This window comes from Carcharhinus amblyrhynchos, chromosome 19 (genome assembly GCF_965287045.1).
Source record: "Carcharhinus amblyrhynchos chromosome 19, sCarAmb.v2.hapA, whole genome shotgun sequence".
Lineage (NCBI taxonomy): Eukaryota > Metazoa > Chordata > Chondrichthyes > Carcharhiniformes > Carcharhinidae > Carcharhinus > Carcharhinus amblyrhynchos.
The window spans coordinates 11,230,859-11,352,754 of NC_137342.1; the positions used below are offsets into that span (position 1 = coordinate 11,230,859).

At 42.3% G+C, this 121,896-nt stretch overlaps 3 protein-coding genes across 3 annotated transcripts; 1 reads left to right on the forward strand and 2 right to left on the reverse strand.

Annotated features, from left to right (window-relative positions):
- Positions 1 to 14,482: 14,482 nt before the first annotated feature.
- Positions 14,483 to 23,315, reverse strand: LOC145355303 (microsomal glutathione S-transferase 1-like). Its single transcript, XM_080207241.1, has 4 exons — positions 23,193 to 23,315; positions 22,966 to 23,104; positions 20,256 to 20,356; positions 14,483 to 16,376 (listed from the first exon to the last, which is right to left on the reverse strand). The coding sequence occupies exons 2-4, from the start codon at positions 23,080 to 23,082 to the stop codon at positions 16,130 to 16,132; spliced, it is 465 nt and encodes a 154-aa protein (XP_080063367.1). The 5' UTR covers positions 23,083 to 23,104; positions 23,193 to 23,315; the 3' UTR covers positions 14,483 to 16,129.
- A 19,944-nt stretch (positions 23,316 to 43,259) lies between these two features.
- slc15a5 (solute carrier family 15 member 5) lies at positions 43,260 to 77,237 on the forward strand. Its single transcript, XM_080207242.1, has 9 exons — positions 43,260 to 43,629; positions 48,037 to 48,259; positions 51,927 to 52,096; positions 59,783 to 60,003; positions 63,607 to 63,793; positions 68,918 to 69,106; positions 73,089 to 73,220; positions 76,288 to 76,396; positions 76,475 to 77,237. Exons 1-9 carry the CDS (start codon positions 43,260 to 43,262, stop codon positions 76,617 to 76,619), a joined length of 1,746 nt encoding a protein of 581 aa, XP_080063368.1. The 3' UTR covers positions 76,620 to 77,237.
- A 10,564-nt stretch (positions 77,238 to 87,801) lies between these two features.
- On the reverse strand, positions 87,802 to 115,359 carry dera (deoxyribose-phosphate aldolase (putative)). The gene is made up of 8 exons (XM_080207841.1): positions 115,246 to 115,359; positions 111,034 to 111,181; positions 109,661 to 109,756; positions 108,636 to 108,770; positions 107,388 to 107,516; positions 91,556 to 91,668; positions 88,317 to 88,466; positions 87,802 to 88,157 (listed from the first exon to the last, which is right to left on the reverse strand). Exons 1-8 carry the CDS (start codon positions 115,357 to 115,359, stop codon positions 88,101 to 88,103), a joined length of 942 nt encoding a protein of 313 aa, XP_080063967.1. The 3' UTR covers positions 87,802 to 88,100.
- Between the last annotated feature and the right edge of the window lie 6,537 nt (positions 115,360 to 121,896).

The following is a 121,896-nucleotide window of genomic DNA, read 5'->3' on the forward strand; positions in this document are numbered from 1 at the left end:
GGGCCTTGGCATCTTCAACACTGACAAGTGCCTGTATAAATTAGTTTCAAATTGTTATTTGCCAATGGACTAGGCAAAATAAAAGTAGACTGATTGCCAGAGCAAAAATCATTCCTTGTGACATTCAAATGCTGCCAAATTTCTACTGTCTCTTGGACATTATCCAGCTTTCAATTCATGAAACATAAGAAATTGCCAGGATACGCTTCCAAATAAACAACCTACTGCCTGAACAACCATCTTAAAGACCCGACCATACACACATATAAATCTTATTTGGTGCACACAAAACTCCACAAGTATCTTATTCACTCAATAAAGTAAAGCCACAACAGGAAGCAATCTTCTTGCTGAGCTTAATAAACAAATATTCCAGTCCCTTCGTTAGGTAGGTTTTTGATCTACAAGGGACTCAAATGTTATGGGGAACAGTCAGGAAATGGGAGCTGAGGCTACGGTCAGATCAGCCGTAATCTTACTAAGTGACACAGCAGGCTCTCGAGGGACCAAATGACCTTCTCCCGCTGATATTTTTCATACCCTTTTGCCCTTGTGTGAATTCAAGAGTTGAAAATTTAAAGTTAAAGCTTCAACTTTATTTGTTATTAGTGTCACAAGTAGGCTCACATTAACGTTACATAAGAACATAAGAAATAGGAGCAGGAGTAGGCCATCTAGCCCTTCGAGCCTGCCCCGCCATTCAATAAGATCATGGCTGATCTGAAGTGGATCAGTTCCACTTTCCCGCTTTCTCCCCACAACCCTTAATTCCCTTGTCTGTCAAAAACCTATCTACCCGTGACTTAAATATATTTAGCGAGGTAGCCTCCACCACTTCAACTGGCAGAGAATTCCAGAGATTCACCTACCCTTTGAGTGAAGAAGTTCCTTCTCAACTCCGTTCTAAACTGCCCCCCTTATCTTGAGGCTGTGCCCTCTAGTCCTGCTGTCCTTTCTGAGCAGGAGGAATCTCTCTACCTCTACCCTATCCATCCTTTTCATTATCTTATACGTCTCCATAAGATCCCCCCTCATCCTTCATGTTCTCCCTGTGTCTGTGTGGGTTTCCTCTGGGTGCTCCGGTTTCCTCCCACAATTCAAAAGACGCTCTAGTTAGGTGCATTGGCCATGCTAATTTCTCCCTCAGTGTACCCGAACAGGCACCAGAGTGTGGTGACTAGTGGATTTTCACAGTAATTTCATTGCAGTGTTAATGTAAGCTTACTTGTGACACTAATAAATAGACTTTAAAAACTTAATTGTTAAAAGAAACATAGGCCACATGAGGAGAAATTTCTTCAAACAGCAATTTGTTTGGATCTGGAATGCACTACCCGAGTGTCTGATGGATGTAGGTTCAACTGAGACATTTAGGAGGGAATTAGATTAAGTGAAAAGGAAGAATGTGCAGGGCTGTGGGAAGAAGGCGGAAGCGTGCATCAGGTGAATTGTGCCTTTGGCGAGCTGACACAGGTAGGACGGGTTGAAGGGCCTCATTCTGAGCTGTGAGTATCCCAATGTCTGCAAAGAGCTGTCCTGATGTTTAAATGTGCTATATAAATGCAAGTCCTTTCCTCTTTCTATTCCTTGTGAAAGTGAATATAAATCAAGGAAGTGACGTTGAATTTGTACAGAACATTGGGTGGGCCACACCTGGTGTATGTGCACAGTTTTGGAGAATTCAACATTGCATTGCAAAATCTATAAAAAGATGCTCCACCGAATGTCAAGTAAAAATGATCTTTCCTACAAAATGTTTATCTCTCCAGAGATACTGCCTGACCTCTGAGTATTTCCAGCATTTCTTGCTTTTGTTCTGAGTTTTCAGCATCCAGAATATTTTGCCTTTCACCAAAAATAAGTTCCAAAATTTATCATGTAAATCACGGCTTATACCTAAACATTGAAGCCTCAGGAAATCCTGCCAGCTAGTATAAAATGTGAACCACCCAGTGTTGGTGTGGGCGGCCGCCATTTTGGTCATTCAAATTAAACCAATGTGACACACATTGTTGAATTAATTAATTCCACAACCATTCAACCACAACCAAAACCTTTTTAAAAACTCTGAACTTCACTGCCTTCAGCGTCTGAAACGAAGTAACTTTGGCATCAAGGTCTCGTAATTCCTGAGCGATCCTGCCACAACACCAAGACCATTCCAAAAGAAAACCGCACAGAAAATGCTGGAAAATCTCAGCGGGTCTGACAGCATCGGTGGAGAGAGAATAGACCCAACGTTTCGAGTTTAGGTGATGAAGGGTTATCCAGACTCAAAACATTGGGTCTATTCCCTCTCCACAGAAGGAGGTGTTTCGACCCATCGAACCTGCACCTACTCTCTGACAGAGCATCCTGCCCAGACCCACTTCCCCTGCCCGATCCCAGTAACCTCACATATTCACCCAGCTAACCCCCATGGCTGACACATCTTGGGACACTGACGGGCAATTTGTCATGCTCAATCCACCTAACCTGCACATTCTTGGAGTGTGGGAGGAAACTGGAGCACCCGGAGGAACCTCAGACACGGAGCGAACATGCAAGTTACGTATCAGCACAATTTGAAACTGAGAATACCAGCCTCCGAACCTGCAGCCAGTTAACCCTCATTTTTGTTTCCGTCTTGCTGAACCATAACTTAATCAAAATTAAACCCCTCGTGTGCTCTAACTTGTTTTTTGTGCTTAGCTCATTCATTTGTCAATTTGTTCATGCATGTTTTGTGGAAGCCAGAATGTATTTTGTATTTGTAATATTTTTACCTGGCTGGGTTTCAGCATCATAACATGAATCTCCTATGTTTAACCCAAGACGTTCTGCCTGTTTAATTCTTCCCTGCTGCCATCGGACTTTTGAATGGACCTACCTCACATTAAGTTGATCTTTCGCTCCACCCTAGTGATGACTGTAACACTGCAATCTGCATCCTTTCCTTTCCTTCTCTATGAATGGTACGCTTTGTCTGTATAGCACACAAGAAACAATGCTTTTCGCTGCACGCCAATACATGTGACAACAATAAATCAAACAAAATCATACCAAATCATCTGCCTGTAAACCTATTGAATTGGTAAATACATCCTTTTGAACAATACAAACATCTCCTCCAACCAAAGCAAAGAGTGGCAGCCATTCACTCCCTCCTCACTTGGCCATGAGATGCTGGAGAAGACATTTAATTTATGCCTAATTAATGATGTACTGTGCACTCAGATAATGAGGAGATTGTAGTATCAGTTGTAGATTTAAAAGGGTTTTGTGTAGTCCTAATTAAATGGCATATTGCTTTTAGAGTTTTGAGTCAACTTTTTTTTTATTTCATGGAGTGTAAGTAGCATTTATTGATTGACCCTAATTACCCTGGAGCCTGTGAGATGTGTCCCCCCCACCCGAAACCGTTCCGGTCCCTGTGTTGAAAGCACACTCTCCGTGTTCTTACTAAGGTGCTATCAGGATCTGTCTCGACAGATAGGGAGAAACCATTCCCATTGGTGGAAGGATCGTGAACCAGATGTAAGGCAATTGGCAGAAGAAGCAATTGCAAGATGAGGAAAGACTTTTTCACGCAGCGAGTGATGAGGATCGGGCGTGCACAGCCTGAGGATGTGGTAGAGGCATTTCCTATCGCCAAACAAATAAACCAAATTAAACAAACTCAGGGGCAAAGCAAGAAGGGAAGCCCCTCGGCAAGAAGGGAACCGCCCAAAACAAAAGACAAAGCTGAGAGGAAACATAAAGCATTAAATCGTTCAATCTAGGCATTCACAAGGGAATTGGATTATCTATTATAAATTGGATTAGTATTCTTGATAGGGAAATGTGCAGGGTTATGGAAGTAAGCAGGAGGCTAGCACTAGGTTAACGGCTCGTTCTACGAGTCGGCATTGACACAGATCTTTACAGTGTGAAAAGAAGCCATTCAGCCCTTTGGGTCCGCACTCGAAAAGATAGTCTAAAAAGATAGTCTAAAGACATGATAAGTTAAATAACCTCCTTCTGTCCTATAACCACTCTATGAAAATAACCTCATATATTTACCCTGCTAATCTCCCTGACACTGATGGACAATTTATCATGGTCAATCCACCCAACTCGCACATCTTTGGATTGTGGGAGTGTAATAACTCCATGGAGGCAAAGGTCCCATCATCAAAGTTCCTTTATTTACTCACCATGCTGTACAATCTAGTGCTCTCAGTTAAGCTTCCTGCTTCAGCAGGCAGAGAGACTGACACACCTGCTTTAAATAGGGAGCATGAGGCTCCCTGATTGAGCCTGAATTGATGGCCCAATCAGGGAGTTCATCAGGCCAACCTCATTTGTCTGGCTGAAGTCACCTCAGGAAGGAAACTGGAATACCCTGAGGAAACCCACACAGACATGGGGAGAATGTGCGAACTTCACACTTCCACTGTCGCTGAATCAAAATTCTGGAACTCTTCCCTAAGAGCACCTACAACACAGAGACTGCAGTAGCTCACTGCTACCTTCTCAAAAGCAATTAGGACTGGGTAATAAATGTTGCCCTAGACAGCAACACTGACGCCCCATGAATGAATAATTTGAAAAAACTCATCTCACTTTGTATGTTCTATCAATTCTTTCCCACTTATTCTTCAAAAAGAATCTTTATCTCACAGTGAATCTTTATCTCACAGATGCAGGCAAGTTGAATTAACTTATCCTAACTCTCAAAAATATAACAAAGCAATGTGTCAGCTTCAATATTCAACGATGATATTCGTTTTGGAAATCAACCAAATGACCTGTGGGAATCTGCCTCAGTTTGATCAATTTTCCAAGTACGGTATGAAAAGTGAGATACACAGGTGTGCAAAGAGTATGTACAATTTTCTTAAACATGAAACTTTTTTTTAAAAAGCTCAATGTAAATCTTACCTCAAGGGAGATTTTTGAAAATGCTAATCTGGCTTTTCTTCAAGTAATTTGGAAAATTCTAGAAGTTCCAAGAATCACAAGAACAGAAACTATCGCCTCAGCACAGCTGATATTGAAACTTCAGCCCCATTGTGCTCAGATTGCACCACCAACATTTGGATAACAGCACGAGAACTCTACTCAAACATATCATCGTCAAGCCCAGCTATTTGAAGAGAAGCTGAGATGGTCAAGCCCACCAATGCCTCTACTTTCTCAGGAGACTAAGGGAATTTGGCACATTCGCTATGGCTCTCCCCAACTTTTACGGATGCACCACAGAAAGCATCTTTTCTGGATGTATCACAGCTTGGTATGACTCATGTTCTGACCGACACTGCAAAAAACTACAGGGAGTGATAAAGGAAGCTCAGTCCATCGCTCAGACCAGCCTCCCATCCATTGATTCTGTCTACACTCCCCACTGCCTCAGAAAAGCAGCCAGCATAATCAAGGACCCCAGGCACCCCGGACATTCTCCCTTCTGCCTTCTTCCATCGGGAAAAAGACACAAAAGTCCGAGATCACGTGCAAACCAACTCAAGAACAGTTCCTTCCCTGCTGCTAGCAGACATTTGAATGGACTGACCTTATCTTAAGCTGATCTTTTGCTACACCCTAGCTATGATTGTAACACTATATTCCGCACCCTCTCCTTTCCTTTACCGTTATGTACTCTATGAACAGTGTGTTTTGGCTGTATAGAACGCAAGAAGCAATACTTTTCACTGTATCCCAATACGTGACAATAATAAATCAAATCAAATATTGCAGATATTCAAAAAAAACAATTTCATTATTAAATATTAGTGAAATCAAGTTATTAGTTTGTTTAAGCGCTTAGTGAATTTGCTAATATCTACCAAGAAAAATGTCAACAGGAATATCTTCAGAAAACAGCTTGACCAATGCTGGGATAAGATAATGCAGCACCACCTGTTGGCCAGATTGTGCAATTACACACAGATGATCTTAAATAGGCAATTTCCATTGCAAATGTGAACATAAGAATATAATGGAAAAAGTAGTGACAGTAGGAAATAAACATTTGTGTACAGGAAGCATACACACAATGTTTTAATATGATTTGGATATATGCACCAATGCAAAGAATGCAACATCTCATGGAGGGGTGGAAGAATGCAAAAGTTAATTTCAGTGGCACAGTGGTAAACACTACTAACCTCACAGCACCAGGGACCCGGGTTCAATTCCGCCCTCGTGTCACTGTTTGTGTGGAGTTTGCACATTCTACACGTGTCTGCTTGGGTTTCCTCCCACGCAGTCCAAAGATGTGCAGGTTAGGCCACGCTAAATTGACCCTCATGCTGGAACTCCACTGTCCCACCTGCTACGGGATTGGAGCAGGCGAGAGGTGGAAATAGAAATGTCCATTGACCTCAGATGGGATTTTCAGATGTTTGGTCAAGCGAGGCCCTTAGTGTCAGGGGGACTCGCAGGGTAAATACGGGGAGGGGTTACAGGGATAGGGCCTGGAGGGGATTGCTGTCAGCGCAGGCTCAATGGGCTGAATGGCCTTCTCCTGCACTGTACGGATTCTATGGTTCCACAACCGGGATGTCTTAAATTCTTCGAACTAGTTTCGAGGCTGACACTCCGGTGCAGTACGGGGGGGAGCTTTGCATTGTCGTTGAGCTAAGACAGTTAACAGTTGCCCCATCTGCCCAGATGAGTGTGAAAAGTGTCATGGCATTATTTTGAAGAAGAACAGGGCTATTCTGGTCCAATATTTATCCGTCAATCAGCACCACAAATAAAACACTGCTATTTCCGACAGTTTCCGAGGTGCAGTTTGGCTGCCACATTTCCTAAATGATTTCAAGGAGTATTTAATTGGCTGTAAATTGGTTCGAAACAACCAACAGTCTAAAAAAAAGTACATAAATGCAAGTTTTTTTTAAATGTCAGGAACAGATATTTAATGATAAAAAAGTCAAATTAACACCAAAATTCATATCTGACCCTTAGACAGTAATACACAATAGTGTGCTGGATAAATGTAACGCCCCCTTTTCCCTATTGGGAATAAACCAGTTAAAATTGGGGACTTTTAAGACAGACCAGTAGCAATCCTCCTGGAGCTGATTGAAGCAATGTATCCGGCTACTCCTGACTACTGGATGAACCATCGGGGACACTGCATGCTAACTATTATTTCAAACTTTTGAGACCAATAGAAACAGCTCTTGCTGCATTTCATTAAACTTATTTCCAATTACAGCCAAAGTTCAACAGGGCAACTGGCCCAGGACGCACTGCATTCGTACAGTGTGAGACCATCTATTCAACAGGATGTGCTGTACCAGCTGGCGGTATAACTCCGACCAGACAGCACAATGAACTTGCCGGACATGGTTGGAGAGACAACGGAACCCATTTTAATATTTCCAGGGAATGGTTACTTCCTTCCAGACTGGAAGTTAAAAATGTATTACTACTGGCGAGGGAGTATGACCCCTGCCATGCCTGGAAGAGATGACGTGGAGATGCCGGCGTTGGACTGGGGTAAACACAGTAAGAAGTCTGACAACAACAGATTTAAGTCTATCTTTAAGTTTACTATCAAATAAATCGGTTGGACTTAAACCTGGTGCTGTCAGACTTCTTACTATACCTGGAAGAGTACACAGATAGAATCCCCCACCCACCCACTGCCAATGAAATGCAATCCAATGCTGCAATGTAAAGGAGGTCTTGCCATTGCACTTTGCACTGTAGAATCACCCAACTCTTGCACCAGCCTCGTGGTCTGTAAACATAGAAACTAGAAGTAGGAGTCGGCCATTCGAGCCTTCTCCGCCATTCATTTTGATCATGGCTGATCATCAAATTCAATATCCTGATCCCGCCTTCCCCCACCACCCTCCCCCCATATCCCATGGTCTTTTTAGCCCCAAGAGATAGCAAGTGAGGAGTGACCAAGCTGATCCACACGCACAAATGTCACCAAAACTCAGAAGTGATTTTAGTGTCTGGGAGCCCATTAAAAAATATTCAGAACACACTCAAAATAATAGAGCCGGTTCATGCATTCAAAACACTCCCGCCAACACACCCCACAGCTGAGAGGATTGGTGGGGCCAGTCTTATAATATCAGCACGCAGCCTATCATTTTCTACCAGTTTAGTTTAATGGATAAAGTATGATGGGTTGTACATGCTTGTGAGGGGAGTTCTGGAATTAGAATCGCCCCATGGTAAACACAATTCCACCTCAGTACCATCCAGCATTGTGTTAGTGATTAAAAACAGAAAGTGCTGGATCTGTCCAAGGAGAAAAAAGGAGAAACATAGTTAACATTTTGAGCTGAGCAGGAGTCGGCTTCTTTGGGTCCACTGTGCTGTTGCCGTATTAGGCTCGAATCTCTGTGCAAGTGATAAATTGGAAAGATAGGCAGGGTACAAAAGGGCAGTGACAGAAAGTTGCACTATTAGTTTACTGTCATTCCGCAATTCTGTCAAGGCTCATTACAATTTGTAAACTATTGCTTCAGTTTACTGAGAGCGATAGCTAGCATTAGAGATAGGAATAGTTAGTTATTAGATGGGATTAGAGTAAGGAAGAAAGCAGTAAAGGACAAAGTACTCAATTTCCCTAGACTATTTAGTCACAACCCTGGGAAGAATGGAGAACAGCAAATTTGCAAGGGAATGACAGAGATGTGGAAGAATAGTTATGAAAAACTTTTAATTAGACAATTTTTAGATTATTCATTCACGGCATGTGAACATCACCAACTAGCCCATCCTAAATGATCCTCAGGAAGGTGGTGGTGAGCTGCCTTTTTAAATCACTACAGTCCATGTGTTGCTGGAACCCCCATGGAGCTGTTAGGGAGAGAGTATCATCCAGCAACAGTGAAAGAACAGCGATGTGTTTCCAAGTCAGGATGGGGTGTGGCGTGGAAGGGAATTTGCAGGTGGTGGTAAACATATTCATCCACTGTCTACATCCTTTTAGGTGGGAGAGGTCACAGGTTTGGAAGGTGCTGTCAAAGGAACCTCGGTAAATTGCATTTTGTACTAGTATCAATTATACAGACTGGGGTAGTAGCAGTATAAAAGTCAGCGTGAGGCAAGTGTTCTTGGAATGTATTCAGGAAATGTTTCTAAAGCAGTACTGTATGTTTTATGAGTCTAACAAGAAGGAGGGCAAATGGAAATGAGAAATGCCAAGTGGATCAAATGGCAACTAAACGTTTCGAGCACAGTGATCTTTGCACTATAAAGATTAGGTTGGATATAGAAAAGGACAAAGGATAGTCTAGATGAAGAATAATTAACTTGAGGAAAGCCAACTTCAATGGGTTAAGAATAGATCTGGGCAGAATAAATTGGAATCAAAGGTTAGCAGAAAAAATGGTCATTGACCAAGTGGTTAGTTTTAACGAAGAGATAGGGAAAGTCAAGGTGCATTCCCACAAAGGGGAAGGCTAGGACGAACAAACCAGAGCTGCCTGGCTGACAAAAAAGATAGAATTCTGAGAAGAAATGTGTGTTGAAGGCAATGTCCGGTGAGTAATATAATGGAGAACCAGGCTGAATGTAGAATCATAGAATCTACAGTGCAGAAGGAGGTCATTTGGCTCATCGAGCCTGCACCGACAACAATCCCATCCAGGTCTGATCCCCACAACCCTATGGATTTACCCTCCTAATTCCCCTGACATTTAGGGGCAATTTTAGCTTGGCCAATCAACCTTATCCCCACATCTGTGGGAGGAAACCCACGTAGACATGAAAAGAATGTGCAAACTCTGCGCAGGGAGTGATCCAAGGGCGGAATCGAACCTGACTCCCTAACATTACGAGGCAGCGGTATTAACCACTGTGCCACCATGCCACCCAATGTTCAGAAGGGCAAGTGAGAAAACAAATAAGAGAAGCAAAGAGAGAATATGAAAAGAAACTGAGAGCCAACATTTGAGGGAATCCCAAAGTCATAGAAAGGGATGGGAAGAGGAGGAGTAGGGCCAACTAGGGACAAAAGAAAGGGATTTGGGACATGGATGGAGGGGGCATGGCTGAGATATTACACGTAACAACCCAAATGTTCTATTAACTGGAATTTCTGGTACCCCAATGCACACACATTATCACTTAATTTATTGGAAGCCATTCAGAAATTATCCAGAACCTGGCAATTTCCAAGAATTATGTGTCAGTTCAGTCCTGCTATCAGTCACCTTCTGATATTATGTAGTCAGCTTTCTGAAATGCAAACCTGGTGACACTTGTTTTTTTTAAAATTTTGGCCAACCTGATTGACTTGCCATTAAGTGGCATTTTTGATAAATCAGCACCACACCAGATCACAGAAGTATCAATTGTACTTTGCATCCATACTTACTGAGGAAGAAGATGCCATACAGTTATGGTTAAAAGGGGTTGGTGGGGGGGGGCGGGGGGGCGGGTGGTAATTCAAGCATTTGAAGGATTTAAAATTGATAAAGAGATGGCATTAAATATAGACCGTCTGCACTTTAAAAGTTGAGAAAGCGCCAAGAACAAACGACATGCATTCAAGGAAACTGAGGGAACTGAGAGCGGAAATTGCAGAGGGCTTGGCCATAATTTTACAATCTTCCTCAGACTCAGGGGGTGAAGGATTGGAGAACTGAAAATGTTCCACCCTTGTTCAAAGGAAAAGGGTGCAATTATACAATTATTAAGCCCAGCAACCACAGGCCAGTCAGTTTAACCTCAGTGGTGAGAAACTTCTAGAAATTATAAGCGGAGATAAAATTAAAAGTCACATGGACAAAATGTGGGTTAATTAAAGGAGAGCAAGTACGTAATGTTTAAAAAAGCTTCTGGAGTTTTCTGAGGCGGTATCAGAGATGGTTGACAAAGGTAATGCTGCTGGTGTGGTGTACATAGAGTTCTAAGAGGCATTTGACGGAGTGCCACACAACAGGCTTATCATGAAGTTATAATTCATGGAATAAAAGGGACAAAGCAAAATAGATACGAAATTCACTGAGTTACAGGAAGCAGAGTACTGGTTAATGGGTGTTTTGCAGAATGGAGAATTTTATACTGGAGTTCCCCAGGGGGTCAGTGGTGGGACTCTTGCTCTTTCTGATATATATTAATGATCTAAACCTTGATGCACATGGCATAATTTCAAAACGTGAGTATTATATGAAACTTATAAGCATTGAGAATGTGAGAAGGACAGTTTAGAATTTCAAAAGAATCATGGAATAGAATAGAATCAAAGAATCCTTACAATGCAGAAGGAGGCCATTAGGCCCATTGAGTTTGCACTAACTCTCCGACAAAGTGTCTTACCAGGCCCTCTCCCCTGCCTTGTCCTCATAACCCCATATATACACCACGGTTAATCCATCTAAATCCTTGCGTCTTGGGACACTAAGGGACAATTTAGCATGACCAATCACCTAACCTGCACATATTTGGAGGATGAGAAGAAACTGGAACACCTGGGCGAATGTGTAAACTTCACAAAGTCACTCAAGACTAGAATTGAACTCGGCGTACTGGCCCTGTGAGGCAGCAGTGTTAACCACTATGCCATCATGCCACCTCGGCTATGGACAAGTTGGTAGCGTCGGCAGATAAGTGGCAGGTGAAGGAAAATGCAAAGTGATTCGTTTTGACAGGAAAAACATGGAGACAATTCAAAGTAAAGGATGCAACTCTAAAGTGGGGGGCAGGAATACAGTGAGCACGGTGTATATGTGTATAAGTCACTGAGGGTGGCAGGATAGGTTGAGAGAGTGATTAATAAAGCATACAGTGTCCCAGGCTTTATTAAATTGGGACATAGAGCAAAGCAATTATGTTGAGCTTATATAAATCACGAGTTGAGCCTGAACTAGAGTATCATCCAGTTCTAGGAAGGATGTGAAGATGGTTCCAGGAATGATTCTAGTAACGTAGATAGATTGGAAAAGTCGAGACTGTATTCCTAGGAGGAAAGGAGGCTGATGGGGATTTGACAGAGGTTACAGGATGAAGACAATGGATTAGCATTGATGGATTGCTCATTCAGTGAGCTGGCACAGAGACGATGGACCAAGTGGCCTCCTTCTGCAATGCAACATTTGTGTCATAGGCTTATAGTTCTGGACCGTCGTCATGATTCCATGATTATGGGATGAGAAAGTATCAGTGACGCAATTTATCATTGCTTCCATAGCAAGGGGATTTCTATGGGGCACTTAGCTCAATTCCAAATCCACAGCTACATCAAGGTTCTATCATAGCTGTAGAGCTAGTCTCAGCATGGTACCATAGATAAGCTCTCAGGAAAGCATATTATTTGCTTCATCACCTCCTGCCATAAAAGAATATTTCCATTGTCAGACTGAATTACAATTCCTTACAATATAGGGACAGTACAATGCAAAGTGTTAGAACCAGCTTTCCAAAACCTCCTCAGGTTTTGCTTCTCAATCCTGTTGATTGCGCCAACTCCTGGTTATACTCAGCTAACACGAGCCTTCGAACAGCATCTAATTCTTATTCATTGACAACTAGCTCTGTAAATGTTTTTATAGAGTCACCCTTCATTCCATTCTGCAATATCTCTCTGCTTCTTTTCTTACTCACTGAATAATCACAAGCTTAAAAATCACATATACTGCAAGTTGAATCTTAGTCACATGGGGAAAAGTTATCTGCAAACCACAGGTCTTGATTAAAGCAGACCCAGGTTAAGAGTCATGGACCATTTAATTGAACGATATGCAACTGCAGCTCATGTTTGCCCATTAGAACCAGGAACAATGGAAAGGGAGGCTGATATCCCATTGGTCAGATATAGTTATCGTTGCTTGGTGACATAATATGCAGAAGTTATGATTGGGCATTATCTCCTCATATAGGCATGATGTAACCTTAGATCAATAACCATTAGTGGATAACAATAACTCCTGTGCCTTGACTGGTATATGTCAATTACTTGTGATCAAACTATAACTGCTTGTGTATTTGAATTCTGTACTCCGACTGGCCTTGATGATCTTAGAATCCAATAATTATAGTCTTTAATAAATCATCTTGAACCACTCTGTGACTTTGTCTGGCTAATTGAGTGGAATAATAGTTTTAACGACAACAAGAAAAACATCCCAACAGCCTCATAACACTCACATTAATGTTTTTCTCACCTATGCTTTGTAGTTTTAGTATTTTTTTTCCCCCCCCACACACCTATAATTCTTCCCCCAGGGCACCTTCATCTAGCTCAGTGGTTTTCCTGATGATTGGCAGAGCCTCAGTATCGGTTCCACAGTTCAACAATGAAGATGCTACTCAAGTAGCATTAATTCCACATCAGTTAGCAATTTGTACTCTGCATTGTTCTCCTAACTCAGCACATGAAACTGCTGAGGTCTAATCCAATAATGCAAGGTTGTTTTATAAAAGGACTTGAAACCAAATTCTCCATTTCCCTTCTTCTGGAAATCAGCATTTTTCATCCAAGTCTCCATTAGTAATTCCCAATTGAACCTCAATACCTTTGTGATTAAAACTAAGTAATGACTCTCAGGCGATCTTATCACTGCTTCACTGAACAGTCCAGAAAGCCCCATCTTCAATTTTGGTTTTTACTTTTTAGTACTTTCCATTTAAGAACAAAATTGCGTTTGTATAATACCATGCATGATCATGGGACATCGCCAAGGTGCTGAACCGCCAATTAAGGACTTCTAAACTTTAGTCACTGTAGTGATCTATGAAAGCTGACAGCAGGCTCCAAGATACAGCAACGTGACAATTCTTTTATTCATTCATCGAACATGGGCATCACCGGAAAGCACTTATTTGCCTGAAGGCAGTTGAGAGTCAACCACATTGCTGTCCTTAACTGGTCTGGTCTACACGTGACTCCAGACCCACAGCAATTTCCTTCCTTAAAAGATGAGTGGATCAGATGAGTTTTTCCAACAATCAACAATGATTTCATGGTCATCAATAGATTGTTAATTCCAGATATTAGTTAATTTCAATACCACCATCTGCCGTAGAGAGATTTGAACTCAGAGCACAAGCTAGTTTCTGGATTAATAGTCCTGCAACAATACTGCTTGGCCATTGCCTCCCCTCAATGACCAGATAATTAATTTTGGGGGGAGATGTTGACTGAGGGATAAACAAGTTACCCTTATCACAAAATTGTTAAATGGGAATTTGAAAGACACTTTTACAGATTGCTCCAGCATGAACACTGCCAACTACCATATGTTAGCAGTTTTGGCAGGAAAACAGATTCAAATTTAAGTGAAAGAATATATTCAATAAACTAATTACACCAGGATAAATTTTAGCATCTTCAGCAAACCATAACTCATTCAGATGATGCTTTCAGCTTTTTAATAATTCACTATCACTTCTCTTCATAATGAACCATCTGTTTCAACCCCCACCTCTTAATACATCTTGGAACGAGCTGCATTTGTAGTTTGACTTTTTCCTCCTCTCACTGGCATCCAAGTAAATGCAACTAAAAAGTAGGTGCCAGTTTATTAAAATACAAGCACAACAAAAATTATTTACTTCAGGTGTTTATTAATACAAAAAAGTGGAATACGTTGAGAGGTCTATGACTAAAGTACAGAAAACACCCTTAAAAATGCAAAAAAGCTATTAAAATTAGCAGAACTCATGACTAATGTGAAATCAATAGACATGTTTTGACTGTAAACATAATTGGTTAATTACTGAGGAACTGTACCATTGATGTGGTCTTGCTGGTACAAGTGGGGCATTAATCATGACTGAGCAATACAACAGTGGGGGCATCACATTCAATCCCATTGTCCAACACATGTACACAAGCACTTCTAACAGAGGTGAATGTCACCAGGAGCCCTCATCCCCATCTTTCATCCCTTATAGGGTGGAGATGGAGGAGCGAGAAAGACTCCGGTTAAGACCTTGTGTAATACCAGCCCCAGTTAAAAGCACAGCAGATGCTGGAATCATCTGATGGCCTGATCTACACAATATGTTAAACCCACTGACTTGTAGCAGTTACAGAACACTTCCCTTCACAAGGTTTCTCTCCATTCATCAAGACCATTGTGTTCTGATGCATATTAAATGAAGGGCTTCACAAATAGGATTTTACTGTGGAAACATTCATGCTTACTACAATGCTTTAAACATTTTGGCCAGCTATTCTCTTGCAATCATTACACACACGCACACACGATAAATGTGACGGTTTAGGTGACTCTGCACATTTAATAGCATAAATTTAAGAGAAGCAACAAGTTTCTCTCCAACACAAGGCGTAAACAGACCAACAGCAATGCAACTGACAGTATACCAGCATCTTAAAACATCACAGGATTTTAGTTATATTTTAAAACGCTGCCTAGCTACAGATTGTGGTGCACAATGCTTGGGATCATACCTGTTTTGTCACAATTGTACAGTCAGCCCTAGTTAACCTGAAATTTATACTCTTCAAGCATCAGATAAAAAGCAAATCTCTCCTGCACCCACTAAATCTGAAAGTTCAAACTTCTACATTCCCCACTTAATGCTTTGTTGTTAATGATGGTTTTGGAGATAAAATGACAACACCTCAAATCGTGAAATCAAAATTGAAACCATGTTCAAGCTATTTGATGCCACTTGCCAAGGGCCTGGCCACCTACCTGCCAGTGCCCCTCCATTCACCAGTTTGTCACTATGTTTCTTCACGCTTGTTTTCTGCTGTCCATCACCATCAGTGCCAGACCCCAGACCAGATCCACATCCCGTCCTTTACATACTCGATCATTCCCCCAGCTGACATCTCGGTGCCAGTCAATGTTTCTGGCTACCTCTGAGCAGTAATTTTTTTTTCTCTACTATTTGAATTGCTGTGAGGTTATTTGTACAGTAGTTGATTCAAATTGTTGTTTCCTGCTAGAAAGCAGACCCCAAACAAGTTTTCAACTTGAAAAGACAAACATTCTGGTTAGTCTCTCACGCACACAAAAATAAACCTGGCTCGGAAAGTTTTAGTTTTTTTTTTGCTTCAACTTCCTTCACCCCTTCATTTTCCACAACTTAACATTAATTTTATAATTTTTATTACTTCAACATGATTGTTAAGGTTCCATACCAAGAGAATAAGAGAGTGAAATGAAACAAAGAAGGCTCGGCAAGATAAAACGCTGTGTTAATCATTGTTTGTTTTCATTCAAAGGTGCATTCCCGTCTTCAGCACTCTATAAGCCATGGAAAAGGTAACCCCCACACCAACCATCCAACTCAAACCACGTGATGGCTGGGGAAGAGGAAGCAGATAGGCAATGCTGTGGAAGATCCTGGCACCTGCAAAGATTCTGAAGTGCAGTAAGGCTGTGCTCAGCTCGGGGCCAGTGAGGGCATACAACAGACCGATGCCAATGAATGGAACAATGTTCTCCAGATCATTCTGATGACACCTACAGGGAGCAGAGACAAGAAGCACAGATTGAGAATTTATTTACACAAATAGAAATTAACAATTCCATCCTTACACCAAAGAAATATGAAAATGAAGAACTAAAGTAGAACTCAATGCTGGAAAACAGAATTGACACAGCAATGAAAAATTAGAATTAATATTGGAATGTGGAATCATCACATTGGCAAAATGCAGAATGAAAGAGACTGGGGAAAATTGACAGGCTTCAAGATTGGAGTTCAAACAGTGCAAATCGGTGCAAAGAATGTTATTCATCTCAACTGTATTTAGCCAGTTGTATGTCCATTGACTTTGCTTATGTGGACATCTTGTTTAAAAACTCCCTTTTGTATAGTAATCACAAATACTTTATGACTCTGAGCAGTCCTACAAGAACACTGCGAAAGCACTTTAGCAAAATAGTATTGGACCAGGTTTGTAGATGAGATGTTTTGAGAGCAGGTTTGTTTAAGGCAGCTTTTGCTTACAAGATGTTACAGAATGTTTCACTGTCTGATCATCAATAAAGTCCAATAACAAAATAATTCAAATATTGTGTGATGCATTTTTTTAAGTTTCAACATTCTTTACAAAAAAACAAATAAACTGGTTTTTAGAGGAAATGGATTCTGTTTATGTTAACTATTTGAATCTTAGTTAACAAATTCCACCTACACTTTAATTATTAAGTTCCTGACAAATATGAAAAAGCTATTGTTAACCAAAGTAGTTCAACAGCTCCTTTGTTATCTTTATCACTGCTGCTACCCATTCATGGAAAAATCTAATATTAATATTGCCCCGAATTGTATTAGCAAAATGTATTGTAAACCAATACAAACCCATTGCCTCAATTATGAAGCATTTAATCTCTGCCCAGCGAGTGAACTATTCAAATTACTCCTTCAGATATACTGTCATTCCTGATGGACAAGAAACAACTGGGATCCACAGATTGGCTGCTTCCACCTGGGAAGCCAATGCACAGGAATTGGAAATTCTGTTGCAGAGTTCTGTTCCCTGGTGTGGTTCATTTTTGCTCATACTGAACTCACAGGCACTTAGTGGAACGAAAGTTGTCAAAGAGAGACCCTCAAAAGTTTATTTATTAGTGTCACAAGTAGGCTTACATTAACACTGCAATGAAGTTACTGTGAAAATCCCCTAGTCACCACACTCCAGCACCTGTTCGGATGCATTAAGGGGGAATTTAGCATGGCCAATGCACCTCAGCAGCACATCTTTCGGACCGGGGGAGGAAAACGGAACACCCTGTGGAAACCCACACAGACACGGGAAGAACGTGCAGACTCCGCACAGACAGTGACTCAAGCTGGGAATCGAGCCCGGGGTCCTTGGCACTGGAAAGCAGCAGCGCTAACCACTGTGCCACCGTGCCACCCACTAGACCAATTAAGCAGGCCTGGCTGCTTTCCTTATCCAAAATTCTCTCTCCTGACATTAGATACCAGGTCCCCTTGCAGAACCTGTCACATTAAGGTGGAAGGTTTGCCACAATATGCCTGGTTTAAATAGGTGCCTAATCCACAGAGCTCAAGGAACTGTCTTTGAAAGATCACTCTCAAGGAACTCAGACGTTCGCTCCAGTTTACGTACTAATTTGTAAGAGCTTTAAACACAGTCAATGCATAGACCCAATAGTCCAGACCCCAGGCTAATCTTTTCGGCTAACCAAGTAAACTCAAATTAACTCAGGGATAAATTAAAAAAGGGGCAGCTACCCAAAGGAAGGGAACCATCTGAAACAAATGATAAAGTGGAAAGAAATTTAAAAATCAGATCAAAATGTGATTAAATGGGTCTGATCACCCAAGTCACTTATGAGAAATGCCCATTAACCTTGATGCAGAAAGATCTAAACTTGATGTCAATGGGGCGTGTGTCACATTTCACTTCTTGGCTGTGGCCAATTAAGAGATATTTAGGCCATGTGCTTGCTAGCTGCACCTTTTGGCAATGTTCCCTGCTTGGTTCTGTGGAGAGTTTGCACATTTTCCCCATGTCTGCGTGGGTTTCCTCCAGGTGCTCCAGTTTCTCCCAAAGATGCTTGCATTAGGTGGACTGGCCCTTAGTGTCAGTGGGACTAGCATGGGGTTATGGAGATAGGGCTTGGCTGAGATTGTGGTCAGTGAAGACTTGATGGGCCAAATGGCCTCCTTCTGCACTGCAAGACTATGATTCACCACATCCTTCATCCAGCCACTGCATGGTCAAGGCACCAAGTAACATGGTTAACCTGGCAAATAAAGACAAGTTTGAAAAATAAAGAATGAAAAATAAACCTGATACTCAGGCCATAACACAAGTCTGAGAGAATTCCTCTGTTCAAGATTCCACTAAGGCAATAGTGGAATGAAAATATATCTGAAAACCAAATTGCTACAAGTATGTGAGCTGCCTTTCTGAAAATTTGTTGCCATTTTCTTGAAGATCCCCAAACATTTATAGGCCATTTAAATCTCAGATAATTTTGACTGTGGAGGCAACATCCATATTTATCTCAAACTCCATGCAAATGTCAAACAAAGTAATCACATTTATCGTATTTCCAAGGAAAGCATAGTCACTGTTATATTCCCTACTGTTGCTGCAAATCTGCAACTATTTGAACTACACCTTACATTGATATAAAGATCTTTTCACTGTTAAAAAATGTTTCACAGGGGTGTCAAAAGAAAAATTCACACCAAGCCAAAGGAGACAACTTTAGGACAGGTGACCAAATGAAGCTTTTTCAGTGTGACTGAGGTGGAGGGAAACCTTCATAGTTTTTGACATTATAAATACCAAACCCAATCACCTCCTGCGAAGACTAATGTAACACTAAGGTCACACACCTAGCATAACAGGATTCAAATGCAACTCACTCGTGTTCAGCAAGTCTGTCACAAGCCAAAACTACTGGTACTCACCAAAAATTGAACAAGTAAACCAGAATTCATTCCAGTACATGGCAAATAAAATGCCTGTGCAGGATGCACCAGGTGGCACAGAGGTTGCCTCAAAGCACCAGAGACCTGTGTTCAATTCCAGCCTTAGGTGACCGTGTGGAGTTTGCACGTTCACCCTACGTCTGCGTGGGTTTACTCTGGGTGGGTCGATTTCCCCCCACACTCCAAAGATGTGCACATTAGGTGGATTGGCCATGCTAAGTTGCCCGTTAGTGTCCAAAGGTGCATAGGTTAGAGAATTAGTAGGGTAAATGCGTGGGGTCGGTCTGGATAAGATGCTCTGTCAGAGCGATGCAGACTTGATAAGCCAAATGGCTTCGTTCTGCACTATAGGGATTCTATGGAAATGCCAACCCATGTAATTAAACACAAGTAACAGGTAAGTTACTGGTTTGATTGAAGCAGCAAAGTAGCACAGTGGTTAGCACTGCTGCTTTACAGTTCCAGGGACCTGGCTTTGATTCCCAGCTTGGGTCACAGTCAGTGTGGAGTTTGCACATTCTCCTTGTGCCTGTGTGGATTTCCTCTGGGTGCTCCGGTTTCCCCCTACAGTCCAAAGATGTGTGGGTTAGGTTGATTGGCCATGCTAAAATTGCCCTTAGTGTCCTGAGATGCATAGGTTAGAGGGATCAGTGGGTAAATATGTAGGGGTAGGGCCTGGGTGGGATTGTGGTTGCTGCAGACTCGATGGGCCAAATGGCCCCTTTCTGTGCTGTAGGAATTCTAATTCTAATTTTAAAAAACTGTCAAACATTTTCTGAAGGAGAACTCATATTCATTGATGTATATTAAATAGTAGCTAAAAATTATCCACGTCCACAAAAGCAGATTGATTGTGGGCATCATACAACAGGAAATATGAACAATTACAATGAAGTCACTTTTTTCACTTTGATGAAACTCACCTCCTCACGCGCTCCACATCAGGATCAGTCCTCAAGTACTTCTTCCTGGTATCTTCATCCTTTGCACCATGGGCCCTGGCATCTTCAGGATTGACAAACACCTATTTGCAAATTGGTTACAAATTATTTGCCTATAGACTGGGTCATCACACCACTATACAAGTAGACTGGTCTCCAAATTAGAGACCATTTCTTGTGATGTGAAAACGTTAAATTTCTGTTGTCTCCTGAAAGATATCTAGTTTTCAGTTCATGGAACACAGGAAACCTTCAGGATCTCTCATGGTGATACTGTGGTTAGCACTGCTGCCTCACAGTGCTAGGGATGTGGGTTCAATTCCAGCCTTGGGTCACTATCTGTGTGGAGTTTGCACATTTTCTCCGTGTCTGCATGGGATTCCTCCGGGTGCTCCGGTTTCCTCCCGTGGTCCAAAAGATGTGGTTAGGTTGATTGGCCATGCTAAATTGCCCGTCAGGAGGGCTAGCGTGGTAAATATGTGGGGTCACAGGTACAAGGCCTGGGTGGGATTGTATGAATAGGCAATTTACCATTAAATGCACAATTGTAAATGTTTGATAATATGCACTTAGTTCTTTCTTGGTGCCTGTAAACCACGCAAGAACCTTACTCAAATATCATTCGTTAAGTAAATCATAACTGAAAGCAAGCTTCTAGCTGATATTAATAAATTAACATTCCAAAAGGAAGAGCTGGGAATTTAAGACCAGCTGAAAATGAAATACAAACTTTCTTAAGCTCCTGCAATTAGACTCTAACTGGACACGGGCATCCGTTTTTCTTCCACAAAGAGTGAATAGCAATGGCTGTAAAGGGATATGCCAGGTCAAACACAGCTCTCCCTTAGCAAGGAGGACAATTCCCTACTGGAATGGGATTTATAAAGATGTGAATACTACCCTATGCATTAATATTGTTCATCATTAAACTGCAAATGTTATGACTTTCGGTCGACAATACATAGATCCATTAAAGGGGACATATTAACTAATGCACAAAATTAGGGGCAGATGGGAGTTTTAACTCAGGCACTCAATATAAAATAAATTGCTATTAAATGATGCTGACTGTAAGTAAACATCATCAGGAATGTTTAACAGCAACTAAATAGACCACTGTACACAACTACTTCAACAGTTTCTCTGAATTGTCAATGTTTGTTTAAAATTTTAAATCAGTGATATAGGTAGGATTATAAGTCTACGCGTGGGCACAGTGGTTAGCACTGCTGCCTCAAAGCGTCAGGGATCTGGGTTAGATTCCGGCTTGGGTCATTGTCTGCACGTTCTTCCCATGTCTGCATGGGTTTCCTCTGGGTGTTCAGGTTTCCTCCCAGTGTCCAAAATTCATGCTGATTAGGTGCATTGACCATGCTAAATTCTCCCTCAGTGTATCCGAACAGGCAGCAGTGTGACGCAACTAGGGGATTTTCACAGTAACTTCATTGCAGTGTTAATGTAAGTCTACTTGTGACACTCATAAATAAACTTGAAAAAAAACTGATTTTTTTTGAAAACAATGAATCAAGAACGTGATCACGAAGGTGGAGGAGTCTATGACAGCATCAGAGGTGGCAGTGAATGATGGTATGGAGTTCAGTATAAATTGGAAGATCTTCCTTGATAAAACTGGTCTAACAAGTGGTGCTCTGAATTGGGAGTGCCAAGTGTGTTCAGGAATGTATAGCTTCAGGATTAGGTTCATTAGATTTACCAAACTTAGTAATGAAAGGGGGAAGCAGGAAGTAAAGGTGGCAGCAAGAGAGGAGTCACCTTGGTTTGGTCTCAGAGGGGAGAAAAAGTTTCCAGGGGGGTGAGGGAGGAGCAGCAACACAGCAGGGGGGATCTCCACATGTCTGAGCCCACTAATGCACACACAGAGCTCAGGTACACAGGAGGACCAAGAAAACTAATTATCAGAAAGATAATCATCAAGGAGAATTACAACAGAATTGTGGAACAATGAAAGGAAGTGACACATGCTACATTCCCCGTGTCGGCATGGGTTTCCTCCGAGTGCTTTGGTTTCCTCCCACAGTCCAAAGGTGTGCGGATTAGGTTGACTGAACATGCTGAATTAACTCCTAGTGTCGGGGACGTGATAGCTGCCCTGTTAATCCCTCTAATCTAAACAGGGATAGGGCCTGGCTGGCATTGTTGTCGGTGCAGACTTGATGGGCTGAATGGCCTCCTTCTGCACTTCAGGATTCTATGATGGCAAATTCTGAGAATGTGGAGTCAGGGGAGCCTGGAATCAGGGTACAGCGGCAAGAAGCCACTGGGAGAGGAGAGTCAGAGTCAGGATTTGGATAGAAAGGGCTTATTCCCAGAAACAGGGCAGGAGCTGCTCAGCGGTGGGGAAAACACAGCAGCAACAACCTGAATGGGGGAACCAGAGTTCAGAGAGATTAGTGGGGGGTGGAGGTGGCGGGTGGAGCTATTGAGAACAGCAGCAGCTGAAACAGGAGATAAACAGTCCAGAGTCCACCACACGAGCAGAATGAGAGACTGGAAAAACGGAGCGACAGAAATGCACGCAGCAAAGACACTAGCAGAAGTATTACACTGCCAGGGTTTCTCCCAGGTATTGCGAAATGCTTTGCTTCAGGAAGTGGCTGTGAAAGGAACAAAAAAAAACACGCAACTAGCTGGCGTTTTAACTCCAGTAGTCGCATCCACTGGCGGGTCTTACCTTGCGAGTCACTCTGAAGTAGCCGGTTAGGGGTCCCATCAGCAGCATCTTCAGCAGCACGATGGTGCTGTAGGTGGAATAGGCGAGGAAAACCTCGCTGTCCAGCAACTCGGACATTTCCAAAATCTGGACTCAGCAACTGAGGGAAAGGGGGGAAAAAAATGTAATTAAATAAAGAAAACCGAGTAAGGATGAATTAAACAAGCACCGGTCCAGTTTAAACCCACCGTCTCAGCTCTGTCCCTCTCCCTGCTCTGAAAGCTCCACTCTCCGGTTGTAACTTTGTTGCCGGGAGGTGAAGGGGGGGTGGGGCAGGTCCATGCTGATGGCCGATGGGATACTGGAGGACTGGACTTTGCTGGAGCCTCCCACTTTAGCCCAAAGAGTTTGCTTTTTTTGCTTTTGCCACAGCTTCAGGTAATTGGTAATGATATTCCCTCAGTTTGGATGCTGGTGTCTTCAGCACTCTGTCTGCTCTGTCCATTTTCTTTCCTCTGTAATATAGCAATAAGTGTGATAAGTTGATGTGAAGTATGTTTATTGGTGTCACAAGCAGGCTGACATTAACACTGCATGGAAGTTACTGTGAGCATTCCCTAGTCGCCACACTCCGACGCCTGTTCGGGGGGGGGGACACTGAGGGAGAATTCAGCACGGCCAATGCATCTGACCAGTACGTCTTTCGGACCGTGGGAGGAGACCGGAGCACCCGGAGGAAACCCATGCAGACTTGGGGAGGATGTGCAGACTCCGGACAGACAAGCTGGGTGTCAAACCCAGGTCATTGAATCACAATGCAAAAGGAGGCCATCAAGCCCACACCAACAATAATCCCACCCAGGCCCTATCCCACATGACCCCTGTTAACCGCCTTGTCACTAAGGAGCAATTCCTAGTGCCGTGATGCAGATAAGGTAAGTATCACAGAGCTGGCAAAGTGACATTGGAAAAGAGAAATCTTGTGACTTAAATATTTGAGGAATTTTGGATCCTTCTGTTCCACTTTTTTGAAGTTTATTTATTAGTGGCACAAGTAGAAGTACATTAACACTGCAACAAAGTCACTATGAAAATCCCCTGGCTGCCACACTCTGGTGCCTGTTCAGGTACACTGAGGGAGAATTTGGCATGGCCAAACCACCTAACCAGCATGACTTTCAGCCCGTGGGAGGAAACCGGAGCATCTGGAGGAAACCCAATGCAGACACGGGGAGAACATGCAGACTCTGCACAGACAGTGACCCGAGACCAGGAACTGAACCTAGGTCTCTGATGCTGTGAGGCAGTAGTACTAATCACTGTGCCACCGTGCTGCCCGAGATAATGTAAAGTCACATTGGAAAGGGGAAATTGATGTGACTTCCAGATTGAAAGGATTTTGGATCCTTCTGTTCCACTTTTTGCAGTTGCAAAGGATACCTAATTTAAGGGAGGGCTGGTCCTCTATTGCTGCCTCGTTTTAATCCAACCAGAAGGTTGCTGAGAGTACACCACTAATATGGTGGCACGGCGATGCAGTGGTTAGGAATTCTGCCTCAGTGCCAGGGACCCAGGTTTGATTACAGCCTCAGGTCACTGCCTGTGTGGAATTTACAGTTTCTGCTGTGTCTGCATGGGTTTCCTCTGGATGCTCCAGTTTCCTCCCACAGTCCAAAGATGTGCATGTTAGGTTGATTGGCCATGCTACATTGCCACCTAATGTCAGGGGGATTACCAGGACAAATACATGGGGTCATGGAGATAGGGGCTGGGTGGGCTTGTTATCAGTGTAGGCTTGATGGGCCGAATGGCCTCCTGCACTGTAGGGATCCTATGATTCAAATATACTCTTAACTCTAAAAGAAATTGAGCCAATGAAATTAATTTGACGTTGCCATGGATGATGTACTCCAGTTCCCTTGGTGCCCACCAGTCATGGAAAACCTCAAGCTCACTGCATAATGATTGGTTGACCATAGGCTCTGATTTGTCAAGTTGTTGCTGTGGAGAATGCACCAGGGGATCGTTTCCCTAAACTTTCACTTCACTTTGAAAAAGGCAAGTCAACATTAGTTGTTTGAGACATTGTCCTGAGGAATGCACCAAGGAACTTTTATCACCATTGTTTTTGTTTAATTGAAAAAGTTGCAATGCCTGGACATGTTTCTTCTGCTTGCAGGTGACAGATCCCCGTGTATAAATATATCTCGCTTCCAGCAAGTATAAGTGAGTTCAACTGATAATCTTAAATTGGCTGTTAGTGTAATTCTTGGCAGACAGTGGGATTGTTTAGTAAGCGCTGTCATATCACAGAACCACATCTAATTTTGGACACATTGGGTGGGATTTTACAGCCTCGCTTGTCCCGAAACCGTAAAATCGCACCCAAGGTCAACGGACCTTTCCATTGTCCATTTCTTGTCCACCCCAATTCCCTTGGCAGGTAAAATTCTAGCCTATGTTATGAATTTTGCAAACAGGATCTGGTTGAGTATAGTCCGTACTCTGCTTATTGCAAACAGCTGAAGGGTCGTGCTGTTTGATGCAATCCACTGGTTGTTGGGATGTATGACCTACATACCTGGTATCACACTGGTGCTGAAATTCATGTATCACATTACTCGTGTGTTTGGTAGACAGAATGTCTTTGGAGCTTGATGGCAATATCCTGTTAGAGATTACCACTCATGTTGCTACTGCATAAAGTAGCATGACACAGCTAGCTTCACCTGTTTCTCCAGTGTCTGAGAATTATCACCCGTTCAGGATAATTAAAGGTGGACTTAGACATTTCAGGCCTGTTCATGGATTTACGCAATATATATAGTCACCAGTGATCTGACTGGGTTGACATTATTCTGCAGAAGCACCCTATTTCGGAACAAGTCTATGGCTTGCCCTTTTTTGACAAGGTTGCTGATAATGCCAACCTTATGCTGCGGGGACTTGTAAGGATTCCAATACATACATTGACCAATGAAGGTAGACTTGCAGCAGATTGTGGATTTCTCAATTAGCACATCAAGGAGAGGCAGTTCAATGGGCCTGCTGCATTTCAAAAGAGAACTCAGTGGAGCCCATTAAGTTATGTAAGGAAATTTGTACATGTAGCTGCATATCCAATAATAGGAAATGTGTCATACATATATTGGAAATATACAAGAGAGGGGAGAAATGGGAATTGATGAAAATATTTCTGCGAGTTGGCCCTAGACGGGATCCCATGGCCATGTTAAAAATAGTCCAGATATGAGCTGCTCCAAATCCAGGGCTTTTGGAAATGCAACTTGTGCATCTATGATGGGTATTCAGCATGATGAGATTCACAGCATGAAATAATGCAGAGGTGACAAGTGATGATCTTGAAGAACAAGAAGGGTGGAAATGTTGTCAACTTACACAATTAGAGCAGTTCAGCCTTATAGCCAATGTCTCATCAGAAGTAACTCTTCAAATGCAGACAACAAAATAGAACAAAATTTACTTATAAATCAAAGAAATGGTTTAATAAAGAAACATCATGACTCCAAACTTGAGGCCATGCCCTGGCCAATCCAATTGCTCCACAATTCTACTCAGGTTCTTAGTTATAGTGAGTCAGCTGACTCTTACATCATTCTGCAATCGGTTCCATGGTTTACTGGGCCAGCTGACTCTTACATCTTATTGCCATTGGTCACATCACATCCAATACAAAGTTGTGACCGGTTACATTCTAACTGGCCACACATACCAGCTATGTAGGCCATATATCCTGATAGCTGGTAGATCATATCATAATACATATCCCTTCAGTTGTTAGCAATAGGCAGAGTATTAACTGTACACAGCTTTGGTCCCAAAATGGACAAGAGTCCCGAGGTAATGTGTGAGCGGCTGCCCTTGATATCAAGGTTGCAATTGACCATGCATAGTGTAGAAGAACCCTGGCAAATTGAAGCTAATGGAAATCATTGGGTGGGATTGGAAAATGGTAGTGGAAGTCCTCACCACATGTTGGAATACCTGGCACAAAATAAGACGTTCATGCTTATGGTGTAAAATATCATCTGGACTTCAATAATTCAGAAACATTATCCAACATCACTTTCTCAAGGGAAATTAAGAATTAACAATGAATGCTGGCTCGCCACTGATACCCATATTCCAAGATCAATAAAGAAAAACATAACATCCAAGAGCATTCTTGAGGCTTCCAGGACCAGTTGGCACTTGACAGGTTGAAGAGCATTGTAGATAAAAGGAACAGTATTGAAATACAAAAACAGACTTGACTAAGTCCCCCACTGAAGATAGATGGATATTATGTTTTCTGTGTTGTTTGTAAACAATATTGCTCAAAAACTAATGGACAGAGTTCAAGGAAATGTAGCATACAGATGGGGTAGAAAGAATGGAATAGTTTTTGAGAAAGTTGCAGATTCTCATTCTGAAATTATTTAAAGGATCTGTCAACATTGGGGTTTGGAGGAAATATTTTTTTCTCTACAATTTGATGTGTTAGTTTACTAAGAATATTGTCGATTGGGTTAAAATGTTGTCGGTGAGTGACACGGTGGCACAATGGTTAGCACTGTTGCCTCAAAGTGCCGGTGACCTGGGTTCAATTCTGGAGTTCTTGAGTGGAGTTTCTCCTTGTCTGACTGGGTTTCTTCCAGGTGCTCCAGTCCCACAGTCCAAAGATGTGCAAGTTGTATGGATTGGCCATGGTAAATTGCCCCTTATTATCCCAAAATGTGTAGGTAAGGGGAATAGCACGGTAAATATGCAAGGTTATGGGAAATGGCTGGGTGGGATCCTCAGTCACAGAGTCAGTGCAGACTCAATAGCCACCTTCTATACTGTAGGGATTCTGTTCTATGATTGATTGATTCAGCTGAGTTGATGGAACTTGTTGCAGTTCTCAAAATGTGAGCAGAGTTTTTGGATGCGGATTGGCCTGAAGCCTGCTCAGTGAGATGGAAGCTCTTCAGAAAAATAGTTACGTTTCAGCTCTGAAGTTAAAGAGTATCAACAAGGAAGGGAAAAGCCTTAAAGAAGAGCTGCATAATCGTTAACACATCGTGGTGTAGATATGCCTTCTGCTCGGTGCTCATCTTCCCTTGTTAGATCTTGGAATTCGTTGTTTGTGCCTCTTTAAAAGGGAACAGTTATGATCTGCGTGTTTAAGCTCTCTGGATCTCTGTGCCCCTCAAAGCTGGCTTGGTTCACAACCCCAACCTTAATCTTAGCTTCATATGCAGCCATGTTTCCAGCTGGTAAGGCCTAAACTTCAGAAATCTATCTCTATATCTCTTATTTCTCTATCTCCCACTCCCCTCCTGTATGACATTCCCTTCAGCCTACCTCTTTGACCAAGCCTTTGGTCGTCAACCCTAATATTTTCTCATGTGGCGTGGTGTCACATCATCTTGTGAAGCATCATGTATTGCTGTATCACATGTAAAATAACTTGCAAGCTATCGAAAATAATAATACTGTAGATGCTGGAAATCTGAGATAAAATGCTGGAAATACTCCGCAGATCGGGCAGCATCTGTGGAGAGAAGTAGAGTTAATGTCTGATGGGGGATCTGTCATCAGAGCTGATGCTGCTTTTGACCCAGTTTTGACCCAGGTTCATTGACATGTAACTGTCTTGGTGACAGGCTGGAGAGTGATGGAGTCGGCTGGAATAGATTTTCAATTTTAAGTCAGCCAGTCATGTAGAAATTATTTTATAATAGATGTTGATGTGTCCTCTATCAGCCCTACATGTATTGGTGTTGGACTAGCTGGAGCCTGAGAGGGTGTATTGTTCAACACAGTACTTTCATCTTACAATAATTATTTTTTATAAACTAGTTACAGTGAGGTCGTAGCATGAAGACAAGTAAACTAGTTGCAGAAGCTGATTGATTCAGCCTTCAGTATTTTGAATGATCTCATTTTCTGCGTACAATTCTGATCACCCTGCTATAGAAAGAATGTTATTAAACTGGAAAAGGTGCAAAAAAAGATTTACAAGGAAGTTACAAGGACTGGAAGGTTTGAATTATAAGGATAGGCTGAGACTATTTCCCTGGAGCATAGGAGGATGAGGGGTGACCTGAAAGAGGTTTATAAAATCATGAAGAGCATAGGTAAGGTGAATAGCCAACATCTTATCTCCGGGGTAGGGGAGTCCAAAACTAGAGGGTGTAGGTTTAAGGTGAAATGGGAAAGATTTACAAGGGGCAACTTTTTCACACAGAGGGTGGCACGTGTATGGAATGAGCTGCCAGAGGAGGTGGTAGAGGCAGGTACAATTACTACATTTAAAGAGATTAGGAAAGGTACCTGAATAGAAAAGATTTAGAGGGACACAGGCCAAACGCAGGCAAATGGGACTAGTTCAGATTAGGAAACCTGGTCGGCATGGAGTCATGGGCCGAAGGGCCTCTCTCTGAGCTGTACATCTCCATCTCTATGAAACAGAAATGTTTGAGCAAGTGAAAATGGGGAGGCAGAGGAAAGGCTGTGATAGGGCAGGGTAAGAGAGATTAACTGACAAAAGATTCCAAGGGTACTCAAACCAAAGGGAGTGGTAATGGATAAAGGAGCAAGAGATGTGTCATAAATGAGATGTGAATGACTGGATCACAAGTTGCTGCTGTTACCAACAATTTTCTTTAAGGATTAATCATCTGAAATGAGTAAAACTGTTGAAAAATATCCCTGCTGGACAACTGCTGTTGTAATGTGATACATTTCAGCAAAAAGGACACAAATCCGTCTGTTGAAGTGTATTTGCAGTTTGCTCTTTTACGATGCGTCACTGATGTTGGCAGCTCTCGTTGAAGAATCCTTTATTTGCAGCTTGCCAAGAGTGGAAAGGCATTGCTGTCTTATAAGAGTGTATGTAGTGGGCCATTTTCAGATGGGATGAGTTCCAACATTGCCTGTTAGTAAAAAAAAGATTGGTTTCAATATCGCTCACAAGCCTTGAGAAATTTGCAACATTGAAATGGTACAAAAAAGTGACTTACTTTCACATACAAAGTTACTTTTTAGTTTAAATGACAAAGCAGTTTTAGGGAACTACAAGATCTTGTCTCAATGTGTATTTCTCTGTATCTCAGGCAGCGATTAATGTTTGCACTCACCAATACAATGAAACAAAATTAGTTACGCAACCCATTTTTTTAAATGGACAAAGTCTTCCTCACACAGCACAGATCCAGTGAGGCACATTCCTGGCTATATTCCTGGATTAGTGATCCAAAGAATGACTTCAAATCCCAAATATGTTGAGATCATGAATTCATTTTTAAAAGTGTAACGGTAAACTGGCGTCACTGACCAGAAAGCTGCCAAATTGATTCCTGAAAAATAAAATACTTCATGTTGTTACAGTTAAAAAAAAACGCAACCTTAATGTCCTTTAATTATTTCAGTATATCCATATGCATAAGAACATAAGAAATAGGAGCAGGAGTAGGCCATCTAGCCCTTCGAGCCTGCCCTGCCATTCAATAAGATCATGGCTGATCTGAAGTGGATCAGTTCCACTTTCCCGCTTTCTCCCCATAACCCTTAATTCCCTTGTCTATCAGAAACCTGTCTACCCCTGACTTAAATATATTTAGCAAGGTAGCCTCCACCACTTCAACGGGCAGAGAATTCCAGAGATTCACCACCCTTTGAGTGAAGAAGTTCCTTCTCAACTCTGATCTAAACTGCTCCCCCCTTATCTTGAGGCTGTGTCCTCTCGTCCTGCTATCCTTTCTAAGCGGGAAGAATCTCTCTACCTCTACCCTATCCATCCCCTTCATTATCTTATACGTCTCTATAAGATCCACCCTCATCCTTCTAAACTCCAACGAGTACAGACCCAGTCTATTTAGTCTCTCTTGATAGGCCAACCCCCTCATCTCCGGTATCAGCCTAGTGAACCTCCTCTGCACTCCCTCCAAGGCCAAAATATCCTTCCGCAAGTGCGGCGACCAAAACTACACACAGTATTCCAGCTGTGGCCTCACCAGTACCCTGTACAGTTGCAGCAAGACCTCCCTGCTTTTATATTCTATCCCCCTCGCTATAAAGGCCAGCATACCATTCGCCTTCTTGATCACCTGCTGCACCTGCAGACTGGGTTTTTGCGACTCATGCACAAGGACCCCCAGGTCCCTCTGCACCGTAGCATGCTGCAGTTTTTCGCCTTTTAAATAATAATTCCTCCTACTATTATTTCTGCCAAAGTGGATAACCTCACACTTGCTAACATTGTACTCCATCTGCCAGGTCCTCGCCCACTCACTCAGCCACTGATAATTCCACTGCTAATTAAACCAACACACCTGTGCTCCTTGAGCTACATTGCTTCTGGTTCGGCAATTTCTTAATTGTAAAAGTCTCATCTTTGTGTTTAAGTTGGTCCATGACCTCACCCGTTCTCATCCTCCAGTCCCATAACCCTCTGGAATTTCAGCACTCCTCCAATTCTGCTCTCCTGCACACCCTGAATTTCCTGGTGGTTGTGTTACTTAGACTCCAAGCCTTGGACTTCTCTCCCTAAACGCCTCCACCTTTCAGCATTACTCTCTTTCAGGACATTTCTTAACAGCAACCGATGTCAGCAAACTTTTGGTTCTCTGTTCTAACATCTCTCATGTGGCTCAGTGTCAAAGTTTGTCCAATAATATTCTTCTCCTGAAGTGCCTGGGATGATTTGACTACATTTAAGTCACCTTTTAATCAAAGCAAGTTGCTGTTGCTTTACATTCTTTTATTTACAGGATATGGACATTGCTGGCTAGGCCAGCATTTATTATCTAGACCTAAATGTCCTTGAGCTCTCTTCTTGAACTGCTGTAGCCAACATTAGGAGTTCCATTGTTTTGACCCAGTGATAGCAAAGGAATAGTGATACATTTCCAAGTCAGGATGATATGTGGCTTAGAACCATAGAATCCCAGCAATGCAGGAGGAGGCCATTTAGCCCATTGAGTCTGCTCTCTGAAAGAGCATTTAATGTAGGCCTATTCAACACCCACCCTCTCTCCACCCACCCCCATCCCTGTAACTGCATGCATTTACCACAGTTAATCCACTTAACGTGCATATCTTTGGACTATGGGAGGAAACCGGAGCACCCAGAGGAAACCCTCACAGACACAAGGAGAATGTGAAAACTGCAAAGTTTTCTGTTTCAGACCCTTCCTGTTGTCCCTGGGTGACTATTCCACCTTGGCTGCAGCACTGAACCTGTGAAACTATGTCTCTTTAACCTAGGTTTTTGGCTCCACTCCAGTTTTGTGAAGACTGTTGTCTGTTGTTATTTTAAACATCGTAAAGATAAATGGATCAAAGCCAATGACCAGAAACAAACCTGTGGATTTGTGTAGACGCCTTTAACTGCCTTACTCTTAAGGAACAAGCACAGTTCCAGGTGTTCACATGGGTTGGGTTTCACATTGGATTATACTGTAATTGTTAAAATACCCTGCTGGGGGATTGCTAAACATGTCAAGATTTTGATGTGCCCAGTAGTGTTCTGAATTATTAGTGTGCATTCAAAGTCCCCTTGTATGTTTAATATAACACAGTGAAATCAGCAGGCGTTTCTTTCAGAGGTATGTGGGTATGAGTTTGCCAATCCAAATAAGACAATTTCAAAGGTCTATTTTACAAATACCAATTTCACAATAAGGTTCAAACAGAAACATTATTACTTATATTAATCCAACACAAATGAAAACAAAATAAAGGCCAGCTATGTCAATCAACAATCTTAAAGTGTGAGTCCTAGTAACCAGTTCTATTGGAAAATTCACCATAATTTACTCAATATCCCAGTGAACATTTACTGATTCAATCCCAACTAATTGGTTTTAATTAGTTGAAATGCGGAACTGACTAGAGCTGGAAAAAGATCCACTGTTTCTGCATTTTGTCAAGAGATCTTTCTATCTTTCAATAAGCATCACGAGCATGGTGGTACAGTGGTTAGCACTGCTGCCTCACAGCCCTAGGGTTCAATTCTGGCCTGTGTGTGAAATCTGCACAGTCTCCCCGTGTCTGCATGGGATTCCTCCAGGTGCTCTGGTTTCCTCCCATAATCCAAAGATGTTCAGGTTAGGTGCATGCTAAATTGCCCCTTGGTGTCCAGAGATGTGTAGCTTAGGTGCATGAGCCATGGTAAATGCACAGGGTTATGGGGGTTAGGGTCGGGGGAGGACCTGGGTGGGGTGCTCTTTCAGAGAGCCAATGCAGAATTGATGGGCCAAATGGCCTCCTCTTCCTGCACTGCATGGATCCTGTTCTATGTAAAAAGAAAATAAATGTCTTTGAATACCTTGAATAATCACCTTACCGCAACTCCTAACACCCCTCGAATGCCCCCCCACGCAACAACAACACTACCCTACAACCTTCCTCACGCCATCTACATCCCTGATTTAATTGCCTACAGTGTCACTAATTGACAGTTCCCTCCTCAAAGGCTTCTCAAGTTCCACCCATCAATGTCCACTCCAATCCAGTGCACTATCCAACTCACCTGTCCCTCCTATGCTTGTCAACTTCCACAGCTTACAAACACTGGTGCACTGATTTCAAAATTCTACCCACCCCCCCACCGCCCCCCAATTACCAAATGTTCATGCAATCTCATTTCATTTCCTTGAGCCTAATGCCTGAGTGCTCATACCCATTTGCCTTACAATTCTGGCCAGCTCCTAACTTCTGCTCCAAAAAAATGGCACTTGAAGGGTTAAAAAGGGTACAGAGCTAACTGAGTATTCTTCAGAATAAACTAACTGAGGAACGAGGCATTTTGGGTCAGTGGCCTGCGTGAACCATAGAATCATAAAGGCAAAACGCACAGGAAAAGGCCCTTCAGCCCATTGCATCTGTGCCAGACAAAGACAAAGCACTCATCTATCCCAATCCCATTTTCTGGCACTTAGCCCAATACCCCTTGGTATTGCAAGTGCACATCTAAATACTCCTTCAGTACTATGCGGGTGTCTGGCTCCACCATCATTTCAGACAGTGAGTTCCAGACTCCCACCACACTCTGTGTGAAAGTTTTCCCTCCTATCCGCTCTAAGCATCCTGCCCCCTCACTTTAAATCTATGCCCACTAGACACTGATCCCTCCAGTAAGGGGGAAAGTATTTGACATATAATTTAAAGGCTGGTTCTTAGGACCCCAGGGGGATGCTTACAGTGTTAATTATCGAAATAGATGGAGCTACTATATTCAATGACAGGTGCCCTGTGAAACTGTCAACATTAGCTGCCCCCCTAATTAAATGATGGGAATTGCTGTCCGGTATACATGGGGGTTATATTGTAGTTCCAAAGGCTTTTGAATGATACGTCTGAGGAAGTTTATCAGAGTTGGCAGGTGGTTAGTTGGCAAGTCCTTGTCAGCCTTCAGCAAGCAGAGGATGTACTAAGGAGTGTTCTTTCAAGAAAACAAGCTGACCCTGTCCTTGATTCCGCCGTGAAATGCACCACACAAGCAGTGAACATCTACTTGCAACCGTTGAATGAAATGTGAGAGACAGCTCAGGGAGCAGCATCTTTAACTTCTTGATAGATAAATGTTAAAATAATCATTCTTTTGCAGAGTTGAGCACCGCAGTGTTACAAAGAATGTTACCATGACAGGCGACAATGCATGGTATTAGGCTGTCTTCCATTCATGCACCTACTTTACTTAAAATAAATCATCACCTAATTTTAAGACTGAACCTCAGTTTAAGAGTATGGATTCAGTCTGCCTGCCAAAGATCCAAGTCATCCTATGTTGGCATGTGATACTTTGCAGAAAGCTGGCATACACTGGTAAGGGTTTCTCTGTTTGATCCCTGGGTTTCGCCATCACTACCACAGAAAGTAGCTGAGGCCAAAATGTTGTGCGACTTCAAGAAGAAATTAGATATAGCTCTTGGGGCTAAAGAGATCAAGGGATATGGGAGGAAGGCAGGATCAGGATATTGAATTTGATGATCAGCTATGATCAAAATGACAGGCGGAGCAGGCTCGAAGGGCCGAATGGCCTACTTCTGCTTCTAGTTTCTATGTAACTAGATATTGGTTCATTACCACAGATCAAAGGAAAGCAAGATCTGCTTATGGAGGTGGCCAGTAATGCTGTAATTGAGTAGAATGTCTAATCTGAAGTGGCAATGCCCACAATGTCTTGATTGCTTCACAAGAGGATTCTTCCCCCAGCGGGTCAGCAGTGCAGTATGTCTGGCAAAAGCTGGTGACCTGGCAATCGATATGGATGAAGAAGTTGTCAGAAGCATCATAGCCTTATTTTCTGAGGACCTACATTAAATGAGCCCATAAAGCCTGCTGGGGGATTCAGGCTTGGAAATAAAGTGATGCAGATCTTTAGAGTTTGATTTTTTTCAGTTTCCACCTATCCTGCTCCTGTGTGCCTGTACAATATTCTGTCATAATAAGGGAGATAGTTCCTATAAATCAGCAGTTCCCAAACTATAAGCATTGCAAAGAACGAAAATAGACAGAGTTCCAGAATGAAGCATATCATATCGTTTCAATTCTCATTGTACGGTCAGACCTTTCAATACACGAGTCTGGAATTTGTAGTCAGCGCCAAAGCAAGCCCATTTTCCACTGTCCTCAAGAAACACAGCCCAGGGATCCAGAGACCCATGTGGAGTAGTTTTCCTCTTCCAGTGGCAGTTTAAATCTGGGAGCATGTGAGCAGGTTGTGGCCTGCAGAAGGTGGCCATTTGGCCCATCGAGTCTGCACCTGCCCCCTGATAGTGTCTTACCCTGGCCTTCTTCCCTCACCCTATCCCTGTAACCCCACATATTTATGCCACTAATCCACGTAACCTGCACATCTTTGAGCTATGAGAGGAATGATGTGGAGATGCTGGCATTGGACTTGGGTAAACACAGTTGGACTGGGTTCATGTCACACTATCTGTAACACCAATTACTTGCTTGGGCTTGCAAAATCTCACTAACTGTCCTGGCTGGAGACAATACACATCTCTTTAACCTGTGCTTAACCCTCTCTCCACTCAGATTGTCTGTATCTTTAAGACTTGATTACCTGTAAAAACTCACATTCCAACCATTATTTTGTAAATTGAGTTTGTGTCTATATGTGCCCTGTTTATGAACAGAACTCCCACTTACCTGACAAAGGAACAGCACTCCAAAAGCTAATGGCTTTTGCTACCAAATAAACCTGCTGGACTTTAACCTGGTGTTGTGAGACTTCTTACTATGAGAGGAAACCAGAGCACCTAGAGGGGTTATGGTTTAGGGTGGAGTAGGAGCCTGGGTAAGATGCTCTGTCAGAGAGTTGGTGCAGACACGATGGGCCAAACGGCCTCTTTTGCACTGGAGCGATTCTATGAATTGTTACATAGTGATATATTAATTTGAAAATTTAGGAAGAAGTGCTGACAAAGTGTTTGCATACTGATAGTGTGTTTTACAGCATTTCATCAGTACTGCTGTATATCACAAAGAAGTTAAACATGACTCCCTCAAGTGGATGAGTGTATGGCTACCATAATTACCATGCGTGAATCTTATCTTTATGAGATCTGGTGATTACCTGACTGTAAGCATTCCTTCATTCTTCTTGACAGCGCACCTTTAAATGCATATTATTCAGAGCTTATCAATTAGGAGTTAATGGTCTGCTCTATAATGTCCCACACTAGAAATTGAGCTCAAATATTTTAATTAAAGACCGGTTAAATGGCTAGAGATATGGTAGATGATATGTAATGTGGAGAAGTGTGAAGTAATACATTTTGGTAGGAGGGAAACGAGAGGCAGTTTGAACTAAATGGTGCAATTTGGAAGGGGCTGCAGGAACAAGGAGCTTTACGTACACAAATATTTGGAAATGATAGGAGAAATTGAGAAAGCTGTTTTCAAAAAAAAATAAGGGATCATTGGCTTTATTAACAGAGGAATAGAGTACATGCACAAGAAAGTAATGCTAAACCCTTTTAAAAACATTGGTTAGATCCCAGCCAGAGTATTGCATTCAATTCTGAGGATTCCCCTTCAAAACAATGTCAAAGCCTTGGAGAGGATGCCGAAAATTGAGTTTTTTTGTTATTTATTCTTTCGTTGGGTGTCACTGGCAGGCTGTCCCTTATTGTCTTTGAACTGAGTGGCTTGCCCCTACCATTTCAATTGGCACAGTGGTTAGCACTGCTGCAGCACAGCGCCAGGGACCCAGGTTTGATTCCCGACGTGGGTGACTGTGTGTGGAGTCTGCACGTTCTCCCCGTGTCTGCGCGGGTTTCCCCTGAGTGCTCCAGTTTCGTACCACAGTCCGAAAGTTGTGCTGGTTAGGTTAACTGGACATGCTAAATTCTTCCTCAGGTGCCAGAGTGTGGCGACTAGGGAATTTTCACAGTAACTTCATTGCAGTGTTAATAACCTACTTGTGACACTAATAAATAAATTTAAACTTAGTTAAGACTTAACCATATTGTTATGTGTCAGGAGTCATACGTCAGATCCAGAAAGGACCACGCATGTCCTTCCATAGAGAGCATTAGTGAATCAAATGGGTTTTTAATGACAAAACAAATGACAGTTTTAAAGTTCACAATTACTTAGACTAACTGATAGTTCCAGATTTTTTTTAATTAAAAATGATTTATTAATTAAATTCTTCTAGCTGCTACGATTGGGAATTGAGTCCATGTCCCAAGAACATTAGTCTGGCCTCTGGATTACGAATCCGATGACAGTACCATTACATCATCATTTCCCCCTAAACAACACAAGTGCTTAAGAACTCCTGTTCTGAGGAGACAGCTCAGAAGCTGTGCCTGTTCTCCTTAGAACAGAACAGATAGGAGATTTGATAAAGCCTTCAAAATCATGAAGGGCCTAGATAGAGTAAATAAGGAGAAACAGCTCACTGCGGCAGATGGGTCAGCAACTAAACAGAATATAGGTTTAAAGCAACAAGCAAAAGAACCAGAAATGACACAAGGAAACACAGTGAATTGTTGTGATCTGGAATCCTGAAGAGGGTGATGGAAGCAAATTCAATAGCAACTTTAGGAGAGAATTGGACAAATACCAGCAGGGAAAACATTTGCAAGAAAAAAACATGGGATTAATTGGATCACTCTTTCAAGGAGTCAGCACAAATACAATGGGTTAAATAACTTTCTTCTGTGCTCTATCATCTTGTAATTCTATTTCCATAAAGAAAGTGTTCATTAGAATCCATTTTCTTTCATTCCTAACAGCACAGAACTGGTCCAAAAAGTGTGCATCCATTTAACAATTGCACACAAACTCTCAAAACTTCCACAAAAATGTCATTCTTTCAAAATATCAAATTTAGTTAGTTCTGAATTGGAATCTTCTTTAAAACAAAACAAAGGTTTAAAGTAATGAGCACCAAGTTAAATGGTGATTCCATTTAAAAAAAGATCAAGTTATAAATACAACGTAAATACAATGTGGGAAAGACTATACACTTTGGAAGAAGGAATGGAGGCATAGACTGTTTTCTAAATGGAAAAGTGCTTAGGAAATCAGAAACACAGAGGGACTTGAGGGTCCTTGTTCAAGATTCTCTTAAAGTTAATGTGCAGGTTCTGTCGGCAGTAAGGAAGCCAAATGCAATGTTAGCCTTCAACACTATTATTCCCAGGAAACTCATCTCCAAACTCCGTGGCCTCGGCCTCAGCACCTCCCGCTGTGACTGGATCCTGAACTTCTGAACTCACAGACCACAATCAGTAAAGATGTGTAACAACACCTCCTCCACGATCATCCTCAACATCGGTGTCCCACAAGACTGTGTTCTCAGCCCCCTACTACACTCCTTATATACCTAAGACTATGTGGCCAAATTCCCCTCCAATTCAATTTTCAGGTTTGCTAACGACACCACCGTAGTGGGTCGGATCTCAAACAATAATGAGATAGGAATCAGGATATTGCAAGGCCTGGATAGAGTGGATGTGGACAGGATGTTTCCAAAACTAGAACTAGAGGGCACAGCCAGGAATGAGATAAAGAATCTGGTGAACTGGTGTGGCAGCAATAATCTCTCCCTCAATGTCAACAAAACGACAGATTGTCATCAACTTCAGAAAGCGTAAAGGAGAACATGCCCCATCAACATTTTGGGGATGAAGTAGAAAGGTCAAGAGCTTCAAGTTTTTCGGTGTCCAGATCACCAACAACCTGTCCTGGTCCCCCATGCTGACATTATAGTTAAGAAAGCCCACCATCGCCTCTACTTTCTCAGAAGGTTAAGGAAATTTGGCATATCGGCTACGACTCTCACCAACTTTTACTGATGCACCTTAGAAAGCATTCTTTCTGGTTGTATCACAGCTTGGTATGGCTCCTCCTCTGTCCAAAACCGCAAGGAATTACAAAAAGTCGTGAATGTAGCCCCAATCCATCATACAAACCAGCCTTCCATCCATTGATTCTATCTATACTTCCCACTGCTTCGGCAAAGCAGCCAGCATAATTAAGGACCCCATGCACCCCAGACATTCTCTCTTCCACCTTCCATCGGGGAAAAGATACAAAAGTCTGAGGTCACATACTAACTGACTCAAAAACAACTTCTTCCCAGTTGCTGTCAGACTTGAGTGGAGTTACCTTGCATTAAGTTAATCTTTCTCTACACCCTAGCTATGACTGTAACACTACATTCTGCACTTTCTCACTTCCTCCTCTCTGAACAGTATGTTTTGTCTGTATAGTGTGCAAGAAACAATCCTTTTCACTGTATGTTAATACATGTGACGATAATAAAGCAAATCAAATCAAATCATGTCGAAGGGCTAGAATACAAGAGCAGGGATGTACATCTGATACTGTATAAGGCTCTGGTCAGACCCCATTTGAACTATTCTGAGCAATTTTGGGCTCCATATGTAAGGAAGGATACTTTGGCTTTGGAAAGGGCCCAGAGGAGATTCATAAGAATGATCCCTGGAATGAAGAGCTTGTCATATGAGGAATAGTTGAGGACTCTGGGTCTGTACTTGTTGGAGTTTAAAAGGATGAGAGGGGATCTTATGGAAACTCACAGGATATTGTGAGGCCTGGATAGAGTGGCTGTGGAGAGGATGTTTCCAAAACTAGAACTGGAGGGCACAACCTCAGGCTAAAAAAAAATCCTTTAAACAGAGATGAGAAGGATTGCCAGAGATTGGTGAATCTATAGAACTCTTTGCCACAGAAGGCTGTGGAGGTCGGGTCATTGAGTGTCTTTAAGACAGAGATAGATAGGCTCTTGATTAAAAAGGGGATCAGGGGTTATGGGGAAAAGGCAGGAGAAGGGGGATGAGAAAAATATCAGCTATGATTGAATGGCGGAGCAGACTCAATGGGCCAAGTGGCCTAATTCTGCTCCTATGTCTTATGGTCTAAATTAAATGCTGTTTATTAACAGAAGATCTACCATTCAACATGGAGAGGGGGAGGATTTATTTTCTCTCAAAGGGCCGTTAATAGAACTCTCTTCCCTAGTGTGATGATGTTGTGTCTTTAAAAATGTATTTGTGTCATGTATCTTGTGCAGGATTTGTTTTGGTGGGCAGTTCTAAATATCAGTGCTGTTTTGTCTGTAAGTGGCAGTCCCTGTTGTTACTGCAGCAGAATAATTGATTTTAATTGCTATAATGTTTATTTTAATCTAGACTACTGCAGGGTTGTTGTTTTAGTGCTTTCCCCTGGGGGTTTTCAGAGTGGGGCTTGAGAAGTAAGGTCATGTGATAGGAGGGGCTAGGTTCTGTAAGGTCTGAGATACCTGAAGTTATAATCCAATGGAAAATATAAAATATCTGACAACTTTGCAAAAACTATGCAGTAAAAGTAAAGTGTAGTCTGTTAACAAAAGCTTTTCTGTTAGTGATCTGGTCACTAACACCAGTGGAGACTTGGTCATAGAAATTAGTCCAAGCAGAGTTGGACAAATTTTTGATAGACATTGAGGGAGTTAAGGCTTATGGAGGGGCGATGTCAAAGTGAAGTTGACAACACAACTAGATCAACCATGATCTTATTGAATGGTTGAGCAGACTCAAAGGGCCTAGTGGCCTCCTCCAGCTCCCTAAGTCCGATGTTCTTATCCCTCACTCTCTCTCTCATTGTGTTAGTCCGCATGGTTATTTGAGTGCAGCCTCTAAGAAGATGGTTCCAGCTGAAGATTGCAGCAATTGTTTGGGGGTGTATTGCATTTGGATCAGTGAGGTTACTGTCAGCTAGATGTCTCATTATTAGTATTGTTCCAGGAATGGCTGAGACATAGCAGAGACAGCCAAAAGAAGGAATAAGGCCAGGGAAGATGATGCCTCAATTTCAGATTCCATACTGCAAAATATCCTCAATGAGGTAGATTGGGGGAGGCATGATGGCACATTGGTTAGCAGGGCTGTCTCATAGCACCAGGGACCCAGGTTCAATTCCAGTCTTGGGTTACTGTCTGTGTAGAGTTTGCACGTTCCCCATTGCGTATGGAGTTTTCTCTGGGTGCTCCAGATTCCTCACACAGTCCAAAGATGTGCAGGTTAAATGGATTGGCCACGCTAAATTGCTTCTTAATGTCCCAAGATGTGTAGTTAAGAGGATTAGCAGGATAAATAGGTGAGGTTACAGAGATGGGGCCTGTCAGCACAGACTCGATGGGCTGAATGGCCTGTTTCTGCACTGTAGATGTTTTATGGAACAGGAGAGAGAAAGAGACAGGACACTCACTGACTGAGAATAGTTGGATAGCTAACAAAAATGTACCTGTGCCTCAAGGAGGAAGGTGACACTGAGGGTAAATGCCCAACACTCTTGCCTCCAAGCACATGACTCACACTTCACCCCACTTCATCTAACTATAGTATTCATTCATCAGAGGCACCAGTGCACTGTTTACAGGAGGCAAACCATTGGAAAGATATCTTTTTGTTTTAGATTCGGAGGGGTGGGGGGGCAAAGCAGGGGTGGGGGGAACTCAGTGAATCTTCTCCCAGCTCCAGAACACATGTGTTTTAAATGATAACACAGCCAGCCCTTAGTGCGCTGCATGTTAAAGTACGCAGAGCTTCACCAGTTTCGACTTTACAGATGTGGGAGGGTATTTCTGGTTTAGCAACTGGGAACTAAACATTTTTCAGTGGGGTTAGGCTGAGAGGGTGGAGTGGAACTGACGAATAATGTCCTGGAGCTGGGTGTCTGGAATTTGGCACTGGTTTGTCTCTACGTGAGCAATCTCATGTACAATCTTCCAGGGAAATGGTTTCCTGGGAGTACACGTGGTTAACTAGAGACACACAAACATCATACAAAAACAATGTGAAATCCACATACTAATACAGGTAGACTCTATACTCTAATGCTATCTTTTATAGTCTATATTATCTCCTACCGGAGAAAGTTTATAATCACTTGTTTACAGCCACGAATGGATTGGGAACTGTGTCATATATTTCAGGCAGTGGCATTATATAATAATGCTCGTCTTTGGGGGAGCCGGTACTGACTAGAGGGGCCGAACTGCCGCCTTTTGCAGTATAACACTTCTGCGAAGCGGCTTCAGTCGGTTCTCCCGCTTTGAGTCTGACCCAAAGGGCAGTTGTAATGATAACCTCAGCAACACACACACACGCAGCATAAATGAGCACTTGGTATTTTAGTTTCTCTCAGTGGGATTAGAATAGATGGCCCGGGGGCAGACACGAGGAACTGAATGGCCTGTTTTTGCGTTGTGAAACTCTTTTTGAGTGAAACCTTACATTTTGCCCCACACCTGCTGACTTCTTCTCAGACTAACGAAAAGAAAAGACATTACGTTAACCATTGTAACAGTGATGTTATTGAATTGTTGATTAGGGTTTATGCTGCCTTGGATTTTATATAGGGAATTGCAAAACATTGGCTTGGATAAACAGGTTGTTTGAAATGGAAACAAAAATAACTTGTTAAATGTTGCAATTCTGAGAGAGAGAAACAGACATCTTTGGATATTAACATCTGTCAGTCAGTCAGTCTCGTTAAAGAACCCAGTCAGGTAAATCTTTCAGCTCTAGTCCTTTATCGGTCCCTTCCTCTTAAGTATTTTAGACGGAAATTGTTGATTTTAAACGCTGCGATGAAGATCTGAGCCCCTAAAAACTCAAATATTGGGACTGCCCGGTTGGTTATCGATGCAGGAACATCAAGGTGCGACAGAAAGTTGTGAAATAGTTGTACTTGCATGTGGAATTCGGGACTGGGTCGGGACAGTCTGCTTAATTGGGTTAGTGAGAGTTGACAGATGCCCTGCACAAGGCCCTCAGTCGTTCAGGCAGTCCGCAATGGCAAGGGTGGATTTAAAACATCTGCAAGAAACGAGCACTCCTGAGCCTGCTGAAAGGAAGAGAGGGGAACCGAGAGGCTTCAATCCGGAGCGGAGAGCGAGGGCACGCCACACCAGGAAGAGAGTGCAGATTGTCATCTGTCTGCTGTCGGTGCAGCTCTGCGAACGCTTCACCTACTTTGGCATCGTGTGCAACATGATTCTGTTCTGCACCCTGAAACTGGGCTACGAGAACCACCAGGCTGCCATTGTCAACCTGTGCTTTGTTGGAGCAAACACCCTGAGCCCAGTATTGGTGGGATGGCTGGCAGAGTCTTGCATGGGGAGGATCAAAGTGGTTTACATCTGCGCACTCCTTCACTTCATAGGTAGGAGTGAGAATTTCCCAAATGTTCCACATGCATTTGTTATGGACTCTACCGTTTCCCCTTCCAATCCCATCCGCAGCATGCAATTATAGAGTCAAATAGGGTTAGAGGATGCTTCAATATGCTTACAGTTATAGTTCATAACTTATGATCTTTTAACATTTATTTCAGCGACGTAGATGTTGTATGCAAGAATCCTTGGTTGTTCTACGAAAAGGTAGGCCATAAGAGATAGGAGCAGAATTAGGACCTTCAGCCCATCTATGAGGACAGGCTGAGTAAACTAGGCTTGTACTCGTTAGAGTTTAGAAGAATGAGGGGAGATCTCATTGAGACATATAAGATGTTGAATGGGCTGGATAGGATAGAGGTGGAGAGGCTCCTCCCGCTCAGAAAGGGCAGTAGGACTAGAGGGCACAGCCTCAAGATAAAGGGGGGGGGGGGTGGTTTAGAACGGAGTTGAGGAGGAACTTCTTCACTCAAAGGGTGGTGAATCTCTGGAATTCTCTGCCTGTTGAAGTGGTGGAGGCTGCCTCGCTCAATATTTTTAAGACGTGGGTTGATAGGTTTTTGATAGGCAAGGGGATTAAGGGTTATGGGGAGAGGGTGGGAATGTGGAACTGAGCCACGACAGGTCAGCCATGATCTTATTGAATGGTGGGGCAGGCTCGAGGGGCTAGATGGCCTATTCCTGCTCCTATTTCTTATGTTCTTATGTGGTCTGCCCCACCATTCAATCATGGAGGATATGTTTCTCAACCCCATTCTCCTGACTTTTTCCCATGCCAATCAAGAACCTAGCTATCTCTGACTTAAATACACGCAATGACCTGGCCTCCTATGGCAGTGAATGCCATAGATTCACCACCCTCTAGCTGAAGAAACTCCTTTTCATCTCGGTTGTAAAGAGGTTGTGCCCTCAGACCCTAAACGTCCAACTAATGGAAACATTTTCCCCACATCCACTCTATCTAGGCCTTTCATTATTCAATGAGATCCCTCCTCATCCTGCTAAACTCCATTGAGTACAGACCCAGAGTCCTCCAATGTCCCTCATATGTCAAGCCATTCATTGGTGAGCTGCCTTCTTGAACCGCTGCAGTCCGTGTGGTATAGTTGCATCCACAGTGCTGTTGGGGAGGGAGTGCCAGGATTTTGACTCAGCGACAGTGAAGGAACAGCCAATATATTTCCAAGTCAGGATGGTGTGTGACTTGGAGAGGAACTCGAAGGTGATGGTGCTGCCATGCGTTTGCTGCCCTTGTCCTTTTAGGTGATGGTGGTTACTCATTTGTCATGTGGGGGTGACCAATATAATTCCAATCTTGTGAGAACCATATTTTAAAACAAGTCAATTAGTTCATGGACCTCCTGAATACTTTCAGCACTTTGTGTGTGAAGAACAGGTAAAGGTTCCCATTTTGAAAGTATTAAAATTATCAGTTCAAACGCAAATGCAGAGTTCCACTGTTACCTAGTTCCATTGACAGACACAGTTGGCAGTATAACTTGCATCTTTCGTTTGAGTGTCACACTGTACATACTGATGGCTATAGAAAAACTTGTACGCTTAGTACTTTTGAAGAGAATTATATGGGCTCACCTCTTCTGCAAGCAAGGCAAGGTGTTAATTTGCAACCCCCCCCACCCTTCCAGCTGGGAGCAATGCCTGAAGGGAGTGTGGAGTGAGAATTAGTCCTATAGCGTTGCAGCACCCTCTCCATACTGTGCTCCCATCAGTTGCAGCTCACAGCTGGATGTGTGGGATTGAAAAATGTACTCTCTGATTTTCCAATGCAAGTTCTCATATTTTGGAAGAGTATCAATACCATCAAATGCATAGGTATTAATGAAATTAGTATTTTTAAAAAATTTTAAATTTTTTTGTTTCATTCTGTTCCAATATCCCTAAAATTACTTCAGAAGTAATTGTTCCTATAGAAATATTAAAGTAGTGCCATGGTGGATATGTACATTTCCATTTAAGTCATCTCCTCTTCCAAGGGCCCTGTTAGTTAAGGAATCCTACTCGGTCTGATTGGGAACCAGTACAACGAGAGTCAGAAATCGCACAAGCAAGTTGGTAGCGCCACTGAAATATTGAAAGTGTCTGCAAAGAGAGTGATGCTTAACAGCCACGCAGCCAGCCCACAGAGTAAGAAATTATACCCAGCTCACAGGCTGAGCTGATCTGGCCATAACTGTCAGTCTTGATAGGAAACCGAGGAGCACAGCTGGGTATAAAGGCAGGTAGAGGCCAAGTGGCCAGAAGGCAACTTAGAAGGTGGTTGAGGATCTTGATTGCAACTGACCTGCAGCTCCCAGAGCTTGGCAGTGTGTGGACCACAGAAGGCCAAATCAGAAAAATTGACAAAAGCTAACCACAAAGGCCTCAGCTTCCCAACCTTGACTGGATGACACATTGTGTTCAGACGTGACAATTTTGTACTGCAGTAAGCAAGTACTATGCTGATGCACAATATAAAAAATAGACGGTTAACATTTTAATACGCAGTCAATTAAAAACATATTTATTAACTATCTGAATTGGGTCAATTACTGGTTGCTCAAGCACACTGCAATTCTGAAAAGCATTTGTTAACAATTGTAAGTGAGACGTGGTTTGGTGATGGTCTTCACACAATATCCAGTTATACTGTGACAGAACCGAGATTGTACTTTGCATGAGTTTATCGTGTAAACATTATTATCAAGCTTCTTCACTGGGGAAGTATATTTTGAGATATTTGATTTGATCATGTTTTCTACCTGTCACTGCCTGATGAATGTTCCAGAAGGAACTGTGAATTGTCACAATAATGCTATTTCATTTAATGCCATGATGTTAATGAATACTGCAAGTATAGTTACGCTGTGGGATTTGTTGATTGAATATCTATTACAAATGCTGTCTTTTTTCTGATGCTGTAATTATGACGGATATGCAGTTACATTTATTTGTATTTATGCAGGAAAAAAATGTAAAATTACTTAATTGAAATTCTGCACTTAAAACATTTAAGAAAGAAAGAACTCATTTGTGCTCAGATCGTGCCTTTCATACCTTCAGCACATTCCAAAATGCTTCATAGTCAATGACGTCAATATCGGATGTGTAGTCATTTTGATGTAATTTGGACAAATTATGGCTGCCATATTACACACAATATGCTTCCACAAACAGCAGTTGGACAGTTGATCTCTGAGCCTTCACAGGAAGCATAACTTACCTTAAATTGGATCTCAGAACAGTTTGCCAGCTGCTGGAACCCGTTACAACAACAGGAGCAGCCTGGACATGTGACTACATCAAAATTGGGCCCACTTGCAGACACTCTAGTATAGGTTCCTGGGCTGAAGAAATTGGAGGGCAGGAGGGTGGGAAGCGAGGACATGACAGCGGCAATTGCTGGGTGGTACGGTGGCACAATGGTTAGCACTGCTGCCTCACAGCGCTGGGATTGGGTTAAACTCCCGGCTCAGGTCACTGTCTATGCCAAGTTTGCACATTCTCCCCATATCTGCATGGGTTTCCTCCAGTTTCCCCCCTCAATCTGAAAGACATGATGATTAGCTGCATTGACTATGCTAAATTCTCCCTCAGTGTACCCAAACAGGTGCCAGAGTGTGGCGATGAGGGGATTTTCACAGTGACTTCATTGTGTTAATGTAAACCTACTTGTGACATTAATAAATAAATAAATAAATAAATAGTCCACTGCTGTGAATTAGAACTTGTATGAAATCCCTGCTCCTCCAGATTCCACATTAAAGTATTTTTTTTCTAAATCAGTCTGCTTGTTAGCAGACACTGACTAGGCCCTCAACAAACTATCGATTTAATCACAACTTTCTCCCTAAACAGCCATTAGCCACGTCATTAACATAGAATAGGGGCTTGTGATCTGGTCTAATGACTGCTGGGGAATAAAAGATTTATTGGTTAGCCAAATGCACACCAAGACCGAGTGGGCTCGACTCACCATCAATAGGCACAATGCTGTGAAATTTCTCCCCCAGTCTGCTTTTGTGATATTGGTTTATGAGTGTTAGCTAGAACACGAGGAAAATTCTCCCAACTCTCCCTCAAGTTATCACAGGAGATCCTTTCAAGTTAAGATGAAGCCTTGCCAACATGTTCAGGAATGACACAATCCCATTTATAACACTGAGGAAAAGTAGTGAGGTCTCTGCAATGTCCTGACCAATATTCTTTCCTCGATCAACAATACTTTGTGGTTATGGTGGCCTGATGAACACAAATTGGCTGCCATCTTACCCTGAAGACATTATTTCATGATCTGCAAAGTATTTTGGAATGTTCAGAGGTTGTGTTAAGATGCCTTATAAATTAAATAAGAGATGGTTATCTTTCTAAAGACTATTTTCTGTGCTTGCTTCCCAAAGGTACTGTTATGCTGCCTGTCGTTGCATTCCCCTTTGAGGATTTCTACATTGATACTCACCATACCATTCATGCTCTCGCCAAAAAGGAGCAGACTGTGCTGTTTTACATTGGCCTCATGTCAGCATCTTTGGGTTCAGGGGGAATCCGGGCCATAATTTGTCCATTCAGTGCCTATCGCCTCCAAGAGTATGGCCAAGGTCAACTTTTAACTTTCTTCAACTGGTTAGTGCTCTTCCTGACTGTATTCCCAATCATTATGTCTCTTTTTTCCTGATAAAAGTACAAAAATGCAGCTTACTTTTCTGGATGTCATACACTTCTAAGTTTGCTAGCCTTTCTTCTCTGGCTTGTGAAAACAATGCTTTGGTTCTTTTCCCTCTTTCACTTCTGAAGAAGTCATATTCAACTTGAAACATTAACTCAATTTCTGTCCTCACAAATACCACCAGACTTGCTGAGTATTTCCAGCACTTTTCTCTAGGAGCCCATGTATTGGTTTTATCTTTCTCAGAATCGTTGTAGTCTAAAGAAAGAAAGATTCACATTTTTATTGCAAGTTTCATGACCTCCAGGAAGTTCTTTACAATCAGTGAATTACCTTGAAGTGTAGTCACCATTGTGATGTGGAAAATGCAGTCACCTGTTTGTCTACAGCGAGCTCCTTCCAACAGCAGTGTGATAGTTGCTAGATATTCTGTTTTAGCGATGTTGGTTGAAGAGTGAGTATTGCCCAAGTACACCTGGAGAAGCCATGATCTTTTAACTCATCCATCTTTATTTTTACTATGCAGTAGATCAGATAAACACTTCACAAAGCATCAAGTATGATGCTTTTGATTTATTATTGTCACATGTAGTAGCATACAATGAAAAGTATTGTTTCTTGCATGCTATGCAGACAAAGCATACCGTTCATAGAGAAGGAAAGGAAAGGGTGCAGAATATAATGTTAAAGTCATAGCTAGGATGTACAGAAAGATCAACTTAATATAAGGTAGGTCCATTCAAAATTCTGATGACAGCAGGGAGGAAGCTGTTCTTGTGTTGGTTGGTATATGACCTCAGACTTTTGTATCTTTTTCCCGATGGAAGAAGGTGAAAGAGAGAATGTCTGGGGTGTGTGGGGCCCTTAATTATGCTTGCTGCTTTGCTGAGGCAGTGGGAAGTATAGGCAGAGTCAATGGATGGGAAGCTGGCGTGATGGACTGGACTGCGTTCACAAACATTGGTAGCTTTTTGCACTGCTGGTCAGAGCAGGAGCCATACCAAGCTGTGATACCACTGGAAAGAAAGATTTTATGGATCATCTGGTGAGAGTTGCAGTGGACATGCCGAATTTCCTTAGCCTCCTGAGAATGTAAATGTGTTGGTGGGCTTTCTTAACTATAGTGTCCGCATGAAGGACTAGGAGAGGCTCGACCGTTTCCACTTCATCCCTGTTGATGTAGACAGGGACATGTCCTCCACTATGCTTCCTGAAGTCAATGGCTTTCTCTTGCATTTTGTTGACGTTGAGAGAGAGATTATTGTCATTGCACCAATTCACTAGATTCTCTACCTCTTTCCTGTACTCCATCTCATATTGCCCAGGTACACTTGGAGGAGCTCCCCTTCTCTTCCTCAAATAGAATTGTGAGACCTTTTATGTCCATTTAACCCTAAACTTAGGCTTAGGGTTTGATCAGAATGATGGCACCTCTGACAGTATAACACTCCTTCAGTACTGCACTGGAATGACAGTCCAGATTTTGTGCTCAATCAATGAAGTGCAGTTGAAGCCAAGATCTTCTAACTCCTCCATTTTTATTTTTGCCACGTAGTAGATCAGATGGACACTTCACAAAGCATCAAGTATGAGGCTGAAGCCCTAGCAAAGAAGGCCTGAAAAATTGGATACAGTAAACCCCTGCCAACAAACAACATCCACATTAATTACTTCTGACAAAACTCTAAACACAACAAATTTATGTTAAATCCCCTGCTACTGCACTGAGCTCCATTCCAACAGAACTACCATTACTGAGCAGGAGATCTCTGAAGGAGACTCGTGCAGAATTTAAAATACTACCCTGGTGTTTAACAATCATTTCCCAAAAATATCAGACAATAATACCTGCAACAAATGGACCTCAGATTATGGTAAATTCACAATCAGCTGACCGCTGCAAGAGAAAAAGTGTTGACTTCACGAATGCACGACTTTAAGAGAAAAATAGCGGCAGCATTAACAAGCTGAGCACCCCAGTTTGGTGTTAGTATATTTCACGGAGAAGCAAATATTGTTTTGTATAAGGAACTAGCCTTTACACATGTGGGTATTGATCCAAATGAACTGCTTCATGTCATATTTATGCTGCTCTCCAAAGCAAAACATATCCTCACTATAACAATCCTCTGTTTTCACTGGAGTGAACCTCAGTAGAATGATCAAAGGAAAGCTCATGCTTATGGTGCTGGTGCTGTAGAGTGTGAAACTGTCACTGGCCTCACTCTTTCTAAGGGAAAGACCATATTGTTTGTGTAGTACAGTTTATTCCTGAAGGTAAGTGTCTCATGTAGAACACATTACTATGTGAGAAATGTTGAATTGCTTGCAATGTTGAATTATTTGTCATTTTTTTGTTAGTTCAGCAGCAGATTGGTAGCTCTTAAAAGGAGACGCATTTGTTTGCCTGTGTGAGTGTACCTGTGAACATGCGAGTGGAACAATGTATTATTATAGCTGATACCCATTGTCACTCACAGTATCCTCTCTCTCTCTCTTCCTATATATCTCTCTGCTTCTTTTCCATTCTTTATGCTACTACATGCTTCCATTCATATGCCCTCTGACTTCCTCGTTTCTCTCTCTTCATGGGCTATGCAATGATCCACATTATTTCATAACATTACCCTGTGTTGTATAATTTTAAGTTCCCTGTCAAGTCCGTCTTACGATGGGTTAACTCCCAGAACTACATAAGTCCTTCAGAACCATGGCTTCTGAGTGAAACACCATGTAGGATAGCTGTCAGACTGTATTCTTTATTTCAGATTGTATTGATACTGTGATGATACTGTGCCTTTAAGAAAAAGTTTTTTTTAAATCATGTTTCTTGTAAGGGGCCTGTTTGAAAGTCAGCGGGCAGCAGACAGCTCAAGTGTTGAGAATGCAGGATAATGACTGATTTTAGCCAGGGATGTGTTGGTCTAAACAGAGTTAATGCATTTTTGTTTGTTTGGGATACCTAAATGTGCAAACGTATAAGTCTGAATTTTTGATAACTGATTTTGAAGAAGTATTTAAGAGGAATATTGCCTGAAATGGTGCTAACAGAGATAGGAGAGTAGTTAAGTATTGCGTCTTGTCATGTTGAAGATTTGTTCAAATGTTAAATGCTAAGCTGATTCATTTGTTATAGTTAAACTGTATTGTTCAGTAAAATTTGTTTTGATAAAAGCTTCCAAATTTGTCAGTAGAATCATGCCTTGAGTAAAACATCACATCCCCACATTAATGCCAAAATAGCAAATAGTTGGGGTCTAGTCTAACTTCATGATATACTGGGAATTTTGATCCCATACTCTGACAAGATGAAGTTGAAATGGTTGGAGGGAGGGGGGGAGGAACAGAGAGACTGGCAAAGTGGTGCTGCAACATAAGAGAGAAGGGAACTGGTGGAGCAGACACTCTGGGTGCTGTGATTAGGACAAAGAGAAAAGACGGAGAGAGGACAGAAGAGTATGATTATTACTGGGTGGCTCTAGTACAGTGATGCAATATGAATCAAATGGCCTTCTGCAAAGCAAGCTTCAATGCTTCATGGCAAAGTAACATCATCATCCTATAAGTCCACCAAAATCTGCTGTCTTGTTTCCATCTCCAACTCTTAATCCATCTCCCCAACAGGTTTCACTGGTTTGTGAACTTGAACTCTGCAGTTGTCTTTGTGACTATCGCCTACATTCAACAATCCATAGCCAAAAACCTGGGTTTCCTCATTCCGTTTGCGTCCATACTGATGACCTTGCTAACCATCCACATGGTGCAGAACAGGCTTATATACCGACCCAAATCAGGTGAGTCAGTAATTCAATGGCAGTTGTTAGCAACTGCTTGCCCTCTTTGGCAATACGTTTTCCTGATGAGTTCCAACTAAACTTCCTAAGATTGTTTTCAGACTGAAGCAGTTCAGGGAATATTTAATTTTAATTGAATATATTTCTGATTGGTGACTCTTCATTGAACCCAAATGAATTTTTAGGATGGCAGGGGCCATTCTACGCCCTAAAAAGCATTGATGGGCATAAGGCTTTTGCCCCTCACTCAGAGGAAGACCAACTTTGGAGAACTGTCAGCCATTCAGATTGGTTAGCAGCTCTCCACAAACAGCACTACAGTGGCCGGAAGAAACACTGCACAAAGCTCTCTGAACCTATGTCCCAGGAACTGGAGAAAGTGGTAAATGGCAGGAGTCCAGGTGGAGAGGGTAGGCAAGGCCTGGGGGATGGGGGGGATGGCAGGGGTAAGGGGAGGAGATTGTGAGAGTGGGGACAATCAATGCGGTGATAGACTGGCCGAGGAGTGGGAGTGGTGGAGTTTTTGCATAAATAGCAGGCTAGTTTTTGCTATGACTTATTGTCTTTTATCTGCTCAAGCAACTCCCAGATGGATTTGATAAGGCAGTGTATCTCTTTGTCTGTCTATATCTTGATGTCTTGTTTGCAGTCAGTTTAAATCCATGTGTTTTGAAACACAGAATTTTAAATGTGTCCATATTCCAGCCAGTTTTGTCCATGTTCCACGTGTTGTATTAATGTCCATAAAAAAGTGGATTTGCCTCATCTTACAACAGGGACCTAAGTGACCCAAGCCAAGGATTGAATCCAGATTCCTAGCACTGTGAGGCAGCAGTGCTAATCACTGTGCCGCCCCTGTTAGGAGCTAGAGATGGTTGTGTACGCCGTTTGGCATTTCTACTGCTCCAGAAGCGGATTAACGCAAACAGTACGACAATGATTTTCTAGGACTGGAAGTGATTGTGAATGATTTGTTGGTCTATGAATGTGGAGATACAATAGAAGAACCCATCACAGTCCATGACCAGAATCTGACGCAACTGCTAGAGAGGGTTCATCAAATGAACCTGAAATTGAACAGGAAGAAATTGCAGCTGAAGATGACTGAAGGTAAGTCCATACGTCATATACTGACAGCAATAGAACTTTGATCTGATTCTGATGAGGTGTGCGCTGTCGCAGAAATGCAGTAACCAATAGATATGAAGACAGTGTAACAGTTAGAACAAGAAGCAACTTTCACACACAAGTGATGAGAACACCAGCGCTGAGGTACTTCAAGGTCAACAATGAAGTCACGATGCCAGCAAAGCAGGACATGAAGCAACCTCATGCAGCAAGAATAACTACTTGTGTTTGCATGCAAAGTGTTGACACAAACTAAACAACACTATGCACATATTGGGAAAGAGTGCCCGGCTATTGTCTTGGCTTGTGAGCATTTTTAAGGAGGAATTATTTGGGAGAGGGAAATGGATGATCGAGTCTGACCACAAGACAACTAAAGAGCATCTTTCTCAAACTCCTTCCATCTGCTCTGAAGAACATAAAAAGGATGTTACTTAATTTGCAGAGATCTGGTTTGAGAGTGAAGTAGGAGCAAGGGAAGCAGATGTGCTGGCAAGAGCTGTCCCCACTGTAAAGGAAGTTGACGATGCTAGTACAGAGTGTGGAATCGTCTGGAGCGAATAAGAAGCAATGATTCAACATGCTCCAGAAGTCATCAACCCAGTAAAAAGTCTGACAACACCAGGTTTTAGTCCAACCGATTTATTTGATAATAGACTCACAAGCTTTCGGGGTTAGCCCCTGACGAAGGGGCTAACCCCGAAAGCTTGTGAGTCTATTATCAAATAAATCGGTTGGACTAAAACCTGGTGTTGTCAGACTTTTTACTGTGTTTACGCCAGTCCAACGCCGGCATACCCACATCAGTCATCAACCCAGCAGAAACTTTCAGGCAGGCAAGCATCTTGTTCCGATCAAGCAAATTACACAACTAGATGCAACCTTCCAATTGCTGCAGGAAATAATGACGAAATGATGGCCAAAAACCGTCATGTCAAATCTGATGCTGTAGGAAAGCATTGGGCATTGCAGGTTGATCCTGTTTCCTCCCCCAGTCTAAAGGGTTAGGTGGATTGGCCATGCGAAATTGCCCCTTGGTGTCAGGGGGACTAGCTAGAATAAATGCATAGGGTTATGGGGATATGGCTTGGGTGGGATTGTGGTTGGTACAGACTTGATGGGCTGAATGACCTCCTTCTGCACTGCAGGATTCTATGATTCTTTGCAATTGCACAAAGTGGAATCTGTACAAAGAAACTAGAGTCACCGTCTCTAAGGAGGCGAGGGAAAAAAAAACTGAAGCACCTGATGCAAGGCATCGAGAAATCGAGTCTCATCCAAGGAGAGCACAGATGTGAAATAAGATCAAGGATCACATCAGGAAGTGCAATGTTTCCAATGAACACCAAGCGGAAGAGTTGCTCAGAATTCATTGTGGGAGGGGGGGGGGGAGGTGGAGGGAGGTCCAGAACTTGTTTCTACGTACCAATTTGCAATGATACTCATAGGTGCCACTGTAAGTGAAATGATTCAAAAGGTCTTTTTAAGACTGAGCTGAGGAGAAATTTCTTCATGCAGGGAGTGAGTGATGAATGTGTGGAATTCACTACCATAGAAAGCAGTGAGGCCAAAGCATTGTGTGAATTCAAGAAAGAATTAAGATATAGTTCTTGGGGCTAAAGGGATCAAGGGATGGCGGGGGAGGCGGGAATCAGGATATTGAATTTGATGATCAGCCATGGTCATGAATGGCAGAACAGGTTCAAAGGGCCAAATGGCCTAATCTATGATCCTGTGACATCCCAGAAAAGACCAAAAAGAAGAAATAGTTTCTTGTTCACGTGTGATGAATTTCTTTATAGACCACAAATGCAGGGAACTTGTAACTGCAAGTTATGGTACAACCTTTTTTTATAACAAAAAAGTAGAGGTGGCTTTCTGCACTTGTTGCCTTTTGAGTACTGTGGCTTGCCACAGTAATTTGACCTCTGAGGTCACCTTTGCTAAACAAGGGATTGAGGCAGAGGCCATTCTGCCCACCACATGGAGCAGGGTTGTTCACAATTAATTGTGGACAGTAACAATTAAGGTGCGTTCTGAAACTCACTGGTCACAAGATGTAAAATGCTCATGGCCCAGCCATCCTAACCATGAGCCGTCTGCGACAGTTGTCAAACAGGCGTTTTGAAGATTGAAATTGGTCGTTAACATTTCACCATAACTGATTTAGGTTCGCAAGGTTCTATCACTAAATGCAGTACAGGGAGCAATTTGATGGTATGTTGATAGTGATTCTTATGGAGTCAGTGCTATTTACAGCTCAGATAATGGATCTGATTTCAAATCGTTTCACTTACAGTGGCATCTATGAGTATCATTGCAAATTGGTATGTAGAAACTGAATTACCCCAGCACAAGGAAATTGTGCTTGACATTTTAGGAGCAGTGAGCTGGAAAAGCCCTGCCGAATGGCAATGCTGACGTTAATGATGTGCTTGCTTTGTTACAGTAGCTCTTCTTCAGCAGTGCTGGTATTTGTGCAGTGGTTTTTGGTACCTCGTGCTATTGCAATATGAAACAATAATTCTGAGCATTAGTGCATTTAGCTACATCACAACATGCTGTTACAGGCCAGGGCATGGGTTCCGACCCACGACTCCCTCCTCTCACCCCTCCAGCCCACACTGGTTTCAGTCTGATCCAGGTCACCGGATGGATGAATAAAGTAAAACAGAAGCAATGGCACAGAGTGGGGAAGAGAGGTCAAAGAGTAGGAAACAATGAGCAAACGTGGGAATATCATCACCACCAGGTTCTTTTCCAAGTCACAGCATTCTTGTCTTGGAAATATGTCGCTGTCCTTTCATTATCACTGGGTCAAAATCCTGCAATTCCCTACCTAACAGCATTGGGAAAACCTTCAACTGCCTTAAACTGCTGATCACACAATTTCTCCCCTGGGGTCCTGAGTTAGCTGATGTTGTTAAGAGTACTCACTGCGGGTGCTGTCTCCCTCTCGTTCAACTTATCATCATATCTTTCTTCAAAAAAATCCTCGACTCCTTCATCCTTTGCAAACTATCACCCTGTCTTCTCTTTCAAGTCCTTTAATGGGTCATTAACTCCTAAATCTAAATCCCCCTTTCCCAGAGCTCCACGCTTGATTCCCTCCAAACACATTTTCTTCCCCCAGCTAATGAACATAAGAACTAGGAGCAGGAGTAGGCCATCTGGCCCCTCGAACCTGCTCCGCCATTCAGTAAGATCATGACTGATCTTTTCTTGGACTCAGCTCCACTTACCCGCCCGCTCACCATAACCCTTAATTCCTTTACTGTTCAAAAGTTTATCTATCCTTGCTTTAAAAATATTTAATGAGGTAGTCTCAGCTGCTTCACCGGGCAGGGAATTCCACAGATTCACAACCCTTTGAGCGAAGAAGTTCCTCCTCAACTCAGTCTTAAATTTGCCTCCCCCCTCATTTTGAGGCCAAGTCCCCTAGTTCTAGTTTCACCCGCCAGTGGAAATAACCTCCCTGCTCCTACCTTATCCATTCCCTTCATAATCTTGTATGTTTCCATAAGATCTCCCCTCATTCTTCTGAATTCCAATGAGTATAGCCCCAGTCTACTCAGTCTCTCCTCATAAGTCAACCCTCTTAACTCTGGAATCAACCCAGCGAATCTCTTCTGCACCCCCTCCAATGCCAGTGTATCCTTTCTCAAGTAAGGAGACCAGAACTGTACACAGTACTCCAGGTGTGGCCTCACCAGCACCTTATACAGCTGCAACATTACCTCGCTGTTTTTAAACCCCATCCCTCTTGCACTGAAGGACAAAATTCAAAATTGATAAAATTGAGTGTACTCAAGTCATGACCTGTCCACAACTTTTGACAGGATTTCTTTTTACTAGCATGGCTGAGGAAGCGGTATAATTCAGTGTAAAGGTTAACAATCCATTTAATGACTTCTAGCTGATGCAGTATGATGTCACCAGGAATGGATCTCTCAGGGCAGGTGCTCTGTACATGGGCAATTGTCTGATTCAAATGGCTACAGTCAAAGTTTGAGTTGTTCCTCATGTTCCATTTGTGCAGAAAGTGGCCATGTCTCCCTGCTCCCATTCTCAAGCGGTTGGGAGTTGTCCATAATTTCTGCGGAGAGTTGAAACCGAGGACTTCATCAGTTAGGTCACACAGTTGATCACACCATTTTCCTCCAACACATCTCCCCTGTTGAATGGGGTACTCTCACTTGGTCCCAAATTTATCAATCAATTCATAGCCAGAAAATCAGTTACAATGTCTTCTCTTCCCCCTCTCATTCAGTTACTTCTGCTGTCCCTCCAGGGTCTATCCTTGGCCTTTCCCAAACTCTCAACTGCTACAGCTCACCCCTTGGTGACACTGGCTGGAAGTTTCCGACTGTTCATGTCAGTGAGATTTTCCCATCCCGCTACAGCGAACGGAGATTTGGCTTGATGCCTAATTCTCCGACTTTGCTGCAGCGGGAATGTGGCGTGAGCAGGGGGTAAAATCGCACCTGTTATCTGACAATGTAGCGTCAGTTTTCACATGTATGCTGATAATGTCCTGCTTACCCAACTCTACTGCCTAAGTATCAGACTCTTTCTCTCACATTTTAGTACAGTGTGAGTAGAAATTTCCTCCAAATAAATATTTGGAAGACCAAAGTCATTGTCTTCCATCCCTGGAACTAACTCCATTCCTGTTCCTGATCGATGTCTGAGACAATACCAGACTATTCACAATCTTGGTGTAAAAACTGTCTCTGAATGAGTTTCTGATCACCAATCTGCTCCAACACTTTTTCCACCTCTGGAACATTGTCAGACTCCACAGCTGCCTCAGCACGGTTGCTGCTTGTCACTGGACTGTCATTATACTTCTTATGTTCTATTTAAAACTATTGTTTCCCTCATGTAATCAGACAATATCAGAGTGGTTTCAAGATGATTTACTGACAAACTGCAGTGCTACAGGACTCTGACTAAGTCATTCAGACCAGTCAGAGTGCAGAACTCAGAAATGCATAAACAATAATAGTTTCAAATTTGATTACAAGTACTTAGCATATTCCAATAAAAGTATAGGAGTAATCTCTATCCACTCACAGTTATTGATTAAGATTACATCATAGATACATAAGGTTATGGTGTCCAATTATAACTTGTGCATGTTATATCATCAAGCATTTGTGTGCAGCTTTGGTCACCTAATTACAGGAAGGATATTAATACGGTTGAAAGAGTACAGAGAACGTTTCCAAGGATGTTGCTGGAACTTGAGAAACTGAGTTACAGAGAAAGGTTGAATAGGTTCGGACTTTATTCCCTGGAGTGCAGAAGAATGAGGGGAGATTTGATAGAGGTGTATAAAATTATGATGGGTATAGATAGAGTGAATGCAAGCAGGCTTTTTCCACTGAGGCTAGGAGAGAAAAAAACTAAAGGATATGAGTTAAGGGTGAAAGGAGAAAAATTTAAAGGGAATATTGGTGGGGGGGGGGGGGGGGGGCTTCTTCAAACAGAGAGTGGTGGGAGTGTGGAATGAGATGCCAGATGAAGTGGTGAATGCGGGCTCATTTTTAACATTTAAGAAAAACTTGGACAGGTACATGGATGAAAGGGGTGTGGAGGGATATGGTGCAGGTCAGTGGAACTAGGCAGAAAAATGATTCGGCATAGCCAAGAAGGGCCAAAAGGCCTGTTTCTGTGCTATAGTGTTTTATGGTTCTATGATAGCTCTATATCTGACAGTGGTATATCAACCTCCATTTGCAATGTTCCTGGGTTCTAATAGACAGACATGAGCTGCAGCTGTACATTGTTCAATTGAATGATCCTTGACTCTAATCTGGATCTGCTTTAATCAAGACCTGTGGTTTTCACATATTTTTCCATGTGTGACTGAGATGCAGCTTACATGATTCTTTAAATGTGTGTGATTATTAACCCTTTCACTGCTTAAACCCATATGCCTGCCTTTGCTACATTGACACTTGACTATCCCAATTGCTTTCTAGTCGCACTTCCATCTTCCACCCTCCATAACCTCAAACTCCAATGTTTGTGTCCTCATCCAGCCATCCCCCTTGTGCTTGTTGATCCACACTCGCTCCAGGTTCGGCAGGACCTCAACTTGAAATTCTCATCCTTGTGTTCAAATCCATCCATTCAAAAAGCTTTCAGTTGTATCAAAAAACCTCCTGTCTACCATTACTTTCTCAAAACTTTTCTTTATTCTTTCATGGGATGTGAGTCTCACTGGCAAAACCAGCATTTGCTGTCCAGCACTAATTTCCCTTGAACTCAGTGCTTTGCTGAGCTATTTCAGTGGGCAGTTAAGAATCATCCACATTGCCGTGGGTCTGCAGTCTCATGTAGACCAGATGAGAGAAGGATGGGTCTCTCCCGTCACTTGAGGACCTGCATTGGGAGGACTAAATCACAGCACTTGTTCTATAGTGAGCCATAACTTCTTACACATAACTTCTTAAGCCAAAAGTCTTACACAGTGTCAGAGAATAACAGATATAACCTGTTAGGTGTCATAGCAATCCTTGGCCTACCTTTACTTTAACTTTCTATTTCCAGGTAGCTCCCTGATGACAGTTTTTGGCGTTTTACTGAACGGTCTGAAGATGTGTTGTATGAGATACCGTCACATCAGTGGAGATGTGGGCAGCTGGTTGGACCGGGCTAAGGAGAACTACGGTGGCTGGTACAGCGAAGCCCACGTGGACAATGTCAAGTGCCTTGTCAGATTAATTCCGCTATTTGCCTTTCAGATTCTTTACAGATTCTGCATACTCCAGGTTAGCTTCTTCAGTGGGTTGCAGCAGTGGGTGTACTTAAACAAGCTGAGTGAATCCTTCAAGGGAAATCTTCAACCAGCAAATGTTAAGGGTAAAAATGTATAAATTCTCAGAAGGTGAAGAGGATCTCTTCAACAATCCTCCCCCTAATTTAGTAAGGTTCCCTTCTGGTATTTTCTCCCACTTGAAGTGGTTACCATATACTACTCATTAAGCAACTCTGCCATTTGCTTGTGATCCAGTATGGTCTCACCTCCATCTGCCTTTAGCAGCATGGTGGCACAGTGGTTTAGCACTGCTGCCTCACAGCACCAGGGACCTGGGTTCGAGTCCCAGCTTGGGTCACTCTGTGCGGAATCTGCACGCTCTCCCCCGTGTCTGCATGGGTTTGCTCTGGTTTCCAGTCCTAAAGACGTGCAGATTAGGTGCATTGGCCATGCTAAATTCTCCCTCAGTATACCCGAACAGGTCCGTAGTGTGGCAACTAGGGGATTTTCACAGTAACTTAATTTAATATAAGCCTATTTGTGACACTAATAAATAAATTCTGAACATTTCCCTTTACCATTATCTTTCTCATTCAGAGAAATTCAAAACAAAATGAAGGAAAGGGGGCAAAGGAGAAAACTAGGGTGAATAATACAAAATAAAACCTAGCAAGATACCGAAAATAGAGAGGCGAATCAAAAACATTCAGGGAGAGAGTTTGAGGAAAGAATGCCACGGAACATCAAAGGAGAAAGGGAAGGAACTTATAAATAAATAAAGGAATAGTTAAAGAAAGGCAATGAAAGGAACATCTGAGATAACAAACCAGGGCATTGCCTCACTTTTCACAGATGAATGATGGTAGGAACAGAACAGCACAAGATTAGAAAATTAATAGATAAGGAGTAAAAGTTAAAAGTGAAAAGGCACCGGCCCTGGGGATATTTGTCTCTCACTGCTGGAGGAAGTCGCAGAAGCAGAGGATTTCACCTGACAATATTTGAAACATGCTTAGATACAGAAGCTGTGTCAGAGAACAGGCCAGTGTAAATTTCAAGATGGAGAAAAGGAGGATAATCAAGGTAGCCATCAGCCAGATAGCCTATCATCAGCAGTAGCCTGACTGCATAATATAAAACAAAGAAATATAAAAATCTAGGAAGATATGTGTTAGTAAAGACAACCATATTGACATGTAGAAGTTAAATTGGATAACAAACATTGCAACTTTTGGAAATAATGGATAGTGTACATTAAAGGAAATGTAACATTTGTAGATAAATTTTCGAAAGGTGTTTAAGAAGGTTTAAAGTGAATAGTAGTATGGCTAAGAGGTTGGGTGAAGAATGTTTTGTTAGATTGACAAATGTAATTTGGGGCAAAGTTGAGAAGTTAACATTCTCTGTCTATATGTTATGTAAATGATCTGGATTTGTCCAAAGCAACTCAGTGTCGATTGTTTAAATAACACAAAAATAACATAGTTCTCAATAAAGAGGACTGCCTCATTATAGGCAGGTTAGATCATTCAATGGATGTCAAGTGAACTTTATGTGGAGGACATGGTGGCATAGTGGTTAGCACTGTTACCTCACAGCACCAGGGACCCGGGTTCGATTCCTGGCTTTGGTCACTGTCTGTGCAGAATTTGCACCGTCCAAAGATGTGCAGATTAGGTTGATTGACCATGGTAAATTGCCAGTGTCAGGGGGACTAGCAGGATAAATACATGGGGTTATGGGGATAGGGCCTGGGTGGAATTGTGATTGGTGTAGACTTGATGGGTCAAATGGCCGCCTTCTGTACAGTAGGGATTCTATGATTTTGTGACATGAAGCATAAGACTTGTAAGTAGACACTAAATGGCAAACCATTAAAGTAAGTGAAAGAGCAGAAAGATTTATGGATTTAGATCCAGACATTTTTAAAAGGTAAGGATGAGTTGTCTGAATGTATGCAGCTCCAACAATACTCAAAAAACTTGATACCATCCAGGGCAGAGCAGCCCACTTCACTTCACTGGCACCACCTTAAACATTCATTCCCTCCACCACCAACACAGAGTGGCAGCAGTGTATCCCATCTACACGACGCATTGCAGTAACTAATCAAGGCTTCTTCAATAGTACTTCCAAACCCAGGATCACTAATATGTACAAGAACAAAGGCAGCAGATGCATGGGAACAATGCCAACTGCAAATTCCTCTCTAAGGCACACACACCATCCTAAGTCGGAAATAGAGGGCCATTCCTTCACTGTCACTGTGTCAAATTTCCTGGCACCCCCTCCCTAACAACATTGTGGATGGATGTTGTGACACATTGCTACCTTCTAAAGGGCAGTTAGGGATAGGCAATAAGTGCTGACCTTGCCAGTGATGCTCACACTTAAAATTTCATAACTTATGGCTAGTTCAGAGCTTTATAAATCAGAGTATAAAAAGCAAAGAAATAGTGTTGTACAAATCATAGTTTAGCGCCTAGAATATAAATCTAGTTTTAGATGCCTTAATTTAGGAAATATGTCAAGGCCATGAGGGCCAGTGGCACAGTGATTAGCACTGCCCCCTCACAGCTCCAGAGACCCAGATTCAATTCCAGTCTTGGGTAATTGTGTGGACTTTCCATGTTTTCCCTGTGTCTATGTGGGTTTCCTCCCACAGTCCAGAAATGTGCAGCTTGGGCAGGTTGGCCATGCTAAATTGCCCAAAGATGTGTCAGTTAGATGGATTAGCCCTTAGGAAATGTGGAGGGTTATGAGGATAGAGTGGGGCAGAGGGCCTGGGTAAGATATTTTGTCAGGGAGTCAGTACAGACTCAATGGGTCGAAGGGCCTCTTCTGCGCGGTAGAGATGCTAAGAGGGTGTGGAAGAAAATCACTAAGATCATTCCAAGGAAAGAGCAGAGAAGGTTAACAAGAAACCTGAGAAGGTCATTCAGAATTAAAAGAGGTTGAATAAAGTAAATAGGAACAAATAATTTCCATTGTTTAATGAATGAGTAACTAGACAATATAGATTTATCATCACCAAAAAAGGAAGGGGGATACTCGGAGAAGGTTTTTACTCAGAGGATTGTTAGGACATGGAACATTCCATCAGAAAAGGTGACGGAAGTAGAATCCGTAACACCCTTTAAAAAGGAGAAATATTTGAAGACACAAAAGAAGTCAAGGATGTTGGAGAAGAGCTGGGAATGAAATTAATTCGTTAGCTCCTTCAGAGAACTGGCACTGTCATAATTGACTGAATAATTTCCTTCTGTGCTGTAAAATTCTCAACTTCTCTTAACAGCTTGTGGTGCTTCTATATAATACCAATCTGTCAATTTCCCATTTTTACATGTAGGCCGGAATTCTCTGATGCCGTACGCCTTGCCCTCATCGTTAAAGAGAATGGAGAATTTGGCGTCCAGCCAAATTTCCATTCATTGCAGCAGGACTGGAGAATCCCAGCCGCGGGCGAGGTCAGAGAATTCCAACCATAATTTAAACACAGGAAATATTTGAGGTGAATTGTTACGTGTTAAATGCTACTTAGAAACCTGTGTTTACATTGGCTATGTATTCCAGTGTTTGTCAAAGTCACTGCTAACGTTATCGTTTATAAACGCAGGTCCCGTCGACGTATTTCATACAAACAATGCACTCCAATCTGAATCTGAGGGGATTTCTCCTTCCAATAGCAGCAATGAATGTCATAGGTCTTGTTCCTGTATTGCTACTCGCACCTTTACTGGAGTATGTTGGAGCTTACTTACTCTGCACTCACCGAGACCCATTATCACCAGTGGCACAGATGGGTAGGTGTTAGGTAGTCAGCACATTATGAACATTGCCTCACTGTTGACATTTTTCACTGTAGGCTGTTTTTCTCACCTGGGCTGACGGCTTTCTGCACCAGAAAAAAAACTCATCACAACCTCAAAATGTCATAACAGCTTTAGCCATGCAGGATTCAGAAACTCTGACTTTTGTTTTACTCGTTCGTGGGACGTGGGCATCGATGGCTGGCTAGCATATTGCCCATCCCTACTTGCCCTTGGATTGTGTGGCTTGCCCCATTTCAGAGGGCAGTTGAAAGTCAGCCACATTGCTGTGGCTTTGGAGTCACATGTAGGCCAGGCTAGACCAGATAAGGACGGCAGATTTCCTTCCCTGAAGGACATTAGTGAACCGGATGGGTTTTTCTGACAATCAACAATGGTTTCATGGTCATCAGTAGATTCCTAATTCCAAATTTTAAAAAAATTGAATTCAAAGTCCACCAACTGCCATGGTGGGATTCAAACCCAGGTCCCCAGAATTTTAACTGAGTTTTTAGATTAATAGCCTCCCCACAGATGCTACCAGACCTGCTGAGTATTTCCAGCTTTTATTGCGGAACCTTTACAGGCTTTGGGGGTATGTAGAGTGGCAATATTGCAGAAAATGACATGAGGGGGTCTGGGATCCCGATGTGAGCCAGCCAATATTTGGCTGTCCCGGGGTGGGTTGGGAATGTAGCAAGGGACCTCTATTGATATGGAGGAAGCCAATTGAAGCAGGTAATTAGGAGTGAGTTTGTGTATGGAATCCCGTGCTGTGTCAGCAGGCCAGCCGGCAGGGAGAAGGGGAAAGCATTTCTCAGTGAAATTGACAAGCTGTGGCCTTGGCCTGGTAAGATGCTGCTGTGTAAAGCACTCATACAGAGCAAGCACTGTTTGTTAACCTCGTGGAAGTCACTTTGCTTGTCCAGCGGCGAGGGAGAGGGTTTGCCACTGCCATTCGCAGAGCAGGAGCAACAAGGGCAGCAGCACTAGCTACTCCCTTTTCCAATGACACATGCCCCTCCACAGGGCAAATAGGGTAGATAATTGAAGAAGTCAAGACCCTGAATATGGGACCTATGTGCAAAGACCTACATGTCTCAACACGCCCGAGCACCAGGATCTCAGGAGGCCCAGGTTCTCACTCAGGTCGCGGCTGACGTCTGATTGAACCAGACCTTCTTCCCAGTGAAGCAGACAGGTGCACACTTCCAGTGATCGATAAGGTCCCTGTTACTGAAGATCCATTCTCATCTAGCTCTGCTCTCTCCTCTGCTGCAAGGAGAGAAGAGGTACGAGTGCTGACAATGGCTACTGTGCAGAGGAGGGAAGGACACTGTCGGGTGACTGTGAGGTCTGGGCATCAGAGGGCAATGAATAGGCTGAAGATGAGTATAAGTTTTGGGGATACAAGAGAGAGGAACAACTGGAGCTGCTATTGGTGTAACAAATAGACTTACATTAATGCTGCAATGAAATTACTGTGAAATTCCCCTAGTCACCGTACTCCAGTGCCTGTTCGGGTACACTGAGGGAAAATTCAGCATGGCCAGTGCATCTAACCAGCACATTTTTAGGACTTTGGGAGGAAACTGGAGCTGGAGGAAACCCTGCAGATATGGGGAGAATGTGTTCTGAGGCATGCTGTGCAGGAGAATTTGGGGAAATTCACAGTGTGAGAATTGGTACCTGTTTTAGGCTGCACACTTTTCCTGCCCACCTTAGAGCCTGCATCCTCTTGATGTGCCATCTAGTGGTTGGAGGAAGCACTCTGCTGTTGTTGACCTCTTTGGCTACTTGGATCCTCTTCCTTCCTTCATTGGGAAAGTTCCCTTCACTGCAGCCCCTCAGATCTATCAGCTGGAGCCCTGGGCTAAGAGTGGGAGACCCCAGCGGGCAGAATTTCCAGGTCTCCTTTCCACTGTGCATGCCGCAGCCTCAAAGATCCAAGTGCGGCTAAGCTTTTCTGAGACATATTGCGGTGCCTTTAGGCAGAAGCATTGCCTCCGAAAGAGGGCTGCAAAAGCCCCCACACCTTCGCCAACTCAGTTCGTGTGAAACATCAATGAGCTACTGAAGAGCTGGTCAGATTTGCGGAGCTGTTTCCAAGCAAACAGCATGAGGGGAGAAAATAGGAGGGTTGGAAGAAGGGAGAAATTTTATTCATGGGGCTGGACTTCCTGAATTTTGCACGAGGTAACCTCTCCTACCTGTTGCACAATCAGAAAATGAGTAATTATGAGCATTTAGTGATGGTACGATAGTTGGCATTGCTGCCTCACAGCCTCAGGTTCGATTCCTGGCTTGGATGACTCTGAGAGGTCTGCACATTTTCCCCGTTCTGCATGGGTTTTCTCCGGGTGCTCCAATCTCCACCCTCAGTCTGAAAGACGTGTTGTTTAGGTGCATTGGCCGTGCTAAATTTTCCCTCAGTGTGTCCAAACAGGCGCTGGAGCGTGGTGACTAGGGGATTTTCACAGTAACTTCACTGCCTACTTGTGATGCTAAGAAAATAATAATAAATAATTTCTCAACGTGTTCAGTTGTAGTGCAAGGCTTTGTGCCATTAATGAGTCTTTGGAAAACCAATTCTGAATATTGTTGATATTAGTAATACTATATAATAACATACAAGCACTTGATCTTCCCTCTGTGTACTAAATATCAGCAACATCTTCTGGTTCCTTCAGATCAGGTTTTAGTGGAAGTAATGGCTAATTACTCCAAAAGAGAAAATACTGGAAAATCTCAGCATCTGTAAGGAGAGAAAAGAGCTGATATTTCATGTCTAGATGATCCTTTATTAAAGCTGATGATTGAGCTTCGACAAAAGGTCATCTGGACTCAAGACCTCAGCTCTTTTCTCTTCTTTGAGATGCTGCCAGACCTGCTGAGATTTTCCAGCATTTTCTGTTTTAGTTTCAGATTCCAGCATCCGCAATGATTTGCTTTTATGGCTAACTACTCAAGGGATAATGCACCATATTATGTTCTTATTCTGCTGAAGATTAATATCTACATATCTCATGGGTAATGAGCATCAATATTAAGCTGTCACATCAGCCCTTGAATAACTTATCTATACCACAGCCCGGCTGTTGGTAATGATTTATTCATTTTGTTTGCTTTATGTATTAACAGTCCCTGCAAATAATGTTTTGCCCTGAACTGATGTATTTGGTAAAGATGACTGGAATAACTAACTGTGTGCCTAGTCACATAAATCCCTTGTCCAATTTTGAGGAGGTGCATTGAGTAGATGATTTTCCATGCGGTTGGTGGAAAACCACACAGTAGAACTTTCCAAGATCTCCCTTAGAAATGATCTGAGGAGACCAGGGAATTTAGGGTAAAGCATCCGGGTGGATAAAGAGCTGACTGAGAGAAAGGAGGTGGTGGATAATGTTCTCTCAAATTTCCCCTTCCACATTTGCCACTGTGCACAATCCCTTTACGATTGTTGGATTTGCACATGTCTTAAAGGGACCCCTGTACAGTAAGTTCTGGACTGTTGTGTGGCCATGCACACATGTCACTCAGAGGGAGCATTGGTGGCAATTACTTGTTAGAAGAGTGACTGAGGGGAGGTTCTGTATGGAGTGTCATGGATTTCAGCACTGGTGCCTGCCACTATTTCTAATTTAGATTAATGGGGCTGGATTGACGTCGCTGTCTCTCCCCCCCGCGCCGTCCCATGTCCCCTCCCAACCCATGCTAAAATGCCAGGATGTGGGACAAGGGATAGCAGCTAACCCCTGATGGCTGCCCCACAGCATTGGGACAAAAACAGAAAATGCTGGAAAATCTCAGCAGGTCTGGCAGCATCTGTGGGGAGAGAATAGAGGCAACATTTCAAGTCTAGATGACCCTCTGTCAGAGCTGGGAGTTGTGCTAATTGATGTAAGCTGAGATTTCCACCCTTATCATGGGAGCATGCCTCACCTTAGAGAAATGTGGGACAACCCAACTGGCCAGCGCCCCTCTAAACTTGATAGCACCAGCAGGAGCAGTGGCCACTGCCTGGGATAACAGGCAGTCCCCAGTATTGAGGAGCCTTGTGTTGGGAGTCACAGAGGGATGGGGGGAGGGAGGTGGAAATGAAGGACGTTTAGGAGGCCAGAGAGGAGGGTAAAGGGGAAACAATGATCTTGTTTAAAAAACTTGGCACTGGACATTGAGATTGGCCAATGCCACGATTAAATTTATCGACATTGCGTCAGTTTGGGGCCTTCGAGGAGGTTTCAAAAATGAAGCGGTTTCTTTGCAAGAATACTGCAAGTTTCTGAATTTTTACTGGTCACCTGTGTGCCGCGTTGTCCTTAGTGGTTGCTCGGATATTAGAGATGCTCAGGAGAAACTTTTACTCAGCAACTAATGGCTGTGTCTCAGAATAACAAGTAGGTGGTTATGTGGTGTTAATTTTTAAAGTCATTCATAGTTATTTAAAGTAAGATTACTCACAAGTGATAGACCAGACTCCCTGATTTAAAATGTTTATCTTTAGTGATAGATGTATTTTTAGCTGCATTAATAGGTTACAGCTCATCTCTGAATGAATATTTTGAAGCAAGATACATTTTTGCACAAATTGTGCTCTAAACCATTTGCCAATTGCATTGGTTCAGGGCAGTGTTTATATTTAGCATGAGTTTGAGGAAAAACTTGAGGGATTGAAACACAATTTTGGGTGGGAATTGCACCTGGAGCATCCAAAGAGAGAAGTCCTGTCATCACATTTTTTGCAATTTTCTAGTATGAACAAATACCATCTATGTCTACCTTTGTGATAGATTTTTGTCTGTCAGCAACAAAAAGGAGGAGAGAGTGGAATAGTTGGGTGTTTGTTCTCTCTCTGTCTCTTCTCTCTCCCTCTTCTCTCTTTCTTCTCTTTTCTCTCTCTTAGTCTCTCTCTCTCTCTCCTCTCTCTCCCCCTTCTCTTCTCTCCTTCTCTCTCTCCCTTCTCTTCTCTCCTCTCTCTCTCTCCCTTCTCTTCTCTCCTCTCTCTCTCCCTTCTCTCTCTCTCCCTTCTCTTCTGTCTCTCTTTTCTCTCTCTCTCACTCTCCATTTCTCCCCCCGCCTTCTAGTCACTCACTCACAATGACTCATAACCTCTTCCAGTTACTGGTCACCTGTGTGCAGCGTTGTCCTTAGTGGTTGCCGGGGTATTAGAGGTGCACAGGAGGAACTTCCTGCTGGTGGAGCAGATGCTATCTGGAAAGGTGCTCCTGGTGTCTTCAATGCCCTGCTTTCAACTCGCTCCTCAATACCTCTTGTTGGGAATCGCTGAGGCACTAGTCACACCTGCCTGTAAGTACAAATCTCTTATTCAATGGGTGATTCATTTTATAAAATTTCCAAAAATGTTATATTAACCTCCAAATCCTTACAGTGCAGAATGAGGCCATTCAGCCCATTGAGCCTGCACCGACAACAATCCCACCCAAGCCCTATCCCTGTAACCCCACATATTTACTCTGCACAATCCACCTAACCCACACATCTTTGGAATGTGGGAGGAAACTGGAGCACCCAGAGGAAGCCCACGCAAATACAGGTAGAACGTGCAAATTCCACACAGGGGCTGGAATTTTCCTGCCATGTCCGCCCCGATTCCGGGGGGCAGGTGAGGCTCGGAGAACGGCATTCTGTGTTGGCCTCAGGTGGAACTGTATGAACCTCAGGCAGACATGCCAGTAAAAGTCTGCCTGAACAGTCACCCAAGGCCAGAATTGAACCCAGATCCCTGAGACAGCAGTGCTAACCACTGCAGCTTGGTAAATGGTCAGCTTTAGATTGACCAGGTAGATGATATGGTTTAACACTCAATTCACAAACTTTTGTATATCTTAGCTCTTCAGAAAAAGATTATGTTGGAATCTAAGGGTGAATGTTACGTATGACAAATTTTATCTGCTTAACAATCTTCCAAAATTGAATTAGAATAAGGGGAATGATCACTATAACAAGCCAATGTTATCATCGACTGCTCTCGATGCGGAATCTCGCCGGAGAGCAGGAGATTGTGCTCGATAAGCACTTTGGCAGATCTCCCAATCCTGCGATTCCCACCACTGGGAAGAACAAGAGCAGCAATGTTATGTAACACCATCCAGATCTGGATTGGATTTTTACTATTGCTCCTTCATTGTCACTGGGTTCAATCCTGGAATTACCTAAATTGTATCACCATCATGGGGAATTCTGAGACTAAGAGATAAGGCACATCACCACCTTTACACGAACGAGCAATAAATGTGATCAATCCTTTGACGGCTAAATTCTATCTGTTTTTTCTTCATTCGTGGGATGTGGGCGTTGCTGGCTGGGCCAACATTTATTGCCCATCCCCAAGGGCATTTAAGAGTCAATCACATTGCTGTGGCTCTGGAGTCACATGTAGGCCAGACCAGGTAAGGATGGCAGACTTCCTTCCCTAAAGGACATTAGTGAACCAGGTGCATTTTAACAACAATCAACAATGGTTTCATGGTTATCATTAGACTTTTAATTCCAGATTTTTATTGAATTCAAGTTTCAACATCTGCTATGGTGGGATTCGACCCCTGGCAGTGCATTACCCAGAGTCTCTGAATTACTAGTCCAGTGACAATGCCAGTACACCATGTCCTCCCCTAATTGTCATGTCATGTGTGCTCTGTCTCAGGTTCTTGGCTCATTTTCTGCTGATGCTTCATCCTGATCCATTTTCTTGGCAATGTTTGGTCAGTGGTGGTTTGCTATTGCCTTCCATTCTTGGGGCAGGACGAGGGGGCAGATCCTAAATCTACCTCAGCTGGAACAAGAATCAAACCCGTGCTATTAGTATTATTCTGACTGGCTATCCAACCAAATGAGCCAACCAGCTCCCTCCACACCCTAATCTATGTACCTTTTTATGTGCAAGATAATTTTCTCCACTGAATGAACATATTGTAAGACACAGCTAATTGTGGTTAATGCTGAAAACAGTACACTTGGTCAATGTCCTTTCAACCATGTCTGTCGAATATTAGGATTGATTTTCAAAGTTTTTATCATTGGGGAGGAATCACAATGTACAACGGGAGGACATGGCGTGGCTACCTATGATTTTCCGCACAGTGTCACAGTGGTTAGCAATGCTGCCTCAGAGCACCAGGTACCCAAGTTCAGTTCCCAGCTTGGATGACTGTCTGTGTGGAGTTTGCACGTTCTCCCCATGTGTGCATGGGTTTCCTCCAGGTGATCTAGTTTCCTCCCACAGTCCGAAGGTCATGCTGGTTTAGCATTGGCCATGCTAAGTTCTCCCTCAGTGTACCCGAACAGGTGCCGGAGTGTTGCGACTAGGTGATTTTTACAGTAACTTCATTACAGTGTTAATGTAGGCCTACTTGTGACACTAATAAATAAACTTTAACCTTAAATAATTAACCTACTTCCTTGTGACGGGAAAGGCTCTGTTTCTGGCAGGAGCTCAGAACCTATTCCCAATATGTGCATTTTTTTATATTCATTCCTGGGATGTGGGTGACTGGCTAGGCTGGTATTTATTGCCCATCCCTAATTTCCCTTGAGAAGGTGGTAGTGAGCTGCCTTCTTGAACCACTGCACTCCTTGTGATGTACAGTGTTGTTAGGCAGCGAGTTCCAGGATTTTGACCCAGCAACAGTGAAGGAGTGGGCAATCTAGATCCAAGTCAGGATGGTCTGTGGCTTGGAGGGAAACTTTCAAATGCTGGCATTCCCACCATCTAGAAAGGCAATGCCCTTGCCCTTGTCCTTCTAGATGGCAGTAGTTGGGAGTACTGGTACTGTCAAGGAGACATGATGAGTTCCGGCAGTGCATCTTGTAGATTACACACAGTTGCCACTGTGTATCAGTGGTGGAGGGAGTGAATGTTTGTAGATGTGGTGACAATCAAGGAGGCTACTTTGCCCTGGATGATATCAAGCTTCTTGAATGTTGATGGACTTGCTCTCATTCAGGCAAATAGAGATTAATCCCTCACACTCCTGACTTGTGCCTTGTAGATGGTGGATAGGCTTTGGGGAATCAGGAGGTGAGTTACCTGCAGTATTCCAAATCTGTGACCTGCTCTTGTAGCCATGGTATTTATATAGCTAGTTCAGTTCAGCTTCTGGTCATTGGTAACACCCAGGGTATTGATAGTGAAAGGTTCAGCAATGTTCATGTCTTTGCGTGTCAAGGGGAAACAGGTAGACTCTCTCTTGTTGGAGATGGTCATTGCCTGATACTTGCGTGGCACAAAGGTTACTTGCCTCTTCTTAGCCATAGCCTGGACATTGACCAGGTCTTGTTGCATTTGGACATGAACTGGTTCAGTTCATGTGAAGTCACGGATAGTGCTGAATATTGTGCAGTCATTAGCAAACATCCCCACTTCTGACCTTATGATGAAAGTAAGGTCATTGATGAAGCAACTAAAGATGGTTGGCCCTAAGACACTATCCTGAGGAAGTCCTGCAACCATATCCTGGGACTGAGATGATTACGATATGTATAAAAAACACTTATGCATAAGTTGCTGCAGATATGTATTAATTCACATTGCAACTGTAGTCTTCTCTTCATAATACACTTGTTACAGACCTCAATGAAAAATTAAAATAAGCTACTCATAACTTGTGCCCAGGAATCTGGGGAGGCAATGGCCTAGTGGTAACATTACTAGGCTATTAATCCAGAAACTCAGCTGATGTTCTGGAGACCCAGATTCATATTCCACCATGGCAGATGGTGGGATTTGAATTCAATACAAAAAAAAATCTGGAATTAAGAATCTATTGATGACCAAGGAACCATTGTCGATTGGCAGAAAAACCATCTTGTTCACTAATGTCCTTTAGGGAAGGAAATCTGCTGTCCTTACCTGATCTGGCCTACATATGACTCGGGAGACACAACAATGTGTAGTTGACTCTCCACTGCCCTCCAAAGGCAACTAGAGATGGCCAATGAATGCTGGCCAGCCAGCAACACCTGTGTCCAACGAATGAAAAAATAAAGCACTTATAAGGTTAATCTCACGGTAACTTTGAATGATCAAACTGCTGTCTTAAAATTTACAATAGTCACACATTCTATTCAATTTCACTTACACAGAGCCTTCATCAGAGAACATTGGCTAATGTTTATATGTTCAAATGAATTGATTAAAATACAAATGGTAATTGAACTATTTCGAGTCAGCTGCAGTGAAAAAGAATCAACATTCCATGGCATTGAAAGCATTCTGAAAGTAAATTAGTTACTTTGAATGGATGAGTCTAATGCTTGCCTTTACTTACAGGCACACTGATTACATTTAGACTATCTCCAAAGAGTATTCAAGCAATTGCAATGCAGTTCATGACTCTCTTCAATGGTGCAGGCTGCTTTGTGGGAGCAATTATCATTCAAACTATCCACCACATATCTGGAGGTGAGTGCAATTTGTTTAAGGGACGTACTTGAAAAAGGATATCACCAAGTGTGATTAAAAACCATCATTTAGCTCAAGCAAGTTTTGCCTATGGTACAATGTGAATGAATGTGAGCACGAGTGAGGGTTTATTGATTACACTGATGCACTTGGTCAACGGTAAGGTATAAAATTCATGTTGCTGAGCTGTACCGTCCTTTCTTCTGAGATTTGTGTTGCCTTTGAGAAAGTTTGTTTTCTGTCACTGGAAACTTATGGAGGACCATTTTTGCTCAAGTCTCCAAACAAATGATGGAACTGCTTTACCAGCTTCAGTCCAGTGGAATGTTTCTCATGGGATCACAGATGGAAGCAGAAGACTATACAAAGTTGTTGAATTGTTACAGTATCCTGATAGAAACATTCTAATATAAGCCTAATTCATCAGACAGGAAACTTACCAGGCATTGTCAAATATCAACTCTACGCCTCACTGGATTTTATTTGCCAAATATTTGTACACCAAACAATACTGACCTTCAAACTTTGATGTGGTATGCAATTAACTGTCCCTTGGCACGGTGGCATAGTGGTTAGCATTGCTGCCGCTCAGCTCCAGGGACCTTGGTTCATTTCCGGCCTGTGTGGAATTTATCTATTCTCCCCATGTCTGCATGGGTTTCCTCCAGGTGCTCCGGTTTCCTCCCACACTCCAAAGATGTGCAGGTTAGGTGGATCGGCCATTCTAAATTACCCCTTAGTGTCCCAAGATGTGGAGGGTAAATGGATTAGCCATGGTAAATGTGTGGGGTTATGGGGATAGGACAGGGGAAAGGGCTTGGTAAGATGCTCTGTCAAAGAATTGGTGCGGATTTGATGGGGCAAATGGCCTCTTCTACACTGTAACGATTCTATGATTCTACAATTCAACGATTCTATTGAAATCGATTTAACTAACAGTTACACCACTGTCCAGGTATACTGATATATATACATACTGAAAGTCCACATTAATAAGTCATTGTGTTATCTTTCTTTGAAAAATGAAACTGTGAATACCTTCTCAGATAGTCAGGCAATAGAAGGCATTGTTGTTAATGTCTCCAGTTCCAGTTTAGCATGTTAGTAACGTTCAACATGTATCCTGACAGACATATGAACAAGAGGCAGAGGGATAGAAATCATGTATCGGTGTAGGTTTGATGGGCCGAAGGGCCTGTTTTTGTGCTGTATTGTTCTTTGTAAGTTACGAAGGAGGTCAGGATGCCCTCTGCATGGAATCCAGGACCATCAATTGTACAGTTTTCTGGTAATAATTTTACTTTCAAAAATTAGCAGTCAAAAAATGATGAAGGAAGAATAAGGAACAAATTGCACTAGCGTAGCGCCTTTCACATCCTCAGGACATCCCAGTGAGCTTCAGAACCAGTGATTTATTTCTTCCAGTGTAATCCTGGTTGTTATGTGGGGGATATGGCAGCCAGTTTGTGTTCGACAGGGTTTCGCAGATTGCGGGAAGTAAAGCTGCTTTCAGTGGTTGTGGATAAATGTTGTTCTGAAGAATTCCCTGCTCATCGGCGAGGAAAATAAATGCCACTGGACCTTTCAGAGCAGCTGGCCAAAGCTTCCGCCAACATACAGCCCTTCCCTGCTACAGCACTGAACTGTCAACCTGAATTATATGCTCAAGTCCTCTTGTTCAACTTAAACACACAGCCTCCGAGCACAGAGCAAGGATTGCTGCCACTGAGCAAAGCTAACACTAAGAGTAAGCAGAGTGGGATGGAATTCAACTTATTCTATCGCTAAACTTTTACAACTCCCTCCCCTCTACCTCCAGCCCAGATCTCAGCCACACACACACATTTCTTGTTTTGGAATCAAATAATATATACTTCCCTTGTATCGGGAGTATATCTAATTTCCTTCATTACTGGTAGATTCAAGATATAGGATCATCCAAGCTGCCTTTTTTCTCCTTCAACTTCAATGTGTAGTAGAGAGATTCCACAGGAGATTATATTCTACATGCGTTCTCGCTAATGTCTGCCAACACGTCCTCTGAATCTGCTTAAAGACCTCAACATTGTTTTAATCTTTAGTACTGCAGGTAGGCATTGTGAAAATATTGTCAGTGTCTAGTCAGATTTTATACTTTGATCATATTGGGAATCGTTGTACTTAATTCGGTATCCTTTGTTTATAATCATATTTTAGGTACAAATCATGCTACTTATCAACATTTAAGTTTGTCTTTTACTTTGTACGTGTTTCTGTTTCCTCCAATCTTTCCCACACAATTTGGCACGATCTGCAAATTTAGACCTTTCTTGTACTTTACTCAGGATCATTTCTAAGCAATCTGCGATTCACAGATGCCCCTGGAGAATTCCACTGGTCAGAGTCATCTAATTAGAGCAACCACGTTGATCGCTCCCTTTTGTCTCCCCTTATTTAGCTAAATTGTTATCCCATTTATAACACCATCCTTCAGCTGTGTGCTGTGGTTAAAGGATCCTGGATTACACCTGATTATTAATGCAACGGTTTTAGGAGCTATTTAAAGCAGGCAATAAACTCACAGTGCAAAGATGTATATGCAGATTTCAAATAGATATAACTTCTTTAAAAAATGTCTAATTTTTAAATGGCAATTCCATTTTTCAGAGGGAATGTCAGTTTAAGTACCATACATTGAGTTAATGAGCATCTTGTTAATGGGAACATTCATTTAAAAGAACATTTGCTCAGGCATTGATTCATTCTCCACGTACTTTGCAGCATTTGCTTAATATGAATAATTAGATAAAGGAAATGTTTTGCTCACGGTATTTTCATTATTAAAAGGTTTCCACCAGATTGTACATTTTCCTTGTTAATTGTTTCAACTGTTCTTGGCTGGTGATGTCTTCTGACTTAAAATTATGCAGAAAAATAACTTGAGTTAGGCAGGTTTTGCCAAGCACGACTTTAGCGATGGGTGTGTAATAGGTAGATGTAAGTAAGATTCATTCTGATTACATCTGGATCCATTAAGTTGGTTCATTGCTTTTGCTGTTTCTTTTTACACTGGCTATTTCCTTAACAGGTAATTGGTTTCCACATAATCTGAATGTTGGGAATTTGGACACATTCCTTTTCCTTATGGCTGCGTTTATGCTTCTAAATCTCCTGGGATTGTGGCGAATTTCTGACAGGTACTTGCATTGAGAGGAGTATCAACATGCCAGTTTGCTTTGTTACAGATGACTACTATCTTTTCTCTTGCCACGCAGGTACAGAGATCTTCGACAAGAAGACGACCGATGTGTCAAAGGGGTCCTTCTGGAAAAGTTAATGGAACACGAAAAGTCTCTGAAATTCTATGACAGCGTTCTGGAATGTTCCTCCAGCTTCTATCCTGGGGAGATGGCTCTCTGAGAACAAACAGAAAGTGGGTAGTGCTGGCATTACCCACACTTCAGCAGGCAGCCTGATTCTTATCAATTTGTACTGCCATAAAATGTGTTATGGAATGGACACCTGGTATGTGTTCATAGAACTGTATGTATTGAGTTTTAATGTCATCACTTGTTGTCTTATTTTTAAGTATCAGTTACTTTCTCCAGAAGGAACTGGCATCATTTTGAATGAGAGTTTTGCTCTTGCTATTCCCTGTAGGCGCAGCACAGTGGCACAGTAGTTAGCACCGCAGCCTCATGGCGCCAGGGACTGGGGTTCGATTCCTAGTTTGGGTCAGTCACTGTCTGTGCAGAGTCTGCACGTTCTGCTCCGGGTTTCCTCCCACAGTACGAAGGACACGCTGGTTAGGTGAATTGACCATTCTCAATTCTCCCTCAGTGTAGCCGAACAGGCGCCGGAGAGTGGGAGTTTCACAATAACCTAATTGCAATGTTAATGTAAGCAAACTTGTAATACGAATAAATAAGCTAAATTTATTTTGTTTGGTTTTGGTCGCTGAACTGAAATACTGATATGAAATTGGGTTGGAATTTGACAAATGAAACAAAATTAAATATGTGGGTAAGTAAACAATATTTGTGTTTCATCTACACTTATTATTTTATATATTAAATTATATATGTCATTTGAAGCCTGTGACCCTTTTGTAAAGCAGTACATTTCTTAATGTTAACAAAAAACATTTGATTTAGAAATTACTTAATGTTTGGGTGATATTGCAACAATGAAAAGACTTAAAAAATAAATACAATCCATTGCAAAGCTGGTACCATATATCTTCAGCATGTGAAATGTATCTGTTAATGTTGAGTCCATTCAATTTCAAAGACAAATCTTTATTAATCCTACCATTCACAAGTGTGTTATTATTAGTTCCTTCACAATGACTGGAGCTAAGATAGAGTACTCCTAAACGCAAAAGACACACTCCATTTACAGCTCAGTGCTAATTACAGTTCTGGGTGAATGCTTGGAGCAATTACCATTACAGTCAGTTTCTGTTTATGTCTGGGTGCTGTGACCATTAGTTATTTGTCTTTTTTCCCCCTGAAATGTAGGAGCACAGCCACACAGAAGGGCTGCTGATGGCATCCATTTCTTGTGGGGAGGGTCAGTGTGCTGTTAGTCCATCAGCATTTCCTAAAATAGTTCCTCTAGTCCTCTGTCTACAGTCAAGAGAAAGCTGCGGTGGTCGAAGAGTTAAAGACTTTCCTTCATTAATAATGATGAAATTGTGACCCGCAGCTTTCTGTGTATCGTTTTTTTGTGTTCGGTATCCCAGTGGAAAACTGCACGACAAGAAATTAGTGTCTACAGCTACTGGGCCAGGAGAAGCCAGAAAACGGTAATTAGTTTACAACATCACAAAGCTGGACACAAAGAAAAATAGATCTGAACATCTACCCGTTCATTTATCCCATAAGTGCATCTTAGGTGGCACAGTGGTTAGCACTGCTGCCTCACAGCACCAGGGACCCAGTTTCGATTAGCAGCTTGGGCTACTGTCTGTGCGGAGTTTGTACAGTCTTACTGTGTCTGCGTGGGTTTTCTCTGGGTACTCCGGTTTCTTCCCACAGTCTAAAAATGTAAAGCTTGATTGACCAAGCTAAACTGCCCTTTAGCGTCTGGGGGATTATAAGGGTAAATGCGTGGGGTTACAGGGATAGGGCCTGGATGGGGTCATTGTCGGTGCAGACTTGATGGGCCGAATGGCTTCCTTCTGCACTGTAGAGTTCTGTGATTCTAAGATGCATCTAATGATGAGGCATGTGTTCCAAAAGTCTAACCACCACAGCGAATGGACAGTGTGTTACTGCCTAGTCCTTTAACTCAAAACACAAATCTGGTTTGCATCATAGAATCCCTACAGTGCAGAAGGAGGCCATTTGGCCCATCAAGCCTGCACCAACAGTCCCACCCAGGCCCTATCCCCATAACCCCAAGTTTTTACCCCGCTAGTCCAAGGAGTAAAGTCCATACAGAGAGTCATCCAAGGCAGGAATCAAACTTGGGTCCCTGGCAGTGTGAAGCAGCAGTGCTAACCACTGTGCCGCCCTTCAACTTGCAGTTATACCTCTGCACAAGGGCAAGGAGAAGGAGGTGTATATGGTGCTTATCATCCAGGACCTGTGCCTTTGTGGGTGTGGGGCTGAGGCAACACTGCTCCCCCTTCCCTGGGCAGTCTCACGCACTAAGTGCACATACACAGGAGTGTGCAGTCGGTGCTCTGCTCCAATGCTTGACATCTAAGTGTCCTGGAATAAGAGTGCGTGTCCACGTGGGCCATTTGTTTTGACATGTAGGGTGCATTCTTCGTGATGTGATCCACCCTTGGCCATGCTCTCACCCTCCCACGCATGCACCAGCCCACTAAAGGACTACATGCATCAAGATGGTGGAGTGGGGAGGTCAAGAAGAGAAGCGGCTTTCTTGAATAACAGTGTTACATTTGCTAATTTCTAATCAACTAAATTCACTCTAGAATTTAGGGAAATGTGGAAAATCATAACCAGTGCATCCACTATTTCTATAGCCCTCCATCAGGTCCTGGGGACTAGTTCGTTATTAGACCCTTAATTTGCACCAGAACAGTTCATAAATGGAGTCACACTAAACAGGGTTAGATTTTACCCTTCCTGCTGACAAGTGACTGGTTAAGAAAATAAAGTGAGGTGGGAAATTGTGTAACTCGTGCCATCCCCTCCCCTAACCTTGCAGAATCTACTGGATTTTCTTCCAATCACTGCAAAACAAAGGGAATTTTAACTGGTACTGTTATAACACACGTTCTTTCTCCCTTCCAGCGATGTCCTAAGTTGTGAGTTTTAAACAGAAAGGAAAAGCTGTGGTTTGTACACTTTAGATTCAAACTAAGAACAACAAGGTTTATTCTGAGAGCTCTGGCCTGTACAGGGTACATGCTGAAACTAAAACAGCAGCAGCCTGTACAACTCCCTAATGCATCACCAGCAAATCATGGGATCAGCTCTGAAAGCAATCTGCAAGAACTTAATTACAGTTCTAGACTTTCTTCCGGCGTATGTTGCCACAGTGATTTGCAGTATCGTCTGGTTACTTGCTTCTTATTGTGCCTGTTTTTCACACCCTTGCAGGGACACGTGCTTTCTTAGGAAAAGAAATTCACTTCTCTCCCAACTCTTCAGCAGCCTGGTGGCTATAAATACAGCAAGCCAACAGGAAACTAATCTGATTCTTAGGGACAGGCACCCTTTGCCCGAATAATTTCTCGGTCCCAGTTAGTTTGAGCTATAAAATGCCCTAATCGGACTTGAGGTGAGTTTGCTGCCCAATTAGTGTTGCCAGGAGGCAGAGGGAGCAGGTCGCCCAGGACACGATCTCGTAAACTGCCTTGCTGAAGAGAGAAGGCAGCACCACAGTGGGTCAGCGACCCATATGAGCACAAACAAGCAACTGAGATAACGCACCCTCCTGGAAAGCAAATACAAAAGCAGGGATGTACTGCTGAGGATTTATAAGGCTCTGGTCAGACAACATTCGGAATACTGTGAACATTTTTGGGCCCCGTACCTAAGGGAGGATGTGCTGGCCTGGAGAGAGTCCAGCAAATGATTCCAGGAATGAAAAGCTTGATGTATGAGGTGCATTTAAGGACTCTGGGTCTGTACTCAATGGAGTTTAGAAGGATGAGGGGGGATCTCATTGAAACTTAAAGCATACTGAAAGGCCTGGATAGAGTAGATGTGGGGAAGGTATTACCATTAGGAGAGACTAGGACCCAAGGGCACAGCCTCAGAATAAAGAGACAACCCTTGAGAACCGAGATGAGGAGGAATTTCTTCAGCCAGAGGGTGATGAATCTGTGGAATTCATTGTCACAGAAGGTTGTGGAGGCCAGTTCAAGTGTATTTCAGACAGAGATAGGTTCTTGATTGATATGGGGATCAACTGTTTTGGGGAAAAGGCTGGAAATGAGCTTGTGAAACATATCAGCGGAGCAGACTTGATGGGCTGAATGGTCTAATTCTGCTCCTATGGATTTCCCCATCAGACCCATCCTGTTCCTGATTCCACTTGCAGCAGTTCTCTCAACGTGCACCCCCCCCCCAACTCTAGAACTGTTATCGCTCAAAAATTCAGCAAGGTTCCCAGCCCACTGTGCTAATTACCTTAGCAAAGAGTTCATTATTCTTGAAGGCTTGAAGCTGTAAAGTGCATAAACACCGGCACAGTGGTTAGCACTGCTGCCTCACAGCACCAGGGATCAGGGTTTGATTTCTGGCTTGGGTCCCTTTCTGTGTGGAATTTGCACATTCTCCCCATGTCTGCGTGGGTTTCCTCCCACGGTCCAAAGTTGGGCAGGTTAGATGAATTGACCATGCTAAAAGTCTGAGTGTACCTGAACAGGTGCCGGAGTGTGGTGACCAGGGGTTTTTCACAGTAACTTCATTGCAGTGTGAATGTAAGCCTATTTGTGACTAATAAACTTGACTATAGCTTTACTCAATGCAGCGCAATGTGGGTTAGGAAACAATTTTTTAAGTGTTGGAAGTACAGGAGGTGGAGATTATAACCAACAAAGTTCACATGTAAGTGTGTGATGCATTTGAAGCAGTCCTGGAGGCCTATTTTAACATTGAATTTAAAATAAACGTATGAATGCCTATGCAAAACAGTTCCCACAGGAAGGTACTATGAATGTGTTTAATGTTTCAACGTGAATTGAAGCCAATTGAAGTCTTCATCTGTTGTTATCCTGCATCAAATAAGTCTCAGGTCAGGAAGACACATCAACCTGTTTAAGCCATTACTTATTCATTAATATTCTTGATCTATGTAAATACAAAAAAATCAATGTTGGAATTAAAACTCTTTTCCACTTTAGCAATCCAATCTTATAAGTAAGCACCCTCCTGCCATTGTTAAGTACAGCAAAAATCTCTCTTTTAATTTGCTCCAGTCAGGATTGCAACGTTCCATCACTTTCCATTTCTTGCAGTCAGGAGCGAAATGCCAGTTTGTGGGGCAGTTTCCTTTGGAAGTGCCCTATATGTAATCAATGCACTGTTGCATTGCAACACAGCTTAGAGAAACCTTCATCCATGAGTTTGGACATCAAAGTCCAACTTTCTGAAACACTGTGCTACCACAGGTCACAACTAGATTCCATCTTTATAGGAACATAGGAGCAGGCCATTCAGCCCCTCAAGCCTGGTTCACCATTCAATATGATGGCTGATCTGGTCGTGGTCATAAAATCTGAAGTATATTCACTAGTCACAAGTAAGGCTTACATTAACACTGCAATGAAGGTACTGTGAAATTCCCCTAGTCGCCATAATCCGGCACTTGTTCAGGTCAATGCACCTAAACCAGTACGTCTTTCAGACTGTGGGAGGAAATAGGAGCACCTGGAGGAAACCCATGTGCAGACTCTGGGCTCCTGGCACTTCCTGTCTCTTCCCCCACTGCCTCCCATTCTTCCCCCTCCTCTGTCACCATTCCTCCCTCTCCCTCAATACCAGTCATGAAAACGTCATTATTTCTGTTCACAGCTGCTCTTTTCCCCATTTCAAAAGAACAAAGAAAATTACAGCATAGAAACAGGCCCTTCGGCCCTCCAAGTCTGCACCGACCATGCTGCCCGACTTAACTAAAACCCCCTACTCTTCCACGGACCATATCCCTCTATTCCCATCCTATTCACGTATTTGTCAAGACTCCCTTTAAAAGTCACTACTTAATCCGCTTCCGCTACCTCCCCTGGCAACGAGTTCCAGGCACCCACTACCCTTTGTGTAAAAAATCTGCCTTGTACATCTCCTTTAAATCTTACCCCTCGCACCTTAAACCTGTGGCCCCTAGTAATTGACTCTACCAGCCTGGGAAGAAGTTTCTGACTGTCCACTCTGTCCATGCCTCTCATGATCTTGTAGACTTCTATCAGGTCAACCCTCAACCTCCGTCGTTCCAGTGAGAACAAACCAAGTTTCTCCAACCTCTCCTTAAAGCTAATACCCTCTATACCAGCCAACATTCTGGTAAATCTTTTCTGTATCCTCTCCAAAGCCTCCATATCCTTCTCATAGTGTTCAATTCTGGTCGCCACACTATATTCCAAGTGGGGCCTAAGGTTCCCTAAAGCTACAACATGACTCGTCACTTTTAAACTCAATGCCACAGCCGATGAAGGCAAGCGTGCTGTATGCCTTCTTGACTACCTTCTCCACCTGCATTGCCACTTTCTGTGACCTGTACACCCACATCCCTTTGCCTACCAATACTCTTAAGGGTTCTGCCATTTACTGTATATTTCTTATCTGTATTCAGCCTTCCAAAATGCATTACCTCACATGTGTCCATATTAAACGTCATCTGCCATCTCTCCGCCCAAGTCTCCAACTGATCTATATCCTGCTGTATCCTCTGATGTTCCTCATTGCTAGCCACAAATCTACCAACCTTGGTGTTGTCTGCAAACTTACTAATCAAACCAGTTATATTTTCCTCCAAGTTATTTATATAACCAACAGCAAGGATCTCAGCACTGATCCCTGAGGAACGTCACTTGTCACAGTCTTCCATTCAGAAATGCACCCTTCCACTGCTACCCTCTGTCTTTTACCGAGCCAGTTTTGTATCCACCTTGTGAGCTCACCTCTGATCCCATGCAACTTCACTTTCTGCACCAGTCTGCCATGTGGGACCTCGTCAAAAGTCTTACTGAAGTCCATGTAGACAACATCCACTGCCCTACCCTCAATCATCTTCATCACTTCCTCAAAAAACACGAGCAAGTTTGTGAGACACAAAATTTCCTTTTTAACCCTGACATTCACCACGTTATAACCAGCCTGGAGGAAACATGATGCTGACCAAGCAGGCCAGTGGGCCAAGGAATGGCAACTGGAGTTTATTGCAGATAAATACGAGGTGTTGCATTTGTGAGACAAACCAGGGCAGAACTTTCACAGTTAATGTACGGCCCTATGGAGTGTTGCAGAAGAAAGAGACTTAGGGCTATAGATACATGTTTCCTTGAAAGGGGTATCACAGGTAAACAGAACATTGAATACAGGAGTTGGGACATTATGTTACAACTGCACAAGACACTGTAGTGGGTCGGATCTCAAACAATGGCAAGACAGAGTACAAGAATGAAATAGAGAAGCTGGCGAACTGGTGCAACAACAATAATCTCTCCCTCCATGTCAAAAAAATGAAGGAGATTGTTATCAACTTCAGGAAGCATAAAGGAGAACATGCCCCTGTCTACATTAATGGGGACAATGTAGAAACGGTCAAAAGCTTCAAGTTTTTAAGGTGTCTAGATCACGATCAACCTGTCCTGCAACTGCACCCCCCCTCCCCAACAGTTAAGAAAGCCCAACAATGCCTCTACTTTCTCAGAAGATTAAGGAAATTTGGCATGTCAGCTAAGACTCTCACCAACCTTTACAGGTGCACCATAGAAAGCATTGTTCTGGTTATATCACAGCTTGGTACGGCTCCTGCTCTGCCCAAGACCACAAGGAACTACAACAAGTTGTGAATGTAGCCCAATCCATCATGCAACCAAGCCTCTCATCCATTGATTCTGTCTACACTTCCCACTGCCTCAGCAAAGCAGCCAGCATAATCAATGACTCCAAGCACCTCAGACATTCTCTTTTCCATCTTCTTCCATCAGGAAAAAGATACAAAAGTCTGAGGTCACATACCAACTGACTCAAACAGCTTCTTCTCTGCTGCCATCAGACTTTTGAATGGACCTATCTTGCAGTGAGTTTAATTTTCTCTACACCCTAGCTATGACTATAACACCACATTCTGCCCGCGCTCCTTTCCTTCTTTATGAACAGTATGCTTTGTCTGTATAGCGCACAAGAAACAATAATTTTCAATGTTAATGTGACATCAATAAATCAAATCATTGGTAAGGTCACATTTGGAGTACTGTGTACAACTTACTGCTATGGAAGGTTGTCATTAAACTGGAAAGGTACAAATAAGTTTTGCAAGAATGTTACCAGGACTGGAAGGTTTGAATTGTAAAGAGAGGCTGGATATGCTGGGACTTTTCTCCCCTGGAGCGTAGGAGGATGAGGGGTAACCTTACAGAGGTCTATAAAATCACAAGGGGCATAGATTTAAAGGAAAAGATTTAATAGCGACCTACAAGTAGGTTGGGGTGTATAATAGAATCAGCTGCCAGAGGTGGAGGTAAAGGCAGGTACAATTACAACATTTAAAAGACTTTTGGATAGGTACATGGATAGAAAAGGTTTAGAGAGATATGGACCAAATGGAACTAATTCAGTTTAGGAAATTTGGTTGGCATGCACAAGTTGGGCTGAAGGACCTGTTTCCATGCTGTGTATTTCAATGAAATATGGACACCGGCCAAAACTGTTTCCTCTGCTGCTCCCAAAGGTGACCTGGTAAATTCAATGGTCGAGTCATCTTGCTTTCACTCCTGTTTTCACACATTATTAGAAAGCGGCATCACAGCAAGACAGGTTGCTGAAGGTATTTGGTACATTTGCTTTTATCAGTCAAAGTACTGAGCACAGGGCAGTTTGGACATTATGCTACAGCTGCACCAGACATTGGTATGGCCACATTTGGAGTACTGCATACAATTCTGGTCCCCCTTCTATAGCAAGGATAAACTGGAAAGTTTTGCAAGATGTTACCAGGACTGGAAGGTTCAAATTGTAAAGAGAGGCTGGGACTCCTCTTGGTTATTGGGTTTGCAAGAATCAGGCAATGAGTATGGAGGCTAAAGGTACTTGTTAGCAGGACACACTGTGGAAATTCAAAAGCAGATGGCTTCAATTCACACCAGCACTACAGCACAGCAAGAACTTGCTTCAGGACTCTCAAAAGGGGTGGATGCCTCTATGCTGTGGTCTAGTGCACCATGCTGTAAGGGGGCCATTTCACCTAAACTGGTTAATGAAGAGCCTGCTCAGTGATCCCCCCCCTACCCTCACCACACCCCACCCCACACCACAATGAGCAAATGCCTGAAACATCTTCATAAGCTTTTCAAATGGTAGATTCAAGGATGATAATGCAAGCACAATAATTCCAGACACTTGCTTGATGAGATTGAAAGCACAGCAAGGAAACAACAGATTAGTTCACAATATTTGATCCCTCATGGAAACAAAATAACACCGCAAAACACTGAAGCTATTCACAATTCAGCTTGTACTTTAGTACTTCCGCTTCTGACAAGGCCAGATAATGCATTCCTTTCGGAGGGATGGAAAGTGAGGAGATTTTATTAGCACATCATTTATGTTGAGTTTTATCTCATAAGACAGAGCTGCAGTTTAAAGACATTCAGTAGTTTAGCCTGTGGTAGTAAGTGGTCCAATGATACATCCTTTGAATTGAAAGGAAATTGCGAGCAAATTTCTTTATTCTCCTGCAAACTATTTTAATTGAGGTTAATTACTAAGTGATGCTCTCTCTCTCAAGACACAGTTTCCAATTCAGAGGTAATGCTTTGACATTGTCAAAACAGGTGTGGCAGAAAGTTCCAGCTCTAACACCCTCATGTACCAAAATCTAGACACCTCAGTCTGCTGCTGAGGAAGTTCCTTCAAGAGCAAAATTATATCTGGAAGAAGCTAGAAATCGCCACCCATTGTGTAGGGTTTATCTTCCTGTGACCTCTCTGGGCCTCACCTTATTACCCTGAAGAAATGCCTTTTCACACTTCTGGTGAACTCGATCGATAGCCACAGCTGTGTAGTCCACAGGAGCAGCTTACAGTGGCTGTGAGCTGGGTCAGTGGACTCCACACCTTGGCTCTCACAGACATCTGTTTGGCTTATACCTTGCCAGACTCTCCTTGTGACTAAAGGATGTTGCAAGAGTAAATCCCCCAAAAAGTCAAAGAAGCCAGTCTTTATATCAATGGCAACTGTGGGTCAACCAGCACCCCTGAGCTGCCAAACAAACTGCAGGTGACCTTTGTACTGAATGTGTCATGCCCGTGACCAAAGGGGTCATATGCAATGTTCTTGTTAATTCTCTAATGGAGCTAGATAGAACCAATAGAGAAGTTCTGACCTTGCACTTCAAACTGGGAGCTGGCAAGTCATGCACTGCTAACCAACTCAAAACAGCACAGAAGAAAGAATTGCCATGGAAACTGAGCACTTACTGGGTTGACAGGTTCAAAGAGGTACTGAGCTGGTCATTTACATTCCATTGCCCCAGGGAGAGAGAAAAACCCTATAACTGATACAGTGGTAAAAATAATTGTTCTTCGCTAGTAACATAAAAACATTCACAAAAACTTCAACACGAAAAATGTTCCATACATTTCCTGGAAAATTTGTTTTGTCTGGAAAGAGATCACATTTGGGTTGCAAAGGCCTGGTTCAAATAAAATTCATGTTCAATACTCCTGAAATACCATAGTTTAATATTTCATACAATCCCTACAATACAGAAGGAGGCCATTTAGCCCATCAAGTCTGTACCCATCACTATCCCACCCAGGCCTTATATATTTACAGTGCTAATCCCCCTGACACTAGGGTCAATTTGGCACAGCCAATCTACCTAACCCGCACATCTTTGGACTGTGGGAGGAAACTGGAGCAGCCGGAAGAAACCCACGCAGACACAGGGAGAACGTGCAAACTCCACACAGACAAGTGACCCAAGCCAGAAAGTGAACCTGGGTCCCTAGCGCTATGAAGCAGCAGCGCTAACCACTGTGCCACCCCACACAGGGTTCAAATTCCAATGTGTTGTATATGTTAACCTGATATGTTAACCTAATGTAAAGTTCTTAAAAATGATTGCAAAGCCTAGGGTGCTTTAAATATTTGTCTCACACACAATCAACCCAATCACACTTACTTGGCCAATTTGCATTAATCGCATTGAATAAGGTAAATTCAGTGATGGTGCACTCCTGGCAGTCAGCCCTTCATCGTGGGAGCGAGCGAGAGATCAGGGTTCAAATTGTAATGTGGTAGCCTCACGTTGCTGCCTTAATGTGGAAGGTTTGCCACTGGCAGCACGGGATCACAGAGTTTACTGTATACTGTAGAACAAATAAAGCCATATTTATTCAACAGGATGAATCACAATAAATGGCATTTCAACTAATAAGGCACAAAGAAACTTATGCCATCGTTTATACATTCCCAAAAGGAACTTAATTTTAATACTTTTGGTATAAAATCTACAAAGATTGTAAATTTTCCCAGACTCATATTTTAAACACTTAAATTTTAACAACTCGACATATTAAAAATTTGGAAAACTATTTGAGCTGATTTTATGATAAAGTTGATTCTGAGAGATTAGAAAAGGAACAAGATGTCCATTTTCACTAAGTTCCAGCAAAGGTAACATCCAGAGATGGAGAAATGATGCAGGGAATGAAAACTGGGACCACTTCCTGGGCTGGTAGTTAGATATACTCTTTTAAGCCATTGGCAGTTCATGAGTCGCTGCGTACCTTCCTGTCACATGATGATAGATCTGAAAAAAATCAAATAGAATAGTATATTTGGAAACAGCAGATCTCTTGACTGCACTGTGAAAAAACAATCGCAGCAGTTAGAAGCCAAAACGCAATTCGCACAAATATAACTTTGTTAAAAATTAAAGCACAAAAAGGTTTGCTGTTGGAATCCTAACCTGTCTTTCAACGTCAGAAAGTAATGTGCTAGCACCCAGTCGAAACAATTCTGGCTTTAGCCAGTCGTTGCCCAGCTCTTCTTTGATCAATGACAACCAGGTCAATGCATCCTTCGCACTGCGAATACCACCTGCTGGCTTAAACCCAACCTGCAAAACACAACACAATGTTCACAGAGCTACACCATACTTTTTAAGCTCCTGCACAATAATTTCTCATTTTTACCTGGAACACAGGAATGGGAGTGCGTCTGCGCTACCATTCTATAATATCATGGCTATAACTAAACAGCCCCCCCTTTCTTTCTGAACGATAGTGGATACTATAAAGATCAAAATACTGAAAGGCTGAATCAATCAGCTTTTGCAACTAGTTTGCTAGTGTTCATATACTTCATATACCATAATGCAACTACTCATCTTTATTTTCTACTGGTCTTCATTTACTACTATGTCCTTACTATACCTAGTTATCCATTAATAGATTATTGTAATATGAAAGTACTATGTTGAACAATAGATCCAGCCATTCCAACACCGATACACCTAGGGATGATACAGGACATATCAACATCTGTTGTAAAATAATTTCTTCATGACTGGCTGACTTAAAATTGAAAATCTATTCCAGCTGACTCCATCTCCCTCCAGCCTGTCTCCAAGACAGGCACATGTCAATGAACCTCCTGTATCACTCTACGAAACCGGATCAGAAGCAGGCAGTCAGAATTCACTGTTGCTGTTACCTTAGCCTGAAGAACGTCAAGATGGCAGTGTTGAAACTACATGAAAAATATTGTTAATGAAGACTTACCAAAGTTTTAGCAGGGCAAACATGAAATAAACTTAAGCAGTGATTGCAGGAAGTATGCACCATTAACGTGTCGGCCATTTGACGTGTAGATTAGTATGGATCGGATTCATTAATGACAATTAATTTGAAATCACGCAAAAAATCTTTCAAATGCCCTAATGTAATAATGCACTAGGCAGCTAAAATTTCAATGGTGGTACAGAAAGGAGGGTCCAAATGAGAAAATATAAAAATCCAGCACTGAATACCACACTGGTTGGGGCTACTTGTAATTAAAAAGAGCTGGCCCCTTTTGTTACCTAACACCTATAAAATTGTGAATAACTATTATAAAAATAGAAGGAGACTACAAGAGTTCTGGAAAGAAATACGTAATGATTAAATATGCTTGCAGCAAAAGCATCAAGGAATAAAGTACATTTTTAAAAGCGCAAAATTAAAAAATTACTACATTATCAGCTGAAGGCACACAAGCACATTCAACTTTAAGCACAATTGGCAACATAGGCACAAATTAAACAGATTTTTGCAGAATGTATTATTTTGCACAGTATATATTGAGTGGGAACTAGGCACAGTTTAATTAATATGGCTAAAAAAAAGGGTTTATCATGAAAAAAAAAGCATTTTTAAATTATAGTCAATTCACCAACTGAGTTACCTGATTTTAATTGGCTGAGAATAATGATTTAAAAATTATACTGAATTATACAGACCACCAGTAATCAGTTTCTTAGTAAATTAAAAATTGACATTCAGGTGACGACATAGAAACTAGAGGCAGGAGTAAGCCATTCGGCCCTTCGAGCCTGTCCTGCCATTAATTTTGATCATCGTTGATCGTGAAATTCAATATCGTGATTTTCCCCTTCCCTCCATATCCCTTGATTCCCTTAGCCCCAAGAACTGTATCTTATTTCTTCTTGAAATCTCAACATTTTAGCCTCAACTACTTTTGGTGATAACGAATTCCACACATTCACTGCTTTCTGGGTGAAGAGATTTCTCTTCACCTCAGTCTTAAAATATTTAATTCTTAACCTCGAACTACGATCCCTAGTTCTGGACTCCCCCACCATCTGGAACATTCCTTCCGAATCTACCCTGACTAGCCTTGTTGGAATTTACGTTTCTATGAGACTCCCCCCCCCACCTCATTCTTCTAAATGCCAATAAATATAATCCTAACTGACTTAGTCTGCCCTCATGACGGACTTGGCATCTCAGGAATCAGCCTGGTAAACCTTTGCTATACTCCCTCTGTAGCAAAGGCATGCTTCCTCAGAAAAGGACACCAAAAATATTACAGATGTGGCCTCACCAACGTCTTATACAATTGCAGTAAAACTTCCCTACTCCTATACTCAAATCCTCGCACTATGAAGGCCAACATATCATTTGCCTTCTTTACTGTCTGCTGTACCCACATTTACTTCCAGCAACTGATACATGAGGACATCAAGGTCTCACTGAGTATCCACTTCTCTCAAGTAGTAACTCTGCACCCAAAAGAACTAAAATAGTCGTCTCATAGGCCCACAGACATGCACAATGACTGAAACTCATCCTGACAGTATAGTCAGCTCAGGTGGTGGAGCCTATTTTTAGCTCAATTTTGTATTAAAATCAATACCAAAAAAACCCACAGAAACTCGATTGGCAGTAAAGTGTTTACACTTAAAATTCTGTAATTGTGAGTTGCATTGAAAATGAAAATGCTACAGCACAGAAATTCAAACACAATCTTTAGACAAATGACATGCAAGCAAAACCACGCAGCAAAACAATGAAGAGCTTGCAGTCTTTTCAAACTAACACAATGTTGAGGGTTTCCGGAGAGGTGCTCAGTTATTCGCAATTTTAAAACAATTTGCTGCATTCCTCAGAATGGATTAAGCTATAACACGGGGCTGCACAACTTCTGACGTTTCCTGGTAAAAATGGTGCTAAGCCTAGGGTATGCACAGCCCTACACTAAGAATCTTCATTGAGCTAACTGTACAAGCTCCAAGAAAGCAATTACATTACTAATTGTATACAAAGCTGACTTCAGTGCTGTTCTATTACTCTGTAATACTATAATTGAATTTTTGCTAGAACTGTACTTTTCATCCTGCAACTTTACATGGTCCAATCTACTTACAAGTCAATTTAATAGAGCTCCTTGATCTTTCAGTTTAAACCAGAATAGAAAGCTTGATTTTTCTGTCTTTCACACAGGTCTGAAAGCCCACATTTGAAGATTTCATTCCAAGCAAATCATCAACAACTGTGATTTTTTTTAAAATGAAATTGCAGATATTCACTGTTTCTGCTTTTTTTTTAGGGAAACAAATCATTCTTCTTAAAAAAAATCACTTGGAATCATGCTGAACAATGAACATTAGAAATTCCACTCCTAAACATTTCCCAATTACCGGTGTACCTTGTAACCGATCTTGCTGTAATAGTCTCTGATGGCCCGCACCATCACTAGGGCAACAGGGAATGTTGCATTCACCCCCTCTTTTCCAGTAGAGGTTTTAATAAAATCAGAACCTGAAAAATAAAAAGATTAGCAACATTTAAAATACAATGAATTTAATAGAAAGCTGCCATCTTATCACGGAGGCAAACTGCTGAATAAAATGAAAATTCTTTACTTAAATATGTTATGAGCTTGGCTACAAAAATCGTCTTCCAACAGCAGTGACTTGAATAGTGCTAGATTATACTTCAATAAAGTAACATGCTGCAAAGACGCACAGTGGTTCAAATTGCTGCCTAACAGCGCCAAGAACCTGGCTTCCATTCTGGCCTCGGGGTGACTGCCTTGTGTGAAGTCTACACATTCTCCTAGTGTCTGCGTGGGTTTCCTCCCGCTGTCCAAAAGATGTGCAGGTTAGATGATTAGCCATGCTAAACGCAGGGAGTTACAGAGATAGTGTGGGTGATGAGCCTGGATAAGATGCTCTTTCAGAGAGTTGGTGCAGATTCGATGGGCTGAATGGCCTCTGACTGCACTGTAGGATTCTATGGATTCTACGGTTCCACAAGAATTCTGCAGGGGACTGCCGATAAAAGCAGCCCAAAGAAAACTAAAAACGAACAACAATTGTAGAAAAAGTAAGAATGCAGTAAATATAAACGAGGAGTAAAAGTTTGCTTGTACATAATCTCAAAAAGCCAAAGGGCAAAGCGATGAGAAAAAGAATCAAAGGATATCAACATTGCACAGATGGTAGCAACTCTTACACAATTCAAAGGTTTGCGTTCAAGCCAACTAAGAATGTGGCAAACAATCCAAGTACGACTTTAACAATGCGGCATTCGCTCAGTACATTGCTGCAGGTACGTGATCCAGATGAGAGGCTGAACTCAGTCATTGACTGCCTAGTTCTGGTGAATGCAAGTAGTTCCAAATTATTGACACTGACGTTAAAAATGAGATCCTAATTATAAAACAGCAGAAGTAACCAAAATGAAAGGATATTTCTGTGGTTGAAGGTGCAATGGGAGCCAGTGCCCAGACCAACTTCTGTCCCTCAACTAACCCCACCAAAAATGTATTGCGCGGTCACTTGCTGCGGGATTTTTGCAGTGCGCAAATTCACTGCCACGTTCATCTACAGTGATGACTGCACATGCACAACTGGACACGACGATGTGATGAGATATAACAAGAATAATCAAGTTGTTTCTTTGATGCAGGCAGGACAATGGAGCACTGAAATGTGTTATAAAGCTGGATCGCACATACCTAATCAGTTCCAAATTAAGCTATCTTCAGGAGGTAACTCATAATAAACCAATAATAAGAATATGTACTATTTTCAGAACATTTATTTGATAAGTTTAAGTTTACTTAGTTTCACAAGTTAGGTTTACATTAACCCTGCAATAAAATTACTGTGAAAATCCCTTTGATAAAACACTCCGGTGCCTGTCTGGGTACACTGAAGGAGAATTTAGCATGGCCAATGCAACTAACTAGCACGTCTTTCAGACTGTGGGAGGAAACCAGAACACCCAGAGGAAACCCACACAGACACAGGGGGAACATGCAGACTCCACACGGTGACCCAAGTCTGGAATCGAATCCGGGTCCCTGGTGCTGTGAGGCAGCAGTGCTAACCATTGTGCCACCATGCCATCCTAATAAGTAAACAAATTGGTGCCCGAGATGGTGCATACCTTTAGTTTTATCTACAATGAATCCGCATCCCAAATTATGGAATGTTTTTAACCTTAGCAAAACAAGCTTTCATGAAATTCTACACACATTTCTGGAGACGTAATATACTTTGGGCAATTATTTTGGACAATGTCCTAAAACAGCAGTCTCCAAGTCCAAATGCAATATGTTATTGGATCCCCCACTAGAGAGTGAAACTCATTTACTCAGCATGCAGAAATAAGCGCAAAATGACAGTTTTTAGTGCAAGAAATCAAAAGGTCACAAGAAGCCATCTGTTCAAAAGGGAGCATATGTCAATGTGTGGAAGCTAAGATTTCAGCTGGTGTTGAGGGAGTGTGTTCCCAAGCAGCCACTTTACCAGTAGATGCTGTCCACCAGACTGTCCCTCCATAGGAGGGAGAGAGGTCACTATGGCTGCCAAACTGAAGTCTTAAATATTTGGGCGTAACCTCCAGAGAATAATGCTGTTAAGAGTAAAACAACTGGGATTTGGCCACAAATTAACTTCAATGAGATTGTGAATAAATGCTACAGAGAGCTTTTTGTTTAGATACACCTGTGGTGACAACGGGAACAAGTGAAGCAAGCAGGAAATCAGGATCACATGAGAAGTAATGCAAGGAAGAATTCTTAAAATGGCAATATCAGTGATCACCCCCATTTTGATAACAGCTGCAATCTTCATGACATACAGGATAAACAAATGATTCCCAGGACTTTGTAATTTAAAGTTGAACACGTACAACAGCTTACAATAGTTAAAGATAAATCAGTACAAAAAAAAGCAACACTTAAAAAAAATTGTGTGGGTCACTAATAGATTACAGATCTTTTAAAATTTAGTGTCACTAGTAGGCTTACCTTAACACCACAATGAAGTTACTGCGAAAATCCCCCTAGTTGCCACAATCCAGTGCCTGTTCAGACACACAGAGGAAGAATTTAGCATGGCTAATCCATCTAACCAACATGTCTTTGGGAGGAAACCAGAGCACCCAGAGGAAACCTACATAGACAGGGTGAACATGCAGAATCCAAAGAAAATGACCCAAGCCAGGGATCAAACCCAGGTCCCTGGCACTGTGAGGCAGCAGCGCTAACTATTGTGCCACCCACTTCATCATAATACTCTTGAACTTAAAGGAAAAAAAACAAAAGCAAGAAACTCTAGCATAAAAGATGGAGAAAGGCTACTTGCATGAGTTGGCCTTGAGCTGATGCCATGAGAACAATCTTACAAGTGTCTAAGTGGCATGAAATTTCATCAAATGACAATGCACATCAAAAAAGCATGGGTAAGTCCAGGTTTTTTTAATGGCTGAAGTACTTAGGAAATTTAAGCTTAAAAGTATACATTAAGTATGGGGGCTGTCTATGTCTTGACTACATCTTTTGGTGATGTATAGTACAGAGATCCATACACCAGAATATTGGTTTTCCCCTACACCTGTTGACCGATCCATCACTTCCCAACAATACATGCAAAGTAGAGCAACAAAATGCCTAGGAGTCAAGAGCAAATCCTTCCATATTAATCAGTCTTGATAGGAGAGACAGATGCAGTGAAAGAGGAATCCTATTAAGAGTCAATGGAAAACATACAGCTCTAAAGTAGCAGTTTTGCACCCCCAATTATAAGCAATAATAAAATTACTTGCAGTTCATTTCCACCTCTTGAATAATCCAAATGTAGCATTGCAAAACATAAATGAAAATCTCTGTTGAAGTGAGATTCTTTTGTAGGACTTTTCAATCGAAAGATATGGAATCACTTTTTATGTTGCCTTGGTAGACTTTATTCTTTTTTTTAAAACACGGGCAAATTCATCTTTTATATAGTCTATAATCAGATTTTTTTCTTCTTTTGACATTTAATAATCAGCTTTTGATGAAAAAGATAGATATCATTCATATTCTCTGAGCTACACAATGTGTCTTAATTACATCCACTACTAAATTCATTTGCTGCAATTCTCCAAGGGCTTTTAATGCAATTCTGCACCTCATCACTAAACAGGACAAGATTAACATTTTTCAGTTCATTAAAGAAATGTTCTGTGTGTTATTTCCTTTGTACTCATCTTTCTTAATTATCACGTAATGGCTAATGCTTTTTAAATACATTTTCCAGAGTTAAAGCACTATTCATTTGCAAACCAAAAGACTATGTGAAGAGTGATATAAAATTACTGACTCCAAAGATTAATGTATCAAATTATTACTCTAATTTTAAAATTCCAAGTCACGGATTATTTAATGAGAAAAGACCAGACTAGAAGGATCTATTATTTGGGAAAAAAGTGTTAAATTAATTTTCAAAGTAGATCAGTATGCAATTAGTTATAATCAGCGTTATCTCCAATTATGATAAAAGACAGAAATTATATTTCAGTTCTTTAAGGATTAGCTCTGCGTTTCAGAACTGATGACCAAAACATATGGTTCGGTTCTCATGTTACTGGAAAGAGCAAGTTTCCACAAATGAGAAACACGCTGTAAAACAGGACTGGGGAAATGTGGAAGCTGAGAGAGAGTTGGGGGGGGGAAAGACAACAGAAATATTCAAACGAACAAGGAAGGACGCCAATGTCATAAGGTTTTAATGGTTTACAAGATAATGGAGGAGGCAGTTAAAACCCATTGGCTAGCTGATTCAACTCTAGGATAGAACGTTACAAAGCCAAAGTGGAGATCATTACACTCCGGTACACAATCACACGTCATTGCTAATTTCTGTAGGTTTTGTAGGCACAACGTACATGGCAAATTTTATAAACAAGACCTGAGCCACATTGCATACAGAATGTATGCCCTTACAGCAGTCCCTTCTGCTTGCCTTGAGCTCTCTATAAACCAGAGCCATTTAAATAGTTACAATCCCTGACACACAATGAGGCTGCGGCTATGTCATTCTTATTTCTCTCATGCCAAATCTTGCAAAATTTCACAGAAGCTTTGGAATGCAAATTCCAAAAGGAAGAACAGTTCAGGAAAGTCTAGGATGGAGTCTTGGCATGCAAAAGATGTTGACAGAATCAGGCATAGACCCAAAAGAATGGAAATCCAAAACAAGCACAGAAAATGCAGGTCAGTTCAGCACCTCCAAAGAGAAAACATGGAGAAATATCGTCTAGGGAGTGTATACCCTTTGCCTACAATTTCTCAAATCTTACTCGACTACTTTTCGATTCTAGAATACCTAAAATATGAATTTTCTATATGCAGATGCTGACTGACCTACTTACACATGCTTTTATTAGAATATGCATCTCAGGTACAGACCTCATGACTTCCTAGGGAAATGCAGAATTACCATTCAGTTGAGGACTTTCATCTTCTAACTGGAGAGTCTATAGACAGGTTTGACATGTGAATGTAATTCAACTCCTTCAACTGATCAAAACAGAAAGAACACAATGTCTGTACAATCCCACAATGAGATACCACAGATTATCTGGCTGAAAGCAGACAGCGCTAAACATTTTATTTATTTAATTAATTTATTTATCATTTATTAGTCACAAGTAAGGCCTATGTTAACACTGCAATAAAGTTACTGTGAAATTCCACCACACTCCAGCGCCTGTTCAGGTCAATGCACCTAACCAGCATGTCTTTCAGACTGTGGGAAGAAACCAGAGCACCCAGAGGAAACATGCAGATACAGGGAGAATGTGCAAACTCCACACAGACAGTCACCCAAGCCAGGAATCGAACCCGGGTCCCTGGTACTGTGAGGCAGCAGTTCTAACCTGTGTGCCACCTAAACATATCATATTTACAACACAGTGGAAGCACATCACAAGGCTATTGGAAGAAACAAATCTTCAAATGGGAAAGACTGGTGGGCCCTCTGGTCTCCATTGTGACGGCAGCATTAACGTTTGGTGGGTGAAGACGACATGAATGTAGAAGGGTGAATGTTTCAGTCCAGCTCACCCAGTTACATTAAAGGAGCTCCATGTGCATTTTAATGAACTATTGACCTACAAAGTTGCATAGTGCAAGCAAGACACGTACCAATACTGGAGTAATAGAGTTGGGTTGCAATATACTCTATTAAGTCAATTATAAGGAAGTTTAGGAAAAATAGTTCTTCTCGAGCAAGGCCAATTATAATGTGATTCTCCCTTCTTAGCAGTCTCATCATCCTCATCTCTATTTGTTTGCTCACCACAAAAATAAAATTCAGGCAATTTGTTCCTCTGCTCAGGATGTGTCAGAAACAGCTTCAGACAAACATGACGTGAGTGTAATAAAATGAAATTAAATTACTGGACAGGAATTTTAAATAGCAATTTAAAAACACCAATTGTACACTTTTAGCACTGCACAAATTACTGGCCGAGCTTTCACTGCTCAGAGCAGGAGAGCGCAGTACCAGGCTCTGAGTTTCTCAGCTGGTGTTGAGTGCGGCATTCTTGTAGGAAAGAAATGAGGACTTTGCTTTTATAGAGCACCTCTTCATGCCCTCAGGAAGTCCCAAAGCACTTTATAGCCAATGATTTGTTGAAGTGCAGTGACTGGAGTGAAATGCTGCAGCCAACTCGCACTGAGCAAGATCATAAAATACAAAAGGAGGATAAACCACCAGATAGCCTGCTTCTGTGCCACTGGCTAAAGGGTAAATGTTGGCTGAGAAATTGGGAAAACATCCCTGGTCCTTTTCAAGTGGAATCGCACCACCTTGGAAATGCACCCGAATGGGAGGTCGATATTTCTTTTCTGAGAGGGGTCGATCTTAAAGAGGGAGGGCTAACCAAGGTCACCTTTGTGTTTATGTTACTGGGTACCTTGAAGCACAGGATTTCGCAGTCTACTCAGACAGATTGTCTAGCATACGCGCAAAAAAAAGTGACAAGGGCTGGCAGCTGGCCTTCACTGGTCTCAATAATTTTCATTCAGACTGTAGCCAGCCGCGCAAGATTCAGACCTGGGCAAAGTGGCTGCAGCTGGCCAGCTGTGAAGGTGCGATGGAGGCAGCTTGGGGGTCAGAACATATTCCTGTCTTTTTGGTTTACAAAGTAAAAAATATAACGGATGAAGATACAAAGCAGGCAAGGGTAGTGGCAGTTGCCACAGGTGGACATTTATTATTTATTGCCACAAGTAGGTTTACATTAACTACAATGAAGTTACCGTGAAGATCCCCTCGTTGCCACGCTCCGGCACCTGTTTGGGTACATGAAGGAGAATTTAGCATGGCCAATGCACCTAACCGGCATGTCTTTTAGACGGTGGAGGAAATCAGACACAGGGAGAACGTGCAAACTCCACACAGATAGTGATCCAAGCAGGGAATCAAACCCAGGTCCTTGGCGCAGTGAGGCAGCAGTGCTAACCATTGTGCCGCCCCTCTCTCATGGGCTAGTGGAAAAAAAAGTGCTAACTGGCCAAGAGTTGAGATTACGCAGAATATGTAGAATCCACATCTAAATACTCTTGATGGCACTCAGCACTTTAATAATATCTAATCTGAAGTTACAAATTACAAACACCACAAGTAACAGCACCACCTACAGCAAAATTTAAAAACTGCAAAATTAAAGAACGATTTTGTGACGCATTTATATACTGGCTGATGCACAATGCTCCCAAACTGAAAACTGATCTAAAAATCTTCTACATTCACCTCAATTTGCACACCCAATATATTTGAATCTGGTTTTGTTATTGCGGACATCGAAAGTTAGTAAAATACTTCAAGGTGCTCCACACTGAATTGTTGAACAATTGTCATGATATTGTCATGTCAGATGATATTATGGCACATGATATCTTGGGTCATAAAAGGTAGTTGTGGAGCACCTGGAAGTAGGAAGGTAGAGAGGGGAAAATGTTGTTGGGGGAGGGGGGGGTGGGAATTCCCAAGCTCAAGTTCTCAGCAATTGAAGGCATGGCTGTCAATAATGAAGTGATAAAAACTACAGGTGCAGCAGAGGGTTGAAACACCTTGGAGGATTGTAGGGCTGTAGGAGGTTAAAGACAAAAGGGAGCAGCAAAGCCTAGGAGGGTTCTGAAAAGCATAAAATACTGGGGCTTTTCTCCATTTGGCAGAGCCAGTGAGCAAGAAGTTGATGGGTAAAAGGCACTTTCTACGGGAGGTAGAAGGCGGAAGGCGGACCAGGAGGATACTGGAGTAATCAGATCTAGAAGTGACAAAGGCACGGATGAGGATTTCAGTGGCTGAACTGAGACGAGGGTGCAGTCAGGTGGAGGTTGGCTGTCTTGGAGACGGCATATATGTGGTTTGAACAGTAGCACAGTGGTTAGCATTGCTGCCTCACAGCACCAAGGACCCGGGTTCGATTTCTGGCTTGGGTCAATGTTTGTCTGGCGTTTGCACATTCTCCCTGTGTCTGCATGGGTTTCCCCTGGGTGTTCCAGTTTCCTCCCACATTCTGAAAGACATGCTGGTTAGGAGCATTGAGCCGAACAGATGCCACACTGTGGCAACTAGGGGAATTTCACAGTAACTTTATTGCAGTGTTAATGTAAGCCTTACTTATAACTAATAAATTAACTTAAAAAAAACTTTAAAGAAGCTCACCTCCTGGTCAAGGGCTATGCCAAGATTGTGAGCAATCTGGTTTCGTTTCTAAGGAAAGAGAGAGGTGGAGTAAGTGCTAGGGAACGGAGTTTGTGGTGGGGACTGATGATAACAGCTGCCGCCTTCCCATTATTTAGCTGGTGGACTTTTCTGCCATCCAGTGCTGGATGCTGAATAAGAAGTCTGATGATATTAAGATACTGGAAGGGTGGTGGCAAAGTCGGGCTGGATATTGTCAGTGTACATATGGAATCTGACATTGCATTTTCAGATATGTTGTTATAGGGCAGCATGTCAATGAAAAAAAATAGGACCGGGCCAAGGATAGATCCTTGGCGGTCACCAGGGGTTAGCCCTGCAGGTGTGGGAAGAGAAACCACTGATACCATTTGCTGGTTACAACTGGACACCAGAATGGACCAGGTAGCTGAATGTCAATGGAGAGATATCGGAGAATGGTAGGTTAAACTATACCAAAAGGCTTCAAACAAGATGAGGAGGATAGATTACCGTTGTCTTTGTTAAAAGCTATTCTGGTATTGTGACAGGGGTTTAAACCTCAGGCATTCAGCTCGAGTTCTGGGAATAATGAGCACGGAGGCAACATGTTCAAGGACTTGAGGGAAGGAACACCAATAAGATTTCACGTCTGCACATGTAATGTGATTATATTTCAAATACTACAAGATGTTATGGAAATCCACATGCTGTTTATCTGCCTAATAAATACATACAAGATATACAAGCTCTTGTACTCCTCACAGAGTGAATAATTATCTCCCCTTTAATCTTGCCCCTCAATGAAAATGTAGTCTACACAAGTGGTAAATGCCAGAAGGTAACTGTGGACATTCCACGTACATCCCCAGTGCTCTGTATTACAGACAAAATTCCAAAAATGTTTTATTCCCTCTCTCTAAAAAAATGCATTCCTAACTATTTTTCCATTGTTCCTTGTTCAGAAAATTAATTTCCAAGGTGTCTTCTTATTTAGATTTTCAGTTCTATTGTTGGGCCAAAGTCCATTATCAGCCCTCACTTAGAACATCTCAATCTCTGCTTGTAGATATATATTTTACTACAGGTAAACCTTAGCCATTTCAATGAAGTTTCACCTTTTTCACTTTTAAGATCTTCACTGCTATTGTCAAAAATGTGGGGGATGAAGAGACAAATAATAGATCAAAAGAGTGCTCATTAAGAAAATACAGGGGGCTCATGCCATTATTTGTCAGAAAATTTAGGGATGAACACTCAATATCACCTGAAGGGCATGTGTGTGGTCCTAAAATTGGCTCTGTATTTTTTATACTTGGCTAATTATAAATGCAATAAGTATAGTCAACATGCATCACTATAATGGATACAAAGAAATCATGTAAATGAGCAAAAATAGCGTTGTGGTTAACATGTTTGTATTGTCCAGTTCCTGACTCACCAACCAGTAGTAACTGGAGGGCAAAGATTTATGAAATGAAGAACAAAACGAGAGTTTTATTACACTCAAGGCAATTAGCACATGGGATTTCAGTAAGAATTTGTATTCATACAGTATCCTTAAAGTAAAATTTTAGGTTGAGGGAGCTAGGTCTCTTCTCCCTGGAGAGACGAAGGTTGAGAGGCGACCTGATAGAGGTTTATAAAATTTTGAGAGAAATAGATAGGGTGGATTCTTGGAGGCTATTTCCCAGGGCTGAAATGGTCGCTACGAGAGGACACAGGTTTAAGGTGCTGGGAAGCAAGTACAGAGGAGATGTTAGGGGTAAGTTTTTCACTCAGAGGGTGGTGAGTGAGTGGAATCGGCTGCCCTCGGTGGTGGTAGAGGCGAACTCGCTGGGGTCTTTTAAAAGATTTCTGGATGAGTACATGGGATTTAATGGGATTGGGAGTTACAGATAGTTCTATGGCCTGGTAGGTATGGACGTGATCAGTGCAACTTGTGGGCCAAAGGGCCTGTTTCTGCTGTAGTGTTCTATGTTCTATGCTCCTTTTAGAACATATCAAGGAGCTTTACTTTTATTTAGCTTGTCAATTTTGAGCACATTTCCCTTTGCCGCTACTCTGGGAATAACGGGGCTGCTTATCAAATAAAAAAGTGTTTCATTAAAATGACTTCCAATTATCCAAACCAGCCAAAGCCCTAGAGCACTTAGAGAAAGTATATATGCTGACAAAGATAAGTGTGAAGAAAAGATCAAACACCAAGTCTATACAAATCACTGGCTGAGTCACAGCTAAAGAATACTGGGCATAACATCTTGGCTCCTCAGCATAGGTTTTTGTGGAAAGCCCAACAGTACATTGGGGAATCCCTCTTGAAAGTTCCCACATTAGAGTTTATCCAGCAATTGTCCAAAAGGGTTGGCTTCCCCCGGACAATTGCGTTAAGTTGGGAACCATCTTACAAAGCAATTCAATCAGCTAACTTCAGACATTCTGACAATTTACACTCTCCGGTTATTCAGAGTTAGAAGGTAAAAAAGCACTTCTAAACTTCAGCGCATCTATTTTAAACATCTAGACCAAGCTCCACATGATACGCCCCCAACCCCCCTCCCCCCACCAAGAGGTCCTCCCTAGACCCCATCTCTCCCACAGTTCCTCTCCCCCATCACCACAACCCTCAAACCCACGTTCCATTCAGTTACCTTAGAAACTTTTCCCTTTTAATATCCCTTTCAAATTCACCTGCTTTAAGGCAGTTAGCACTGTAAAAAAAAAGGGTCAATGTCCTCCACTCCTTTTACACTTTGCTTCTGGAGTCACTGACCCATTTTGCTTCTTCAGTCTCACTTGGCCTGAGTCAGGAAGTTTGGGTGAGACTAGTGCTTTGGAACTCAAGCGTGGGTTACGTCGCCACACAGTGGCAATCCACCACTGACTGCCACTCTGAGGAAGTTACGGGCCACTGTGCTCAATATTGGGTGCTGTCCCTTAGTATAAATGGCCGTGGAGAGGGTACAGAAGAGACTTACTAGTACCAGAATAGGGACTGAGGGCAGTTCATAGAAGTGTTTGGGCAAGCTAAATAAAAACTATCACTTAGTAAGTGAAGGGCAAAGACCTATGAAATGAAGAACAAAACGAGAGTTTATTACATTGAAGGCAATTAGCACATGGGATTTCAGTAAGAACTTGTATTCATTCAGCCCCCTTAAAATAAAAGGAGCATATCAAGGAGCTTTACTTACAGCCACAGGGAAAGCAGATAGGGAGAAATTAATTAGGAATGGTGACAAGCGGTTTGATTGGAAATATTGAATTTGAGAAGCTTTTTAAAGGTTGAGATGGAGACTGAAGCTCTGCTGTCAAGGGAGGGGATAGAGCATTCAGCAGGGGCATGTGGATTCTAAAATCACTGCTGCACAATATCACAGATCTTTGTTCTTATCCACACTCTCCCTGCTCCCCCATCCCAATAAATCTCCAAATTCTCCCAGCTCGAATGAAAGGTTGTTGACCTAAAACTTTAACTGTTTCTCTCTGCACAGATACCCACTTGGAGTTTGTTTTGATTCAGCTTCCAGCAACCCACAGTATTTTGCCTTTGTTTAAATGTAATACGCTGGGGGAAGGAGAGCTGGTGCAGCAGGGACAAAGTGAAGGGATCAGTCAGTCAGTCAGTCTTAGCATGGGACAGAATACAGATAGCAGAATTTTGGACAAGTTGACATTTATCCTGACTACTCTCTCACTCTCCCCATAGTGTTTGAACAGTCAAGTGTGATGCTGCCAAAGCGGTTTCAGTAGTGGATGGGATGTGGACAGGGTGGAACTAGACAACATTGCAGTGATGGATTAAATATGATCAGCAATGGATGGGACATTGAAGCTTATTTCAGGTTCAAACAGGATCAGCTGTTTGTATTTCTGGGCAGGTAACATTACTTCCTCCCCCCATCCCTGCAAAATAAATGATGGAAGCCAAACACATAACAGCTTTTAAAAAGGGAAATGGATATATACTTCAAAGAAGAATAGACAATGTCATGCAGAAGGGAATGGAGACTAAGTCAAAAGCCTTTTTTTTCCTCCAGACAGCTAGCACAATTAGGAAAGGCAGAATAGATCCAGAACATGGGTGGCACGGTAGCAGTAGTTAGCACTGCTGCTTCACAGCTCCAGGCACCTGGGTTCGATTCCAGCTTGGGTCGGTGAATGTGCGGAGTTTGCACGTTCTCCTCGTGTCTGCGTGGTTTTCCTCCGGGTGCTCCGGTTTCCTTCCACAGTCCAAAGATGTGCGGGTTAGGTTGATTGGCAATGCTGAATTGCCCCTTAGTGTCCTGAGTTGTGTAGGTTAGAGGGATTAGCGGGGTAAATATGTAGGGATATGGGGGTAGGGCCTGGGTGGGATTGTGATCGGTGTAGACTCGATGGGCCAGATGGCCTCTTTCTGCACTGTAGGGTTTCTATGATTCTAATAGTGTCTCTCCTAAGATCTACTTTGCTATGTTTCTACAATAAACTGCAATTGAAGTGGCACAGAAATTTTTATCTTCTCATTCCATGAACCCTCTGAATAAGTGGGCTTGGTAGTTGTTCTCAAAGCTTGGAGAAAAAGGGATACAGCATTGGGTGCTGTCCCTCAGGTTTAGTGCCTTCTTTTAGCTTTGGGGCGGCATCGTGGCAAGCTCTGCTGCTTCACAGCACCAGAGACCTGGGTTCAATTCCGGCCTCAGGTCACTGTTTGTGTGGAGTTTGCACATTCTCCCTGTGTCTGAGTGGGCTTCCCCCCTACAAATCAAAGATGTGCAGGTTAGGTTGATTGGGCATGCTAAATTGGCCCTAGTGTCAGGAGATTAGTAGGGTGAATATGTGAGCTTACAGGGATTCTATGACTCTTTATCCAGTAGAGCTGGCCCTCTATTTTGGGAATTTTACTTTTTTTGATTCTTTCATGGGATGTGGACGCCAGCATTTATTGCCCATCCTCATTTGCCCTTGAATGGATTAGCATTTCAGAGGGCAGCTAAGAATCACCCACATTGCTGTGGGTCTGGAGTCACATGTAGGCCAGTTCAGATAATGACAGCAGATTTCCTTCCTTAAAGGACATTAGTGAACCAGATTTTTCTTTAAATGACAATTGTCAATAGTTTCATGGTTATCAATTGACTCTTAATTCCAGACTTATCATTGAATGGAAATTCAATAAAATTGAAACCAGCTCCCCAGAGCACTACTCTGGGTCTCTGAATTACTAGTCCAGCAACAATGCCATTCTGCCATCACCTTCCCCTAATTTCCCACAATGAAAGTCAGAAGGCTCACTGGTATGAAGAGACTGTATAAACCCAAATTGCAGAGATTTAGAAATGGTATTAAAAATTATGAATGGTTTTGATGGAGTAAATAAGGAGAAACTGTTCCTACTCTGTGGGAGATCAGTAGGCAGAAGACACAGATTTAAGTTAACAAGAAAAAGAAACAGAGGAAATGTATTTCCCGCAGTGCATTACGATTTGCTGCATGCAGCCTGAAAGGATGATTCAAGTAGATTCAGTGATAACTTTAGAAGGGAATTGGATAAATAGTTGAAAAGGAAACAAATTGTAGGGCTGTGCGGAAACAACAGGGAAGAGGGGAGAATATTGGAAAGCTCTGTCAAAGAGCCAGCACAGACACAATGGGTCAAATGGCTACGTAACATAACACTGCAGGACTTCACACAGACTGGTCAGGCAAGCATAATGCTAACATTGGTCAAAACAGCTGATGTAAATTTCTGTGCACTCGCCATCACCCATTCTTCTCAATTGAAAATCACACCTTCCTCTATGTGAAATGTCAAGAGGCAGGGGAAATCCTCCTGAGCCCCTGCAAATACAAAGTTAGCAAGCCGCAAAGAGATACACGACCAGCTTGATCATTTTCTCTCACTCCTTGTGGAAAAGCTTCATTTCCCTGAAAAGTTCATCTAAGACTAGAAAGTTTGTACTCCCTTCACCATCATGAACGTATGATCTGGTCAAGTATGACAGTGCACCAACAAATCAATACATCGCACCTCTTTATGAAGGTAGCAGTGGTCTTGGAAAAGACCATCCCATGGTCTTGCTCAAAAAAGGAAAATACAATGAAATGAAATCAATTGAAACAAAGTGCTGTATACGCACACATTCAGAAAGTTCCCAACATGCTACACAAACCGTCCAGTGTAGCCAGTTAGCAAACATTAGGATCACACACACACAATAATCTGACTCTGGCATTGTGAATTGAAGACAGACAATGGCCCAGATCAGGATCGGAAACCATATTTCTGACCCGGAACAGACAAAAAAAAACTAAATCACATTCATCTTGCCGATTTTTCAGAGCAACCTACTGACGGAGGACAGTGCAGAACTGACTCAGTGTGGCAAACCTCGGAGGGAGCAGCAAGGAGAATCTGCATAGAAGCTACATCTACTTTCTACAGCACCAGCCGCTGTAGCCAGTAAGAGTTCAAAGGTCTCAAAGCTTCTTGGAAAGGTATAGAGGAAGGCTTTTGTATGAAGGGACTAGGTGGCTAAGAGGATAAGAGTGGGTAGGTGGGTGAAGTAAACGGATATGATGACAGATGGATAGGGTGGTCAGATCAGGTCATAAGAGGTTGTTATGTCAGATGGTGGGGGTTAGTCAGGCTCGGTCGGGGAAGGAAGGATGGGGGTAGTCGGATGACTCAGGGCGGGGTCAGTTGTATAATTATTCAGGTGTTAGGCCAGGCTTTTTCTGTCCAACATAGTCTGGTAACTCTAGGTAAGTAAGTCAAAACTATCCAAAGTCTCAGATTCAAACTCAAGTTGGACACTTGTCTGGAGAGTCCCGGGGAGTATGTGAATTGCCCACTGGAATTGCAAACATTCCAGGCAATTCCTACAGGTTCCTGACATTGGGACATCCAAGAGGTCCCCAAGCAAATCTTCCTGGGTATATCCTGTTTCCCATCACCTGGGAATGGAAAAATCTGGGCCAGTGCTTTACTCATTTCTGATTAAGTCCACAACATCATTCATGCCCTACTTAACCAGAAAATACAGGCCAGGCCAAACTGAATTCTCACCCAAAAGTTGACATGTCCTCTAATATAATTCTCCCTCTCCAGTACTGAAGTATGAACCTTGAATAGTAAGTTTGCACTCACCAACTTCACGGTCAAAATGCAAGAGTAGTACCAACTGAGTAGGACTAGGGGGCACAGCCTCAAGATAAAGGGGAGGCGGTTTAGAACGGAGTTGAGGAGGAACTTCTTCACTCAAAGGGTGGTGAATCTCTGGAATTCTCTGCCCGTTGAAGTGGTGGAGGCTGCCTCGCTAAATATTTTTAAGAAGCGGGTTGATGGGTTCTTGATAAGAGAGGGGATTAAGGGTTATGGGGAGAGGGCGGGAAAGTGGAACTGAGCCACAACAGATCAGCCATGATCTTATTGAATGGCGGGGCAGGCTCGAAGGGCTAGATGGCCTACTCCTGCTCCTATTTCTTATGTTCTTATGTTCTTATGAACTTTATATAAATATTTGCAAGGCTGCAAACAAAATTTTAAGTTACCTGCCATCATGGCTACGAGGCTAGCCTTGTAGACGTTTGTTAATGATCCTAGTTCTCCTGTTCCTAAGATGGTCTTCATGTGGGCTTCTCCACAGGCATCATGACATTGCTGAATCTCCTTATACAGCTCTAGAAGCACAATACATATATACTGAGAACTTTAAACAGCAATTTACAAATATGACTGTGCTGTTCCCTTTTTTCCTAAGGTGCTTTCCCTGGTGCATATGGGGCACTTTCCCCAGTGTATCATTTCTAACACCTACTCTCTGAAGGCTGCTCTCAAAGTTCCCCAATGCACTGTTCCTGATATGTTACTCCCCGTCTCTTATGTGTTCCTACTGTGAAAAAAAGTTTATGTATCAAGTCACAAGTAATGCTTACATTAACACTGCAATAAAGTTACTGTGAAATTCCCCGACGTACCCAAAACCCTGATATTTATAGTGGTTTGGCACAGTTGAGTGGCTTGCTAGAACGCTTTAGATGATCGTTAAGGGTCAAACAAGTTGGTGTGGGACTAAAGTCACATATAGACCAGGCAACCTAATGACCACAGGTTTCCTTCCCCAGAATAAAGAAATTGGATTTTTAATGATAGTTTCATGGTTACTTCTACTGTTCATACTTTAAAGAAAACATGGATTCAAATTCTCAAACTGCCATGGTGGAATTTGCATTCATTAGGATTAGTCTAGACCCCTGGATTAATAAGGCAGAAACAATACCGCTATGCTACTGTAACCAATTACATGTATTTCTAAATTGGTAGGTAAATATCAAGCAGAAAACGCTCTGCAGCAGAAGTGAAAATTAGCCCAGTAATTGAGACAGCGAAGCATCCAACAGGACACTTGTAATATCTGCAAACGCAAGTAATGCAAAACAATTTACCCTTAATTTTTTTTCCTTTCCTGCTCCTGGGAAGCACCTTCTATTTGCTCTGATCAATGTCCCCAGGAATGAAGGAATTACTTGCAGCATAAGAAATGTAGTAACCACAATTTTAATGCACGTTCACCATGCTCTATGCCAAGAACAGAGGTTCGAATATCACCCTCCGTTTAACGAACAGCTCGCTTTAGTGGCAACTATCATTTTATATGCCAGAAAGCTCCTTTTCCAGTGGCCAGTTCAGGAGAGAATGCAGGCAGGTGGTCACGGTAGTATAAATTGCAATTTATTTTTAAACAAAGCACAAACATCATCTAAATAGTTCTCACTTGCAAACAATTGAACAACTCTTACCTTCCCACTCGCCTTTCAGCACCAAGGTTCTGTTAATTACAATATCAATTTCTCTTGCACCTTGTTCAACAGCCCATTTTATCTCCTGCAAACGTATCGCCAGTGGTGTCTGTCCAGCAGGAAAACCTGTTGCCACTGTTGCATTAAAAAAAGTCATAGTTGAAGCAGAATTGAGGCAAAGGAGTAAGGTGCATTTCTGTGGTATAACCTGTGTACAGGAAGGTGCTTCACAACATTATGCAATAATTAAAGACAAAAGGGATTCCATGAAAAGCAATCCCATGAGAAGGATCAGGGCATACAGAAATCAGTATGGAACCAAAGTCACAATCAAAGTAGTATTTGGGAACCAGGTACAGAATACCAGAAAGCAGGAATGCAGCTGTGCAGTAGATGACAGGACAAGTCCTACATTGGAAGGGTAGAGGATGCATGTAGCACAAATGGCAGCAGGAGTTTATGACGATCCAATGGAACCAAGTTATGCTTGATGTGATAGGAGATTAACATGCTTGGCAATGAAGCTATAGGAAAGGAAAAGGAAAAGGGAGGAACGACGGGTATGTGGAACGAACTACAGTGAAGGATAGTGAGCTCTGTGCAGTTGGATGAGTTAACACTTGAAGGTTGATGCAAGGAGGCCAGACAGGCCAAACAGAGCATTGAATAAATCCAGCTGAGTTAATGAAGGGCTGGACTAAGGTTTCAGTGGCAGAGGAGAGCGAGAGATGGGCAGAGGAGCTACAGATGGGCAGAGGAGAACAGCTGCATAGGCCGAAAAAGTGAGTTTTGGATGAGGGAGGACGCTGAGCAGAACACCACAATTCAGTGTTAACAACAGAATCTACAAGCCTACATTTTCCAAAATCATAATTTAAACAGTGAATATTAAAATAGCACCAATAAAAAAAATCTAGATCAGCAGTTTTCAGAGGATTTACTGCCTGAATATTTACTTAACGCATTTTTTTTTAAAAAGTTTAACATATTTAGAGTTTCATAAAAAGGTGAAGTTACTTCCATACCTGATGCAACAGGGATATTGCATGCTATATTCTTCAATGTTTGTACTGCATCAGACACCCGAGATGGATAAACACACACTGCACCAGTAGTAATACCTACAAAAACAGAACAGATCAACTATTCACTCTTTAATAATTTGAACAGTATGTGTAAGCACGTGTAAACTACACATACACCATGAAAATAAACCCAAAGCACCACCATACACCACAACTATGGCATTAATGTTTTCCTGTTAAAACAGAAGCGCTTTATGAATTATACACATTTTAATCAAAAACACTTTACTACAGGGTACACCGGCAATTGAGTTGACTGCAGCCTGTGTGCCATGAACACTGCCACACCAACCCGCAATGTCCAAGCCTCTCACACCCATTTATACTAGTATTTCTTACTGCTTTAGAAGCGCCACTTGAACTTCACAGGACTAGAAGTTTGCAAAGGCTGTTCTTAGCACTCTGTTACCCCACTTTTACACAAATCCTAAAATCAAAACATCACCATCTATTCGCATCACCCACTCTAGGATAGCAGGAATGTAGATTCAAAATTGATGCGTGATCCACGAAAACAAAAAGCTGGAGCTACACTGCAACAGGAGCTCCAGTTTCTCTCAGTTCCCAAATCTTTCCCCAAGGAAAGAACAGTTTAGGAAATGAGGCAAAATACTCAGATTAAAATGTATGATATTCTGGAGATTGGTTGGATTATTTACGGAGATCAGGGGTGGCTTTGTACAGCTTTCCCTCAGTGTAACATAGGGAGTTTGCATGTTGCGAAAGAAAGAGGTTTGAAGACCTCAGTGGCTTATCATAACTCTAAACCTCATTGTACTTTGAATGCATTAACTGGAGTTTACTGAAAAGACTGAAGTAAACGCCACAATCATTAACTGTCAGATCAAGGTATTTTTCCCTTAGCAACGTCGTGGTCTTTAAATGAAAGGTCAGGTGACTATTTGGCATCAAGATTTGCCAAATGGCTTTTACACTAAGAGAGAAAGGGGTGCAGTGCCTACTGGACTTGGGAAGAGAGCAGAGTCAAAGCTCAGCTTATCAGAAGAAGCGATCTCCTGCTTTACCTTAACTAAATCGTTATTAGCAGAGGTTGCTGGGGAAAGGTAATAGAACTCAGAAGCCAATGTCAAGAAAATCCTCTCCTGTTCCCAAAGACAAGCATTTTTGAGGAGACAATGATGTATGGTTTGACACACAATTAAACCCCATGGCCCAATTTCCTTAGGAGCCCAGTAGTGCGCAGAGGCAGAAGTAACCATCGCCATGTTCTGTTTGGGTCACAGCGGCTTCTTAATTACTTTAAAAGAAACAGTGCCAATTGAAGGTGTTCAACATTGTTCAAGTCCTCCTACCTTTATTATCCATGTTCAGACTCTTCAGCAGATCTTCTCTGATTGGGTGTTTGGCTTTGTAGCAGAGCCTCTGGACGTTTGAAGGCGTGTCATCACCAGATAGTGTGGTGAGGTCGATACAGGTGACAGCCTTTAGCAGCCATGCAGCCTGTGAAATTACAGGAGGTAAACGGGAGGGGATAGGGATAAAGAATCAGATTGGCGTGCTGGTCAGATATTCATTTTCTGCTATGACACAAAACATCCTACATTCACAATCGTCAGCTTTGACAGCAGGAATACATCACAAATCTGACAGCTGCACTCCTTCTGAATCCTGATGCAAAAGATGTGTCCTTCCCTATCTCTGACAAAGGTAGGTAGAGCATCACTGAACTGTGTGTTTAATGTGACAATTGCTTTTCTGTCCCACTACCCACCTAAAATCATAGAATCCTTACAGTGCAGAAGAGGCCATTCAGCCCATCGAGACTGCACCAATTCTCTGACAGTATTTTACCCTAGCTCTATCCCCATAATCCCATACATTTATCATGGCTAACCCCATCTAAACTGCACATCTTGGTTCACTCAGGGGCAATTTAATCAATGGCCAATCCACTTAACGTTCATATCTGTGGACTGTAGGAGGAAACAGGAGAACCCGGAGGAAACCCATGCAGACACAGGGAGAATGTACAAACTTGAGACAGTGACCGAAAGCCGGAATTGAACCCAGGTCCGTGGGGCTGTGAGACAGCGGTGTTAACCACTGTGCCATCATGCTGCCCAATTAGTACTTCATGCTATTTGATGTGAATAGAGTATTTAAAAACATAGTTCGAACAGGTTTTTTCTTAACAAGGTCAGTGAACATTCCAATCTTCTAAAGGGTGTAGATAGTGACAAAGCATTCTTGAAACTGGCGACTAGTAGAACTTTGGCCTTTTGACTAGTCTGGTTCTCCGACATCAATTCTGATCTAACTGATTGCAGCACTGAATAAAAAAAGCGACATTGAAAGAAACTTGCGTGTGCCCCACAGTCACACAGACTTAACATAAATCAGAAATAAGCTACGCAAACTATTTGCACAGGCCTGTTTGCAGAAGGGCTTATCATTGCAAAGCCCAGCTGAGGGAAGGGTTTCAGCAAAGGAAACAGAATCAGCTGGTACACCAAACTGAACAGAAAGCTGGCAAAGAAGCAGATTGCCACGCAGACAAAGGAACAACAGCACAAGTGGCCATTTCACCCATTATGCCTACTCCAGTGCTAGCTCTTCAATCAAGACTATCTGCTCTAACTCTATTGTCCTGACACTTCCATGTAAATTTTAAACAGTAGAATCTATATTTTGAAAAGCATCATACTATCTACTATTCCAGCATATAGATTTTGCACAAGTTCAAAGTTAATTCAAGATTTGGCTGCAATTTCTGAAGGTGCATCCACCTACAAATAGCACAACTGGAATTGCTTTGTAAATGATTTGATTTGACTTATTATTGTCACATGTATTGGTTTACAGTGAAAAGTATTGCTTCTTGCGTGCTATACCGACAAAGCATACCGTTCATAGAGAAGGAAACGAGAGTGTGCAGAAATGTAGTGTTACAGTCATAACTAGGTGTAAAGGTGAACTTAATTCAAGGTAAGTCCATTCAAAAATCTGACAGCAGCAGGGAAGAAATTGTTCTCAAATCAGTTGATACGTGACTTGAGATTTCTGTATCTTTTTCCTGATAGAAGAAGGTGGAAGAGAGAATGTTCGGGGTGTGTGAGGTCCTTAATGTTGCTGGCTGCTTTGCCAAGGCAGCAGGAAGTGTAGACTGAGTCAATGGATGAGAGGCTGGTCTGGGTGATGGTTTCGGCTACATTCACAACCTTTCGTAGTTTCCTGGGATCTTGGGCAGAGGAGAAGCTATACCAAGCTGTGATATAACCAGAAAGAATGCTTTCTATGGTGCATCTGTAAAAGTGGGGGTTTTCAAGATCGTTAGTAATTTGCTGAGAGATATATAGTCAAAACTCACTGCTAGAAAGAAACACATTAGATAGATCCTTTTCTTTTCAAGAAGAGCTCACACCTCCTTGACAATCAGCACCATTGATGGTGGATATTTAGAAATAACCTTCAAGCCTCAGCCTCAAACTCTCAAATAGGGTTTGTGCTACATCAAATAGTGTGGAATGTGCAAATGTTGTGCATCGTGTTTATGGAGTGTTGAATCAGTGTAAATATTTCTCAACAACCACACAGCTCATTTTGTAAAAATCAGCAGCACCAACTGGTGAAAATTCCTAATCTGCCCCATCAAGTTCCACCATTCCTTTCTCGTTACAACGAGTCGCTGGGTCAGGTCGGAAAACAAACTGAATTTGCTGATTCAGTCAAAACTTTCTACACAGGAACGAGCACCGTGAAAAAATGATTTATTGCAATTTAGAGACAGCACAAGAGAAAAACAGTGCACATCTACAGAAGAGGTCTTTCAGTTTACAGCTCAGAATAACTCTCGGCCTCTCGCTGCCCAGTGGCAAGCCAACTGTTTTATACTTGAAGGAAGAACCTGCATTAATGTAGCATCTTACTACATTTCCAAGATATTGCAGAGCTCTTCAATTTTCAGATTTTGGGATTTTACTTTTTTATACCTCCAAGATACAGATTTTTGGGATCAAATTATGTTTAGGGGTTATTAGCTTACAAAATAACTAAATATGTTCGCACAAATTTAAAAAGAAACACGTGGCAAAGGAAAGCCGGTTATCAGGTAACTACAGCCTAGAATCAGAGGATCTGCAGTGCAGGAGGCCGCCATTTGGCCCATTGAGCCTGCACCGACAAGAATCCCACCTAGGTCCTGTCCTATCTCCATAACCTCATGCATTTACCTTCCCAATCCGCCTGACATTAATGGGCAATTTATCATGGCCCATCAACCTAACCAGCACATATTTGGAGTGTGGGAGGAAACCTGAGTACCCAGAGGAAACCCACGCAGGCACGGGGAGAACATGCAAACTCACACAGTCACCCAAGGTCGGAATTGAACCCAGGTCCCTGGGGCTGTGAGGCAGCAGTGCTAACCACGTACCACCCAAGCCTGAACAAGAGCTCCAGCAAATCCACTGAGCAACAACCAGTAAACAGATGCTGAATTATAAAGTGAAAATGGTACAGCACAAAGCTGAGGAAGCCATGTTCAAACTATACAATGCTCAGGCCACATGCTCTGTCAATTAAGAAAGTGACTTATCTCCGGTTTTAGACACCCAAATTATAAAAGGTTTAGTTATGGAGGTGCAAATGATATCGAAAAGGGAGTTTTGAGAAATCATTTTAAGCAACACCAGGACAGTTGGACAAGGGGATGCTTTAAACTACAATTTTATGACTGATGTGATTTCATTAGTTTTGCTAATCCCACCAGAAAGAGTAGGCAATTCATCACTACTTCTATTCAGTCTGAACTGTCCACCAATACTCCCTGCTTTCTCAGCCAATTTCATATCCACAAAAGCAATTCATTCATTACTTATGAAAGACAGTTTCTAATTTTGGTGCAATATGGAGTCACACAGACCAGAAAGATCTTTTAGATTTAACACAGCATATGAAACTTCACTTGTTAAGCTGTGCATGTTTCTTGTGCTTGTACAGAACTTCACAATGGGGGTTTGGCTATGTATTCTCTGTAATAGTAACCAATGATCAGTTAGTACTGTCCAAAAAATAACAGCTATAACTAACGAATGGACTGTATCTTGGAGCTGATTTGTGTATACCAAACCCCGTTCTTTCATTTCCTGCATCCCTTTTAAAAATTCATCATTTAGTTCATGTTATCTCTGCTCATTTTCCTTCCAAAACGATCACTTCATATATCTAATTAAATTTCACTTCATGTTCGTTGTTTCATTTCACCAGTCTGCCTATGTCCTCCTGTTACTATCCTCCTTACTGCTTTCTACTTTCCCAAATTCTGTCTCATTTGCAAGCTTTGAAATTAGAGCCGCTACACCCGAGTTATTAATGCATTTCACCAAGCATTGTACTCTGAAAATCAACCAATGTTTGAGAGGGAACACAACTGTAAACTTCCATTCAGTCTTAAGCCATCCACTGATACTCTCTGCTTTCTGGGCCAATTTCATCTCCACAAGCCATCGCCCCATTAATCCCATGGGTCTTCCATCGGTGAGGAAAGTGCCAAATTAAATACTTACTTGCCACTCCTTGCTCAAATTCCGCCTTGTCTGTATTTGTTCAGCACGTCTCAGCACAGCAGGTTGGTTCACCCGAACTGCAGATATCCAGGCCAAATCTGAATGGAGAGTCATTTAATGAAAAGAGGTTGTTCCTCCCTCTTTCTTAAAATTTATTTATTAGTGTCATAAGTAGGCTTACATTAACACTGCAATGAACTTACTGTGAAAAATCACACAAAACAGCACAACAAATAAATTAAAAACAGTGAAAAGAATTATATCTAATTATTCAAGGTCAAAATTATTGCTAACACTGAAATTAGAAGCCCAAATAATTCACCCAACAAAAACCTGAAAAACCTATCTAGACTTTTCCGATTTACGGTGCGCCAATGTGCCATTCGCATTTCACGATGCATGAGTGCATCAACATACTGGGAGTATTCTAGATGGATTAACCAAGGTGGGTTAAAAGAACTTCCCCCATCTGTATCACATGGTTCTAAGTAGAAGTTTTACCGCCAGTTACCACAGAAATCATAGAATCCCGACAGTGCAGAAGGAGGCCATTCGGCCCATCGAGCCTGCTCTGACAACATCCCACGTAATCCTAGCCCCATAACCTCACATATTTACCCTGCTAGTCCTCCCTAACATTAAGGGCCAATTTACCACGGCCAATCCACCCAACCCACCCATCTTTGGATTATGGGAGGGAATGGAAGTACCCGGAGGAAACCCGAGGCTAGAATTGAACGCAGGCCCCTGGCGCTGTGAGGCAGCAATGCTAACCACTGTACCACCCACAATTGGATCGGAAATCTAAAATCAGACCTGAGGATCTGTAATAAACTGGAAGCACCCCGAGCCAGAGATAACATTACAGTTTGCATTGCTGATGGGAATCTGGGTTCAAAGAATGCCAGGCTGGTACAAATGCACAAAGTCAAAGGGCATCCAAACTGCCAATGTGTAGCAGTAGTGCTTAGATCGCATAAAATCACCACACCACTTTGGTAATTGTGAAAAAGCGCATTTTTGTAAGATTCTTTGCTTTTCCAAAATTCCCAACAATCATCCTCGAATACAAAGCTTTCTCGGAGGCCTGCACAAGCACTTCAGATTCTGAAAGTTTGGTATGATCGTGCATCAAAATCTTGATAGCGGCTTTTAATATTGAACACTTTTATACTATCGAGAATTCTGTACACGTGAAGCATCACAAGATTCACTCTACACTGACCAGGCCTGAGAGCAACTACAGCTCTCAAATTAACTCATATCACGTGCATTCGTTCAGCTCTACACGACTGCATCTTTCAGCTGCCTTGGATTTATGTTCCTGGAATCAAATTTAATAAAGGCACAGATTCATTCGACATGGTAGATAGGCAGGCTGTAATGCAACACACTGATAGCGCAAAGCAGGATGTACTTTACACAAAATCCTTGTCTCTAACTGACCCTCTTGCATTCAACTTAAGAAATTGCAGGCCATGCCTAAAAAACTTACATCCTTATTACCCTCCCTTCCACTTAATACCCCCAAAATGCCACTTTGAAATAGGATTGCAAAGCATGAGGCTGTTCTTTCATGCACTCCACACAACCCACATCTAAAAACAAAGTAGACATTACATAAGCTAGAAAATAAATTGTGTTGACAGGAAGGCTTAAGTATTCAGAGACCACATTGGGTGGCACAGTGGTTAGCACTGCCGCCTCAGTTCGATTCCAGACTTGGGTCACTGTCTGTGCAGAGTTTGCACATTCTCCATGTCTGCGTGGATTTCCTCCGGGTGCTCCGGTTTCTTCCCAAAGACGTGTGGGCTGGGTGCATTAGTCATGCTCAATTGCCCCTTAGTGTCCCAGGATGCAGTGGTTGGAGGGATTAGCAGGGTAAATAGTTCGGGTTACAGTGCTGGAGTCTAGGTGGGATTGTTATCGGTGCAGACTCGATGGGCCTAATGGCCTCTTCCTGCACTGTTGGGTTTCTATTAAATCCATTATGCAGTTAGTTTACATCTGGTGAATTATGTCCTCAACATATGGCACAACTACATTGACAAGACAACCTCTGATGAACGCTGGGCAACATTTCTTCCCCATCTCCAACATTTGGAAAAAAGTGGAACTTTTGTCCCCTTTGCTGGACTGGAGCACAATGAAATGATGCAGTGCTCTTGATGCACACTAGAGGGAGATTCCATTGTGTACTTAAACCATAACTTGCACAAACTGGGTACTGCGGTAATTTAGTGAGAACTCATGACCCTTAGAACATGAATATCTCATCAGATAACCACAGTGCCTGGAAGATGCATCTTCCCTTTGCCCTCAGTGCGTATTCGCCACCTAAATCAAGCTTGCTTTTAACTCAGCATTATTCCCCGATTATTCTATCTCCTCACTTTCTCACCTTTGTGGAGTGCTGTTACAGGGGGCCCTTCACTGTGATTTTTTAACATGAAGGCAACACACTACACAAACATGTATCACTTTAGTAAATGCATGGACACAGAACAGGACAGGAGAGGGCACTACTGGTTTCAGTGAAAAATCAATAGGTGAACCTATTTTGAAATTGGAGACAAATGGAGGGCACTGAACCATATACTCGTACAGCCTTCTAGATATACAGGACATTTTGATGAGGTGTGATGTTTCTATTTGGAATTTAAAGACTTCCCCTTGTTTTACATTTATATTATTTTGTCCCTTACTTGCTGGAGCCTGAAGGCTCACACTGGACTAATATTTTTGCGCTGTCAACTTCAGGAAACCTAAACAGCTGTAATAACCAGGTTAAGAGGTACCATTACACAGTAGAGATGATGGCATGAAAAACACCTTTTGTGAAATATTTAAAGTTTATGTATTATTGTCACAGGTAGGCTTACATTCTCCCCTGAATCTGGTTTCCAATGGGGGTACCATAAGCATAGACACGGGTCAAGGGAGGTGTAGGAAAAATGCATTGTTAAGATGGCAGCATGGGCTCGTTGGGCTGAAGGGCCTGTTTCCCGTGCTGTGTTGTTCTTTGTACATTAACACTGTAATGAAGTTACCATGAAGATCCCATAATCATCACATGCCGGTGCTGTTCGGGTAACCTAATTACTGTTTCAAAACTGGTCAAGTGCACAAGCGGCCTAAAAATATTGCAACGCAAATTCCAGCTTGCAACAACGGATAAGTCTCCGAATTATTTTCAAAGGATGTCACGGCTAACATCGATAGGATAAACTGTACTGCCTGTTTCAATGTTGCACAGGAATTTCTATCACAAAGTCTCATTTCTAAGTTGGCCCAGTCAAGTGCCCTTAGAAGGTCACATTTATATTCGATACCCCACTGTAACCAGTGGAGTATTGAATAGAAAACATCCCAACATTTGATTCATCAGTGCCACCTGATAGATATGACAATTGTCGTATTAGTGTAAAGTACTTTCACTTTTTGATTACTGAATTATCTATTGCGACACATATAGCTAGAATCCATTGTCAGGACCCAGCCTGGCCACTTTTAAGGTCAAACCAAATAAACAAACTCAAGTTAAGTCAGGACAAAGTCAAAGGGGCAGCTCCCCAAAAGGAAGGGGAACAGCCTGAACAAAACAAAATACAAAGGAAACTTAAAAACATCAAATTAAAATGTGATTACTGGGGTCAATAATGCACCCCAACCCCTGCGGTGCCCAACGGGCACGGGAGGCATCAACTGCGCCCAGGGACACCTGGCCACGAACGTAGTCATGGTAGAGGGGCAGACAGTCAGGATGGACAGATCCCTCGATCGCCCGCTGCCTAGACCTGTAAATGGCACGTTTTGCAAGGCCCACAAGCAGGTTCACGAGGAGGTCGCCATCCCAACTCTCCCCTCTCTGCACCAGGTGTCCAGAGATCAGGAGCGAAATTAACATTTACATTACTCAGAACATCTAAAAGTGATTTACAGGCAAGCAGTACAAAAGTGTAGTCCCTGTTGCAATATAGAAAATGTGATACTCAATTTGCACACAGCAAGATCACCAACAAAAATGTCTTTCCGTTGAGATTTAAATCCATTATCTTTGACTCACATAAGTAGGAGTGTGCCATTCAACCCTGCTGCATCATTCAATAAGATTGCAAGTATGGCTCATCACCTATCTCAAGTCATCTTGCTCATTATTCCCCATATACCTTCGTACTCAGGGTCTGTATTCTGAATCCACTCAACAACTGATTACTACATGCCCAAGTAGAGAATGCTAAAAATTCACAAACATCTGGATGAAGGAACCCTCACCTCAGTCCAAAATAGAAAACCCCCTATTCTGAGACTATCACCTGTGTTCTGACCTCCCAACACTGAGTTTGTCAAGCCTCTTAAAGATTTAGGTTGCAATTCAGTTAATGTTCACTCCTTTAGTCTGAATGATGTGATTAGGTATATTCACGCAAACAGGTGCCAGAGTGTGGTGACTAGGGGAATTTCACAGTAGCTTCATTGCAGTATTAATGTAAGCCTTACTTGTGATTAACTAATAAATAAACCTTAAAAAAAAGTACTCCCAGTGTGATTGCACCATGGCCTTATATAATTACAGCAAGGCTTCTTCACTCTTCTTTCTTTATCAAAAAGACCAAAATTGCCTTCCTCACTGCTTGCTGTACCTGCAAGGACATTGAGGTCTTAACATCAACTTTTTACAACCACTAATTCCTGCGGCCAACGTCAGGAATAGTTGCATATATGTGCACTCACCAACACTAACATGCATGACTGCATCTGACGCTTTTCTGGCTCACAATAGGAGGTTGGCTCTCGTTTATAATTTTCAGAGCATTGCCACAACAGGTTTAATCTACACACCTAGTTTGCACATCACGGATTTCAATCCTTGCTGTGGGACCCACTGGTCAACTTAGACATTGAAATGGAAGTTAAAGCCCACCCTAAGTTAAGATTCTGTCTGTTAAAGGTTTTGTGGAGGGAGCTTCTATGCAGCCTAGGTAACTTAACAGGTACATACCTTAATCCCAGGGTTCTCATTTCAGTCTCCCTTTGGGTAATTAGAATCATAGAAAGAATCAGAAACCCTACAGTGCAGAAGGAGGTCATTCAGCCCATTGAGTCTGCACTGATCACAATCCTACCCAGACCCTATTCCCGTGACCCCGCATACTTACGCTGCTAATCCCTTGACATTAAGGTCAACTTAGCATGGCCAATCAACCTAACCTGCACATCTTTGGGGTGTGGGAGGAAACCAGACACCCAGGAGAAACCCCTGCAGACATGGGGAGAATGTGCAAACTTTTCACAGACTGTGACCCAAGGCAGGAATTGAACCTGAGTCCCTGGCGCTGTGAGGCAGCAGTACAAACCACTGTGCTTTTTAGATTAATTTTTCTTGAATATTTTAGCCAACATTTTTTATTGATTTTGTTTTTAAAAGTGTACTTCAACTGAATATTTGAATATGCTTAAGGCAGGGGTATTTAGATTTATGATAAACAAGGGTGTGCAAGGGGGTAGGCACGAATGTGGAATTGAGCTTACAATCAGATCAACCATGGCTGTATTGAGTAGAGTGCTGCTGCTCCTAATACATATGCTTGTGCACTATTACAATCAATTCCCCATATTGGAAATAGAGAATCTCATTCACTGAAACGGGTGGCACAATGCACTGCTGCCTCACAGCGCCAGGGGCCCAGATTCAATTCCCAGCTTGGGTTACTGTCTGTGTGGAGTTTGCACATTCTCCCCATGTCTGCGTGGGTTTTCTCCGAGTGCTCCGGTTTCCTCCCACAGTCCAAAGATATGCGGGTTAGGTGAATTGGTCATGCTACATTGCTCCTTAGCATCAGGGGGACTAGATTGGGTAGGTACGTGGAGTTATGGGGATAGGTCCTGGTGGGATTGTGGCCTCCTTCAGCACTGTATGGATTCTATGAAATTTTATGATTATATATTTCCAACACTTACTGAATCAACGGTATGTTTTACAGTTAATAAATGAAAGTGCGACTTGATACAAGATCTTGTAATTGGCTAAGGATTGCACTGGCCTGAAAATGGATAATTTGAACTTTGTTAGTCTGTGTCAAGCCAATTTACTTGTCGAGATGCTGCTAGCTGACAAGACTGAAACTTAGCACGTGCTCCCACCAGAATTACAGCACAAATCAACACAACCTTTCACAAGTCTCCCAGCATTTAAACTTCTCTGTTCCTCCTACCAATGAGGAATCCACTTCACATTTTCTCACATTACACTCCAGCTGCCATGTACTTGTCCATTCACTTAACTTGCCTTTATTCCTTTGCAGCCTGTGTCCTTCTCATTGCTTAATTCCTGACTTGATTTATATAAAGTGCAAACCTAGTGTCCAAGTCACTGATACAGATTATAAATGACCAAAGTCCCAGTATTGATCTTTGCAGTACTCTACTATTTGCAGGCTGCCGACCCAAAAAAATGGCCCTGTAGCAGAGGGCTTGGGTTAAGATACGCTGACAGGAACATGATTATTCATGGCTCACCGGTATCTGGAAGGAAACGCCCATTTGCTTGTGATGGAATGTAAACTTCTGGAGCTTACGACCCATAAAGCAGAGCTTTTACAAAGGTGGGGTGGCAAGATGGTTTGTGTCCTATAGTCAATAGGAGTGAAT

Coding starts and splice junctions, on each gene's coding strand:
- LOC145355303 (XM_080207241.1), bottom strand. CDS start 23,082: ATGTCCGAGTTGCTGGACAGCGAGGTTTTCCTCGCCTATTCCACCTAC. Junction 20,357..22,965: donor ACTTCAGAGTGACTCGCAAG/GTAAGACCCGCC, acceptor ATTTGCAAATAG/GTGTTTGTCAATCCTGAAGA. Junction 16,377..20,255: donor GATGTGGAGCGCGTGAGGAG/GTGAGTTTCATC, acceptor TGCTCCCTGTAG/GTGTCATCAGAATGATCTGG.
- slc15a5 (XM_080207242.1), top strand. CDS start 43,260: ATGGCAAGGGTGGATTTAAAACATCTGCAAGAAACGAGCACTCCTGAG. Junction 69,107..73,088: donor GGCACTAGTCACACCTGCCT/GTAAGTACAAAT, acceptor CTTTACTTACAG/GCACACTGATTACATTTAGA. Junction 73,221..76,287: donor TATCCACCACATATCTGGAG/GTGAGTGCAATT, acceptor TTTCCTTAACAG/GTAATTGGTTTCCACATAAT.
- dera (XM_080207841.1), bottom strand. CDS start 115,359: ATGACTCTCCATTCAGATTTGGCCTGGATATCTGCAGTTCGGGTGAAC. Junction 111,182..115,245: donor ATTTGAGCAAGGAGTGGCAA/GTAAGTATTTAA, acceptor GTAATTTCACAG/GCTGCATGGCTGCTAAAGGC. Junction 107,517..108,635: donor GCTGAAAGGCGAGTGGGAAG/GTAAGAGTTGTT, acceptor TTGTGCTTCTAG/AGCTGTATAAGGAGATTCAG.